The sequence below is a fragment of the Equus asinus genome, chromosome 5, assembly GCF_041296235.1.
Source record: "Equus asinus isolate D_3611 breed Donkey chromosome 5, EquAss-T2T_v2, whole genome shotgun sequence".
Taxonomy (NCBI): Eukaryota; Metazoa; Chordata; class Mammalia; order Perissodactyla; family Equidae; genus Equus; species Equus asinus.
The window spans coordinates 76148668-76292846 of record NC_091794.1 but is presented as its reverse complement, the minus strand read 5'-3'; the positions used below and the strand labels follow the sequence as shown (position 1 = coordinate 76292846).

Below are 144179 nucleotides of genomic sequence, written 5' to 3'. Positions count from 1 at the left end.
TGTGAGGAGCACCCAGACTGGTACTGCCCTGTCCCACCCCAGACTGTTTTCAGAGCAGAAGCCCCAGCAGGGCGGGCATGAGAGGCATTCCCGCACATTCTGCTGGCCCCCTGGCCACCACCTCTGACTCAGTCTAGAAGCCACACCCAAACTCTCCCACCATTTCACACTTAGAACTTCTGTCTGAAAGGTGAGACTTTGCCCTTCAATAACTTTAAAAGCCTGAGGATGCATGAAAAAGTTAAACAAAATGCAATTATGATTTCACAGTTGGGAAAAAAAAAACAGATTTTTTTTAAAGGGAGGAAATAAAACGTCCATTGGTAACCTTCAGTTGAGTTTGTGATTTTTCTTTTTATTTTTTTGCTTCTCTTTCTGTTCTTTCCAGAGTTTCTAGAATGAGGAATGTTTGTTTGAAAAAACATATAGTTTGAAAATAAACAAAATAAATGTGCATTAAGAGGCAAAATCAAGTCACTCTTCCAAATTTGCACTAGTGCCCTTAAATAGCCCAAAAGTTAACCTGGAGCCTTTCTTCGCTCAAGACTCTGTCCCTGGCCGGGCAGGGCCACTGAGACTCTGTGGCAGAGCCCACTTGGCCTTTTTTCTGGCTAACTGGACGCTGCCCCACCACTCTCTCCTAGCAAGGGCCCCAGGTGGCAGGACATACATCAGAAACATCTAGCTCCTGGGGCCAGCCCACTGGCGCAGTGGTTAAGTGCGCATGTTCCGCTTCTTGGCGGCCAGGGGTTCACTGGTTTGGATCCCGGGTGTGGACATGGCACCATTTGGCAAGCCATGCTGTGGTAGGCGTCCCACATATAAAGTGGAGGAAGATGGGCATGGATGTTAGCTCAGGGCCGGTCTTCCTCGGCAAAAAGAGGAGGATTGGCAGCAGATGTTAGCTCAGGGCTAATGCTCCTCAAAAAAAAAAAAGAAAGAAAAAGAAACATCTAGGTTCTGCCCTCCAGCTCAATCCACGTGATGCACCCAGACATGTAGCAGTCGTAATGACACCACTCCTTCAAGGAACACGTGCCACATGCCAGCACTGTGTAGGTGCCTCAGTCATAGCCCAGTGAATCCTCACGACAACACGAGGTGAGTGCTGTACCCCCATTGTACCAACAAGAACACTGAGGTTTAAAGAAATTAAATTCAGAAAGTAAGTGGGTCCAGAATTTGAATCCATATCTGTTTCATTCTAAAGCTCTTAAGTATTACATTACACTTCCTCCTCGCATTAAAAAAAAAAATCAGTTACTAAAAATGAGGAGTGCTGTGAAGGAGGTATGCAATTGGAACCCCAAGGAAGGAGCTATTAAACTCCCCCGGGGGAAGGAGAGATCAAGGAAGACTCCCAGGAAGAGGTGACATTTGAGTTAAGCTTTGAAAGATGACTAAGAATTTACCAGAATGTAGCACACAACCTGACAGAGTGGATGTTCAGTAGATATTTTTAATTAAATCAACCAATAAAAATTTTAACGGAATTTACAGATGAAACAACATGATGTTTGGCATTTGCTTAATAATAATTCATTACGAGGACAGGGAGTATGGGGAGGGATGGAGGTACAGATGAAACAAGACTACCCATGTGGACGATTGTTGCAGTCGGTGGTGGATTCATGCCATTTATTATATTATCCTATTTCCATATAGATTTGGAAATGCCCATAATAAAATGAAGGTAATGATCCATTTGTGCCCACTCACCCTGAGGATATGATGAAATAACTCAGCAAAGATTTACTGAGCATCTGTGTGCTCCCCACACACACACACTGGGCATGACAGAGCCACCAGTGACCAGCAACACCCTGTCCCAGCGCTGCCAGCTCACAGACAAATCGGGAGGTGAAGCCAGGACTCGTATATGGGCAGACGGCCAGCAGCGCCAGATATGGTTCAAGGGGCTCTGTGAGCTCAGAAATAGGAGGGACCCCAGCACAGGGGCGGAAGCAGCAGATACAGCTTAACACGCAGAACTGTTACGGGTGGTGGGAGTCTGCATGGAAAGCATCTCAGGTGGACAAAGCCTTAGAGGTGAGGAAGTGAGAGATGAACGATGGGGAACACATGGGGAACTCAAGAGCCCCTTAAGACAGGATGGAGGAGAAAGAATGGGGGCAGCATTTCTCCCATCTCAAACTAGGGATTTTTTAAGACTCCCCAGAAGACACAGGGAGGGGCACGGGACCACACTCGCTTCCCATCCCTTCCCAATCTCAGTCCACACCCTCAGAGCACTGGCAGCCATCAAAGTGAGTGACAGCCGGCTAATCAGGGCCACTTGGGTCTGAGGAGGGCCCCTTGTCTCTCTCTGAGGGCCCTCCAGCAAGGACAAGCCCAGGACAAAAGCAGAGCTCCCAGGCCGCCTGCCACAGCCCTCATTAGCATCACACAGAAAGCCTGCCAGCCAGGCTCCCAGCTGCAGCCGCAGCCCGGGCAACTGGACCGGCCGGCCCAGCTTTGGCAGAGCCCCAAGCAAGCAGATGTGGACCCTGAAGGGGCCTGTGGCCAACCCTGCCCCCCTGCCCCAAAAAACAACCAAGCCAGGCAACCACCGCTCTGTCCCGCCTGCCCCATTGGCCCCACTTGCCCCACAGAACCTGCTGTGGCCACCAGAAAGCCAAAGGGAGGTGGAGAAGCATACATCCCTGAATGATGACTCGGGGTGACAGAATCCGAGACTTTGGCTTTTACCTGTCATTAGACCCCCCCCGAGTCGAATCTTTGCATCACAAACCAGGGCCAGGCAGCATGTCAGCCTCTGGTGTAGATGGCTGCTTTACTGCCAAATGACAGAACGGCAGCCTCCCGGACCTTGAGTCTCGAGCATGGTAGGCAGGTAGTGGGGCATCGGAGCCATGGGGTCCCAGGCGGCCAGGGAGAGATTGCCTGGGGGCTTGGGGCTGGGAGCGCCAGTGTCTGTCTGGATCCCACCTATTCAGGGGTATTGGAGAGGGGGCGTGGGAGTGATGGGGCAGCCTGATAGCTCATTGAACGTGCAGCTCCCGGGTGGGTTGCTGGAGAGAGAGGCGGAGCACAGAGAGAAGGGACCAGCCTGTGTGGGAACGGCCAGAGGGCAGAAGGCCCAGCCCCCCGAGATCCTGCAGAGCCTGGGACCCAGGAGCACCACGGGTCCCAGGCTGCGGAGGGTGAGCTGGGAAGGGCTGGGGACCCTGGGCTCCCGAGTCTCAGCTGGCTGAGCTGTCACCAACACAGGGTGGGAAAGGGTGTTCCACCCTGGTCCCGTAGCTCCACTGGGTCTCAGAAATGCAGTGGTCTTGTGGGGGCTTAATTATGGGATGGCAAGGGGGTGAGGGCCAGGGGGGCAGAAGGGATGTTATCTTCAGATCACCATCTGCATAACTGAGACGAGTCTGGAGAGACTGTCTCCTCCGGATCAGGGAACTCACAAAATAACCTATAAGCAAAGCTCCCCTCCCACGCTGCGTGGGGGGAGCCCTCCTCTGATCTCACCTCAGAGGAGCCCCGCCCTGCTGGCCTGGGATGGGCCTGCCTCTCCGCAGGGTTGCGGCAGTCTGCACTGGGGTGAGGAACTGGCTCCCCAGACAGCCTGAGTCAGGACCCCAGCTGGGCTTCTCTCAGCCACTTGATCTTGGGCAAATCACTTACCCTCTCTGACCTCAGTGCATCCTCATCTGTAAAATGGGAGCGACTGTCCCCTCGCACGGAGTCCTTGGGAGGAGTCGGTGAGACAGCAGAGCTGAAAGCTCAGCCCTTCGGTACAGACGGCAGACACTGAGAGCACAGGTGGGGGTGACCTGTGGGGACCCACATCCTCTTCCCAGCTTTCCTGGTCGGGGGACGTGGGGGCCTAGGCCTTGCACTACCAAAACCTGCTCTTCCCTGGGGGGCTGGCATTTTAACAGGTCCACATTTAAGTCAATTCAAATTTTAAAATAATCAAAAATTCAGTTACTCAGTTGCACCAGCCACATTTCAAGTGCTCGATAGCTACAGGTAGCTAGCAGCTACCACATTGGACAGGGCAGGTAGAGAACATGTCCAACATCACAGAAAGTTCTCTCGGACAGCTCTGGCCTACAGGGGTGAGAGAGCCCCAGGGTGGGGATCAGGCAATCTGGGTCTAGCTCCGGCTTAGCTCCTAGTTCATGCTGAGTTTAGACAAGTCCCTTTGCTTCTCAGAGCCTCAGTTTTCCCATCTGTGCTTACCCCACACTCTGTGCAAGGCAGAGTGCAGGCAGGGCTCGACAAGGACCTCTGGACTGACTCTACTACCCCACTTCCCGGGATCAGGTCCATGGGGAAACAGGTGGGCGGCTGGAGCTCTGCTGATGTGGAGGCTGAGGGACCCACCTGCCCACCCCCAGGCTCTAGCAGCTCCAGAAAAATACCCTGGTGTCCAAAGTTGCCTCCCTGCATCTCAGTGTCTCAGTCAATTGTCTCCAGGCCGATAAAGCCAGAGCCAGGAGGGCAGGCCCTGCAGAGGGCCAGTGTGTATCTCTCCATGGCCTTACACAGGCCCCAGTGAAGCCTGAAGATCCCGAACTCATCCCTCCGGAACCAGAGAGGCCCAGGCAGCGCCTTGGGGAGGAGGCAGCGGCAGGGGCTGGTCCAAAGGGGAGGGGAGACGCCAAGAGTCAGAAATGCGCTATCAGCACTGCGTCCTCCCCACTTCCTCTCTTCGAACGGATCACATCCTGTTATTGTGTGGACAGAGAAGGCCAGGAGCTGGGGAGGGAGGCAGGGCTCGGACCATATAGGCTGGGGGAGGAGAGAAAGGAGGAGCCAGAGGGAATGTCTCGGTGGGCGGGAGGGCGTGTGTCACCGTGTACCTCCAGTCGCGACCCCAGGTGGCCTGGGCAGGGGTGGGCACCTCAAGGAGTAGGAGCAGCTTCTATCACAGCACAGCCTGTGCCTCCCTGCAGAGCCACCTGGAAGAAGGGAAACGGCACCTCCTCCAGGAAGCCTTCCCCAGCCTCCTCCTCAGGCTCCTTCACTTTAGCGCACATTTCCTAGGCCTCCAACACCAGGGCCGGGCTCCCACGGTCACCGGGCCTCTCTCTCACCGCACTTGTCTCCAGGGTGGTAATGCTCTGTATCTGCTCCCCTCTGCCCCACTTCCACCCAGCCTGCCAGGCCCTTGGACAGGGACAGCAAAGATCCCTTACTGGCTCCTCAGCATTGCCCAGCATGGGCAGGTCCAGAGGAATTCCTGCTGCGTGAATGATGAGTGTTCCCACTTCCCCCTCTGCCCTCTTCTCTCCTCTGCCATTCCCAAGTGCAGTCCTATCCCAACCCCATTTCCAGCAATAATAATGGTTTTCTCTATAAAACACAAGCGCTTTGCATACATTGTTCTGAAATCTTGTGACAGCCCTGTAAGATGGGTGTTAATACCTTCACTTAACAGATGAGGAAACTGAAGCTCAGAGATGTTAAGTGATTTACCCAAAGTCACACAGCAGGTACACTAAGTGGCAGTCCTGGAACTTAGACCCAGGTAGGTCTGACCCCAAAGGCCAGGCTCTTTCTGTGGCCCAACTGCCTTTCCTGCTCTGTCCCACTTGTGTCCTGGCCTCTCCCTCCCTGAGCTGACACCACACCGACTGTCCTCACTGAGCACGAGCCTGTCCTCAAGCCGAGCCTGTTGCTGGAGGCAAGCTCTCCAAGGTCTACCCCGACTGCTCCTGGTCCTGGGCAAGCTGCTGCACGAGCTGAGCTACTATCTCCCCCACAGCCCAGGCCTTTCTGCTCTAAGAACACCAACCACATACGGTCTGTTTCTTCTTCTTCTCCTGGGGGCACTGAACACTGGCCCTGGCTTCAGACCTGGATTCAAGTCCTGAGTAATCTTCGTGAGACCCCATCCCCTCATCAGGCCTCATTTCCTCCCTGGACAGCAAAGAGGACGCCTCGGGCGAGCTCGACTTACTCCTTTCCTGACTCTGACTCAGGATGGCTGAGCCTCTACTGCCGGACACTGTGCCCACCACCATGGCCTGTCCCCAGAGGCTGCTCAGAGGTCTTGTCTGGCTCCCATGGGCCTCAGGGCTGGAGGGTCTCCCGGCTCCTGGGGAACAGTTAGTTGTTTTGCAGTGGGTGGCATGAGGACGCAGGGCTGCTGTAAGCGGACCAGATAAACAGCCTCCAGATCCTCATCTGCTCTGCCTCCTCCCACCCAGAGCCAGAACGATGACCGGGCTGCTGGGGCCCAGCCCAAGAAAGCTCATACCCCGCCTCCCCACCAACAAAAGCAGCCCGAGGCCCTCTGCCAGCCCAAGGGGCCAGCTGTCCACCTGCCCCAACCAGCAGGGATGGTGGTTTCGGCAGGGCCATTAGAGCAGGCATCTTTGTAAGAGTGACCCTGCCCCTCCCCAGCCACCCCCTCCACCCTTTTATTCCATGCTGACCTGGAAACTGAGCTAGAAGATTCCATACAGGGGAACCTCCCATTCAGCAAATGTTGAAAGGGAACTGTGCCAGGCCTGACGGAGGGCGCTGGAGGCGAAGAGACAAGTCGGGGGCAGGGAGGGGGGGTCTCTCCCCTGAGGAGCTCATGTTTAGTGGGGAAGCAGACAGGTGGATGCACGTCAGACAGCACAGAGCGAAGGAGGGCCTGTGGGGTACCAAGGAGGCAGCTGACCCAGTAGAGTAAGGACAGTCTCCTGGACGCTGAGGACAAGTCAACCAGATGAAAGGAGGGTGTGAGCAGAGGCTGGAGAGCAACAAAAAGTGCAAAAGTGGTGGGGCTGGCCCCGTGGCCGAGTGGTTAAGTTTGCGCGCTCCGCTGCAAGCGGCCCAGTGTTTCGTTAGTTCGAATCCTGGGCGCGGACATGGCACTGCTCATCAGACCACGCTGAGGCAGCGTCCCACATGCCACAACTAGAAGAACCCACAACGAAGAATACACAACTATGTACCGGGGGGCTTTGGGGAGAAAAAGGAAAAAAAAAAAAAATACATGCTAAAAAAAAAAGTGCAAAAGTGGTACTGTTAAAGAAAAACTGCAGCCCAGAACAGAAAGGATAGCACAAGAGGAGCACAGGGGTGAAGGGAAGAGTGGGAAGAAGGGAGGCTGGGGAACTAGGCAGGCCTTTTGGGCAGGGTCCCAGGGTGCGGTCCCCTCCCTGTGGTGGACACAGGCCGTCAAGGGAGGCAGGAGGCCTGGGCCTGCCCTGCCTGCCACTGCTGTCACTGTTCATGGGACGTGTGGCCCTTGGAAGGCTCCTTTCCTCTGTGGGCCTCAGTGCCTCCATCTGGAGTCAAAGACACCAAGCCAGACCATCCCCAGGGCCTGGCCAGCCTGGGACGTCGATAGCCTCAGTCTCTTCCTGCTGGCCACAGAGCTGATGGGCTCTTCCTGACCTCTCTGCACGTGGACTGCCTCGTCCTCTCCTGGGGAAGGTCCTTCTGGAAATGGGTGCTTCTCCCTTCCCGTTCTTCCGTCCAGGGCAGTCAGTCTGCTGCCTCCACCCCTCCTGTGACGCTACTCTCTCCACAGTCATCACCAGCCTCCGTGTTGCCAAATCCAGTCAAGACTGTCAGGCCCTGTCTTGCCCCCTCAGCTGCGCCAGGCTTGGCGAACCATCTCCTCGACCCCAAACACCCTTTCGCCTGCGCCTCTGAGACCCCACTGTCTCCAGCTGTTCACCTACCTCTCTGACTGCTGTCTCAGCCTCTCTCTCTCTCTCCCTCGTCCCTTCATCATGCTGCTCCTCAGGCCTGCACCACCACCAAGGGCGCTCCCACTGGTATCCCCACCACAGGACTCAGTCTCACCGTCCTATCTACCCAGTGACCTCTTTGCCCTGGGCCAGGGAGAGGCACACTTGGAGTCTCCAAAAGCGAGGACCTTCCCGAGAGGCCAGGACATGACCCCAAGCACGTGGTGCCTTTGCCCTCCTTCTGTGGCTGGAAGCTCCCTAGGACGGTGGCCACCAAGAGCAGTGCCTGGTGGGATGAGCAAGGCTGCCCCGCGGGAGCCAGAGACCCTGTGGGCCCTTGACTTCTCTTCTTCGCACATCTTTTTTCCTGAACACTCATCACCTTCTAGCTTACTGTATATTCACTATGTCAATCCTATAATCAACCTACTTATTACGGTTGTGTGTGTCTGTGTGTTTACTGTCTCCCTGCCAGAACTTAAGCAAGACCAGAACAGGGATCTTGGTTTTCTGCACTGCTGGGTCCCCAGGTCCTAGAACAATACCTGGTCTATCGTAGGGGCTCAATAAATGTTTGCTAAACAAAAGAAAGGAAGAAAGAAGAGGACTCCGTTGGAAATGCCTACCTGCCCTACTGAGGTCCCTGAAGACCCGAGAGGCCATATGCAGAGGCCTCCCCAGAACTCAGAGTCTGGCCTCTGAATGGCATTCCCATTCCTGAGCCTCCACTCACTGTTCCCAAAGCCTCGGCCTCCGCCCCTGAGCCCCACACGAGACCAGCACCCTCCAATGCTCAAGAGCCACTGAGTCATCCGTGAACCTGCGACCCTCCTCTGGCGAGACCTTAATCTGTCCAGAACCTACGAGAAAAGCACCTGCCCCAGCCATGGGAGCCAAACCCCACACACAGAGGGGACCACCCGCGGGGTGGCCCTGAGCTGAAAGCGTGGGTGCACAATGCTGAGAAGAGGCCCCCCCTGTGCGGCCTGGCAGAGGGGGAAGAATGGAGAGCCCGAGCGGGGAGCCGCAGGGCAGGGGGCCCTCACTCTGAGGACAGCTGAGTCCTGGAGGCCCCCCCATTTCAGGGAAGGCAGGTTCTTACACACCTTTCCTTTTAATGTCCCAACTCTCAGTTCTAGGGGTGCAACATGCCAGCACAGAGTCCAGGCCCCTTTGTAAAACTTTTATTTAGAAATCTTCCCAATATATCCTTATATATATACACACACATCATCACCACATGGATTTTGTTGCTAAAGAGTCACACGCCCACAGTGTTGGCCTCTGGGCTGGACAAAGGTCAAGGTACCTGGAGCGGTTACTCCTCTTCTGCAGAAAAATGCAGAGACCAACGCAATTCATCACGTACAGTACAACATTGACGGAAAGTGCTGGGCCCGCCCACAGGAACAATGCGCTATGTACACGGGCAGGGGGCAAGCCTCGGGCAGGGGGCCACGTACCATTGAAACCACAAGTACGACTAGACCCCCCAAAGGCGAAATAGCCGTCGGCTGACTACAGATGCTGTGCCCTTGGTTTTGTTTTTGGAAAAGGATAAAGGTTGTACCATCTTGTCATTTCCCACACTACAAATAAAAGAGAATGAATTTTTCTTAAAAGATGGGATTCCCTCCAGTCATTATAGTCATCTTTGTTCTCATTTTTTTTATATTTTTTCCCTTTTATACAGATGTTATTCTCGGAATGTGGACATTTCTTCATGGGTGAGGAGGACGCAGAGGACAGAGAAGGATATAGGGGAGAGGGGTTGTTAGAAATGAAAACAAAAATTATGGATCTTCTCTAGTTCTTACAAAGACCTGAAGCCTTGCCCAACCCTACCCAGGCCCGTTTCAGGTGGTTTTCTTACATTTACATATTCTGCCCACATTCCCATCTCTCTTTTCCATTCTCACTCCTGTGCCTTGTCTTGGAATGAAACAGAAATGAGGTCAATCTGGAGAAATGAGGCCAATCTAGATAACTCAGACAAAAGTGGTTCAGAACCTAAATTACCCAAATGCTGTGCAGTCAGGCAGACTGGCCCACTGCCCAGGTCCGGGACTCAGGGTGGGAAACCCCACTGCAGGATCCATACTGAGGGCAACAGAGTTCTTTATGGTCTCCAAACGGTTCTACCTTTACGATTCCATTCAGCTCACACCACAGCCCAAGAGACAGGCCAAGCCAGGGTATTATGAGAAACCGACACTCAGAGAGAGAACCTATCCAGGTCACACTGCAAGTCTGAGAGAAGAGGGAGCCCAAAGCTTGAGTTTCTGATTGAATGTGTGATCCATCTCCTAAAACCCATCCACCATCTACACTGAGGCCACCTGTCACTCCCAAGTCAACTGAATCCACCAGGAAGCAAACACAGCCTTAGGACCTAGGACAAGTGCTCCATCCTTAGACAGAGGGATTCCTCACAGGAGCTTCCCAGTATTGGAAATAAACCAACCCTAATGTTCATCAAAATAAGATTTTGGGGGGCTGAAGTGGGGCGGAGAGTCAGAGTGCTACAGGGCTAACCAGGTTGCTCCCATCCCCACGAACTGGGCCCAGAACTTAAAAAGAAGAGGAGGGGAGCAGGGATCATTCCGTCTGCCTATGGCCACTGCACTCAAGGTGCCATCACGGCCAGGGTAAGCCACTGTTTCTTCCACATCGCTAGGGACAGGGCAGTGCCATGGGGGTCATTCTCCCTCTGACCTCGAAGGCAGAGCCTGGTGGGAGACGGCTGGCGTGACTTGAGGGCAGTCCAACGGCATATACAGGACTCGTGTGCACTTGTCCCATGGGCTTGGGATGCAGGTCCCAGGCAGGCCGAGCCCCAGGAAAACCACGTCCCACCATCTGGATTGACACAGATCAACGAGGGGGCAGCAGTCCACTCCACAAAAGGCTTCTTCACTTTATAAAAGGACTTGCAGCAGTATGTCTTTAAAAGATGAAGGATAAGGACTCAATTTACAAAAGTTCCATGTACAACTTTTGGACGGGGGGGCACTCCTATTGCATTAAGCCAGCCTCCCATACACACACTGGAGGACCGAAAGCTGCACAATTGAGAGGTGTTTAAGATTCTGCACGTTTGGCTCTCAGCCAGGGACTGGTCTCTGATTGGGTTCCCCATGCCCTAGACGTGGGGATGGATCCTGGGCCATATCGGGACCTAAAGATCCCACCAAGAACTGAAATCAAGCAAAAATCCCAAATGCCAGGAAAAAATCCCAAATGCCAGGACAGAGTCTGCACTCGCCAGAACACAGACCAGACCATCAGCAAACAGACATCCTGCGGCAGGGAGGTCCCTCCGAGCATCCAGGAGAAAGCCCTGATGGGGCAGCATCTCTCAGCACCACGCATCGGCACCCAGGCATCCTCTCACTGCACGGACCGCGGTGTGTAGCTGAGTCACAGGCAGGTAGCTCTGAGACACCACCAAGACTGCAGCCACACGCCCCAGAGAGCTTTGCCTCCACTTCTCCCCAGTCATTTTCCCCTTTCTCTGCCTTCGCACAAAGGCCAACAGGGCACATGCTCACAGCTGCCAACTCGGTCCCCGCAGCCACGAGGATCAGGAAGGCAAGACTCCATGGGAAGAAAGCAGAGTTCTGATCCCCAGGGCAAGAAGGGCGGGCTCCTGACTTTTCTGACCCTCTCCGGCCCCTCTAGTCGAGAGCGGGCTGTGTGCTGGCCATCTTCTTCAACCAGGCCCTGAAGAAGGCACCTCAAAGCTCCAGACTGTCTGCAGCAGCCGGCAAGCCGAATGGACCAACACGGGCCTGGGTGAAGATGGGGCTCAAGAAGTGGGCAGCTATTGGGTACCTATATATTCGGACAGAGTGGCCACAAAAGCCACCCCAGCCAGCTTGGGAGGGGCTAACGGCAAGGCAGAGGCTGCTGGACACCTCAGGTGAGAGCTGACAACATGGGTCTCAGCAAAGACGGGGCTCACAAGCTCCAGGCCAAAAGCAGCGCCACTCGAGCCTCTCGCATGAGAAGTTTTCGGGGTTTGGGGAAGGGGGAAGACCGTGCCGTCTTCATAAAAAGTACCTACCACTTTGCTCCATTTTTCTGTTCTCCTACTGAGGCAGGAAACGGGAAAGTCAGCCCCAGGGGCAGTCAGGGCTGCCCAAAGTTCAGACATCAAGGAAAGCTCATCAGGTCTTTCGCCCTGCTTCAGAGCTGCCCAGTCCTCACCCCACCTGCCCTGAAGCCCTCAGTCCCAGCGGCCTGAGGGAACCCTCCCAGCTGGTCCTGGGTGGCCCCAGACCCATCACCGAGGGCCAGCTCCATCCGTGGCGGGCAACATGGTGGGATGGAGGCTGCGGGCCGTGTGCTTGGGTGCTGGCTCTTCCGTGTAGCTGTCCGGGCTGGCTGCCCCATCCAGGGAGCTGCCGCAGCTGGAGTTGGGGGAGAGCACATCCTGCAGGAGGTCGTCTGGAGGCGCACCACCCCCTCCTCCCCCACCCCCTCCGCCAGCCCCCACCACAGGGTCCTTGCCAGGCTTGGCCCGCTGGGTGCCCTCCTCCTCCTGGTCGTTGAGCAGCTTTGCCAGGAAGTTGATGTACTTCATGGCCAGGCGGAGGATCTCATTCTTGCTGAGCTTCTTGTCCGGGGGATGTGTGGGGATCAGCTTGCGGAGCTCAGCGAAGGCCCCATTCACATTCTGCTGCCGCCATCGCTCCCGGCTGTTGGTGAAAATGCGCCGCACAACTTTGGTGTGGGGACCTGGAGGGTAGGAGGACAAGGGTTAGGAGAATGGGTTGGGGATCCCCCAAGGCATCTTCTCCTGTGGGGAAGAAGAGAAACCATCCACTGGAAAACTTGGGAAACCTAGAATGCCTTCTTTCCTTTTACTCAGAAAACTCTTACTCATCCTTCAAAACCCAGCTCACCTGTTTCCTCCTCTCTGAGGACTCCCCTCAACCCCTCCAGACAGATCGAACTAACCATGGCCCTCTATCCCTTGATCCCCATCAGCCTTGATCATTACTGTATGCTTTTATGCTTGTCTCCGTCTCCAGGCTGTGAGACACCTGAGGACATGGACCATACACCATTCATTCCTTCATTCGCTTGTGCCAAGAGGCCATATAGCACTAGTTAGAAAGAGAAACGCTGGAGCCAGACTTTCTGGGTTTAATTCCTATTATTCACTAGATAGTGACTCTCGGCAAGTCACTTAAACTCTCTGTGCCTTAGCTTCGTCATCTGTAAAATGGAGATAATACTAGTAACTCAAGTCCTAATTGTCACGTGGGTCTAACAACTAACCGGTAAAGCACTTGTGACAACACCCACCACAGATTAAACATTCAGCAAATGTTAGCTAGTATTACCCAGTCCCCAGTCATTTACCAACAACCACGCACTGTGCTAAGCACTACGGAATAATGGTGACACAATACACAGGGTCCCTGCCTTCACGGAGTTTATGACAGCTGATGAACCAGCAGCAAACAACAGACAAACAGGAGGCTGAACGTAAGTGAAAGATGGACAGGAGCTACGATGTTTAGCTGAGGTGGTTGGGGACAGCCTTTTGGAGGAGGTGACATCTGTAAGGTAAGAACTTAAGGCTGAAGAAGAGTCAGCCAGGCACAGGAAGGGAAGCGGGAACAGCATGTGCAAAGGCCCTGAGCTGGAAAATGGCTGAAGCCAGCCTGGCTAGATGAGTATGGGTGAGATCAGAGCAGGCTGAGTCCAGATCCTATAGGGCCCCACAGGAAGGTGTAGGGATTTCACTCTGAGGGTGATGGAAAGCACAGAGCAGGCACTTAGTAAATGTCTGCTGACAGACAGAGTATGCTGGTAGGTGGGGGAGTTGAGGAGAGAGCACAGGCCAGAGGGAAAAGGACCTACCCTGCAGGCTCTCTCGCCCAGGAGAAGAGTGGAGACACAGCCATGCATAGGCACAGCCTGAGGCTCTAGGCAGGCATCCGAGGGCTGCCTCAGTCTCCCCATGTCTACAATGCACTGATTATAGACTGGACCAATATTCACGAGTGTCCGAGTACTAAGACTTGCAGAGCGTGGCAGACACCAGCATGCATGTATCGAGCACATACGGTGTGCACTGCACCAAATGTCCAAGCCCGACCTGGGATTCCCTAAGCCGGGGAAGACAGAGGAGGGCCCTGCTAGCACCCCTGAGCTCCCAGGCTGAGGGGGCCACTTCTCTCCCCAACACTGAGGCACAGAGCCGGGCTCCGGGCAGCCCTGAGAAACCTCTGCGCACTGCAGGAACTGCTGCCCTGGGATATGGGTTTGCCCTCTTCCATTGTCCCTGGAACCAGACCTCAGACTGTGGAAACGTGGGCAGGGGAGCAGAGGAGGGGAGGGGTCAAGGCACCACCTAAGACCCGCTGCTCATTTCACCGCTAAGGAGATTGAGGCCAGGACGGAGGCAGACCTGGCCTCTACCATCAGCCTGCGGCCCAGCTCATCCGTGCGGACACTTCCTGCCTGATGGTCTCTCTTTCTCTCTCCTACAGGCACGCGCGTGCATGCATACACACACACACACACACACACACACACACACACACGTTCTCCGGGGGAGAATCACTCATCCTCTGCCCACAGTACCAATGAAGCTGTCTTTCCAAACCTGAGCCGGCCCCAGCCCAGCTGACTCTTTGCCAAAGGCCAGACCCAGGCTGGAAAAACACAGCACACCTGCCAGGCAGTCCTACCCTGGGAGCCTCAGAGGAAGTAACTTGTTGTTCTCGGGCCTCCAGGCCAGATGGAGGGGAGTCTCTGAGCTGTGTCATGGGGAGGACCAGTCCCTGCTCTACGGCTCACACTGGCTGATCTTGAGAGAAGCTTCTAGGTGGGGACGGGGGCATGGTGACTGCTGTCACAGCTAGAGGTAGACAGACTCCAGAGGAGCAGCCACCCCCAGCCAGGCCCTGAAAACACTTTGCCCCACTGCACTCTTTCAACCATCGGTGAAGAAGCCATTATTCTCCCCACTTTACAAAAGAAGAAACCGAGGGCCAGAGAAGTTGAGCAACATGAATCCATGTCAGGTCCTGACTTTAGACCTTGCATGAGTTTCACTTCTACGGACTCTTTTTGGTTAAATCTCTGATTTCAAAGTCCCATGGACATATCCTGCACGCCCACACCCTCCCCTTCACCCCCATTTCTGTCTATTCCTCCCTGGCTCCTTCTCAGGGAACAAACTACCCACCTCTCTGCATCTTTCTCTTTCCTGAGTCTGTCCATCCCTCTGCGTCCTCTTGTCTCTCTCTGGTCAGGCAGTGAGTAAGCGCTCAGTAAACACTGGTAAGGTTGCTGGGTAATGGCTTCCTTACACCCCTGCCCTCCCTAGGCCCTCACCCCTTTGCCCCATCTCCTCCTTCCTCTCCTCTGCGCCCAATTTCCTTGCCTGCGCCCTTTGTAGAAAGTGCCTCTTCCCTGGGGAACTTCAGAGCTGGTCCCGCCTGCTTGCTGTGTGGTATACCCACCTCCCCTGACTAGTGAACCCCTCTGGAACCTAGCAGCACTGACACCTCATCGCCCTTCCCTCCTGACACTACATGCCTGTGCCCCATGCTGGTTGGGTCTTTGGAGGTCTGGTCCTTGTCCCCACTCCAGCGCCCCCTCCTCAACAGAACACCAGGGAGGGCTTCCCTCCAGAACCTCCAGCTCAATACACACATCCCTTCCATTGGGTCCTTGCAAAGACCCCAATCTGGCTCCCAGGCCTCAGGTGCCCTTCCTACAGGAGCCCCAGTCCCCAGCCAGGCGGGAGCATTGCGAGCTCCGCAGATTTGCTCCAGTCCCTCAGCTCTGAAGAGCCTGCTCTCCTGCCCCCTGGTGCTGGGCCCCACCTACTACATCAGGTCAACCTCGGGAAGAGGGTTAGATCCTCCAAATTTCCCGTTCATCCAACCCCTTCCCCCAAGTTCAGGGCCAAAGACTACTCAGGCAGTTCACAACAGCAGTGCTGGGCCCTTCCGGGGGGAGCGAGGGGGCAGGGTAGAGTCTATGATGTCAGGAGGGGAGCCCAGAGGACGGGACAGGGAACAGAAGGGCCCCACAATGTAGGGACCTGGGACGAGACCCTTGGAAGTGAAACGCTCAGCAGGGAACAGACTCCAGACCCCAGAGAGGACTTGGGAGAAGGCACAGGGAATCCTGTGAGAAGGGTCAGTGCTTGGAGTCAGGGGCACCATGTGTTTCTGCCCTCCCACTAGATCCTTGCCGAGTGGAAGGGAGCCAGAGTGGGGACTACAAGGGACCCCAGAGGTTTGAGTTAAGCACCACCCTGTGTCCTCATCCTCATGCCCCCTCTTTCCAGGACTGTGAATGTGGACCCCCCCAACCCCCTTGCAGGGTGAAGGACTTTGACAGTTTGGGGTTCCAAGGGAGCCCACTCATCTACTTGAAACACCTACAGAGTAGTCCCCAGTGATCCCTCCTTCAGGGGGCTCGAACCAGCCTGAGGGGTGAGGACAAAGGTGGGGGCAGGGTAGACTCACCCTCAGTAATCTCCATCTCATAGGGGGAGGGTCTCCTCTTCACTCGGTTGTTGGTGGCGAACATAGGGAAGGCATCCGGCTCACCAAAGAACCCACTGCAGGAGGGAGCGCACAGGTCAGGATCGCGTGTAGAATGGAGGGGAGAAAGGGGCTGCTTAGCGTTCCTCCTGTGTGTTCTCGAGCCCCCCACCCCTGGAAGAACAAGGGCAACCCTGGTCCCTTCATATCTGAACTGGGGATAGAAGGAACATGAAACACACACACATACACATACACAGAATCAGAAGTGAACACATGCAGCAAACACAAACATGTACACACACCCCTCCCAGAGACAGATACATTTCCCTCCTGATAGAGGCACACAATCCACAGACACCTCCATTCCCAAACAGGTGTTCACACTGGTGGACATGGCCTTCACACCTGGGGCAGCTTCAGCACCACAGAAGGGCACAGTGTCCCCTCCCCAGGACTTCACCCCACCCTCACCCTGGCCCCACTGGGTGGTGGACAGACGACAGACAGGAAGCCCTGACTCACCCACCCCCCCCCATCACCCTCGCTGGGCTCTCCATAGCTTCCTTCTCAGGGTCTCCTGCAGACTCCCTGACTGTCCCACACTGTCCATTCCTGCCTCATCTTCCTGTACCCACCCCAACCAGGCCTCCATCTCAGCATCATCTTAGCGGCCTCAGAGGGAAATGGACACCCTCACCAAGGGGAGTACAGGCCCTGGCCAGAGACCACAGACAGCCGGTTGTGGGGGGGGGGGGGCTGGGAGGGGACACCCACTCTCCAGTAGGGCCCTGGAGAAGAGGTTCAGAGGGCCGGGCCCTCTTGCAACCACTCTCAGATCCTTGTCTCTTACCTGTCGCAGAGAGCTGCAGCTTCCAGGAGAATTTCACAGCCAGCAGAGCACACTCAGACACTCTCACCTGGTGTCCACCCTCGCACGACTCCCTCCTGACCCCACCACCTCATAGCGCACTTTGCTTCTGCTCACACCCAGCCACATGCCTGGACTACCGCTCCTCCGCTTACACACACTCGTGCACGCTGCACAGTCACAAGGCACCCCCAAATCTGCCCCCGCGCGTGCGCACACGCTCTCCCAGAGGGCTCCCTTCTCACTTGCCCATGGGAGCTCCAGCTTCTAGGCTTTTACGCCCACGGGTTTCAAACAACCCCTCCTCTGCAGCCGCACAGCCCCACCGGGAGGACGGCAGTCGGCTCCCGAACTGCCGAAGGGGAGCCCCGGGGGCCGCGGCCGCTTGCCCACCCCGCCCTCCCGCCCTCCCGCCCGGCCCCTGACCTGCCGAGCGAGGCCAGCGGCTGGCTGAGGCTGTAGAGCAGCGCGCGGCCGGGGGCGGCGGGGGCCGCCAGCGCGGGAGGGCTCAGTTGCACCATGCGGCCGTCGCCGGGCAGCTCCGCGGGGGCCGAGGCGGGCGCGGGCGCCGGGGCGGGCCCCGGAGGTCTGCACAGCTCGGTGGTGGGCACCCGATGGCGCGCTTCGGCCGCTGCCGCGTCGCGGCCCTTTAAGTCCCGCGCGGCGCCGCCCCCACTGGCGGGGCCGCTGGCCGGGCCGCCGCGCGCGCCCAGCTCGATGACCGGGGGCTCCGCCGGGGCCGCGCGGCTCGTCTCCTTGGCGACGCCGTTCAGTAGGACCAGGTGCGGGGGGGCCATGTGGGGCTCGGCCGCGTCCCGTCCCTCTAGCGGGGGGTCACTGTGTGCCGCCTCGCTGGGCGGCCGCTCCGTCATCCTGCGGGCAAACAGACAGACAGGCTGACGCTCGCTCTGACCACCGCCCCCAGCCCACCGACGGGGGCGGGGTAAGGGGTGAAGGGCAGAGAGCGAAACTCACGCACCGAGACGTGGGCAGATGAGGACAAACTTAGCGCCACGTGGACACACACCGGCCGGGCCGTCGGGGCCTGAAGGCCTGGTGGTGCTGGAGGGGGAGGGAAATGGGTCTCTGGTTTGGGCGAAGAGGGGAGGGTGCCTGGAGACAGAAAGACGGAGGGCCTGGAGACAGAAAGACGGAGGGCCAAAAGGACAGAGATGGAGAAAGACGACGCAGACATTGGAAGAAAAGGAATACAGCCAGCGAAAGAAAAATAGAAGGGAAAAAAGGAGGAAGGAAACGTAGAAAGAGGCAGAAAGAAAGATCACCCCGTCCCCCTTCTCAGGCCGCAAGGGAAGAGGAGGGAACAACCCCCTCCCCCCCCCCCCCAGCGTGTTCTTCCCGCCCCCCTTTCGGTTTTGGCGGGGAGTCTGTCGTGGGAGGTGGGGTGTTTTTCCAGCCTCCCCTGCCTCTCAGCAACACCCGCCCCCAGCCTAGCGCCACACACGCACCCAGAAACATGGTGGGGTGCAAGCAGGCAATTTAGGGAATGGAGGCTACAGGGTTTGGGGTCCACTCTGCCACAGCAGGCAGAGAATTATCAGAGGAACCTGCATTCCCTTTCAACACACATTCACCCCTGCGGGTGGGGGGGGGGGAGGGGGTGTCTGTCTACACTAAGCAAATCCACGTGTATTCTGTGCATCGGCTGGAAAGCCCAGCGGACCCCGTACTCCCAACGGGGCTGAGAAGAGACATCAGGAAGGGGAGAAGATGACCGCAGCCCTAGCTCCCTGCACACTGCAACGCCTCCTGCTCAGCTGGACTCAGAAGTGAGGTGGGGTCTGGAAGGGAGGCCTGGCAGAGGTGGTATGGAGCCTGGGCATTCAAAGGGTGCCCCTGAGACCACTGGGGTCTGGGCTCCCATGCACAAGTTGGAAGGGGTGTCACGGAGGCCCTTGAACTCTTCCGCACTCTGCATCCCCCTCTCCCGCCTCCTGTTGTCCTCTGGGAAATGGGAGGAATAACTCATCTGTGCATTTAAAAGCACAGCGCAAATGCTCAAGGAAACGTTATCACTGATGATGAGACTGGGCTGGTGAGGGGACCGCCTTGCCCAAGACTACACGTGCCTATGTGCCGCCACATCTCTTATCTCGCTCTGTCCGCACTACTCTCCCATATACACCGCGGAGCCAAGGACGCTCCTTCTCTCCTCCACAACCACACTCCAGGGTGACCGCAAAGGCTCTACTTCCCACTCGTGCTTCCTGGGGTTCTTCCCTCACCCCGCCTCCACGCCAATGGAGCCAGGCCTCCATAAGAATTAAAACAGAAAAACCATGCACAAGACTCTGCATCCAGAGTGTGGGGATGCTTGTGAGTTGTTTTAATAAAAAAACAAAAATAGAATCAACTCGACAGGCTTCATAAAATGTTCAAAATAAGGTTCCTGCTCTCAGAATTATATAATTGGGGTATTTTATAGCAGAAAATAAATACACAAAAATCCAATTTGGCCCCAAGCTGAGTCCATGTAATTACTCACGGCAGCCATTGAGCTCCCATTCTGCCACTGCACCACTCTGGACTGGAGTCGGCCTGGGAACCATCCTCCCACCCCAGAAGAGAGACCAGACCTTCTGAACCCTCCTCCGGAGCTTAGCTCAATTGCCACCAGACATATAGGCAATGGAGAACCGTTATCCAGACTGTGCTTCTGCCTTGGGTCTGCGAGCCCTAGGGGCCCAGCCGGAAACAAAATTCCCCAAGACCTAGTGTACAGAGCTGCAAAGGCAGTGGGTCCACAAGAGTTTGCAATTATGGTGGAAACAATAGATCTGTATCCATAGAATGGGACCAACACAGTGCCGCCACTAGAAGTGCACCAGAGATCTACCAGTCGGTTGGCCTGGCTCCCCTGCAGTGGTGAAATGCACCAGAAATATACCATCCTGTGGCAAAATATACAAAGCCCCAAGGTGCTGGCTCCCTACCTTACTGCCCCCATGCACCGTTGGGCGCCCAGTGACACGTGCTTCAGCCCCAGCTTCTAGCCAAGTGACAAACAGTGCGCGCTGCAATCACCAGACTGAGCTCAAGCTCTCTTTATAACACATTTATACCCTCGGATTAATTCTGAGGCTCCGTGTAGGAGTGGATCCCCAGGGGGCAAGCGGAGCACTTCTTCCAGATGATTTGACCCTGGCCCCAAATGCCCTTCCAGAGCCTATCTATATCTCTGAGGCTCCCTGTGAGAAACCTATGATTGGTCCCCAGGGTCTGTGGCAGACCTCTCCCCGCCCCTCCCGGGACCTCAGGAAAACCCGGCAGGCTCCTCTGCAAGCAGGATCACTCAGGCCAGACAGTCGAGCGTGCTCCGGAGGGGCCACCGGAGGACTCTCAAGCATGGTCGGTTGTTGGCAACTAAACTCCATCACTAAGCTTCAGTTAAGATTACTGAAAGGCAAGCCTGAGTGATTTTTGTTTGTTTTTATTTGGGGAGGATGAAGGATCGGGGCGAAGGTTTCGATCTGAGTCACACTACAGTATTCGACCACTACAACTCCTCTGTCTTTGCGCGGCCAAGACCCAGCTCGCAGCCCCCAAAAGCGGATCTTCATCTCCTGTTGCCTCACCGCCACACGTTTCCATGTGTGCCTGAACAAGACGGGGATCCCCGGAGCTCCTGGGGAGCAGGCGCCGGGTCTGGGCAGCTCCCAGTTCCCGGCAGGAAGAATTTCTTATATGAAAATAGCCTCTGCGGTGCCCGGGACTGGAACGACCGCCTTAGACCCGGCCTCCTCTCCCTTATACTGCACCCGTGCTCGCTCCCACGACCCCCTGGGGGAGCCCCAAGCCCTCAAGAGAACCAAAATCGCCCGTGAACAGAAACTCTGTCCCCGCCGCTGCGGGAGTGGAGGGGTGTCCAGCGCGGCCCCGCCCTAGGCCTTAGGCTCCGGTCAGGCCCACCCGAGTTAGGACCGCGCTCGCCTTGATGGCTGCGGCCTTCTTCCTGCCGGAGCCCCGAGCCCCAGGCGCGCGCTGCCTGCACCACCCGGCTAGCTGCCCCAAAGTTATGAGCCTTGTGAAACGTCCACAGAACCAGGACCAATGGGAGTGGCATGGAGGACTAAGTCCAACTAGCTATTTTTACCCGGGGTCGAAAAAGGAAAGGGCCCTGCTGGAAGCCACAGAGACACAGAGGCCACAGGCAGCGGCAGGCACAGTCAGATCCCGGATTCCCAGCTCTGGGTTTGTCCTCCCCTCCCCCCCCCAATCTGAGACTGGACTGTCCTCTGTCCTGAGGCTCCCCCACCCCAGGCCGGAACCCAAGGCCTTCCTGGACACTGGTGCCACCGATCTCGTTCCCCAAAAACTCACCTGGGGCATATTTAGAGAGACCGGTCCCTCTGAATAGGATCTCACTCCTCCGCCGGAGAGAGGCGGGAGCCGAGGTCCAGCCTGTGAACGAGGGTCTTTCCTTTCCCCCTCTCTCGCTGGGAGACCAGCAGTTAGGCCGCGGTGTGGTCCTGGGCGGTCTGCCGCGCCCAGAGTGCGTTTCCAGGAAAGATGGGGGTGGAGAGAAAGAGGGAGGGCGAGAGGGAGGGAGAGAGAAATGGGGGTCAATGGCTGAGAATTACCTCACGTCCTCGCCAACCGGCCCAGGGAATAGCGCGCAGCTTTCCGCCCCCAACCTGCAGGTGTTTGAAGCCTCCCCCACCCCCATAAAAAAGAACCCTACACCTGACCAATCAGGACTAACTATTTAATCCAACAACAACAACCCCGCCGCAGACCGCCCGGAACATTTTGGACCCTCCAACCGGGATGTCTAGTTCAGTGTGGCCGAGTTTGTTTTCTAAGCACTGCCGTGTCTACGCGGTTGGCTCAGGAACCCGGGTCAGGCGGGAGCTGCGGCTACAGTGCGGAGTCGTCCGCAGCCTGGCATGGGTGTCTGGGTGGCAGAGGGGCGGGGATAGATGTGTATCGGAAAGGGGGAATCAGCTCTCAGACCGCGGTCGGTGGGGCTGAACCTCCGAGGCCTCCATTCTCTCCATGTCCCCCACCTGCCCACCTCCAGCCCAAAGTGAAACCACAGCCCAGTTCCAAAGGCTCCTTTCCCGCAGGAATGGAGTCGGAAGGGTGCTAACCGAGAGGATGGGGAGGAGGGGGCGGGATATCTGATCTATCCGGGTCCCTTCTTTTCTTCCTACTGATGAAGAAAAAGAAAAAAGAAAGAACCCCGTGCCGGCCCCTCAACCATTCCTACGCAACGATTTTCGATTTTTCGGATTTTCGATTTTTCAGCGTTCGGACCGGCAGAGGAGGGGAGAATTCTAACAATTCCTTACAGCAGTAAACAAGGCAAAGCGCGGGGTGGGGGTGGGGGGGGGAGGGGGGTGTGCAAATCCAACGCTGCTTCCTAGGGTGTAGCGGTAGCGAGATTTAGGTCGCTTTTTTCCCCCTCCGGAGGGTTTTGTTCAATGTGTTTTCCCTAAATCGTCCAGTTTATGATCACACATGGAAGTCTTGGATTAAATGCAAAGACCTCCTTATTTTTGCCCCAGCTTTGGTGGAAATACAAGAATAATTCTTCCTTGCGCTTTGAACCCAACGCGGGAGATTTTCTTTCTCCTCTTCTGATCCAAATAGGGGGGCGCGGTGGGAGGAAGGGGGAATCCACTCCCTCCTGGTGTCCGAGGTCGGGGTTAATTTGTGCTTTATGACCGACTCTCTGTGTCTGTCCCTCTCTCCATCTTCTCTCCCTAACCCCAAATGCAGCAACTTACAAAACAGAGCTGGTGGGGGAAACCGCGCTGCTTTGTTATCGCTCCAAAGAAGCTGAAAGGGACAAGCCGCTTGCTCCTGGACGATTATTTTAATTAAAATACGATGATGATAATGATGTAGATGATGACATTAGCAACTACAATAACTGGCAAAACAAAATCCTTTCTTCTGGAGCTAGGGCGGCACTGACGGTCTCTCCATGAAGCCCGGCCCCAGCCACCAATGCGACGGGTACCCGACCCACGCGGGAATGTCGCTCACCCGGGGAAGGGGTGGAAAACTGTTTCTTGGAGATGATCCCGAGGGTCCCCACCCGAGGCGCGAGGCCTGGAGAATGCGCCCATTGTCTTTTCCGGGCCTCGCCCACAGACCCCAAGGCCGCACCGCGAAACTGACCAGAAATGGACGAAGCCTGAGTGCGTCGGGAACGAAGCCGGTGGCTACCGGCTTGAAGGCGCGGGCCTCGGCGGGCGCTGCTCAGCTTCAAGCCTGAAGAACCTCCCACTCACTGACAAACCCCTCAAACACCGAGGCACAGACTGGCCTCCGGACAGAGCGGCCGCCGACCGGGCTCCGTCTGCCCCTCCAAGCTGACACTGGCTTCCGAATATATCATAATATGGAATAAAACGTGAAATCCTTCTCCCCGCCCCCATGCCGCCGCCTCGACTTGCGCCTCCATCTCTTGCTCGCCCTCCCCCTCCATCCCCCAGCGATGTGCAAACGCGATTCTCATGGACACAAGCACACAGGCACACAACCCAGCAAGACGGGACCACACGCCGTCCAGCCCCGGAGAAGGGAAGCCGAGTAAAGAGAACCCAACATTGCCCCACAAGCGGACATGGTCAGGCTCGCGCATTGTCCGACACGACACAACGAAATCAGTCAAGCGAAATCGTTCATGAACACATAACCCAGCGGAGTCAGGATCGCACACTCCCGACACAACAAAGTCACCCAAACCCAATCGCAAAGGCCACACAACCCAACACACAGAACCAGACCCATGTCGAGAAGGCGAACGAGCACAACTATACACAACGATTAAAACGCGGATGGGCCTTGATGAGTCCAAATCTACACGCCCAAACAGCACAGACACCATCACACTCGGACACACAACCAATCGCCAAGAAAACCACACTTGGAAGAAGTCAACATTGCCCACAGCTCATACACTCACTCTCACAACCCCACCGCATGCACACAACCACGAAGAAGAAATGAAAACCAACCACCGCCTCGAGCATTTCTGTATATTGCGTAAGGAAAAAGGGGAAGGAAGGAAGAGAGTCTCCGAGGCGGGAGGGGCGGCGGCGAGCGCGAGGGCGTCCGTGGAAAATGCCCCCCGACGAAAGAAACCGAGGGAAAAGCAGCGAAGACCTCTTCTGCGAGTGGGGGAAAAGGAGGGAGGAAATTGATAGGGAATTCCGTGGGAGGCCGCGGGTCGCTTTCCCCTACAAAAAGGCCAGAATGCTCACGTTTTGCCGCTACTGGGGGACGTGTGTGGCCATTTTGAGGCCTGCTCCTTAGCGCGAAGGCCCTCCCCCCGCGTCCCCTGTCCCCTCGTCCCCTGTCCCCCGTCCCCCGCCCGCGCGCCGCGCCGCGCCCGGCTCCTCCACCGACGCGCTCTAATCCCGCTCACGTTCTAGGCCTCGTTAGCATGGGCCGAGGCGCGCCGGGGCCGTGTGCGCAGCCGAGATAAGGCGCTGCCGCGGGTCCGCTCGCCCCCGATAAGCGCCTCGGCCATTATGGGCCAAATGATTCATTTTAATTTGGCAATTTCACCGGAGGGAGTGGGGACTGGTTGCGCGGCGCTGGGACCGGCTCCGGAACGCGCCGCCGCGGAGAGCGTTGGGCGCGCTTTCTAGGACCTGGCGGGTCCGGCACCATTTCTGATCCCGAGGCCTCCCGGGACCGGGGCTCCCCACCACCTCAGCCCCTCGGCCATGCAGACACCTTTCTTCAGCGACTCTCATCCCAGCCCTCCGAAGACTGCGACCCCAAAAACCACAGCTCGCAACCCTTCCTCGGCATTCATTCTCTCTCCGGTGTCCCAGACACCCCGATTTCAATGGGCAGTTCCTCTGATCCCAGAAGGCTCCCCAGCTCCTCCCTGGCCCGCCACCCTCCTCAGCCCTGGCTCTTTTCTGCTCTAAAATGGAGCCTTCTTGCCTCGAAAGTCATGGACTAAGTTCACACCCAGGGGCTCTATGGAGGCAGATCTGGTGTCAACGGAGAGATTAAAAGGTCCATTCTGCTGAGTTTCAGGCTGAGCCCGGAGCCCAGGAACATCCCTCCCCCCATAACAATTTAAACATGTTAATCTTGCTACTGAACCCCTGTTCTCAGCATTATACATAATTCTAAGCATAATACAAACATTAACTCATTTAGTTCTCATAAACAATCCTAGGAGGTCGGTGCTATTATTATCCTCAGTTTATAGATGAGGAAACTGAGGCACAGAGAGTAAAAGTAACCTTCCCAGTGTTACATGTCTAGGCAGTGGTGGAGCCTGGGTCTGAAGCCAGTTTGGCAGCAGAGGGCTTCTGGAGCCCAGCTGATGAAGAAGGGCAGCTGGAGCCTAGGCGTGGAGGAGTGCACTGCGCTCAGCTTACACAGGGATGCAGATCTGTGCTCTGGGGTGGATCTCTGGGTTCAGTGAGTGGTGGGCCAGTGGGGCTCAGCCCTTGGAGCGTGTCCAGGTTCACACTTTTTTGTGGTGGAGTGGGAACAGCACAGGCTCAAATCTTACAAATCGCTTAGCTCTGAACCTCAGCTTCCTCGACTGTAAAATGGGGAGATAATACATACCTCACAGAGTTCTTGTGAGGATTAAATAGAATGATCTTTAAAAGGTGGTGGTGAGGACGACAATCTATGGAACCTCACCCAGCCCAGAGCCCAGGACGACATCGTCTGCACTTGCATGGGAGTTCTGGTTATGGTTATAGAGAAGGAAAGTAAGGCAGAGATGTGACCTGACCAAAGCTTACAGTGACCCAGAGGAAAAGCCAAGACCCAAACTCAAGCATCCAGCTCCCAGGCCACAACTCTACCCACCGCGCAGGACTGCCTTGTCTTTCCAGCATCTTTGGTGTGAGCTCCTTTTGGAGCCTGAGAACTAAGGAAAAGCCCCTCGTCTGATCACAGACTGAGCAGTCAAGGAATGAGCCCAGAATGTGGCGGAAGTCTGAGTTCTGGCCCCTCCCTGGCCACATGTATCTGCAAAGAGACAGTTAATTCAGTGCAGCCTGTCCCCTCTGTTCCTCTTGTGCTCTCTGGTGGAAGTCGAGGCACCGTGTGGATACACGTAACTTTTACAGAATCCCACAGGAGAAGGGCCACCTATGTCCTTGGAAAAAGAGTCTACTTCCTGGACTTGCCAGGAGGCCTCCCCCGGCCCAGCCACACAACCGCTCAGCAGGGACCCTGAGGACAGCCTCTGTGGTCTGTTCAGCCCCATCTTTCCCTCTCTCCCCATGGCTGCAGCCCTGCCTCACTCACCGTTATCAAAGCAAACTCGCCCTCCGTTGTGCCTTAGCTTCTGGGGGCCCTTCCGCCTACTGCCCTCCTCCCCTCACATCTGTCCTTCAAGACTCAACCTTCCTGCCACTTCCTCCCGAAGCCTCCCTGCAGCAGGGTGGGCTTCCCTCTCTGCTTCCTCTGTCCCCATTGCCTTTTCTGGGCTGCACATCTTAATAGAAAGGGTCCGGGGTCATATAATTCTGAGTCCAAAGCCCAGCTCTGCCTCCATTGGGCCATGGCACTGCTGGGCAAGTCGTTTCACATCTCCGAGCCCCTGCAGAAAGGGGCTGACCATTCCGGTATGAGGGAGCCCCGCCAGGCAGTGCTCCCCCGAGAAAATGATGCCTGGACCGAGACTTGATAGCGGGATGGGGGGCGGGGGGCGAGGGGTGAGCATCAACAGTCTTCCAGGTGGGCCAAGGGCGGAAGCAGAGGGGCTTTAGACTCTTGAAAGGAACAGAAAAGAAGGCTGGAGCAAGCCTGTGGACAATTTAAAGAATGGCGGGGGGGGGGGGGGGGGGGGGGACCATTTTGTTTATTTGGTTTGAGGATACAGCTTCAGATTTGCACTTCTGGAAAGCTGTTTGGCTGCAAGGTGGAGAAGGGGTTTGTGTGGGTAGGAAGGTTGTTGGCAGACCAGTTCTGAGGCCAGTGCAGTGGTCCGGGAGAGGGGGATTGGGGCGCGGACTAGGGTGCCGGCAGAAGAGATGGCAAGAGGCGATGAAGACGACATGTGTTAGGGTAGAAAACGGCGTTTGTAAGAATTGGGTTTGGGGAGTGAGGGGGAAGGAGAAAGCCAGGAACCCTCTAGGGTTCCTGGCTTTCTTTTGCCTAGATGGCCAGTTATTCCTGGAGATGGGGGCCTGGAGGCCAAGGGGCATGGGGAGGGACTCTGAATTTGCTTTTGAACTCTTTGAGTTTAGGTGCGTTTGAAGGATTATTTTACAGGGCATTGAATGACCCTGCCAGGCACCCCAAGGGCTTCGGGGAAGGAACGCAGACAGGCGGCAGGGCTTTTGTCTGCCCCGCGGCGGGGAGTGTGCGCAGCATCTGTCCGCAGGCGGGCAGGGAGGTGAAGTTCACCATCTCCGTCTATTCGCGAAGCTCCAGATGCTGACGGAGTCTGGCAGCCGTCCCTGATCCGTCCCCCAACCCCCCGCCGGGGGGCTGGGGGGCTCGTGACGTCTACACCCTCCCCCTCTCCTGTTTCCGACGATCGGTGGAAAAACGGAAACTGCGCACTGAGCGGGGCGCCGCCTGAAATAGCATCTGGTGCCTGTCGGTCAGCGCGCTGTCCGAGCGTCCAGGAGTGAGTGAGTGACGCGGCCCGCTGCCCCGCCAGGAAATGCCACCCGCCTCCGCCCGCCCCGAGCCAGGGGGCCTCCGGCGGGCAGGAAACCCCGGAGCGCCTGGGCTGGGGGGTCCAGGGGGAGGGGAGGTGGGACCCAGACTGGTCAGTCTGGAGTCTGGTCCTGGAGTGGAGCAGCCCGGAGAGACGAGCCTAGCCAGGCGCGGGGCAGTCTCCGACCTGTTTCCCATCCCCACCTCCACCCCCACCAAAGGCTGGGTTCTCCCTAGGCCCCAAATTCTAGGCTTTACATTAAAGTGTTTCTGCCTGTCTCTGGGTACTGGACGATCTCTGAGCTTTCTCCCCTGAGCTTGTCCTCTGGAGGGATGTGGTGTGTGTGCACTGGTGGGCAGCCAGGTTTATTTTCAGTACCTTTCTCTGGCAGTACTATGTGCCGGGTACTGTCCTAAGCATTTCCTAAATATTAATTCAGTTAATTCTTACAACAACCCAGTGAAGTGGGGTCTACCGTTATCTCCAATTTGTAGGCAGCCAACTGAGGCACAGGGAGGTTGCGCAACTTGCAGAGAACACCCATCTGGTAAGTAACGGAGCTGGAATTCAGGCCTAGGGCAGTCTGGCTTCAGGGCAGCAGAACAACGGCCAGGCAGTCCTGAGTTCCCATCCCTGCTGCCCCACTCGCCGGCCGTGTGTTTCTAGGAAAGTTACTTCATCTCTGAGTTTCACTTTCCTCATCTGTAGAAGGCAGATGATAATTGTCCATACATCATGGTGTTCTCAGGATTATTTTTAGCGGTAAAAACTCTGATTTGAGGAGATGTCATTGTTTCCCCCTTCCACTTCCATATGACCATCGTCTCCATTTTTGTCCCCCTTCCTTGTCCTGGAAGTGCCCTCGCTCATCAGTAAGCAGGCCTGAGCCCAGAATTCCAAGCTTGAAACGTGGCAAGAGTCGTTTCTGTGCTTCCAACCCCGGCCCCGCCGTCCCACTCCTCAGGGATGGAGAGGACTTCGCTCTGATCCAGTGGTTCTCGCGGTGACCCTCAGCGTCCCCTGGGAACTTGTTACAAAAGCAAATTCTCAGCCCCCCGCCAACCCCGGGCCTGCTAAATCAGAAACTCTGGGAGTGAGACCCAGAAATCTGTTGTAACAGGACATCCAGGTGATTTCTGAGGCGTACAAAAATCTGAGAGCCGCCGCTCTAGTTCACGACCCTCACCTGTAGCAAAGGCCAGGGTAAGAGAATTGAATGTTTTAAGAAAGCACCGTGCTTCCTAATGTTTTGAACCATTTCCCTTTCTCTTGCCCCGGCTGCTTTTACAGAAGACCACAGCGGCTCCAGACTCACGGACCGGGTAGTGCCTGAGCTCGTCTGTCCTCGCAAGCAGAGGACCCAGACAGCTCTGCCATCAGTGGTTTTGCTCCCAGAGCTGTCAGAAAAGCACAGCACACGTGTGCGGCAGCAGCCCTCTAGCTAGCACCTGGTTGCTGGTGGTCACTCAGGGCACTGGCCCTCGTGTATGTGTAAATACTTGTGAGCGGGCCCCTGGAATCCTGAAGGGACTGACTCTACGTACTGAGTGCTTGCTGTGCACGCCCACACCGCTCCCTGCTTCTGCCTCCATTCCGTCACTTCATCCTCCACAATAACCCTGCCGGGCTGCTAGTGTGACCCCCTCTTCAGCGATGAAGGAAACAGGCTCATCTCACCCCAGGTCACGCAGCTTGCCAGCACCCGTGTCGCCTGGGACCCAGTGTCCTCTGCATTCCTGCTGGCTGTAGTGAAGTATTTGCTACGTTGGGAGAACTACTTCAAAATCCTGGACACTTTGGATAGCACTGTGATATGTCCTGGTTTAAACCTCTGTGACTCCAAAGAGGGTAAACAAATGGCCAAAAATCTCATGAAAAGATGCTCCAAATTGCATTAGGGAAATGCAGATTAAAACTGCAATGGGATACCACGACACACCCACTACGATGGTTAAAATTTAGAAGAGTGACAATACCAAGTATTGGCGAGGATGTGGAGCAACTGGAATCCTCATACATTGTGGAAGGGAATGCAAAAATGACAACCACTTTAAAGAGCTCTTTGGCGCTTCCTTATAAACATACAGTTTATAAACAGACACTTACTCGGGAGAATTGAACAACAGAGATCCACAAGAACTCATACACCAATAGTCATAGCAGCTTTATTCATAACAGCTAAAGACCAGAAGCATCCAAATGGCCATCAACAGGTGAACGGATAAACAAACGGTGGTACATTCATGCAAGAGAATACTCCTTAGCAATAAAAAAGAATCAAACTTCTGATACATGCAAAAATATGGAATACTCTCAAAAATGTGCTCAGTGAAAGAGGCAGACACAGAAGAGAATATTAGTGGGTGATTCCATGTATAGGGAGCTCTAGAAAAGGCAAAGCTGTAATGACAGAGCTCAGGTCAAGGGTGGTGGTAGAGGGTAGATGGCAGCAGGGGCACAAGGGAACTTTCTGGGTAACGGAAATATTCTACATCTTCATTGGGGTGGTTATACGCGTGTATGCGTGTTGAAACTCCATAAACTGTACACTTAAAATTCTACTGTACGTGAATCATGCCTCAATAACGGTGATTACAGGCATTTTTCGTGGCCCGGCTCCAGTGTTACCTTGTTCGGAAGCCTTCTCCGATCCATCCTGCTGTGAGATCTCCTCCCACCTCTTGAGGGCCTGGTTCACCCGCCCTTCCTTTCGGCCTGACTCACGCTGCTCAGGCCCAGGCACATGGGGCATCAGTGACGATCTGGGGAATGTGAGAGGAACTGAACTGATGGTGTTTGGAAAAGTGACAGAGACATCTGCCAGGAAGGAAGGTCACTTCCTCTGACCTCAGTTTCCCCATCTGTAACAGGGATGGGGCTAGGGAACCACAGGATGTGTCCCTTTTATCCCTTATCATCTCTTTTTACTCTGTCTCTCATCTCTGCCGTCTCCGGCTTTCTCTCCCTCTCCCTGGGTCTGCTCTTCTTCCCTGCCTCGGCCCTGGCTCTTCATCTGTCTTTAATCTGGCTCTCATCTTCGCCTCCTTCCTCTTTTTGGATCTCTGCTCAGGTTGTCAGGGAGAACTCCAGTTCCTCACAGGTACCCTAGAAACAAGGCGTGTGGGTTCTCTTGTCACGTCTCTGACAAGTCAGATCTGAGAGAGGGTCACAAGTTGGTCTGTCAGCTGTGTGGGGCGGGGGTGAGGGGGCGATGAACGGGAGTGGGGAGTGGGGAGAATTTGTTAAAGCACCGTTAGGGAGGCACCCAGGCCTGCTGGACTCTGTCGTACAGCTCTGAGTCACAGGAAAGGCTGTGGCAGGAGGCCCCCTCGTCCGCATGGCCTGGGGCCTGTGTGTCCAGCCCAGAACCCGCTCCACAGGGCAGAGCCGAATGGCGTGGTTAAGAATACATGCTTGTCAGGCCACCCTGGGCTAGAGTTCCTCCTTGTCTACGTAGTGCTGATGGCCCTCAGCAAATCACTTTCTGTGCCCTCAGTTTCCTCATCTCTAAAGTAAGGGTAAAAACAATACATGATCCACAGGTTGCTGGGAAGATTATGAGACACAGAGAGAGCTTAGCACCATCTAAAAAACAGAAGCTATAATTTTTTATTATGACCCTCTACTCCACATCAAGCCCTGTATTCAGACCTAGGGATAAGATGGAGGAGATAGACACAGAAGCAAAGAATTACAGTGCAGCTTAATACATGCTGGGCTAGAGAGGGGTATGCAAGTCCTTTGGGAACCCAGGAGAGACTGTGAGTGTGTGTGTTGGGGGCTATTCTGGCTGAGAAGGATCAGCCTAGACTTTACAAAACTGGTGTCATCTGTCTTAGACTGTAAGAGGAGCAGAGGGTAGGGAAGAGCAATAGCACGTGCAAAGGCCCAGCGATGGGAAGTGAAGGGCACATGTGGGGACGGTGAGAAGCTCAGTGTGACTGTGGCTCAAGTCACACAAAGGGGCTTTGTGGTAGACGAGGGGAGAATGGTGGGCCAGGGCTACCCAAAACACATGCCCACCCAGCTTTATTCATTCATTTTATTCCACATTTGCTAAGCATCTAGTTTGTGCCAGACAACATCCTAGGTGCCTGGACGACGGAGACGAATAAGACAAGCTCCCCTTTCTTGGATAGCATGCCTGCACTGGGCTAAGAACTCTGGGTGCTTTCTCATTCTGTTACTAAAAGCCGTGGTGGGAGAGTGACCATCCACCCTCCCTGGAACTCAGTTTCCTCATCTGTACAGTTGGCGTAGCCCCTGCTTGTTTGTTCATTGTAAAATCGCGCTTTTTGAGCAGAGTCATGGGCCCTGTGCTGGCTGCTGGGATGTGAGAGGACTCGGAGCCCATCTGGGCTGCCCCCCAGGGCCGAGGCTCATGCCTCCTACAGGCCTACAATGGAAAGGAGCCGGAGGAAACAGATACATGAGCTCCGGTCTTTGGCAGCACACGGTTGGGCATGTGGCTTCTCCCAGGTTAGTCCCACCAGTCTTGTCGCCCCAGAACCGTGCACTGGGGCTCGCTGCACTGGGTGACAGGGGAGGAGGGGCAGGGTGAACACCAAGTAAATCTCCTTGAGGCAGAGATGGAGCCGAGGACTTGGGCTGCCCTGGCACTTCCAGCAGAGCAGACGTTCCTGCCTCCGGCTCCTTCTCCTCTGTCCCTTAATTATCCCTCCAGTATAGTGCCGACCACACGTATCTGGGTGTCTGTGCACCCCGCCAAGCCCCTCGAAGACAGGGACCGTGTCTGGTTTGTCTGCGCCCAGCATGTCACAGAGACAGAGTAGGAGCACCACAAATGCATGTTGAAGAAATGAGTGACAGAGACAGAGCTGGAGAAAGAAATGGAGGGAGAGGGACACGGCCAGCAGGAACCCGGGCCATGGACTGAGAGGAAGCAGAACTGGCCAGCCCTCCTGGTCCCAGAAACCGCCACAGAGAACGTGCAGTGCATCCTGCATGGCCCCTGGAGGAGAGAGAAACGGTTCCATGATTTCCTAAGCTGTGAGTCGCAGCCCCTGCCTAGGGCAGCCCAGGAAATGCAGGCCTTGGTGGGGCGGGGGCGCTGGACACCCCGTCTCCACAGATACTCTCTGTGCTGGGTGGGGAGGGGAGCGCAGGCAGGGGCCTCAGGGTGTCACAGCTCAGGCCCCTCGAGGGTGATTCGGGGGGGTTGGAGCAAGTCACTCCTATGGTCTGTGTACTTGCTCCCCTTCCAACCAGCGTCTGCAACCTGGTATCCCCTTACGAGGGTATGAACATGTGCTTTAGGGGACTGAAACGCGTGCTCTCCTCAATCCTCTACCCACAAGGGATAAGGAGGAGGAGAAAAAGAAGGAGAAGAGAACATGGGCTCTGAAGCCAGAGAGGCCTGAGTTCAGTCCTGACTTCACCTGTGTGAGTCTCCATTCCTCTCAGGGATAATCCCGATGCAATGCTCAGGTAAGGGCAAGGGCTCTGGAGAGAGGCTGCCAGGGTCAGAATCCTGGTTCTTGGTATTGGCTGTCTGACTGCGGGCTGTATAACCTCTCTGTTCCTATTTTCGACTCCATAAAATGGAGGATAATAAAAGTATCTACCTCATACAGTCGTTGTGAGGAATAAGTGAGTTAACACATGAAAAGGGCTTAGAAGACAGCAGGCGTGTTCAGTCGATGTTAACCATTGTTAGGTCATTGAGGTGTCATGATGACTGGATGAGACGGTAGATGTGACAGAGCTTTCTCTCGTGACCCTAACGATCCACAACGCAGCAAGCAAACAGTACTGGCTCCATAAGAGATCATTTCCAATCTTCGAAAAAATCTCTGAGAATCATCTCCTCTTCCTGTCCCCCATCTTGTCCTCATTCCACTGTCCCAAGCCGGGATCTTGTCATTCGTTGCAGGTCTTTTCATCTGCATCGTCCCTATTCTCTGTGGTTTGAGCACTTCTGTGAGTGTTTGCATGTGAAACTGCCTCCTTGCTTCTGTGACCTCACAGGGTCATAGTGAGCCCCCAGTGAGATTCTGAGAAGGACTTTGATACATGTTGGATGAGTCTGGCTCTGCACGGACGTGTCTGTGCACGCATAAATGCATTTTAACAACAGCAGGATCTACAGTGCCTTGCCTTTCTTCATCATGCTCCCCAGGCTCTAGCATAAGCCTCCAGACATAGCGGGGACATTCCGCAGACTTTGTCCCTGTGATTCTTCACTGGACGAGGGATCATACATGGTCTCTGCCCTCGAGGAGCTCCCCGCCATGGGTACACATAACCAGCATACACGCTAGCTGCAATAAATCTCTAAGAGGACAAGAAAAGGACCAGAGAGAGAGTGATGGAAAGTCGAAGGAGGAAAATATCACTTCCACAAGAGGATTTTGGGAAGGTTTCCTGCGGGATGGGAAGGCAACATGGGAGGGGCTAGCCTTTAAGCTGGGTTTTGAAGGGTACACAGGGCTTTGAACTAATGGAGGGTTTGGAGGCAAAGGGAACAATGTGAGCAAAGCAAGAAGGCTGGAAAAAGCGTGTCTGTGTGTGTATGTGCACATGCATGCACTGCCTTTTCTTTCTTTATGGCACGCAGGGGAACAGCGAGGGACTAGGTTTGATTGCTGATACCTAACTTACTGATGCAAATACTGTGGCCTGCGATAGTACAGGAGGGAGGCTACAGCCCTGAGTTCCAGTCCCAGCTCTGTGCTTATGAGCTGGGTGAATTTGAGGAAGTCCCTGCTCTTCTTTGGGTCCCAGTGTCCTCTTCTGTACAATGAGGACTTAGTGATTTCTGAGGGCGATGCAGCTCTGACACCCTTGGATACCTGATGTCATCTTTTCCATTGTTTTTAATTAGTCCCTCCTGTCGTCCTGGTCCCAGACCTCCCGTGAAGAGGAAGGACGCAGGGCTCTCCCCAAATCCATCCTTTTCCTGGAGTTCAGTCTCTGACCAGGAAGTGGGAAAGCAGGATTTCCTCTGAGGATGTCCTCTGTGACCCAGACAGTTCCGGTTTGGGGAGTGGGGAGGAGACAGGGAACATCATCCAGGCTTTCAAACCCTGAAGCCCCTTTCATGGCCCTGATGTTTTCTTCCATACTGGACTTAGAGCTCCTTAAAAACCAGGAATGTATTATTCAGAGCTGGAGAAAGGTATGTCGTTACCCCTTCAAACAGATATTATTCCTCAACATTTTAGTGGGAAAAAGTGAATTCTCTTTTTCTTTTTAAACTGTGAAACATATTAAGCATTATAAAAGGTAGGGAAATCTCCTTTTCCTCATCTAGGACTGTGGAAATCCCTCAAAGTCCTTCGAGGTCTGACTCCAGTGCTAACTCTTGCGGAAGCTTTCCCCTCTCTGGACTTGTAAACCACCCCTCACACCCTACTTCTGCATCATCAGTTCATACAATCATGGAATGTCAGAGACCCATGGGCTAACCCCTTCACCTCAAAAATTGGGAAACTCAAGCCTACTGATATGAGGTGATTTGCCCAATGTCACAGAATTTGGGGCAGAGGGACAAGAGGAAACCAATTGTTGCTGACTCCTCATATACCTATTCATATATCCATGCTTTCCAACAAGCTGTTCCCTCTATCAAAAATACCACCTCTTCCCTTTTTCTTCCTTATTGCTCCTGCAAGATTCTGGAAAAATCTGGAACGTTCTCAGAATAACCCTCCTCCCAGCTTCTCAATATATTCTCACATTTTCTATAGTTTTATTATAAGCACTGACCTCATTGTATTGTTAATGTTTCATCTCTCTCCCATTAGATCGAGATTCACAGAACAAATTAGTCTTGTTCATCACTTTATACTCAGCATCTAGCTCAGTGCCCAGCAGAATCGACACTAGATACCTGTTGAATGATTAGGAGTAAAAAAGGTGCTGATAGGGGGAGGAAGAATGGAGGGGGGGCAGGGCTGCTGCTGGGCTAGATGCTCTGGAATGACACTCAGCTGATGTCCTGGTGCTAACTATGGACATGTGACCTTGGCCCGGTTATACCTTGCGTCTGTCTCATCATCTGTAAAAAGGGGTTAATGACGCCTGCCATATATACTTCAGTCAGGTTGGGTTGTGAGGATTGTGGGAAAGCCTTACAGTAGACCCAGTGGGTACCATGATGTAAAAATCACTGAAGTGAACTCTTGAACCTGAACAGAACTGGGTTGCCCACTTCAGGACTCTTGAATAAAAAATAGCTTCTGGTCTTGGCTAAGGGCAAGGGTACTCCTTCTTGAGGGAAAATAAGGCAGGGTAGTTTAAAGAACAGCTCGTATTTAAAATAGCATTGATTGTAGTATTTGAAATCATTCATTCAGCTCGAGATCTCCTTCTTGTAGGAAGCTCTTCCTGAATTCCTCAGGCCTCAGAGAAGTTGTATTTCTCAGTGACTTATTAAGAGCTTGAGTTCTGGAGTTATACCTAACCTTGAATCTCTGGTAGCAACTTCCTTGGGTAAGTCACTTCCCTGAGGCTGTTCCCTCAACCATAGGATGACAATCACCAGCTGGACTCAGCCAGGAAACTTAAACGAACTAACCCGTGTGAAGCGCTCTGCACAGCACCCTGTGAGCGCATGCTAAGTCCTAAAGAGATGGAAACTATCATGATTACACTGCTGTGGCTCCTTACAGTCTGGATCACTCATTTTGGCTTTTCATCATACACTGCCTCATACCATTGTGTGACTGTTTCCAGGGTGTATCTGTTTTCCTTCGAGTCTTTACAGCTGGCAAAGGGCAAGGCTTATGTCTAACGTGTCTGCATCGACATCTGTGGAGCTTAGCACAGACAGGGCAAGGCAGAGGACAAGGGAGCATAGAGTAATCAGCCAGCAAGGAGCTCAAAGATAGAGTGAGGGGACGTTTGGTGAAGGTGGGGGGCGCCAGTGGGCCAGGACCCAGCCTAATAGGTTTGTTTCCCCGAAGCTGGGTAATAGAAGCTCCAATTCCTTATTCCATTTGAAGTAGCACCCATGTATCTATAAACAGCATGCTGTGGGACTGGATGAAAGAATTCAGAGAAATGTCTCTTGAAAAGCAGTCATCTCCAAAGTCTTTTAATCCAAATTTCCCAGTACCAATGCTTTTTCCAAAGATGCCTATCATAGCAACTAATTTGCCAAATAACTTCCCACAGTAAAATATTCTTCTCAGAGAACTTTCTGAAGGAGGCTTCAGTGATGACCCCTCTTGTCTGGCATGTATTTAGTAGAGATGTTTTGTTGAATCAATCTGCAGCCCAAATTCAGTCTCCAAAACTGCATAGGCATCTTATCAGAGGCCTTAAATTAGATACGCTCACAGAAGTGATGGAATTAGGTTTTCACCTAAAAAGTCTCAGATTCAGTTTTTATTGTTCGGATAGAGACCTTTTTGTTTGGTGTGAATTACAGGGCTCCCAGTGATAACAGTAAATTAATGAAGCTGTCAGTTAATTCACTGGCATTCTGTTTTTTTCAGTGATGTGCAATATAAATTGTACCTACACTTGCTCCTCGGGTGAAACACTGAGGGTTAAACAGCATACTTGAAGTGGCATTGGCAATTCCATTACTTAAAAACTCACTCCAATGAAACCTGTAGGTGGTTTTTTATGCTATCTATTAAAATAACTAAAGTCCCAAATGATGCCTATGGAAACAAACGTAAACAGAGAGAATCACTCTCATTGCCATTTCCATGTCTGAATTTTAACCTGAAAAAGCAACACCACAGGGAAACACAAACCATGCGGTCCCTGGATCCAGTGCAGAACAGCAGAGAGCCACTATGTTAGTTACTTCGGCTTGCTAACCATCAATTGTTTTATCATACTTCAGATGGCCCAGTTGGGTTGGAAAGTATTTAGGGATCCAAAGTCCAAAGATCCACAAACGGGATCTTTCCAGTTTATGTATGAAGCTTTGATAAAAGGCAATGGCATCTTAACTTCAGCAGAAGGGCTTAATCTCTCAAGTGAATGAGGACATTTTTTTCATTTATATTCAGAAATGACAATTTAAAACCTAATTTTTAAAAAGGTGGGGGAAAAAAGGAAGCAACTATTGATACCCTCAACAACCTGGATGGATCTCAAGAACATTATGCTGAGTGAAAACCAATTTCAAAAAGTTACATAGTATGATTCCATTTATACTAACGTTCTCTAAATGAGGAAATTCCTGTGATGGAGAACAGATCATTGGTTGTCAGGGTTAGGGCTGGAGGGAGGGTGTATTTTCAAGGGCAGCGCTAGGCAGTTTCTTTGCGATGCTGGAACAGGTCTGTATGGTGATTGTGGTGGTGGTGGTGGTTATGCAGATCTATAATAAATGATAAATTTCATAGAGCTATACACCAAAAAGTAAATAAATGAGTGCGCGTGGAAACTTGTGAAACTTGAAAGGTGTAGTTTAGTTACTAATGTTGTGCCCAATGTCAATTTCTTGGTTTGATCATTTAATACAGCTATGTAAGATATTATTATTGGGGGTTGCTGGGTGAAGGGTACCCTGAATTCTCTGTATTATTTCTGTAAATACAGTCTAAAAGTTTTAAAAAAAAGTGGAGAGGATATGCTATAGCAGAGGACAAAGGAAAGCAGTCAATCTAGACATTTTTATTATATTAAAAATATTAAAACATTTGAAAACTCACAAAGTTTATAAAACACACACACAATAATTTTCTTATCCTGTGATAGATATGTTGAAAATGTTATATTAACATCAACCCACCAGTCTGCAAAAGTTCTACTGCCACAGAACTTAATATGCGCCCTAATTAAGGGGACATATACACTCCTTGTATAAAAGACCTTAAGGTATTCTAAATAAGACAACTTGTCCCTTAAATTCAATAAGGGTTCATTTAGCTAATTTAGTCAGCGTCATGATAACCTTACGTTCTTTTAGGTGACTGGGTAGATGCAGAGATGCAACATGCTAGGAAAACGGACTTTTCAAAACGTACAGTATAAGAGAGCAGTTGGGATTCAGAGTTGGATAGTATCTGTTTACCTAAATTTGTTGAAATAACTGATCTCAGGATTTGGTTTTTTAAAAAAGGTTTCAGTGATGCCGAACAGCTCTATTTGAACAAAGGGAACTTAGCCCTCCTACTAGCCAGCCATCTCATAGACAATGAGGTCACTTGTTCAGCTCTTTGCAATCAGCTGCTACCAAGAAAGAGAGAGACCCTACAGTGACTAGGATCCCAAAGCACCAAAGGCTCCGGCTTCCCTCAGGATCTTCAGGAGACAGCCTGTCCTCATGTCAGGAGGGTGGGGAGTTAAAGGTTTAAAATAATTTTGGCAACTGTCTGAGACGCTTTACATCTAAGAAGGTGCCTACTGAATTCATACTATTCATTTGCTTTAAAGTTTCAGAAGGTTTTAAACTTTCAGGAAAAAGTGGAGCGTCCCTTTCATTTTCTTTCTCAAGATGTTGGGTAAACTCTGCTTTTCCAGTTCGGAGGTTCGCTGCGGGACTTGGTTTAAGGTTCTTTAAAAAGAATGCTGGGTTTTCATGCAACTGCTGTGCTGCTTTTAGCTGAAGAACTTCATTTGTAATATTTCTCAATACTGGCATATCTGGGGGGGTGCCCACAGATTCACAGCAATAACAATTAATTATCTCACAGCCGTTCCTAGAGGGCTCTTGCTGACGATCAAGTTGTTCAGGTATGGATGTAAGGTTTTGATTCAATAAATGTTCACTCTTGCTGTCTGTGTTGGTCAGAGGCTCCTCTTCATCTTCACTATTGTCACTGCTTTGTATGAGTCCATATCTCTTCATATATTTTTTGGTTGCAAATGACATATTGTTTGGTGAAATTAAACTAAGCCCCACACTGCTTCTGTCTGTGTTAATATGTAGAAAGCTAAAAGATGAGTCACAGTTATTTTGGTTTGATCGAGTAAGAGACAGTTGTGAAAGCTGATTTTCATTTAAATATTTCAGAGCTATAGCATTTGCCTCCATGCTCAAATCCATACCACTGGGGCTTAAACCACTCATGCCAACATTAGCAAATGACATGTAGTTTAATCCAGAGATCACTGCTTCAGGGCTGATGCGTGCCAACACACTGAAAGACACAATGGAGAAGGCCATCATTTATCTTATTTTGAGTACTAAATAGTGTTATCCTAATGTGTTCCATTCTATGAAAGTAACAAAAGGTCTTCAGCTTTAAGCTTCATGGTGCTTTTTATCTGAGTGGTCAGACATCTAAGTCTTGACGATCCAGATACATTCAAGGGATAAATATGATAACCTAGAAAGTGATCCACAATTCAAAGACTGAAAGTGGAATGCAAATTAATTTTCCTAAACGTATCCAACAGTCATGGTTTTAAGACCAAATACAAGGCCACAAAATGTAAAAGCCATTCAATATTGGTAAAGTAAAACAAAAATAAAATCAAACAGAAACACATTTGATAATATAACATCACAAGCTTTGGTGAGTAACTCAGAATATTAAATTGTCGGGGCTGGCATGGCCAAGTGGCTGGGTCCATGTGCTCTGCTTTGGCGGTCCAGGGTTTGGATCTTGGGCCAGACATGGCGCTGCTCATTGGGCCATGCTGGGGCAGTGTCCCACAGAACACAGCGGGAGGCACTCACAACTAGAGTGTGCAGCTATGTACTGGGGGGTTTTGGGGAGGAGAAGAAGAAGAAGAACAACAACAACAACAAAAAAGATTGGCGGACGTTAGCTCAGGTGCCAATCTTTATTAAAAAACAAAAAATTTAAATTGTCCATAGTAGAACAGATTCCACTTGTACTGAGTGAAAAACATCAACCAGTCTCTGGATATGCGTGTGTGTGTGTGTGTGTATGCGTGCACGTCTGTGTGTGTATACACTAATTTTCTTTCATTACATATAGTCTTCAACTCACTTTGGTTGGCCTTATCTCATTAACATTAACTGACTAGGCTTTTCCTTTATATCACACATAAAATAGCAGCTGCTAATTTTTATTAACGCCTTATAATGTGCCAGGCGCTCTGCCGACCATTCGGTATCTCATGTAATACTCATGAAAACCTTCCTCAGGGAGGTCTTCCCCATCAACTATCTCAACCTTACTCTTCCTGCCAACACTTCACATTCCCCTCCCTTTACTATTCTGTTTTCTCCTTAGCACTATGGCTATTTATATCTTCAACTCACATTACTTATTTATGTCTAGCTCCCTCAGGAAAGGCCATGACAGCAGGGATTTTGGTCTGTTTTTTCCCCACTGCAATATCCTTGGTGCCTGGAACAGTGCCCGGCACATAGTAGGTACTCAATAAATATTTACTGAATGAATAAAAGAAATAGGGGGGCCGGCCCTGTGGCCGAGTGGTTAAGTTTGCACCCTCCGCTTCAGCAGCCCAGGGTTTCGCTGGGTCTGATCCTGGGCACGGACATGGCACCGCTCTAGTAGCTATGAAGGATAAGAAGGATTCTGGCAAGTAGAATGGTGAAAAAGAGCATCCCAAGTAAAGTAACAGCAAGGAACCCTTGCAAATGCCAACGGTGAGTAAGCTGAAACTCGGGTGAGAGCAGTAGGAGATAATATTTAAAAACCAAGTTTAAGAAAAACTGTGAAACAATGTGAATTAACTAGGTAGGCTTTACATAGTCTCATGTTTGGAGTATCCTCTCAGCCTAAGATTAGCGACAAACAAAATTTGACTTCTTCTATGTGTTGGAAAAATAGTTTCAGTGCAGGTTCATTTTTAATCACAGTAATATATACAATCCATTAACAATCAACAAAATATAAATTAAAAATAATTTAAGATATTTTTGGTCTTCTACGACCCAGGGTTTTGCCAGTTCAGATCCTTGGCACAGACCTACTACTGCTTGTCAGGCCATGCTGAGGTGGTGTCCCACACAGCACAACCAGAAGGACCTGCAACTAGAATACGAAACTGTGTACTAGGGGGTGCTTTGGGGAGAAGAAGGAAAAAAAGAAGAAGAAGATTGACAACAGATGTTACTCAGGTGCCAATCTTTAAAAAAGAAAAAAGTAAAAAAATAAATAAATAAAATAAAATAGGGTGGCCACTGTGAAGAAGTACATTACCTAAAAACTACTCCCCAAAGGCATTTACACCAAAATGTAAGGGTTACACATAGAATGCACATGATCTGTACATTCCAGTAGACATTATACAGACATTATACAGCTTCTATCTCACAGTACTGAAATAAACACTTCAAAAATGTTAGCCTCACTCTCCCACACTGTTAGTAGAAATATAAACTGGTACCACTATTTTGGTGGGAAATGGCAACATCTACCAAAACTTTCAATGCCCATCTCCTTTGATCCTACCTACTTCTAGGAATTTATCCTACAAAGATACTTGTACAAGCACCTGTAGAATGATGTTCACTTAGCATTGTTTCAGATCAGAAATAAGACAGCCTAGTGTTAAAGTTCAGTGTTCTCATTGCCTTGGCGACCTGGGTTCGGTTCCCAGTCCCAGAACCACACCACTTGTCTGTCAGTAGTCATGCTGTGGTGGTGGCTCACACAGAAGAACTAGAAGGACCTAACAACTAGAATATGCAACTATGCACTGAGGCTTTGGGGAGGAAAAACAAAGAGGAAGATTGGCAACAGATGTTAGCTCAGGGTGAATCTTTCCCAGGAAAAAAATAAATAAATAAATAAATAAATAAGAAGCAAATCAATCAAGAAACTGAAGAAAAAAAAGAAAGAAAGAAGCAATTCAGCCTCAAAGTCCATTAACAGAGGACCAGGGTTCACTATATTACATGGGTACAACAGAATATTATGCAGCTGTTTAAATACATGAGAAAGAACTGCATATACCTATAAAGAAATGTTAAGAAAAAGAAAACCAAATTGCAACACTCATTGTACACACACATACTTGAAGAATACAAAACATTTATAGAAGAATACAAAAGAAACAGTTAAGAGAAGTAACCTCAGAGGAGCCAGACTGAGGAGTCTGGAGAGTGGGGGCTTTTGTATTTTATCTGATACTCTTGTGTGTTATTTGATATTTTTTTAAATCATGAGACTGTATTACTTTTGTAACTGGAAAACATCAAAAATAATTAAGAGAAAACATGCTAATTAACCTTAATAATATAATTTCCAGATTTTATTCTCTTGAAAAGCAAGTATGTGCTGATGCCATCTTTGATGAAGAAGAATCTACACAAGAGAACATGGCAGTTGCAACTGGTGAACAATAAGTAAAGTTCATGAAACTATACTCTTCAAAACACATTCCTACAAAAAGGAATGTTTTTGCTTTTTAGACGGCATAACTGCATAACCATACACCCAGAAGCTGGCCCAGACCCTATCACCTCCAGGAAGACTTTCTAGACACCAGAAACGAGTAAAGGCTCATTTCTCTTTCTCCAAGACTCTTAGAGTATTTTGTTGGCATCTTTACCCAGGAGACATCCCGTAACATCTTTCAAATTCCTCGTGTATATAACCCTCTCTCCTACTAAAATGAAAACTCTAAAAGGTAGAGATGATCTCTTATTCATCATACATGCAGTAGGCCCTGAATAAATGATGAATCAATTGAACTGAGTGGCAAGCTTATACCTTATCTCAGGAGACTGCTGCGATATATCTAAAATTTTTTCATCTTTTAAAATAAATTTTAAAGTTACCTGGCATGATCTACTTTATGTGCATTTTTCTTGATTTTAGTGGGAGAATCAATTTTTACTCCAAGGCTTCTTAGTTGCTTAAGGGTTGCATTAAGAACACAATCTTTGTCCACCAGTCCTGAATCATGTTTTTTTTTCTTTGTATGGTAAACATTTTGGGTTCTGGTGCATTCGTGGCTGATAACTACTGCTGTGGTAGATGGCTGCTCAGTCTCTTCACAGACTGACTTATTCAATAGGTGGTTCACTTGACCCTGATGAAAAGAAAAAGGACATATTTGAAAAATCACTATTAACAATCTTAGGAAACAAAAATGTAAATAATACCACAAGTAAGGCTAGGGAAAAGTACAATGTCTTAAATTCTACAAAGTATAAATATATTTGAAAGTATTATAGGGTTTTTATAAAAGAGCCCATCCTAATGAATTATTTCATCAGACCCTAGAAGAAATTTAGAATGTTTGTTCAGAACTTGTTAATTTTAAAACAGATTTAAAATCATTTGACTAACATTTCAAGCGTTTTCGAGCATTTATAGTAAATTCTTTATAAAGTTTTAAATCTTGTTTTCATGTGAAAAATGGTAATGTTTGAGAGTTATAAATTAGATCTTTATGAAATTTTCAGAATTTAACTCCTCTCTTTTCTCACTTTGAATGAGAATGCCCTGTGATACTATCTCTGCTTTGCTGATAGTAAAGCATATTTCCTTCCCTGAGCACACAGCTGCTAACACCAGTCTGGGACCTAGCAGGCAAATAACAAATACGTGTTCACTAATGAATACTTAGGGCCCTATGAGCTATGTTTAATTAGCCTTCAGTTATAAATGGAGAAATCAAATGTTCCAAAATCTACAATTTGGATGGAAGTGACACCCAGGGTCATTCGACTTTCAAATCCCAGTTTACATTCTAACTTTTCCAAGGTGACTATTTCCTTCAACCAGAATTATCCCTTTTTATTCTGTGCTGTCTTTGCTTACAGCACTTCTCAGCCTGTCCTATAAGTATTTGTTACTGATATTGATGTGCTATGTCCCCCCAGGTTCTCAAGGGCAGAGATTGTCATATTCATCTTTATGTTATCCACTTAACTTAGTTCACTTTCTTAGACTAAGCTAAGTGTTCAAGAAAAATCTGCTTACCTGAACCAAAATCAGTAAATATTATCATAAATATTCCTTACTTTCCAATTTTCAAACTTCTTGCAAACTCCTGCTTGTTTATTCTGGTACTAACTTTAACGTGAATTTGGGATAATATCAACACATATTTTTTTAAAGATCGGCACCTGAGCTAACAACTGTTGCCAATCTTCATTTTTTTCCCTGCTTTTTCTTCCCAAGTACCCCCAGTACATAGTTGTATATTTTAGCTGTGGGTCCCTCTAGTTGTGGCATGTGGGACGCCACCTCAGCAGGGCCTAACAAGCGATGCCATGTCCGTGCCCAGGATCCAAACCAGTGAAACCCTGGGCTGCTGAAGCGGAGCTCATGAACTTAACCATTCGGCCACAGGGCCAGACCCTCAACACTTATAGTTTTAAAATAAGGCTTTTTTTTTTTTTTTCCTGGCTATCTAAGTTTCTGATGACTGGGATGCTTACAGTAAATTACTAAACTTAGGTTATCATAATTTAAGAAAAGCTAAAGGAAATAAGTGATCTATCATTAACTTTGGGAAAATATTTTCATATCAAGGTCCCAATCAGTTTAAATATAGGAAAGGCTTAACTAGTATACTCTAGACTAAATAACCATGTCACAAAAGATGAAATGCTTCACATTTTCTCACCAATAAATCCTGGTATATTTTCTGGTTATCTGATGGTTGATGAGGCAAAGGTTGCGTTACTTGCTCAATTTGTGGTTCCCCTGATGTTACAGAGCTGTTATTAGCACCCTCTGTTGGTCCACTGTGTAAGCACATGCTTACACTCTCTGCCAGCACGGAATTCGGAAAGAACACAGGCACATCAGGTTCTTTTGTCACAACTGGAGAAGAGCTGCTTGAAAGAGTACACACAATGTGTTAGTTATCAGGGTACCTTTAACACATATTTGAAGTACAGGAACTCAGGAAGAAAGAGGTAGGATTCAAGCAGTATTCTGGTTTGTATTTTCAGCTTAGTGATGCTATGTGAGCATCTCACATCTTGATAGGCTGCATATAAACTGGATCACGACACCTTTTTAAGTTATGTTATCTAAATTTGATGACTTTCTTTGAAAGCTGGAAAACAACCTGTTGATTTCTCCTGAACTTGATGCAATGGAAATTTTTAGAGTATTTAAAAATTTAAAACATATTGTTTGTTCACTTCAAGTTTTCAAATATAGTTAAGATCCCTGTCAAAGGGAGTTCATAAGCTGTCATTTATAATCACATTATATATTTGGTGGTATTCCTTTTCTTCATTATGCTTTTATGTATTTTTCAAATTTTATACAATGAGCATTTATTACTTTCAATATTAGAGTATAAATACATATTTTTAAAAGAACTACGGAAAGCAGTATTAAAAAACATTTCTTGTAAGAACAATAATCTGTGGCTATTGTAGAAAACAGAGAAAAGTAATAATAACTATCAGCTATCAGAAAGCTTATCATGGGCCAGGCACTGTTTCAAGTACATATCTTATATAATCCTGACCAAAAAGATCTATAAGATAGTACTATATATTATCCCTATTTGACAGATGCAGCAATTAAAGCACAGAGAGGTTAGGTAACTGCTCAAAGTTACAGCAAGTATGAAGAAAATAAAAGTCAGAGATAATTCAATACCTAGAGATAACCACTGTTAACATTTCAGAGTATTTCCATCTATACTTTTCTATAGATATGTATTTTCTCTGAAAAACTGCACTGTATTATAGTTTTAGAAGTTTCTTTTTAAAACCTAATATTACATCATGAGTATCTTCCCATTTCATTAAATATTCTTAAAAACAAGTTTTAATCATTACATAGTATTTTATTTTACAGATATAGTATGATTTTTCTAACCACATCTCGTCATTAAAACTCAGCTTATTTCCAATTTTTTCCATATTGTCTAATTTCAACTTGTTATGAAGTGCCAAGCACTCATTTGGTACCTGATACGTACAACAAATATTAACTTTGTAAAACAGCAGTCAAGATATAATTCTAAGAAAAAAATCAATAAATTTGACTACACAAAATAAAAAATTTTTACATGGCAAAAAACATTAAACAAAGTTAAAAGACAACTGACAAAAGTGGAAGAAAATATTTACAACATATACAACAAAGAGCTAACATCTCTAATATATAAACAACACTTAAAAACTGAGGGGCAAAGGACCCAAAACTCTAGTAAAAAAATGATGAAAGACACAAACAGATGATTCACAAAGATATCAAAATGATCCTCAACATGAAAAAGTGATCTAACTCACCTGTAATTTTAAAAACGAAAATTAAAACAATATCAATATACCATTTATCACCTATCAGACTGGTAAAAAGTTTTTTTTTTAATATGGCAACATATTTTGCTGGCACAGCTGTGGGCAAACAGGTAATCTCATACAATGCTGATGAGACTGCAAAATGGTACACCCCTTCTGCAGGGAAATTTGGTATACTAAGCAAAATTACATATGCACTTAACTTTGGATGCAGAAATCCTGTTTCTAAAACAATTCAAAAGTATACACATGCAAGGTAATTCACTGTAGCGTTGCCTGTAATTGAAAAATATTGGAAACAGTCTATGCTCATAAATAGGTGGTTTATTAAACTAAGGTGCTTCCACACAATGGAGTACTATACAGCTATAAAAAAATGAAGATCTCTAGGAACTGATATGGAGTGATTTCCAGTACATATTGTTAAGTGAAAAAAGAAAAGTTCAGAATACCACCTATGGTATGCTACTTTTCTATATCTCATGTAAGAAAGAAGTAATAAAAAAAAATATAGACACATATGCTGTTTGTGTAAAAGAAATGCAGGAAGGATTAGCCAGTAACTAAAGAGACTGATTTTCTAAAGGAGAGGGGTGGGAAAAGCAGGAATTTGGGAACAGGGTAGCAGGGATGAGAAGGGAGTAACTTTTTTGAGTATATATCTTTTTTTTTTTTTAAAGATTGGCACATGAACTAACATCTGTTGCCAATCTTTTGGGTTTTTTTCTCCTCCTCCCCAAAGCCCCCCAAGTACATAGTTGTATATTCTAGCTGTGGGTCCTTCTGGTTGTGCTACATGGGATGCCGCCTGAGCATGGCCTGATGAGCAGTGCCATGTCTGCACCCAGGATCTGAACTGGCGAAACCCTGGGCTGCTGAAGCAGAGCGCGCAAACTTAGTAACTCGACCACAGGGTCAGCCCCTGACTATCTATCTTTTTACACAGTTTAGTCTGTTAGAACCATAGTAATGTTTCAGATACTTAAAAAACAAATAAAATCAAACCAAATATGAAGGCACCCGAACATGGAATACAAACAGTAACAAAATAACCTAGTGGCATTACAAACAAATAACATAACCACACAAGGGAATGAGGAAGAAAAGAACTAACAAATAACTATGGAAAAAGGTATTTACATTGAATATTGTAAGGCTAAAGATAAAAAGAATTATAAACAAATATCATACTCTAGTAAATCTGTTTGAGAATTCTTAGCATTTCTGAAACTCTGTGTATACTAGGATTGAACAAATAAGTAAGTATAGTGTGCATAATGAGAGCCAGGTTTCTCCTCTTGGGGAAAGAAGTTATAAATAAGAAAAAAGGCGGGGGGGGGGGAACAGCAGGGTTGATAATATGGAGGACAGAATTAGCAATTTGGAGGATAGAAATATAGAAATACTGCAGATAGAGGAGGAGAGAAAACTAAGACTAAAAAGAAATGAAGAAACTCTCCGAGAACTATCCAACTCAATTAGGAAATGCAACATAAGGATTATAGGTATCCCAGAGGGAGAAGAAAAGGAGAAGGGGGCAGAAAGCCTGTTCAAAGAAATGATGGCTGAGAACTTTCCAAACCTTGGAAGAGAGATGGAACTCCATGTGATAGAAGCCAATAGATCTCCAAACTATATCAATATAAAAAGACCAACCCCAAGGCATATAGTAGTGAAGCTTGCAAAAGTCAAAGACAAAGAAAAAAATACCAAGGGCAGCTAGGCAAAAGAAAATAACCTACAAAGGAACCTCCATAAGGCTGTCAACAGATTTCTCAGCAGATACCTTACATGCTAGAAGAGAATAGAATGATATATTCAAAACTCTGAAGGACAAAAACTGGCAGCCAAGAATACTCTATCCAGCGAAAATATCCTTCAAATATGATGGAGAAATAAAAACTTTCCCAGATAAACAAAAGTTAAGGGAGTTCATTGCCACAAGACCTCCTCTATAAGAAATGCTCAGGAAAACCCTCATACCTGAAAATTCAAAAAAAGGAAAGGGGTTACAAAACCCAGAGCAAAGGAGATAAGCAGAAAGAAAAAGGGGTAATGGATTGGAATCAGATGACTGGCATGAAGTTAAGGATTTTCAAATATAGATAGATACATATAGAAATTAACATAGATGTAAATGTATGCATCAGTTAGCATGCATATTATATGTATGTGCGTGTATATATATATCCTAGCTAAGAGCCTAGAAGCACAGCTACAAAGTAGGCAGGAGTGTATTTAAAACCAGATCTTGGTTTTAAATATCATTCTTTGACATCATTGCTCCCGGTTTCTGTGGTTAATTTCATGGCTGGAAAGGGAAAATACAAGATGAACCTGGAAAATCATGTAGTGCCAGAAAATAAGAACATGGTTGAAAAAGGATGGGGGCTTTTCCAAAGGAAACAGAAGCCAATCTGAAAGAGCTCCCAATGGCCAAAACTGTAATAATCTGAGCAACAAAATAATGATATTATTGGATTCTAAGTCATAGAATAAAAGAAATGTCCAGCAGTCCATACTGACATTAATAAATGAATAAACACATAAGCAGAGGAGCAGCTTTTTCTGATAGAAGAAATCCAACTTACAAATGTAGAAGGAATGAGGAAAATGCAAAATCATCATTAGGCAAATACCGCAGTAATAATTGCTGCAGGCAAGATCCATCCATGGATGCTAAAATCAGGGAGACAAAGCTTGAGAAGAGGATATTTGCAAAGTCTCAAGGTACTTATTAACTACAAAGGGAAAAATTTTAACTTTACAGGGGGAAAACTAGCAGACATCACCTTAACTGATTAATCAAGGTTAATATTGTATATGACATCATTTACCCACTGATATGATATACTGAGAAGACCTATAATACCACTTCTGTGGTATTCTTGCCCAAAATGCAAAATTTCAATTTAATCATGAGAAAGTATCAGACAAATCCAAATTAAGAGACATTCTACAAAATAACTGACCAGTACTCATCGAAAGTGTCAAGGTCATGAAAGACAAGGAAAGATTGAGGGTGTGTCACAGATTGGATTGAGGAGATAGTAAATCAATGTGGGATCGACCTTATATGGGATCCTGGAACAAAAAAGGACATCACTAGAAAAACTGGTACAATTAGAATTTGCAGTTTATAATATTGTACCAACGTTAATTTCCTAGTTTTCATAATTTTACTTTGGTTATGTAAGATGTTAACATTAGGGAAAGCTGGGTGAACTCTGTACCATTTGTCCAACTTTTCTGTAAATCTAAAATCTCAAAATAAAAACCTTTAAAAGCAAGATATAATTCTACATTCAGTTCCTTTTTCTCAAATGAAATTTGGTAATGAAGTCTGAGATCCTGAAGAAATAATAAAACAAAAATACAATGTATCAATCTTTTAACAAATAAAATTTACAAATAGAGATTATTATTATTATTATTATTTTTTAAGATGATGTTTTTCCTTTTTCTCCCCAAAGCCCCCTGGTACTTAGTTGTGTATTTTTAGTTGTGGGTCCTTCTAGTTCTGGCATGTGGGATGCCGCCTAAATAGAGATTATTATAATCACCATGTGGTATCTAAGACACAAAGACACACTGGTCACAAAAACCGGAAGGATGGGCCAGCCTGGTGGCATAGTGGTTAAGTTTGCATGCTCTACTTTGGTGGCCCAGGTTTCGCAGGTTCAGATCCTGGGCGTGGACCTAGCACCACTTGTCAAGCCACACTGTGGCAGCATCCCACTAAAATAGAGGAAGACTGGCAACAGATGTTAGCTCAGGAACAATCTTCCTCACACACACAAAAAAAATCAGGAAGGAGATCTTGAAGTCACCCAGTCCATCTCCTTCCTTAAGGTGAAACTGCATTTAAACTAGTAAAGACACAAGTGAATTTATCCTAAACTCAAAAGAACTTCACTGAAATTACATTGTATAATTTCCCTCAGTATCCAAATTTGCACACTTAAATAGATACAAAGAACTAAATCTTATACACAGAGAAAAAGTGCCTATTACTTTTAATGGGAGAAATATTTGCAAATCACGTATCTGATACGGGGTTAATATCCAGAATATATAAAGAACTCCAACTCAACAACAAATAATCTAATTAAAAATGGGCACAGGACAGGGGCTGGCCCCGTGGCCGAGTGGTTAAGTTCGCGCGCTCCGCTGCAGGCGGCCCAGTGTTTCGTCGGTTCGAATCCTGGGCGCGGACATGGCACTGCTCGTCAGACCACGCTGAGGCAGCGTCCCACATGCCACAACTAGAGGAACCCACAACGAAGAATACACAACTATGTACCGGGGGGCTTTGGGGAGAAAAAGGAAAAAATAAAATCTTTAAAAAAAAAAAAAAAAATGGGCACAGGACATTTCTCTCCAAAGATGATATACAAATGGCCAGCTAGCATATGAACAGATGCTCAAAGTCACTAATCATGACAGAAATGCAAATAAAAACCAATGAGATATTACCTCACACCAACTAGGATGGCTACTGTTAAAAAAAACCCAAAATAAGAAGTGTTGGCAAAGATGTGGAGAAACTGGAACCCTTTGCACTGTTACTGGGATTGTAAAATGGTGCAACCACTATGGAAAAACAGTATGGCAGTTCCTCAAAACATTAAAAATAGAACTACCATGTGATCCAGCAATCCCACTTCTGGGCATCTATCCAAGAGGACTGAAAGCAGGATCTGGAAGAGATATTTGCACTCCCATGTTCACAGCAGCATCATTCACAATAGCCAAGAGATGAAAGTAACCCCAAATATCCATTGATGGATGAATGGATAAACAAAATGTGGTATGTACATACAACAGAATATTATTCAGCCTTAGAAAGGAAGGAAATTCTGTCATATGCTACCACTGTGGATAAACCTTGAGGACATTATGCTAAGTGAAATAAGAAAAGAAAAAAAAGAAAAGTATTGTATGATTCCACTTACATGAGGTATCTAAAGTAGTCAAATTCATAGAAACAGAAAGTAGAATGATGGTTACCACGGTCTGAGAGGAAGGGGAAAAGGGGAGTAGTTGTTTAATAGAGTTTCAGATTTGCAAGATGAAAAAGTTCTGGAGATATGTTTCACAATAATGTAAATACACTTAACATTACCTTTAAAAATGGTTAAGATGGTAAATTTTATGTTATGTATTTTTTACCACAACAAAACAAACAAAAACCTTAAATGGCTTATTAAAACAAACACAATTCCTTATTCTGTCAATCAAAGCTCTCCAAAACTTGGTAGCCAACTTGGCTTTTCAGCCAATGTCTTACAATGCCCCATTTTACTTTATATTCTATGTATAAACTGGATTACTAATACTCTGAATTCAGTCTAGATTTTTTGTCTACAATGCAGTAGTTTTCAACCTTGGCTACACATCAATATCACTTGTAAAGTTTCAAAAAACACAACTGTTCTGATCTCTCCCTTCAGAGATTCTGAAGGTGAAGGGCCCGGATTTACCTATATTTTCAAATGCCATGGAGTCAAGAATTACTGCTCTAATGCCTTTAAATTGGCACACTTTGTCAAAATCCTATCTACCCTTCAAGGGTCATTTTAAGTTTGGTTCCTCTGTGATATCGTTCTAAAACCCCAACTGGATATGTTCTGTTGCTTCTTTTAACTCCCGTTAGCACTTCCTCTTATCTCTATGTCACACACATTTTCATTTATAATACAGTTATCTGTGTGTTCATCATGTCTCGGACAAATTTCTTAATTGCTCTGGGCCTCAGCTTCCTCATCCATAAAATGGGAAAAATGATATCCACCTCCCTGGGTTGAAAACAATGAGACAGGATTAAAGGAGATAAAAGTGCCTAGCATAGTACCAGATATACATAGTGGGTGATCCCTAATTGTCTGTTTTCTTCCTCTCCTGCTGCTTTCCCCTTGTTCCTCGTACATCAGATCAGAAACTTTATCTTCAACCATGTTAACCTATTTCACTTTAATGAAAACACAAAAACTCTCAAACACAGAAGCAGAAATCCAGCCTTTGGAGATCTTATGGCTTTTCGGGAAATTACTTGTACTAAGCAGGATTTTTATCACCCAAACATTTGCAAAGCACTTTATTTTTAAGGAGAGTCCGTGTCAGTTACTGAGTTTACCTTATTCCATCTTTAGCCAAATGGTAACAGTAATTAGGTACTAAAGCACTGTTCTAAGTGCTTTACGTATATTAACTCACTTAATCCTCACAACAACGCTATAAGACAGGTACTTTTATTTTCTCCATTTAAAGATAAGAGAACCAAGTCATCCAGAAATTATGAGACTTGCTGGTGGTCACAGTGCTGTGATTCAAATCCAGGCAGTCTGACACCAGAGCCCATGCTCTCAATCACTCTGCTATCCTGCATTTTTGAGAATTTTAAAATATTTGTCGTGGTGTCTAACCTAGCAAGCAAAACCAAAAGCTGAAAAAGAAGAAAAGAACCAAAACATTAAAGATTTCAAACTTCAAAAGATTTCAGATTAAAACAAAATTTTAAAAGATGACTAATAAGGCAAGTATTAGTAAGTATGTCTAAAGAATGACTTCTGAATAAAAATAAGATCATTTCAAAAGAAAGTCTCTAAATATCACATACTACTACTTTTCACTGTGAAAAAGCAATCAATTACCAATTATGCTGCAAGACAAATAAATTTATCCTTCACAGACTGCTTTAACATCAGAAAGACCAATCGATCCAGCAAGACATTCAAGGGGGACAGGGAACTCAGACGGCTAGGTGCCATGTGTGAATACTTAGCCATGGGAACCACAGCATGAATCAGACCAGATGTTGGGAGGAATCCTAGAGAAGCACCAAAACTACCATGGACAACACTGGTGATAGTATTCAATCCAAATCAATACATTATGTTGAACAGAGATTAGATTTACATCTAGTTATGTGTTGGAATCAACAGAGCTGATTAATTGCCCGAAAATGCAGTTAACTGCATTCTATCAATTAACTAAGATCTGTTTCTGAAGTTAAAAACAACAATGGATTGGAGATTTTTAAAGTTCTGACTTAAAAATTATTTCAGGGGGAAAACCCCCATAATTCTAGAAAGTAGTCTACTGTTTACAGAAGTAAGTCAAGGAGGATAAATAAGGATGACCACAGTTCATTCCTCTTTGTTCTCAGTTTCTATAATTACTCCAAATAAAATGGCGACTTTTCTTGAGGCTCACCCCAAACTGCTCTTCCTAGCAGTGAACATTTACGAAGTAGCTAACATGGGGAACCATACATTGGGTCAAGTTCAGAAGATAGAGAAATGAATATGATCCCAATCCTGTAGGAATTCAATCTAGTGGGAGAGACAGGTATACAGATCTTTTTAATACACTGTGGAACATAGTACACACACTTAATTGAATTGTATCATTAAAACATATACTATAGGGGCCTGCCCAGTGGCGCAGTGGTTAAGTTCGCACGTTCCGCTTCAGCAGCCCAGGGCTCACTGGTTTGGATCCCGGGTGCGGACATGGCACTGCTCAGTAAGCCATGCTGTGGTAGGCGTCCCACATATAAAGTGGAGGAAAATGGGTATGGATGTTAGCTCAGGGCTAATCTTCCTCAAAAACAAACAAACAAAAAACATATACTGAGGAAAGGACAAATGTTTCTCTCTAGTTTTCTGGAGGGGCATGTTTATTGTTTTAATCACTATTATCATCTGAATAATTTAAAATGTCAGATATTATCACAAGGCTTATAATTTTAAAAAGTAATCGACTGCCTGTCCCATGCCACCCCATCACCAAATTCACGCCTTTTAATTGTTTCATGTGATATTATCCTGTAGTGTTTTACACCTACACTATTCCTCTACCTTCAAAATTTATTCTACCCCAATCCCTTCCACCACTTCCATCACAAGTCAAGCACCTTCATCTCACTTGGTCTTTAGTCTACTAACCAGTCTCCCTACTTCCACTCTTAACCCCTTTCAGTTCAGTTGCCACAAACAGCTAGAATGGTCTTTGAAAAATGAAAAATCACATTATACTACCCCATTGTCTAAAACCATCCTCGGCTTTAATAAACAGAGAATAAATTCAAAACTACTTTCTACATCCTACAAAGCCCTACATAATTTGCTCCTGCCCGTATCTCTAACCACATTTCCCATGCTCTTCCTCATAGTCATTATGTCTAGCCACAATGGCTCTCCTACTTGTTTCTGGAACTGTCAAGCTCATGCATACCTCAGGGTCTGCACTCGCCATTTCCTCCACCTGGAACACTCTCCTCTGGATATTCTCATGGCCAGCTCCTTCTCATCATTCAAGTCTGCTCAAATGTTACTCCCTCAAGGAAAGCTTCTTTCACCACCTACTTAATATATCCCCTCGCTCCCATGCTGTCATCCCACTTTCACTCCACTTGATCACTCTTATTTTCTTCAGAGCAGTTATCACTATATGAAATTATATTATTTACTGTTTATGTGGTTACTGTTTGTCTCCAGAACTCATGAAAATTCAATGAATCAGAAGCTTTGTCTACTACTGCTCAATCTCTAGGGCCTAGTTCTGTGGCAGCACATAGTAGAAGCTCAAAGAATATTTGCTGAACTTGTTTCCAAATTTACTAAAGATCTAAATTACTTTGGAATCCTTATTTTATTTAATAGAAAATTGCATAATGAAAAATTTCAAACACAAAGAATAAATACGTCATTATATACAATCAGTTTTAAAAATCACCTACTCATAGTCAGTCTTATTTCAATTATACCCCTAGCCATTTCATCTTCCACCAGGTTATTCTGAAGTAAATCTCAGATAACATTTCATATGTAAATATTCAGGTTGCATCTCTCAAAAATAAAGACTTTTATATATATATAATTGAAATAGGGGGAATCTTTAAAACTTTACAAAATTCAGGACCCCATCTCCATATGGCACCTAGTGTTATCAGAATCTCTATGGTGAGGTCTGAGCACATGCATTTCTGAACTTTTCTTCAGATGTTCTGATTCAGTCAGACTGTCACACATTTAATTATTGACATCTGGGAATGGTTCCTGGAAGGCTAAGAATTGTCAATTACATAAGAACCATATCAGGAAAGACATCAATGAAAATACTATTTACAAAACAAATAGTTTCTGAGTTAGAACACCAAAAGAATGACAGAATCTAAAAAGAAAAAAAGAAGTAGGATGAATACTGAATCAAAGAGACCTTACTTGGACACAGAAAGTGGCTGGTTAAATTCTTCTTCCACAGCAACGTTGCTCTCTTCAAAACTGGGAATATCAACTGCTTTCAATGAAGATGCACTACCCGGAGTACTTGTGACTTCATTATTAATATCAACAGAAAAATTCATGTCCTCACTGGAAATCTTGGTGTCATCTTGCCTCAGCTGAGATTCCGGCTCTGGATCATCACCTGCTGCATTCCAAAACAGGCTGGCACCTGGGGGTGAAGTGATTTAACAGATACTGAAACAAATATTCAACTATAAAAATAATTCTCTGACAAATCTTTGTTAAGTAAGATTAATATATTATTTTAACACAATCACCTGTAACTGTTTTCAGATTATATTTCCTCAGAAATGCCATGAAGAGGTAAGTAAAAGGTGACAAGATAGAAAATTGGGGTACAAAGGGAAAGGGGACATTCTGAGCCCTGCCTCTTAAGAGGTATGGCTCTCAAATGATGTGCTTTACATAGTAAAGCTCTGAATACAATTTTGGGGGGGGATTGTGTGTATGTTGAAAATTGTTGTTCTGAAAAACAGGAGAAATATATAAAATACAAAATGCTAGGCTCTCTGATTTTGATCCTTAAATACAGTATTTATGAAACTAAATTAGGAATGTAGCAGACATATGTAAATCAGGCAGGTATTTAAAAATCAAACGTTTCCCAAACTTTATGGATCACCCGTGCAATTATTTGCAGAATTATTTGCATGTATTATTTGGTTATTGCTTTTCTTTAAATCAGCTCACTTTATTTTTACCTAGCTTCATCATTTCTGTGAATTCACAGATTTGATGTGCTAATTACATTTTTCCAATACTCATAAGAATAAATATATCTACAAAATATAAAATATTCATCTGTATAGCACTCCAAATCATCTTTTGAATCTGAGCGGTAAGCATTCCACAATTCGAGAAATACTGCTATATATAATGATTCCAAGAAATAGTTAAAACCAAAAAGTAAATCCAACTCAAATGCTTTCTACTTTGAGGTCAACTTGAGTGACTTTATGAAAATAAATTAATAAAAGCATGATTTAATTTTGTATTCACTAAACATTTTTTTTTTAAATTTTATTTTTTCTTTTTTCTCTCTAAAGACCCCAGTACATAGCTGTATATTTTCAGTTGTGGGTCCTTCTAGTTGTGGCATGTGGAACACCGCCTCAGCATGGCCTGATGAGCAGTGCCATGTCCGCGCCCAGGAACTGAACTGGCAAAACCCTGGGCCACCGAAGAGCAGTGCACAAACTTAACCACTTGGCCACACGGCCGGCCCCCCTATTCACTAAACATTTAAAAAAAAATTTTTTTTAAGGACAATTTTGAAAAAGTTATGTAAGTTCTGCTACTGTTCCTGAATACATATTGATATGTATCTTTAGAGAAATAGGTAGTATTGTAGAATATACTTCTAAAAGCCATTTAGGGGGCCAGCCCGGTGGTGCAGCAATTAAGTTTGCCTGTTCCGCTTTTCAGCAGCCCCGGGTTAGCCAGTTCTGATCCCGGGTACAGACATGGCACCGCTTGGCAAAAGCCATGCTGTGGCAGGCGTCCCACATATAAAGCAGAGGAAGATGGGCACGGATGTTAGCTCAGGGCCAGTCTTCCTCAGCAAAAAGAGGATTGGCAGCAGTTAGTTCAGGGCTAATCTTCCTCAGGAAAAAAAAAGCCATTTAGTTCAAATGATTATTAACAATTCTTTTCTGCATATAAGTAATAACTGAATATGAATATATGAGGTTTCAAAATATTTGAATTCTATGTATCATGCTTAAAAACTCGTTTCAAATAATTTCAGAATTTATCAGTCTGATCATGTGAATGACTTCATTCAATTATCATTTATTTGGCACACTATGTTTTAGGCATCATGTTAGGCAACGAGATACAACGGTGAATAAGGCAGTATTCCAGATCCCAAGAGCTTACAGTCTAGTGAGAGATACAAATGATAAGCAAATGTAATACAGTAAGTACAGAATTTTACAAGAGGACAGAGGAGGAAACTGTACTTTTTGGTGTGCTTATTTAGCTCCCAATACCCACAGCTCCTTTACCACCACCCCTCTACAACACACACACACAAACACACACACACTTTCTCTGGGAACTATCACCTCTGCACTTAGCAAAGGTGGGGCTCCAGCAGATAGGTTCCTATTACATGCTTCTCAAACCCCTTACCACCAAACCAGGGATTAAAACCTAACCCAGACTAGGCCATTCAGATTCTCTGCGATTTGAAACGGGGACTGAAGGATAGTAACCTGATTTGTGTACCTGGCTAGAACTTTATAACACATAAACTTTGGAGCTCTGGGTGAGCTATATTTTGAAATGCAAAGCAGTGAATGAAGACTACAGACAGAGTTGAGTAAAAACAGCCATGAAGAATAACTGAATAGTCCTAAAGGTATTGCAGTTTCTAGTTCCAGCTTTTTCCTCAAGTCTAGCCCCATTCTCGGCCTTGGTTTTCATGAACCATCCACATATCCTTCCAGTAAATTCCCCTTCCTTGCTTAAATTAGTTCAGAGTGGTTTATGTTACTTGCAGCCAAACAATCTTAACTGAGTAATACCTGAATTTGACTTATAAATGTACATGAGGTTCTTGTTACCCTCCTTCCTTTCTCCCCTCCACATGGACAATTTAGATAATACATGTGTTCAGCAAAAGAATATATGTAAAAATCTGTCTTCCTTCTTTATTCTTCTTCCTAAATTTTTATTCTCCTGGCTCAACTCTTCATCTGCTACTTCCTCAAGTCTTATGTCATCAACCCACCTCCACTCTTCTGACATATGAGTATCAGTATCTACATTTCCAAAAGTAGCTCAATCTCAGCAGGTATCTAGACTGAACTCATCTTCTCTCCTCTACTTCTCTAACTTGCCTTCCCTTGTCATTCAGATTTAAAATCCTGGAGAAACCTTCATTCTCATCTTTAATAAACCTCTAATTTTGGAATAATTCTACATTTACAATGAAGATACTACAGAGAGTTCCTGGATACTCTGTACCCAGTTTCCCCTAATGTTAACATCTTACATTACCATGGTACATTTTTCAAAATCAAGAAACCAATATTGGTACATTACTATTAACTAAAACCCCAGACTTTATTTGGACCTCACCAGTTTTTCAACTACTGTCCTTTTTCTGTTCCAGGATCCAATCCAGGATGTCACATTGCATTTAATGCTGGAGTAACTTTTGAATTCTATCTCTTCCAATTGCCACATCCAATTAGTTACCAAATCTTATCAACATCCTACATGACTCTTCCTCTTCATTCTTATCACCACCACCCTATGTACTAAACATCTTGCTAGACCCTGGGAAAACAAAGATGTCCTTGAAGATCTCATGGTCTGGTGGTGAATAAACATGTAAACAAATATGTCATTTATATTATTAATTCATTTTTTTAAAAGGCCTTCAATGTTGCTTACCAAATGAAGTAGACATGCATTGTGAAAGATGTAGTCAAGGTTCTCCATAACATAGTAATGTAGAGTACTAGACAACTCACACCCCTGTATTTTCTCACCAAGTCGATACTATTTTCTCTACCCAATCTGTTCTGCCACCTCTCAATTCCACCTACTAAAAGCCTCATACCCTTCAAGAATTAGAATCAATAACACTGCGCAGATAAAACTTCCCCTGACCCCTCAAACCACAGATGACTTCCCTTATTAGAATCGGGTCCCACCTGGGAAAGCAGCACAAACAAACAATGTGTTATGTGCTTTCCTATCTGTTTTCAAGTATAGTTTTACTTTGAGAAAGAGTAAAATTACACAAAGACTTAAACAACTTATACTCTCATCACCTTGGCTTTCGTTCTACTGGTACCATGCACCAATTTCAATGTAAAAATTTAAAAAGTAGATATGAAAAGCATTTTTAAAAATTTCTTACAAATAGAAAAAGGAAATTACCTGTGCTCACAGCAATGCTTACACTTTTTCTCATGTGCAAATCAGGGGAAGACTGTGCTTCCATGGAAACCAACTCCATTTGGCTTGCAGCTTGCACCGTGTCTTCAACAGTGGTTGTCTTAAGGGAACAGGGCTGCAAAGACTGTGCTTCCAACAAACGCTGAATCTGTATCAATTAAAAACACACTTTAAACTGACAGTAAAGTAATCAACTAAATTGGCACCAGAATTTAAAAATGAATTACAAGGTGCCCCCGTTATAAATAACTTACTTTTACCCATATTTTCTCACATTTCAACTAGATCATACTACAAAACTTATTCAATGGAGAAAATCATTATCATTCATTAGTGAAAAGTACTTACGTGAGCTAATGGTAATTTTACAAGTGAAAACACATAGGCGTTTAGATGAGCATTCATATATTGACACAAACAGAAAAGTCTCAATGTTAACACTTCAAACCAACATTTTATTCTTCTTTCACTTACAAGATAGGAGGTATGCTCTAACTTTATTTACCAAATATTGAAAATGTTTTACACAAGATTCTTTTTATAAAGGTTGATCAGAATTGGCCATGTTAAAAGTGGAAATATTAATAACAACAGCTGACACTTACTGAGTGCTTCCTGTTTAGAAGACACTATACTAAGAGCTCTTATGTATGATTTTGAAAACTCCATGACGAACGTACTACTATTAACCACACTTTACAGATGAGAAAACTTGAGGCATTAAAAATAAACTTATTTGCCAGGTCACATAACTAACAAGTAGCAAAACTGAGGTTCAAATACCAAAAGCTTCCCCTCCTTCTAAAATTGAGATATAATTCACACGCCATAAAATTCATCCCTTTAATGTATACAATTCAGTGGTTTGTATATTCACAAAGTTTGCAACCATAACCACCATCCAGTTTCAGAACATTTTCATCAACCCCTGCAAAAACTGGGTACCCATTAGCAGTTACTCTCCGTTGCCAGTGTCCCGAGCCTCCGACAACCATTAATCTACTTTCTGTCTCTACAGATCTGCCTATTCTGGACATTTTATATAAACAGAACCATACAATATGTGGCCTTGTATCTTGCTTCCTTCACTTAGCATAATGTTTTCAAAGTTCACCCGTGCTGTAGTACATAACAATACTTCATTTCTTTTGATGGCCAAAAAACATCCCATTGTAGGAGGTGTCACATTGTGTTTATCCATTCATCAGTTGATGGTCACTGGATTGTTTTCACCTTTGGCTATTATAAATAACATTGCTATGAACATCCATGTATAAGTTTTTGTGTGAGCATATTTTTTCATTTCTCTTGGGTACATATCTAGAAGTGGAAGAGCCTCCCTTTTAAATACTGCAATTTTCTATTTCCCTACAAATTATATTATTGTGTTCAACTCATCTCATTAATTTTAGTGGATTAACTTTATTAATATAGAAAAATAAGTATCATCAATAAATTGTTAAGATCAGTAGAAATATAACCTGCTTTAATAACACAAAATAGTATATGTACTTTAGTGGTTTAGAACATGGGCTTTGGTGTCATAAGGACCTAAGTTTAAATCCTACTCTGCTACCTTTTGGAAAAGCTATTCAACCATTATGAGCTTCAACATTACCTAAAACTAAGGTAGTTGTGAGGATTAAGAGATAAAAATAGTTGTAATTTGTTGAATGTTTACTATAGCCAGGTCCTACACTAAGCACTTTATACATATATATTAACTCATTTAACCTTCAAATCTACATATAATACTAATCATTGTTCCCAATTTACAATAAGAGCGTGGTTTAGAGAGATCACATAGGCGACACTTGACAAAAGACATTATATATTATACTTACCACATATATATGACAAAGAACCAATTTTCTTTATATAACGAGCTCTTTTAAATTAATTAGAAAAAGACAATAGAAAAATGACTAAACACAGAGTTTATAGAAAGAAAATACAAGTGGCCAGTAAATAATAAAATGATCAACCTTGTAACAATACAATGCAAATTTAAAGTTTCTACTTATAAGACTGATAATAATTTAAGAGTTTGATATGCCCAGTATCAGAGATGTGGAAAGTTTTGGAGAATTGGTGTAACCTTCCTAGTGGCGATTTTCACTCATTCTTACAAAACACGTATTAAGCAACTATTACAAGTGAAGTACTACACAAGGTGCTAAAGAATACAATGATGAATCTTGTAAGCTCCCTCCCTAGAGCTCCCTAAAGACAAAAAACAAAAACATCTAACTAAGGCCTGAATGAGGAGAAGCAGCCAGCCATTAGAAGAATCAGGATGTTTCAGGCAAAGGGGACTTAAGGCAAGCCTTGTGGTAGATATGTGGAAGAAGGGTGTCAGTAAGGAAAGGAAAAAAAGACACAATTCTTAAAGACTAAAGTGGAAACATGTTCATGTTTTTGAAGAACAAAAAGCACACTATTGCAGCTGAAGTGTAGTAAACATGGAAGACAGTGGCAAGAGATGAGCTAGGAGAGGAAGACAGAAGCTGAATCCAAAGGGTTTTGAGGGCAAGGTAAGGAATTTGGATTTCATTCTAATTGCAATGGAAAAACATTGAGAGTTATAAGCAGGAGACCTATGACCCGACTTGAGCTTTAAAAAGATGGCTGTGGTGTTTCCAACTGCAGGAAACAGCAGGGGACAGTACTGGAAGGAGTGTGTATGGATAAGAGAAGACAGTGGTTTCAATTAGAGTGGTTAGCAGGAGAGAAGGTAAAGAATAGTTTAAGATGTTATCTAGAAAGTAAAACCTGGGTTGCTTTTTTTTTTTGGTGAGGCTTGTCCCTGAGCTAACATCTGTGCCAATCTTCCTCTATTTTTCGTGTGCAGGATGCCACCACAGCACAGCTTAATGAGCAGTGCATAGGTCTGCAGCCAGGATCCAAACCCACAAACCCCAGGCTGCTGAAGCAGAGTATGTAAACTTAACTACTACTCCACCGGGTTGGTCCCAAAACCTGGGTTTTTGAAACCTAAGATTTTGGCCTGACCGATGGGGTTAAGAAGTGACGTCATGAATTGAGATAATAATAATGAAAATAATAGTAACAGTTAACGTTTATTGAGCACTAACTATATGCCAGGTACTATTCTAAGCCCTTACCTAATAACTCATTCAATACTTAGGTCTCAATAAACTTATGTATATTCTTATTTTGGGGATGAGAAAACCAAAGTCAGAGAGGTAAAGTAAGATGGCATAACTTAGATCATAGCAAAACTGGATCAGTACCCAAGCAGCCTGGTGCCAGAGCCCACTCGTTTAATCACTACACTAAAATGAGACTTGGAATACTAGGAGAGGAAGAACTTTGGGTAGCTTTGAACATTTAAAATGTGTGTTCTTTGATTTCCCACTTTATTTCTAGGGATCTATGCCACAGAGATACAGGAACAAATGCACGGAGACAGGAGTGTACGAATGTTCAATGTTGCATTGTTTGCCATAGCAGAAACTTGAAACTCTTGAAATAATCTATAGGAAACCAATTAGAAAATTTGTTTTATGTCATTATAATGAGATTTTATGCAGAATAAGATAATTCTATATATGCTTATATAGAAACTGTGTTATAAAATTTTTTAGAAATTTTAAATAAGATGGTAACCTAAAAAAAGGAAAAAGAATTCACATGAGCAAAATATATTTATCATAGATGCATTTTTTGCATCATATTTTGTACTCTCCCAAGTATAATGATTCATATAATCTAGACTAGAGCAGCAGTCTATAATTTACATTTTAAGTACATAAATGCCAGGTAACTAAGATTTCTAAATAGCTTAAGAGCTTTTTAACCTCTGTAAGCCTTTATTTATTTTTTTTTTAAAGATTTTATTTTTTTCTTTTTTCTCCCCAAAGCCCCCCAGTACATAGTTGTATATATTCTTCGTTGTGGGTCCTTCTAGTTGTGGCATGTGGGACGCTGCCTCAGCGTGGTTTGATGAGCAGTGGCATGTCCGCGCCCAGAATTCGAACCAACGAAACACTGGGCTGTCTGCAGCGGAGCGCGCGAACTTAACCACTCGGCCACAGGGCCAGCCCCTGTAAGCCTTTTTTTAAAAAAAAGGAAATAAATGACAAACATTTCTTTTCAAAGTGAAATATTCAGCTACATTAAAATTTTTCTCAAATGTTTATAATGATTTGTTAAAATCCAACTTATATTTTACAATTTCAAAGAATTTACCTTCTAAATTTAAAAAAGAGCAAGCTAAATTTTTTCTCAGGTGACCTATCTAAACCATTTTTAAGCAGAATTTGAAAAATGTGATTGTCTTTTTTAGTTTTTTCTTAAACACCATGACTCTAAAACGAAATGTTTTTAAAAAATCACCTGTATATATGCCCATTATACATATATTTGTGTAGTTAAAGGATCATGGAAAAAATATGAAAGAGTATATTTCAGGTTGTTTCCATTGGTACAATGGAAAGGAACGAGGGTGGGGATTTGTGGTAGATATGTAGAAGAAGGGTGTCAGTAAGGAAAGAAAATAAAAGGGACACAATTCTTAGACTAAACAGTGCGAGGATATAATTAAGACTAAGAACTTCGCCATAAAGGCCTGAAGAAAGGAAGCACTTCAGGATAAAAGGAAGGAAACAAGTCTAGTATAGATCCACAGAAGAGGCTCTAGAACTATTATGTACACCAGCTAAAGATCAGTATACATACTGTATGGTTAAGAAACCACAGCTATATCAGAATCCATTGTGCAGGCTTTATATTAACTTGTATATAAAGGGTTAGCACATTTTATATAGACTTTTCATTAGAGGCAAAAAATGAAATAAAAATGCAATTGTGTTGTAGGTTAGGCTACACACAAGACAGAGCCAAGAGAAGGCTTGCTTTCTAGTCCTGGTTCTACTCCTAACTAGCAAGGTGTCATTGGGTAAATTTTCTCTCTCATCCTCATTTTAATTATCTGTAAAACAACAGGGACTAGAATTCAGTTCCCAAGGTTCCATCAGTTCGGACATTCTACAATTCTACTCCATAAAATGTAATTACTGAAGAGTTGCCAGTTATTTTTTTTTTTTTGAGGAAGATTAGCCCTGAGCTAACATACGCCACCAATCCTCCTCTTCTTGCTGAGGAAGATTCGCCCTGAGCTAACATCTGTGCCCATCTTCTGCATTTGATATGTGGGATGCCTGGCACAGCAGGGCTTGATAAGTGGCCAGGTCCACACCCGGGACCCGAACCAGCGAACCCCAGGCCACCGAAGCAAAGCATGCGAACTTAACTGCTGAGCCACTGGACCGGCCCCCAGTTATTTTTAAGAAACTATATTAATACCAAGAATTAACAGAACTAAGAAAGCTAGCAAACCTGTGCCTGAAGTAGTCTCAGCTGTCTGTCTTGTTCTGTGAGGAACCTATATGCATCCGGAGATAGTCCCATCATTCCATTATCTGACCCAGTCTTGGGTGTGTGCATGCATACTGCACAAGGCTGTGGGTTACATGAGTCCACATGCGAAGGGAGTCTTGCCACAGGCGATGGTTCTGCATTGCCGTGGGGAGAACAACCACCCATGCTTCCCTGAGGTCTCAAGGTTATAGGACTACTGGAAGAATAGAATGCATTATGGTACAGAGCTGGACATCCATTTGGGTGAAATAGTGAGTGTTTCTGAAGGGCTTCAGACTGGAGGTCTTGAACAGATCCTACTGTATTCATTCCTTGCCAAGAATTTATTGGACTATATTGAACATGGCCATGATGCTGACAACAACTGCAAACATTTGTGGAATAGTAAGATGGTGTGGGGGGAGTCGGTATCTGAAGTTCCATTGGTCTTCCTGAATTATGGGGTGAAAAAACAAAATTGTGTGGGTAGGTCTGAGAGGCAAGAGAAGACTGCCTGGAATTAAATGTGGAGGATCTTAAAGGATACTCTTCTTTGTGTACATTTCCAGCAGAAACTGTTTGAAGCTTTTCAGATGTATCAGGAGATGGCCCATCAAGAGAAGTTGGTTTAACACTGTTCCTGATATGGGGGTTCCCTTTCTTACAGACAGATGGCTGTCTTACTTTGCAGTGTCTCAAAGGAGCAATGCCTTGGTTTAAATGATTTGGTAGCTCTCTCAAGGAAGGCTCTCCAGCTTCAGCTTCTGGGTTGTGTTTCTCATCATAAAGCTGGGGTTGCAACGGCTCCAAGTGTTCAGAGTGGTTAATCAACAAAGGAGGATTTTCATTATTCACCATTGCCAATGGGTTAGGCAGAGGGTTTGATTCTGTGAAATTGCCATCCAACACAAGTGAAAGTTCAGGAACCGATGGTTGGATCTTAGAGATCTATAAATGGGAAATAAACGAAAGAAAAAACAAGTATTTTCTAGGAGAAGCATGTATTGTTTCACTTTCCTTAAACTAGTATTTCCCAAATTATATCTAGTTACTTATTAAAAGGTGTTTATTCTTTATTTAGACAGTTGACAAATATTTTCTAGACATATTCTATGTGATAAGCACTAGGAATACAATTGTGAGCAAAATAACATGGTCCTCGCCCTCACAAACTCACTTAACAATGGAACTTCTTTTACTGAAGCACTGACTAATGCTGCTTAGATCACAGAATACAATATGGGAAACTGTTTTACAATAGACTTTTTTCACCCCCCCTCTGCAAAAAAAAATGATCACAGGCAGGATGTTTCTGCATCTTAATAACAAAGGATCTTCCAATTAATATTTCAGAATATTTTTCTAAGTGAAATTATTCAGTGTTACTCTTTTTTACTGATACCAACTAAAAGAGTTGGAAGTGAGCAGAAAAGAGTAAACAAACTACTCACTGTGATTCATTTGGTTAGAATTTGATATTAATTTAAAAAAATTTTTTCTCATTCATTTTTCTTCTAATAAGTAATTAGTCTAACTAAGGCACAACAATTGTAAAATAACCTACTGGTTGGCTGCAATCAAAAAGTTATGAATTATGACAGGGGTTATTAGCAATCTCCAAAAGCAAGTAGGATGTTTTCTCAGACTATGGTAATAAGAACCAAAGTAAAGCTCCGGTGATAATATAGAATGTTAAGTCTATACGAGTTAAGAGCACCAGATTCTGAAACCAAACCTCCTGAATTCCAGCTTTCCTACTTACTAGTTGTGTAATCCTGGGCAAGTAACTTAACCAATCTGTGCCTCAGTTTTCTCTGGGAATAAGAATTCTATGTATTTATTACAATATGTGTATATATGCACATATATTATTACATATAATTATATAATTATATGTACCTGTGAGGAATATATATAGATATAGATAGCCAGACATATCTTAGAATGAAACAAATAAGTTTTGAGTAGTATTATTGAGTGCTTTAACATGAAAAGACTTTTATGTTTCTAACTACAAAGGTGAGTTCCTTATAAGATCAGTGATACCTTTTGACTTACTGGATGAGGACTAGGAATTGGTCTTGGAGAAAAGTCTTCATCTTCAACACCAGAGTCGTGATCATTTATTGGCATTTTCCCTAGAGATGACTTTTGAGAGGACCTAAAGAGGAGAGGGAAGACAAGAAAAGTCTTCAGTAATCTAGTGTTCATTTGTTCTTTCTTTTTGAAATTGAATAAAGTCCTTTAATATGTCACGGTAGTAGCTGGATCATTTAATTAGTATCTGACAACCACAAATTATTTTCTTTTTCAGGCCAATGTTAGTTGCCCAGGAAAGCTGGCCCAGTCAGACTCATGCTTAATAAACTACCCCCTTTGTCTGATCACGGCAAGTTTAATTCAGTTATTCTTAACATCCTAATAAATCAACAGTTACTGAGCATCTTCTGTAGAACCACTTTGAGGAATGTAGAAATAAGTAAGACACAGCACTTGCCATCACAAAATTTATAATCTGGTGATAGAGATGTAGACTCACTGTATTAAACATGCTGCATGAAACACTCACTGTGCTAAAAAGGAAAATCAAGTAAGGAATCACGTTGTCCTATGTCCTTTTATCTGTGATGGGAAAATACTTTAAGACATTAACTGAGGTACCTCCTCCCATCTTGTCAGTGGTAGTAATTGTGTCACAAGTGGCATGCCCCAATAAAACATAGAACAATTCTGAGTGATGGTACTGAGTTTCAAAAGCTGAAATTAGAGTTTAAGACTAAAATTTGGAAGACTATATGCATCAGGTCTTTTTGCATCCTAAACTAGATCCTATCTCAATAGGATAGGTTAGGGAAGAGGAAAGAGAAGCCACAAGAAAGCTAAGAGAGCTCAGACATTAATGGAATTCCTAAGAAAGGGTCCTGCATCCTGTCTCCCCGGCAGGGAGAATAGAAACCCTCAGGTAGATCTGGAAGATCTAACAGCGGAAGAAATCTTTGCCCCAAACACTGGTAGTCTAGAAATGTAAACACTCCCAGAGCTCTTTCTGTGCCAAAGTGCTGCAATGAAACAAACAGAATGTCTGCATGGTTTGCACCAGTCCCACAGAATTCTCCCCCAGCACCCAAGAATGACATGGAGAGTACAGAATGATATCGCATGTGCTTCAGAGCAGTATGGACATGACACAGAGCGCCAGTGACCTGAACAGGGTAAGGAGGTCACAGCAGGAACCTGCACAAACCTACTGCCAAAGATTAGATGCAAATGAAAACATCTCAGCAGATGGCACCTCGGATAGATGATAATCATGTCACCGACCACATCACCAGTACTGGCACAGCATTCATCCCTCTAAATTACATATAACCTCAGAGGAAAGAGGAAAAACAGACCTTGAATTAACTGAAATTAATTTCTATAACCCAGAATAATGAATAGGGGCTCAAAATAGAAATCAAGTTCAATTACTTTTAAAGAGAAAAGTCACTTTTTTTTGTGCACCTGCATTTGTGTCAAGGAATTAATATTTGCTACATACTTACTTATGATAAAAACACACATAAAACTTCCAACATTGAGCAATAAAATCCATTTACGAGCTTTTTTAGCACCCAAGGCAAAAAGAAAAAACTTTATGTTGTATAATTATAATACCAGTTCTCTAGGCGGGACAAACATTTTACTAAAATCTTAAAATGGCTGATCCTTATTAAAGCTTTGGTCAGAGCTGAAAATAGACAAGGTTTCCAAGAACAATGTTAAATAAATTGCAAGCGTTTCTTTAATTAGGCTTTTTCTTCCATAAATATTCAATAAATTCTTGAATAAAGCCTTAAAACTTAAGACAGTGAAGGTTTTCCTGCAGAGCTATAAGAATATAATTTTCTGATGATCTAACCTGTTTCAAAGATAATTTGAAATGCCCAAAGATGGAGAGAGGATACCTCAGACCTAATTCCCAAAACCTGTGAATATGTTACTGTGCATGGTAAAAGGGAATTTGCAGATGTGATTAAAATAAGGCTCTTGAGATGCAGAGATTATCCTAGATTATCCAGGTAGGCTCAATGTAATCACAAGGGTCTTAAACAACAGAGGCAAGAGGGTCAGAGTCAGAGGAGATGTGAGGATAGAAGCAGAGTCAGAGAAAGAGATCTGAAGATGCTATGCTGCTCGCTCTGAAGATGGGGTAAAGGGCCACCAGCCAAGAAATGGGGGCAGCCCCTAGAAGCTGGAAAAGGGAATAAAACAGATTCTCCACTAAAGCTTCCAGAAAGGATACAGCCCTACCATCACTTTGACTGTAGCCCCAAAGACCCATTTTGGACTTCTGACCTCCAGAACTGGAAGATGATAAATTTGTATTATTTTAAGTCACCAAGTTTGGGGTAATTAGTTGGAGCAGCAACAGGAAACTAATACAGACACAGTCATAATTCCCATTTTACAGATGGGATACTGATGTTTACAACCAGAACTTGAATGCTGATATGTCTGATACCATAATCTGAGCTCACAACTATTAGGTTACACAGCCTCTATAAATAGTTGGCATCTATTTTAAACTTGTATCATAGTTAATTTCCACCTGTAGAATGAAATGTTAAGAATAGATGAATGAATGCTACAAAAAAAGGTCAAGACATTTTCCCAATAATTGCAGTAATCTATAATGAATCTTATACCTGCTTCTTTCTCATGCAAGATACTAAAGAGACAGCATTAAAGGGGTCCAAAGACAGGTTAGAGTCAAAAAGTTGAGAGAAGGACAAATCAACTGCTAGGGCATGTTAAAAATAACAATATTTTCCGAACTACTAGTCAAAGAATAAACCAGCATTCCAAAGTAACTTTTAAATGAAGTTATTAAATATTTGGCAAATATTTTGAAGCTATTAACTTGGCTATTTATTAGGATTGTGTTTAAGAGCAAATAAATGGGTGTGAAAAGAGATGGAGATGAGAATAAAACAAAGGAAAAGATTTTTTAAAAAGAAAAAAAAATATTTGGCAAATATTAACTTAAATTAATGGACCTCTCAAATAATATGGAGAACATTCAACCCTCATCACTGGACTATAAATTTCATGAAGGAAGAGATTATGTCTGCATCTGTTTTTAATACCACCATATCCCCAGCCCTCAGTACATTATCTGGCACAAAGTGGAATAAATGAGAAAGCTGGAATAAGGATAGGAAGGGTTAATTTTACGTCAATTTGGTTAGGCCACGTACACAGATTTTTGGTCAAATTATTATTCTAGATGTTTCTGTGAAGGTATTTTTTGGATAAGATTAACAATCAAATCAGCAGACTCTGAGTAAAGCAGATTATCCTCCATAATGTGGGTGGGTCTCATCCAATCAGCTGAAGGCCTTAATAGGACAAGACTAACCTGCCCAAGAAGAGAACTCTGCTAGCAGACTACCTTTGGACTCTAACTGCAACTCTTCTCAGCCTGCTTGCAGATTTTGGACTTACCAAGCCTCCACAGTTGCATAAGCCAATTCCTTAAAACAAATCTCTCTCTCTCTATGTACATACATCCTGTTGGCTCTGTTTCTCTGGAGAACTCTAATACAAGGGAATACCTTCTTTGCCACAAAAGGTATATACTGACCCAAAAAGTCACAAGCCATCATTTAATATTCCCCAAGTATATTTGCTTTGAAAGTTTTAAAACAATTTCTTTTTTAGATAGAGAAATTATTTTTTATAATAGTTTATGTGATAGGCCCAGGTTTAAAACTATAACAAAGGGAAGAATGAACAGAAGGCAAACTAAACAAAATCAGGAGTCTTCTTCCTAAGCCAGATAATTTCTTGACAAACACTTTTTTCCCCCATGTAATAAATCAACTCAAATAAGAACCATATTAGAGTTGTCACTTCATTAAAATTACTGTCCAACTTCCAAATATGAAGGAATGCATTGAAAGCAAGGACACCCATGGTACAAAAGATACACAAATAGTTTCATCAGAAAGAATTGGAGAGTTAATTACTCATCAAAAACTAATGAATGTAATAAAAAACATGCATGATAATAAAAATATATCTTTTACCTCTTAATTGAAAGATTCTTCGAAACTTTATTGAAAAACTCTGTTTCTGCATTTTGGCATCCAGGACTCAATTCAAAACAGATTGGATTTTTGTCAGAAGGTTCAACATTCTGAAATAAAGTAGGTCATACTTTGAGATCTGACTTAAATAAAAATACCAGTGAATTCTATCTAGATGAAAAGTATCTCTGCAACACTGGGGAGAGGGGGGGCCTTCTGATTTCTATAACTGTAACTTGCATTTTTTTATTATTACTTTTTAAATTGAGATATAATTGATGCATAATATTATATTAGTTTCAAGTACAACATAATGATTCAATTCGATGTTTGTATATATTATAAAACATTCATTATAAGTCTAGTTAAGATCCATCACCATACAGTTATAAATTTTTTTTCTTGTGATTAGAACTTTTAAGATCTACCCTCTTAGCAACTTTCAAATATACAACATAGTAGTATTAACTACAGTCACCATGCTGTACATTACATACTCAAGACTTATTCATTTTATAACTAGAAGTTTGTACCTTATGACCACCTTCACCCATTTTGCCCACCTCTCACCCGCCCCCCTGCTTCCTACAACCACCAATCTGTTCTCTCTATGAGCTTGTTTTTGTTTTAGATTTCACATAAAAGTGAGATCATACAATATTTTGTCTTTCCTTGTCTGACTTCTTTCACTTAGCATAATATCCTCAAGGTCCATACATGTTGTCACAAATGGCAAAATTTCCTTCTTTTTTATGGCTGAATATTTCACTATATATATACATATATATACACCACATTTTCTTTATCCGTTCATCCCTCGATGGACACTTAGGTTGCTTCCGCGTCTTGACTATCGTAAATAATGCTGCAATGATCATGAGGGTGCAGATATCTTTTCAAGTTAGTGTTTTCATTTCCTTTGGATAAATACCCAGAAGTGGAATTGCTAGATCATATGGTAGCTCTATTTTTATGTAATCTTCTTTTTCAAACTGTCCATTTCCCTGCTACATAAATGAAATGTAAACTTAATTACCTATATTATGTAACTCACTCAATAACCAAAGATTCAGTTAAAATAACAACTTTGAACTGAGGATATGATCTAAAGAATAAAGTAAGTAAATGATATACGTCTCTAACATAGAAATAAATTATTAGACCTCATGTAAGATGATTGTATTTATAATTAAAATACAAAAATTTGATTCATGAACTGATACAACCTATAAACGAAAGAAGGCACAAAATAAGATCTGAGTATAAACACATGGTTATTTAGAGGTATTCAGTATTTTTGTAATAAAATACAGAATTTTTTTTATTATTGGTCTAAGACATTCCTATTTTAAAGCGTAAAGACCATTAGGTTTAAACTGCTAATATGCAACCCTAAACATTCATTAATGTGCTAGGTAATCAAATCACTTACTTTGAAAAGATGTAGTGTTTCCCTGCTGGTTAGTAGCTGGAATCGAAGGTCAGATAACCTGCCATCGCAAGGGAGGCATTCATAAAACTCAGGATCCTTATGTGTCACAGAATAGAGAACAATAATGAAATTTCCAGATTCTGAAAAAACCCTAGACAAAAAATTGCCGTTTAATTAAAATTTACCAAGGATAGTAAGAGTACACTTAAAGAACTCTATGTGAGTCTCTCAATCTAGCTAACAGACTGACTAAACAGTCCAATTTTTAGAAGAAAGCTGGGGAGCAAATTTATGCTTACTTTTTAATGTTACTGATTTTTAATTTTTAAGATACATTTTATTATGAAACATATCCCTTGTAAAAACTTCAAATAAAACAGAAATGTCTAAAATAGAAAATGCAAACTACCCCACACCACGGCCCAGTTTAGTGTATACACTTCCCGAATTTCCCCCTAGGCATACACAAACATTTTATACAATTTAACAAAAACAAGGCCATACTATACACACAATTGGCAACTGCTATTTCTTATCTATCCTGGATTTCTTTCCATATCACTATTATATATTATACCTCAGACCTCCTTATTCTTTTTTAGTGACTATTCAGTATTGCGGTTTATAGATGTGCCATTATTGACTTAGCTAGAGTTCTAAAAATGGATATTTAAATTATTTACAATATTTCAATTACAAACATTGATAAAGTGAACATTCATTTCATTACTCACCATATGACTCAACAAATATTTGTAAAGTCATCAAGAGTCCTGAAAATATATACTAAATTATTTTAAACACTTTTAGTAGTTGTCTCTACTTAGTAAAACGTGGAATGAAAAATAATTTGGGAGGAGATACATTACGCTACTAACAAAACCAAGCAGTGGAGATCAGGGAGGCAGAATGCCTACTGCTCAATTCCTCTCTCTAGAGTCAGACAAGACTACTGCTCAGAAGGCTGTAAAGCAGTGACCTAAGCTATGCGGAGCAGTGCTGACTCCTCTCTAGTTCAGAGGGTGGCGGTAATTACAGAGTTCAGGTATCAAAGAAACTGCCTAATGCTTCAACTGAACACAGACTAACAGAGAGCTTCGAGATTAATTTTACCAAACATTTACTGTCAATAAAAAACTAAAGCAAAACCAGTTGTTGATTAAAAAAAAAAACTTAATTGTACTAATACACTAAAATGAACATTTAATTTCTATTTTATTGCAAATAAAACTAATTGCCTTGTAAAGTTGAAATAAAGTGTAAAAAGTAGAACTGTAAAACGATCTGAAGAAAATACAAGAGATTTTTAATTTCAATAAATACTCCTGGAGTGGGCAAATCCTTTCTAAGCAAGACAGAAAAAGAGAAAAAAAAAGTCTGTTTGGGAAAAATATCATTAACCAAAGTTAAGTGAAATGACAATCGGGGGGAAAAAATCTTTGCCATATATACATACACACACACACACATACAGACATACACACACATATTTTTATAATATATATTTATACATATAAAATCTTTGCTATATATACTTATTTTTATAAATATCTATCTTTTACATATTATATATTGTGTATACAGAGAGAGTGAGAAAGAGAGTTCTTACAAAGCAATGTGAAAAAGATGCAAAACCCAATAGAATAATGGCAAGAAAGATGAATAGGAAGCTCCCAGAAGATGAGATTATAAAACATTAGAAAAGACCATGTTCCATCTATCAGATGGGCAAAGATCAAAACTTTAATAATGGCCTTCTGGTTCCCTCTTTGAGGTCTTGCTACTCTTCCTTCCCTCACTCCTCTCCGGCCACACTGGCCTCCTTGCTTGTTCTTTTTTTTTCATGTGTGGAACTGTGCATTTCTTTTTTTTTTATTGAGTTCATAATAGTTTACATCAATTTGAGGTTTCAGTTGTATATTATTTCTTGACTGTCACCACGTAAGTGCTCCCCTTCACCCCCTGTGCCCAGCCTCCACCCGCCTTCCCATAGCAACCCCTGAACTGTTTTGATATTCCATGTAATTGTTTATATTCCACATATGAGTGAAATCATCTGGTGTTTGTCTTTCTCAGACTGGCTTATTTCGCTTAGCATAATTCCCTCTAGGTCCTTCCATCTTATTGCAAATGGGATGAATTTGTCTTTTTTTCTGGCTAAGTAGTATTCCATTGTATATATATACACCACATCTTCTTTATCCAATCAGCAGTCGATGGGCACTTGGGTTGCTTCCATGTCTTGGCCATTGTGCATAGCGCTGCAATGAACATAGGGGTGCATATGTTACTTTGGATTGTTGATTTCAAATTGTTTGGGTAGATACCAGTAGTGGGATAGCTGGGTCATACGGTAGTTCTATTTTTGGTTTTTTGAGGAATCTTCATACTGTTTTCCATAGTGGCTGCACCAGTTTGCATTCCCACCAGCAATGTATCAGGGTTCCCTTCTCTCCACATCCTTTCCAACATTTGTTATTTTCAGTCTTCGTGATTAGAGCCATTTTAACAGGCATGAGGTGGTATCTTATTGTAGTTTTGCTTTGCATTTCCCTGATGATTAGTGATGTTGAACATCTTTTCATGTGTTTATTGGCCATCTGTATATCTTCTTTGGAAAAAGTTCATCTCTTCTGCCCATTTTTTGATTGGGTCATTTGTTTTTTTATTGTTCATGTGTGAGTTCCTTAAATATTATGGAGGTTAACCCCTTGTCAGATATATGATTTGCAAATATTTTCTTCCAATTGGTGGGTTGTCTCTTTGTTTTGATTCTAGTTTCTTTTGCCTTGTAGAAGCTCTTTACTCTGATGAATTCCCACTTGTTTATTTTTTCTTTTGTTTCCCCTGTCTGAGAGGACATGGTATTTGAAAACATCCTTTTTAGTTCGATGTCAAAGAGTGTACTACCAATATTATCTTCCAGGAGTTTTATAGTTTCAGGACTTCAAGTCTTTGATCCATTTTGAGTTTATTTTTGTGTATGGCATGAGATAGTGGTCTATCTTCATTCTTTTGCATGTGGCTGTCCAGTTTTCCCAACACCATTTACTGAAGAGACTATCTTTTCTCCATTGTATGTTCTTGGCACCTCTGTCGAAGATTAGCTGTCCCTAGATATGTGGTTTTATTTCTGGGCTTTCAGTTCTGTTCCATTGATCTGCGTGCCTGTTTTTGTACCAGTACCATGCCATTTTGGTCACTATGGCTTTGTAGTACATTTTGAAAACAAAGGATTGTGATACCTCCAGCTTTGTTCTTTTTTCTCAGGATTACCTTAGCAATTCGGGGTCTTTGGTTGCCCCATATGAATTTTAGGATTCTTTGCTCTATTTCTGTGAAGAACGTCATCAGAATTCTGATAGGGATTGCACTGAATCTGTAGAGTGCTTTGGGTAGTATGGACATTTTAACTATGTTTATTCTTCCAATCCATGAGCACCTCCTTGCTGTTCTTGAAGATGAAAGTGATCTTTCACCTACAGCACTTGCACTTAATGTATCCTCTGCCTGGGACACTGCTCCCAACACCACATGGCTCACTTCCTCACCTCAAGTCTTTGCCTCCCTGACCACTCTATTCAAAATTGCAACTCTTAACCTGCCACTACCATCCAGACACACAACACCCTCTTCCCCTGCCTATTTTTCTCCACAGCATTCATCACCTCGTAAAATAGTATTTATTTTACTTATTTGTTCTGTTTACTGTCTACTTCTGCAGGGTCTTTACTGTGTTCACTGCTTATCCCCAATATCATGAACAGGGCTTGGCACATAGTAGGTACTCAGTAAATATTTGTTCCACAGTGTTAGTGAGGGGATGGAGGAAACAAGCACTCTCAAAGACTGTTGGAAGGATTATAAATTGGCAGACTTTGAAAGGCAATTTGGCAATATCTATGCAAATTTAAAATTACATACTCTTTGACCCAGAAAAACCACTTTTAAGAATTTATTCTACAAATACACTAGTATATGCACACAAAAATGTATACACAAAATTGTGTGCAAGAGAAAAAAAGCTTTTAAAAAGCTCTTTTTTTAAAAAAAAGAGAAAAAAGTTTTTAAAATATAGTATATATTATTTACTGTTCAGTTGTAAAATTGTATATTAAATCTGTACATGCCAAACTGTAATGCTCTCGAAGGTATAATGATACAGAGAAAAAAGCACCATACAGAAAAGTAAGAACGGTATGCTCCTATATGCGATTTAATTTTTACATGCCAGGGGAGGGTGATATTTATCTATGCACTGAATATTTCAGGAAGGAAGCACAAGACTCCATTAACAGTGATTATCTCTGGGGATAGGGTCTGGGGAAATGGGGTGGAAGAGAGACTTATTTTTATTACGTATCTTTATGTATGTCTGATTGATTACCATGTACTTGTAATGCCTTTTCAATGAAGTCTTCCTAAAAAGTGAATTATATTATGTTAAGCGAACTAAGCCAGACTGAGAAAACAAACACCAGATGATTTCACTCATCCATGGAATATAAACAAACACATGGACAAAGAAAACAGTTCAGTGGTTACCACGGGAATGGGGGTGTGGGGTAGGCACAGGGGGTGAAGGGGAGCACTCATGTGGTGACATACAAGAAATAAGGTACAAATGAAATTACACAATGACGTAAACTACTATGAACTCAAAACAAAAAATTTATTTTTAATTAAAAAACAAAAAGTGAATTATAGCCGCCCAAGGTAGACAGAAACACACCTTGGAATTTTCATTTAATAGATGACAAGGTAAGAGGCAAATAGTGGTATCATGTACAAAATAACAAAATTAAATGAAGAATTGAGGTTAGAAATAAAGTTTCCCTGCTAGGTCTTCCCATGCTTGTGCTCTAGTTCCAGAGAGAAAATTAAACACCTTGTTTCAAACGTTCCTTAGGGTCCTAGTGGTAGGACTGCGTAATTTAGTAAGATACTTGTACGGTAACAAATTCAAACTCATTTTCAGCCACTTCACTGAAAATTAATTTATTTATAAAATAAAATACTAGAGTAGATGGTCTCTAGGGTTTTTTCCACTCCTAAAAAGTCTATGCTCTGTGTACAGTTGTGGTTAGGGAAACGAATTCCTTCATCCTCCAAGGAAAGTGCAACCTCACCTTTCTTGTCTGCTTTTATTCTTAATCCTTTAATGTAAGGGCTGTTTTCCTTAATGTGCTTGTTCTTCTGGTTTGTAAGTATTATAAAAGATTAAGGCATTGCATGAATTTTAAACGAGGCCAATAAGACATGAATGGGGGGAAAGATCAAAATAAAATACTCCAGAAGAAAATATTACTTACCTTTCTTGAATAGAAGTACTGAACATGTATCGCAAGCAGCAAGCCCATACCTGAGGACTATAGATATGTATAATTCCAGACAGCCAACTAAATGAAAAAATAGAAATTAAAAACTATAGTCATTTACAAATTAATACTTAATACACTTTAGATTACATTCTTCTCAAGGTAATATGGCAGAGATTCTTGGCATTCACCAGAAACATACTAAAGGCCTTATAAATAAGAAATCTATATACACTAGACCATGCTGATAATTAAGAGGGAGAAAGATAGATAGATAGACAGACAGACAGAGTGAGTGAGAGCTTCTTTTCTCTCCGTCCTCTTCCACCTGAGATGAAGGGAAAATGAAAAATGCTGGGAGACAAGATGGTTAACAATACAGGTGAAAGCAGGAATCAATTAGAATCAATTAGCCTAGACTGCAAAGAATGGGCTGAATCAGGGGAGAACGAAGTTGGCAGCCTAAAACTACATAGTTATTGAAAGGATTAAACACCATAACATATATAAGGAACCTGAAACACAGAAGACTCTTAGTAGATACTCACTTAGCATCAATAACCCACAGCCAACACCAGGGGCAGAGCAAACAGACTGTAAATAGATTTCATGTCCACAGAACATTTGTGCATTCTTATTTTTTAATTTTGCACATACTATTCCCTACATGGGTTCCCTTCCCCACCAATCTTCCCTTCTATTATCCAAGCACTTAAAGGTCCAGTTCAAGTTTGCCTTCTCTAAGAAAATGTCCCCTATCATCTCTCTTACTAACAGTGCTCACTGTCTATATTGTTCATTGCATAGTAAATCATATGCTTCTTTATGATTTATCTTTCTATGTGTGAATATTTGAATATTTTATCACCTCACTTTGACTATAAATTCCTTGAAGAGATTTAAATCTCAACACAGTACCAAACATAATACTATGCATAGGATAAGCACTCAATAAATACCAAATACAAATTTCTGCCTGAATAATCTGTCTAAATGTCATTAACCACTAACTCTAAAAAGAAAGCCATTAACACTAAGGGGAATTTCTGCAAAATTGTCTGGCGGTGAATTTCAAACATTGTCATTCTGAGCCCTGGCTTCTTCAAGGTGCCTTAAGGACAGGAGGCAGTGAAGAAGGTTAAAGATACAGGGATCTAAGGCTTCAACTTCAACCAGAAGAATTTAACTTTATCTGTTTTATATATGGGAGTTCTTCCTAAGATTGGGCAAAATCTTGGTTTAATTGATTCTGCTATTAAAATAAGAAAGGTTAAGAATCATTGGCCAAGGGGCCAGCCCAGTGGCGCAGTGGTTAAGCGGGCAGGTTCCGCTTCAGTGGCCCAGGGTTCACCGGTTCAGATGCCAGGTGCAGACATGGCACTGCTTGGCAAGCCATGCTGTGGTAGGCGTCCCACATATAAGGTAGAGGAAGATGGGCATGGATGTTAGCTCGGGGCCAGTCTTCCTCAGCAAAAAGAGAAGGATTGGCAGCCGATGTTAGCTCAGGGCTGATCTTCTTCTTCTTCAAAAAAAGAATCATTGGCGTTTGTGGCTTTATAAAGTGATCTAAGAATTAATTACACATTCATAGTACAACTGATTCACATGTTAATCATATACATTTGAGTACATATGTGGCTGAGGTTTTCATGAATAATGTAGCACTTACATTCCCACCAATGGTAGAGAATAAACCTTGGGATCAGATTCCAGCAGAAGTAACAATTTGCGTGTTTCATCCATGGTAAGATATCTAAACAGAAGACATTCATGAAAAACAACTGAAAGTACGTACTTTTTACCTAAAAGAGATAATCTGAGTGTTAAAGAAGCATATTTTAGGCAGAGGAGATGATTCAAATGAGTACTTTCTCTCACATATGCACACAAAGATAACAGTTCAAGGAATACAAAAAGACTCCAGTAAGAGGAAAAGATTAAAGAGATTTAATATCTTAAAATTTCTCTTAAAATGGTCACTGAAGATTACACACCTTTTAAAAAAGTTTTACTCTGAAAAGGGTCAACTTATTTTAATCAAAAGGATTAAAATCAAGGTTGACAATTTCAGAACAAAATAGGTTTCCCTGAGAGAAGTGAATTTCCTGGTAGTGGGAGTGTTCAAGCATCCAGTGACTGGACAAGACTGCAACACACGTGACTTCTCACTGAAGGAGGCTGAACTCGCTGAGGTACAGTAAACCTTCCACACACTGTATTTCTCCAACCACTATTAGAGAACTTTGGAACCATCATGACAGAACCCAAAAGCTCACTTTTCCCTAAAACCTTATGCTACACTTATACTTTGTTATTATGTTTATTGTTAACAGTAAGTTTTAAGGATATGAATAACTACAGTAGAATTGTCAAGAATTAATTTTATGGCTTTAAAACCCAAAAATAAAACAATGCCATTTGTGATATGTCTTGATAGTACCACTGAAGACATATTTTATTGCTATAATAACTCTAAAACACAAAGATAATTAATTTATCAGGCCACGTGACAAGATGATGAAGCCTGAGTTGGCAGGAGATTTATCTATCAATGACACTTACACCTGCTTTGAAAGCTCTTCTAATTGACCACCTGACAAATTCCTATTCTTTAAAAGAACCAGCTCAGGCTTTCCAGGATTTTCCCTGGCTATTTGGACACACCTTCCTGCTGTCCCTACACTGTACATAAATCCTCATTATGTTTGCCCATATTACGTTTACACATTAATATACTTAATGGACAGTATGTTTTCTATCTATTTAACTCCAGTATCTAACACAATACCTATTCCACAATGAATCCTAATAAATATTAGAGTAAACAAAGAAATGTGGTCAAGGAAAAGTGCAAATGTCACAAGTTAAATAATTCTAGGTAGGAAGGGGCGAGGGGAAGACGGGATTAGACAGAATATTGAACACTCTGGGTTACTACTAGCATGCCAAGGGGTCGTAGAAGGATAATTCAAAGAGAGGTAAATTCATGCTTCACTAGTAGATGGGCATGGGTACTAAGGAAAACAAACTAATTTTTTGGTTAATTATAACACAAATTCCCATGTCCCAATTGAGAAGCACTTTATTACTGCAAGAGAATGAAATGTTCCACCTAATTCAAACATTTTTTGAACACTATCACTTTTGACCATTCCATGATTTTGGAATATACCAACATTTTTTCCTTTGTGCCACTCCAACTAGAAAGGTGTTCTGGTCAGCATGTGGGACTCAAAACGGGCCCTTTCTTGCTATTCCAGGGACCCTCTGAAAAGAAAATTCCCTCTTTTTCTTATCCTCTTTTGAAGAGGCATTTTTAGAAGATAAGACGAACTTGAATGCACCTTAGCAAACATTTTTGTCTCTAGAAACCTAACAGGAACTAGGGTGGAGTCAGTGGGAAAGGAAGCCAGAAGTAAACTGCTTAGACTTTAAAGCAGAGAGTGCTTACATTGTCTAACCTAGCTCAGCAGACAATGGATAAAGAAAGTGGATGAGGATTCAGGGAAGCAGCCCTGCTGAGGAACAGAAAGCAGCGATTTGGCGTATATTTCATAAAAACTAAGAGTGGTGATAGGAAGCTGGAGAGGATACTACTCCAGCTACGTGAGAAAACACCCTCAAGTGGCTGACAATCTGGTAAGCAAGAATACTACAGATGATGACCACCTAAAACCTAGACAAAATACAAAGGCAAAATGATATAGAGGATAATTTCTCCTTATATTTTCAAATCACAAAATACAAGCCAATTTTAACATAATTTTTGCCACTAATTTTCCTTGGGGTGGTGGATATAAGTCTTCGAAAGAAAACCATATTCAGCAAAAATTAACAACTTCATTTTTCACCTTATTTATCTAGCCACCACAGATCTCTGGCATGTAAAATGGCTCATAATTCTTTCATATTATGTAGATACCATGAAAATATACTACTGTAACCAATATTTAAAATAGTGGATTAATAGATCTTTTACTTACCCATATTTATAGGTACCTTGAACTTGAGAAATATTCAGACTACTGCTCAAGTTTCTCGCCAGAGCTGTTGGAATAATGGGGATGGGCTTCACAGGTGTGCATTTAAAGGTATTTGCTAGAGTTACTGCTGCCCAGTGCAAGTCAAAATCCACACTGTCCAGACTCTCCCTGGAAGTGACGTGAGCTCTGAGGGAGAGCAGTTTACCACAATCCAAGGAATCTTTGCTACACACATGGTGCTCCAGAGCCTGAGGAATCAATATCACACAATTATTTTAAAACTCTGAAATCTGTCCGTATCTCTAAAGGTTTTGTTTCATACTGGTGCACAGACACACATAAATCTTGCACTAACAAAATTAAACAATTTCTGATTTGTAACATTTCAATTCTCTCATTTCTTCCATGTGACCAAAAAGTTACATGAATAATTATGTCAAAGCAAGTCATATATACTGTATCAAGCTCCATCACATATTTCCAACTTACATGTCCCTGCAGCATTTCAAATTCTTATTGGAGAATGTCACTTCCAATAAATATTTATTACATGGGAAAAAAAGTGGATGTAAATTAACTCTGACTCAGTCTCAGGGAATCTGAAGTCCACTTCTCTTTGATCCTTTTATTATCCCAAATTGTCGAGTTGCTTCTTCCTCTGTAGCTGCTCATGCCCACTGTGTCCTTTCCAGTCTCAGAGCCACCAATCTACCACAGGCTAATACATCCCTGTCTAATACACATCTGACAACTACAGTTGCCTAACTACTCTCTCTGACTTCAGTCAGGCTGCCCCACCAGGTTAACTATTCCTGATTTAACAGTATTTCCTCTTTTCAGAAACTTTCAATGACTCTACGTGGCCCATATGACAATGTTCAAATTCCTTAGCCTGGCAGATAAGATTCTTTATAATCTGGCCAAACTAATACTTCAGTCTGATTGCCCACAAATCCAGCAAAAATCTACACCCTTAATGTCACCCTGAGTACATCTTGCACTTTGCTACCTTGGTCACGCTGCTTCCTCTTCTGCAATGCTACCCATATTACCTACCTAGGATTTCTGACTCAGAAACCATATTTAATTGCATTTTAGGTCAATATTCATTCAATCAGAAATTATTATGAATACTTATTAAATATGAGTTTACTAAAATACTACATGGTACACATAGTTTGATTCTTGTGTTGAACTAAGAATAATCAAGTTATCAACAAATCTCACCTTAAAAGCTGAACTGAAGTCATCTGAACTGTGAACTATTATTTCTCTTGAAGAAAGTCCTTGAGTATGAATTTTACATGGAATCACAAAGTCCCCAGGAAGAGAAGCAGTAGGGGTTCTTTCTAAGCATTCAGGTACTTCTCGACCAGGATCAAAACGATCTACTGTCAACGTTACACTTTCTTCATCTGAAGAACAAAACTAGCAGTTATGCTATAGCATTGCCAATGAAAAATGTGAAATCCCAAGCAAGTCTATATTACAGTAAAGCATTTTGTTCATGCTAATAGTACATTAAATTCTTATTTTAAAAAATGATTTACATATATATGCTTGCACCTAACCAGACTGTGAAGTCTGTGATGGGAAGTGTCAAGTTTTACACATCTTCATAACCTTGGTATACAGCAAAGAAAATTAGCACAAAGTACATTACAATAATCGGCTGAACCAGAAAACATAAATTCTATCATAGTCACAAAAATTTTTTTTAAGTATATTACCTTCATCTACTGTGAGAGAACCAAGTAAAAAACATGGCAAGTTTTTTTTATTCTGCTTAGCATGACGACAAGCAAGTCGGATGGCCTTTTCGGTTACCACAAGCTTTGGATTTCTGAAAAGTAACAGAAGTCTTTTGTGAACGTGGTGGATCTGACATCCTTAAAAACCATTCTGGTATAAACTGCTGCCTAAAGTATAACACACATCTTTTAAAATGTACAGAAAGATCAGAGCTGGGAAATCTTAGGGTCAAAGGCAGGAAGTAAAGGAGGGCTGCCTGGAAACCAGAACTGCAATAAACAGACACTGAAGTTATAATTGTTCTCCAGGCATTTGCTTAATTGTATGAACCAGAACAGGAATCAAGAAACTATGAGGCAAGCCTCCTGTTTTTGTAAATAAAGTTTGACTGAAATAGTCACGTCCATTTGCTTACATATTGTCTAAGGACTTCAGATACTGGCATTACTGAATATGGAATATAAATATGATTAAATTGTTTAAAGATATATAACAGGGACTCCAAAATATGAGTAAAGAAGAAGATACTATCAAAAAAGATCAGGCACGGGCCAGCCCCGTGGCTGAGTGGTTAAGTTCACACACTCCACTTGGGTGGCCCAGGGTTTCGCTGGTTCAGATCCTGGGCACGGACATGGCACTGCTCATCAAGCCATGCTGAGGCGGCATCCCATATGTCACAACTAGAAGGACCCACAACTAACAATATGCAACTATGTACTGTGGGCTTTGGGGAGAAAAAGGAAAAAAAATAAAACTTCGAAAAAAAAAAAAGACCAGGCAAATTTGAAAAAGAACCACAAAGAACTTGTAGAAATAAAAATATAATCAATTAAAAACTCAATGGATTATATAATCACATGGGGATAGGTATGTCAATGTTTATTATTCTATAAACTGTGCATATATAATACATATTATAAACTATCTCTCATATATACCATAAACTTCCACATTTGAAAAACCTAAATGAACAAGTTAGAACACAACTAAGCACAGCTAGAGACAATTAGTAGAGTTGAAGAGCAAAGAAATTATTCAAAATGTAACACAGAAAGATAACAATAGAAAATATAAAAGATAGGTTAAGAGACAGAGAAAAGAATGAGTAAGTCTAACAAACATTTAGTTGAACTTCTACAACACTGTTTTTGTCAAGGATAACCATCCATCCTTCTCTGCCAACTGGTTTAGAACTTAAATACTTTTTGACTTGTATATTTCCTTTACTTCCTATATTTAGTCCATCATCAAATACTATAAACTGTTTCTTCAAAACACCTTGTTTCATTCTTTCCCTTTGATTTCAATACTGCTACATTGTTCTAAGCCTTTGTAATAGCTACCATTTATTGAATTCTTCCTACATTCCAGGCACTGTGCCAAATGCTGCTTTACAGAGTCTTTCTCATTTAATCCTTACAAGAGTACTATGAAACAAGTATCATTATCCACGTGTTTTAAATAAGAAAATTGATCCTTGGCTACTTTACTGAGGTCATGTAAATAAGAAGTGGTAGAATCAGGATTTGACCCTCCAGGCAGGCAGTCTGACTCTAGTTATAGCACCTTAAACCACAATGGCATAAATCCGTGGTGCTTAGGTTATAGAAAACCATCTCAGAGCTAGGCTGACTGTAGGCTCTCCCTACTATGATCCATCCTTCTTAGAAGGATGCTTTTAACAAGTAACTGCTTTTAACAAGTAAATCCCTCGTATACGAAATCTCAATGAATCTCTATTTTCTATTACTTTAAGCCTAAGCTATGTCTTTCTTTCAAGATTGCAGTCCTAACCATAATATTTCATATTCAATATGGTCTTCCACTCAAAATCAGTTCAATCTTCTCAACAAAGACATCATGCTGAAGCATGATGAAAAACCCTTTCAGTTTTTATTGTATTTTATCTCTTTTGAATTCCTATAATACTTAAAACATTAGATTTGCAGAATATTTTAACTGTGAAATTAAGATTATTTCTCAAAACCATGAGGAACACATTTAAGATCAAGCGGAAGGGATATTTTGTCTGAGGGGAGCTTCAGAATGGGAAAGTAAAAAAAAAAAAAAAAAAGAATTAGTCATGGTAATTGACTTTGCCTTACACATCCTTTTGAATTCTGTTTACAGTGGTGTGATTTGAAAAGAGAAACATACCTGTAGTAATTAAGATGTAAGTAGATGAAATCTCCAACTGGCATTGGGTTCCAAAGTGCACATTTTGATGGAGGAAAGTAGAAAGGTACCATTCTGCTTGAAGGAAACCTTAAAAAAAATTTTTTTAAATCAAAGCACAGTGAAAAGCAAACAGAAGAAATTTTGTAAGAAGCAGTTCAACTTCAAATGATGGGACTTTTCAGATTACTTTTGTAATTTCAGAAGAGTTGAAAAATATTTTTAAAAAGTAAAAAAAGAAAAGAAAAACTACTTCCAACTCTACTAGCAAGGGAATAAGCACTCAAAATTTAGGTATGGCTTTTTTCTATCCTTTTTTTCCTTTGCATACATAAATTTATACACATGCAAGCTTTCAAAAAAGAACTGAGAGTATCAATCCTATAGAATCCTCTTTAAATAACAGAAAAACAAGCATAAACTATGAATTTACATTTAAATTTAAAATCTGTCCTTCTGAACTAATTTCTAGATAATACCTAACAAAATTACTTAATAAAATAACAATGAAATAATTAAAAGCACAAAAACTTCTCTGACAGTGAGCTACCTGTAACAGTGCATTTGTATGGTGGTAGACTATTAAATACTAGTTGAACTGAAAGAATACTATACCATGCACTAAGAATACCTTGTCCTAGATTACTTTCATGTATCATCTGATGTAGCTTCTCAACTAAAATACTAGCCCCGGTTTACTGATCACCTACTATATATCAGGCATCCTACGGGGCACTTTTTGTCGTCAGTGCCGTCAAGTCGATTCCAGCTCCTGGTGATCCTGCGTACAGCAGAGCAGAACCCCGCCTGGTCTTTTTGCGCCATCCTCTCACCTTCTGGCACTGTTATCAGACAAGGCTCTGCTGCTACTCAAAGGGTTTTCGTGGCCAATTTTTTTGGAAATAGGTGGCCAGGTCCTTCTTCCTAGTCTGTCTAGTTTGGAAGTTCCACTGAAACCTGTCCACCATGGGTGACCCTGCTTATATTTGAAATACCTGTGTCATAGCTTTCAGCATGACAGCAACACAGTCGCCACAGTATGACAACTGACAGAGGGGTGGTGTGGTTCCCTGACTGAGAAATGAACGCAAGCTGCAGCAATGAGAGCGCTGAATCTGAACCATTAGTCCACTAAGGCTAGCTACTGGGCACTTTACGTACACCGTATTTCTCACTAAAACTGTTCCAGAAACACTTTGTCATCCACTTTATAGATAACAAACTATAACTTTCTTAACTTCATACAACAATTAAGTAGCAGAACTGGGATTTGAATCTAAGTGTGGCTGATTTCAAAAGCTTATAACTTCTAGAAGTTGAATGAGATAGTGCTTTGGAGCTGGGGTTCAAATTCTGGCTCGACCACATTCCTAGCAGTATGCTTTCAAATCTTTGTCTAATTTGAGCTCATAATATCTATTATAAAGATTTTTAATCTCTCCCTTTTTTTTTTTGAGGAAGATTTGCCCCGAGCCAACATCTGCTGCCAATCACCCTCTTTTTGCTGAGGAAGACTGGCCCTGAGGTAACATCCATGCCCATCTTCCTCTACTTTATATATGGGACGCCTACCAGAGCATGCCTTGCCAAGCGGTGCCATGTTCGCACCCGGGATCCGAACCAGCTAACCCCAGGCCGCTGAAGCAGAATGTGCGAACTTAACCACTGCACCACCGGGCTGGCCCCTCTCCCTTTTTTGAAATGAGTACATAATCTGAGATTAAGAAATTTGTTCAAGATCACAAAGCAAGTGACAAACTGTCAGTTTATCTATGTCTTATTAGACACAGATCTAATAACTTATTTATCACTTACCAGTTAGTGAGAGGCAATATGATGTAGGGGTTAAAAGCAGAAAGTCTGGAAATCAACTGCTTAGGTCTGAAACCTGGCTTCAGAATTTGCTAGCTGTGTGACCCTGATCAAGTTATTTAATGTCTCTGTGCCTCAGCTTCCTCACCTGTTAAACAGGATAATATCAGTATCTCCAGGTAGAGTTATATTGAGTATCAAATGAGTCAATAAATGTAAACTGCTTAGAAAAATTTCTGGCTTACTCTAAGTTTTCAACGTTAGCTATTTCTCTTTGCTCTCAGTAGTAAACAGTATCTTTAAAGTCCAACCTACACTATTTCAAATTCACTTCCTTGCAATATAGAGTACAAGTCAAATTAGGTTTAAATTCTAGCTACACCACTTACCAACTGTATAACTTTGGGCTGGTTAATCTCTCTAGCCTGCAGTTTCCTCATTTAAACAAAATAAAAAAGAGGATAATAATAGTATCACCTCAAAGCTTTGTTGTAAGGATTAAAAAGGAATAATGCATGCAAAGTGCTCAATATAGCACCTGGCACATAGCAAGACTTCAATAAATGCTATTATTAGTCTTTTTCCTCATCTAAAGTATACAGATAGACTCTGGAGGCAGGGGAGCCACAAACGCCCTGAAATTGGGTACAAAATTTTGGAGGTATGTATATAAGTATTTTTTCTTGGGAATGCGATTCATGGATATCAGATATTCAAAGGAATCTGTAACCCCAAAATAATTCAGAATTGCTGCCCTAAAGCCCACAGATTACTGAAAACCAGAGGTCACTAAATGAGTAAAAAAAACCTACAGTTGAATATACCAGAAATAATCAGTTTAAATCACACGAGTATATTATTTCACCTAGAATGTAACGAATGAATTTGACTCAATAACAAAAAAGAGAACATATTATGCAACAAGTCCTTTCAAAGAACAGAAGCTGAAAAATTTTTAAAAAGTAAGATGTGGCAGGGGCTGGCCCTGTGGCCGAGTGGTTAAGTTCGCGCGCTCCGCTGCAGGCGGCCCAGTGTTTCGTTGGTTCGAATCCTGGGCGCGGACATGCCACTGCTCATTAAACCACGCTGAGACAGCGTCCCACATGCCACAACTAGAAGGACACACAACAAAGAATATACAACTATGTACTGGGGGACTTTGGGGAGAAAAAGGAAAAAATAAAATCTTTAAAAAAATAAAAAATAAAAATAAATAAAAATAAAAAAATAAAAAGTAAGATGTGGCAGAAGGAGAGAACAGAAAGACCAAAATTTAGTGAAAAGAATATGACAGCCTCTTTGGGTCACGTTTCCCATTGTCTTCATCAAGAACATCTGGCACAAAGAAAAACAATACAGAGAATAAAGGTAATTCATAGATCCAATTGCAGTTCAGAAAAAAAAAAATTCACGTCAGCATTAGTTATTCTTCCCCTGGGGGAAAAAGAACAATACATGATCCAAAGAGCCCAATAACATAAGCCAATTTACCTGGTCCCCATAGTCATGACAGACTGAGATAATTAGGAGACAGGTGGCAAGCTCCTCCTTCCTACTCCACCTCAGTGGGAAAAGGCTGGGAGACACTTGAGGAAACTTGGTATATCCAATGTGAAATTTTTCCCATCAAGGAATTAGGGTTTAGAAGAGGGAAAGAACTCAACTGCTTTCTCACCTGTCTAGGATGAGAGTAAATATGTATCTGGTTTTTAGCCTCAAGAGTTCAGGTACTATTTCCCATCAATAAAAAGATCTGACATAAGGGACTGATGAGACTAACATTTACTGAGTGTCTACCATGTACCAGACCCCTTAGTTTAGCAATTTTATTTAATCCTTCACAATAATCTTCTGTTAGATAGAGATTACTATCCTCAACTTACAGATAAGGAAACTGAGGCTTTTAGAAGTTAATTAACTTGATGAAGGTCACCCACCTAATAAATAGTAGAGGTGGGATATGCGTCCAGATTCTTCTGATTCTAAAGATCTTTTTTCTTCTATTTCAACCTACCCTCCCAAGTTATGTGAGCAGCTGTGAAAAAAAACATTTTGTAAAAATATATCTATACCTGGTATTCATCTGGGGCCCTGCAAGAGGATACATAGGCTCCATGATCGTTGCTGAATGATTTATTCAATTTCAAATGCTGAGTAACCTAAAGAAGTAAAGAGTGATATTACCAATGAGTGATAAAAACAAGAACATGATTTAACCACATATTAACAAAATTATAGGCAAAATTAGGTTACTTATATGAAGCATCTTCATCTACAGATTAAGATAAAATGGTTGTGGATTCTGATCATTTTCATATTTTGTAGTCATTCAACCTATAAATTAATGTTAATATTTATTCTAGGCAGAAAAACCTACCAATATCTCTATTCATTAAGGAAAGCACAGATTCTGTCTCAAGATTCTTGTATCAACTTAGTGAGCTGGGTAGGACAGGTAGTATTTAATATATTTGATTTGGATCAAAAGCCTCATAATATTCAGAAAACCACGAAACAGCAGACAGGAACAATTTCGGCTAGATATTTATTGGGTCTATAATGAAGTCAATGAATCTTCAATCTTGTGGAGATGGAACACAAATCTTTCATCCCCACAAACTAACTTGTATCAGCGCAAAATCAGTGGCCTTTTTTTGGCTCCACCTACCCTCTCTGGGTACTCTCATCCACTCCCATTGCTTCCACACCCATCTGTATACAGCAAACTTTCAGCTTCCACCTCTCTTCTGAGTTTCAAACTCATATTTCTAATTGCTCATTGGACATCTCCACCTAAATATTATCACGGCAAAATGCAGACCTCATAGTCCTTCCTTTACAGTTCAGTATTTCCTATATTCTTTTCTTAGCCCTGTCCATTCTATTTCAATTCTAGCAAAAAGGAACTGTCTGAAGCAAAGTGAGGAAGGAAAGAGTTACTAATGCAGGTGCAGAAGTCACTCAGAAGAGATTTTCTAGATAGAGTCAGAGGCTGACAATATTTACAAGAACAAAATCCTATTGAAAGTGCCCTTGTAAGGCTGACTACAAAGTCCCTCTTGGAGATACGTGGACTTCATGCAGCTTCTATGGAATGCAAGTTTTCAATTCTAAAGCCTTTCTATGTGACTTAGTTGTCATGGATAACAGTATTCAAAATTGATATCTGTAACTCGAGGAAGTATAAAAGTGCCATTTTTCTCCATTAAACATAAGTCTTAAAACTCCACATTTGCCTCCTCTTCTTTTATACATTAGGGAAAAGATAAGGTTGATCTCTTTCCCATTTTAAAACAATACACATGAGATAATTTATTCCGACAGTATCACACAAGCAATTAAAGCTAGTGAAACTAAAACCACAGACACCTATCGCCAGCCAAACATAGTCTCAGATAATGGCATCATGATTTATCAAATGGAAACCATCAAGTCATCCTTACTTCTCCTTCCGCCCTCCTCTTCCATATAAATTCTGTCTTCCCATCTCCGCTACATTAGTTCCTGACTTCATCAACCACATTTACTGAAAAGTCCCCCACGGCGCTGCTAGAAGGGCATTTCTATGCAAATCTGATCAAATTATTCTCCTGCTTAAAAAGCTCCTCTTTAAAAACAGAATAAAGGACCTTCACAATCTGGCCCCAACCTATTATTCCAAACTTGTCCCTCATCCACTCACCCTACATCCCAATCAACCTGAACAACTCGCAGCTCCCGAGTGTGAGTGTCTCGGCACAGGCTGTCTGCCTGACTTGGAAGGCCCTAGTGATCCCCCCGACCACCACCTCTCACGACCCAACTCGAACCTCACTTCCTCATGAATCTATCTCCCAGACACCACGGGGACGTTACTGCCGCCTGTGTTCACACACACGGCATTTTCACACTTCCCTGTTTAGCATTACTTCCAGCAGATGTCCAGCATTGACTGATCCCTTACTACGGAGCTGCGTGAGCTAGAAAACGAGAGGGAAGAAGATGGAGCAAACAGGGCTTCAGTCCCTAAAAAATTCTCACAGTAGAAACAACTTCAAACGGCACGTTCCCGACCGCAAACCTCTCTCACACACCTAAGGACAAACGATGGCGAAGGACTTCGCGGTCCGCCTATTTCAGTCCTCCCACTAGCTCCCGTTCATGGCGTCGGCCCAGGCTCCAGGAGGGCCCACCCACCACCGGGCCCTGAGTGTCGCACCGGCCAGCCCCCGCCCCGCGGCCGCCCCTCAGGCGAACCCGGCGCACAAAGCCACACTCACTGCAGCCTCTGCCGAGCCGGAGTCTGTTTGTTGCGCCGGAACAGACGTCGGCTCCAAGGAGCGCCTCCGCCGACCCCGCCCCGCCTCCGGGACGTTGGGGTCGCGGGAAGCGAGGCGCCAAACACAAGCCGTGAAACCGAACCCCGCGCCGCGTCCGCTGACTGGTCGGTATCCCGACCCGTCAGGGAGCAGGGGCGGTGCCGGAGGCGTCACGCACGGTAGCCGTGACGTGATGGTGCGCCAGCCAATCAGCGCTCCCCACTGGTCCCGCGCTCGACCAATCCCAAGCCTCCTTGGAGAACTGAGGGCGCCACCGGAGCTCAGGTATCAGGATCCGGAGGATTTAAACACTTAGTGTTCGTCAACGGTTAAGTTCCGGAGTGGGGCGGGCCTTGCGCGCACGCAGTGAAAAGCCCAGCCGGGCGGCCCGGAGGACGTCAGAGGCGGCCGGAAGCGCTCGCTTCCGTGATCGTTGCTCGGCGACTAGAAGCGGACTAAATTTGAAAGGACAAAAGAGGGGAAGTTAGATTTCTTCCGGTTTCTTTCCTAAGAAGCATCCCCTCCTCTCAATAACATAAATTAAAAAAAAAAGAATACACTTTCTGTTGAGCAGAAAAGAACTTGACAAATTTATAAACCGTTTGTGCTTACTTTGCAGCTGATTGGCAAGTTCTTTCTGTAGGGAGATCCAAGTGACAAACCTCAATGGCTGCCATGGGTTACATTTAGTGCAGAGGCCCTTGGGTGTAAGCTTCTTCACATCTTCGAGCAAGGAGGTCAGTTTGTGCCGAGCAGAGGGAGTGAGAAGAATATTTAGAGTTTAAAGTGAAGGAGATGTTGGTAGACCACATAGGACCTTGTACGCCATGGTAAAGACTCGGCTGAACTCTTGAGTTAGAGAGCTATTGGGAGGTTTTTAATTGGGGACTGACTAGATATAATTTTAGGTTTTAAAAGGATCGCTGTGGTTGTTACATTGAAAATAAACTATAGGGGGCAAGGGCAGAAGCAAGGATACCAGTTAGAAGGCTGCTACTATAACCTTGGGGAGAGATAAATGGCGGCTTGAACCAGAATGGTACAATGGAGGTGGTGAGAGGTTGTTGGATTCTGAATATATTCTGAAGGTAGAATCAACAGGATTTGACTACAGATAAAATTTATGATATAGAAAAAAGGAACCCTGCGTGGGCCCCTCATGATTTATGGTTTTCTTTAGAACTACTTTAAGATATCTGAAAGAGATACGTAAGATGATGTGAATTAGACAAAAAGGAAGGGGAGAGCGTAACACATAACTCCCCACTCCTTAGGTGTGGGTTAGGCGTAGTGATGTCCCTCGAAAGTGTACAGTATGGAAAGAAGGAGGAGAAAGAGTAACTACAGTGGAGAAACCTGACCAATGTTACTTCAGCCGGGTGATCTAGGCCAACATTGAGTCATAAGTCATGTTGACAGTATGTACACTTGAAATGCTGTGATGAAAATGGCACTTTACCTCTGTGGTCTTCCTTTCAGTAACTTATAACCCCAGTGTTACCCTGAGAAAAACATCAGACAAATTCCAATAGAGGGCAATCCGATAAAATACCTGACCAGTACTCCTCAAAACTGTCAAGGTTATCAAAAACAAGGAAAGTTTGAGAAACTAGCCAAGAGGAGCCTAAAGAGATGTAACAAATAAATGTATTGTGGTATCATGGAGGGGATCATGGACCCAAAAAAAATGATACTAGGTTAAAAACTAAGAAAATCTAAATAAACTGTGGACTTTAATTGATAATAACGTACCAATATTGGTTTGTTAATTGTAACAAATGTACCATACTAAATATAAGATGTTAATAATAGGAGAAACTAAGTGTGGGGTATGTGGGAACTCTGTACTGTGTTCTCAATTTTTCTGTAAATATATTTCTAAAAAATAAAGTCTGTTACAAAGAAAAAAGGAAGGGGCAAGAGAAGAGTTGAAATATGCCAATTTTTTGAACAACAATAAAGTAAAATGGCTTCTTTTTTGCTTAATAATAACTCAAATACAAAAAAAGGCTTCAATTAAACATTTTATTACCGCTGGACTTCTAAGCAGGATATACATTTAATGCTATACATAGAGTCGATACTTTTTGAATTGAATGAAGAGAAAAATAATCTTCATTTTAGGATTAGAATGACTCAGCCTCATATTTAGTACAGCTTGGAGGTGCCTAAAGGGCTTATTCCCTAGATATTAAAAAAATTTTTGAATTATGGTATAAGGTAACAAGCACTGGCTTTGGGGATCTGGCCCCAATTCTGCCAATTAATCTAAGATTGATTTTCCTCTTTTGCATATTGTATATTAACATCAAAAAGAGTTAATGCATAATGAGGGTGAAAGTTAATTAGAAGGCTGCCCATATGTTATTATTAGTACAGGTGTACTGACAATTGACAGTGTTAATAAATGAGCAACACATTGCCATGCATTCATAGAGATTAAGGGAACTGATCTGTTAAATTAGAAAGAGAATGAGCTTAGTGAAATAAAATCTATAAATGCTATGCCAAGGACCTACTACACAGTAAGCTTTGTGCTAGATGGTATGGGGACTTGGAAGGACGTGACAAGCATAGAACAAGGAAGGCACAATTTTATAGTTGGGGTAATAAGAGATAATTATCCAAAGCAAATACGAATTATTGTTAGATTGCAGGCAAGTTTAAATAGGCTGAATATATACCATGCTATTCTTTGATCCCTGTTTAAATATATTTATGTCATTTCAGGACACTGTGGAATTGCCATGGCTGTTGGCCTCTACAGAGAAAAGCTACCAGTCTTATTTTCTTATTTTTCAAATTTGCAAGAGCTTTAATTTGCTTCACAGAGAACCATTTCCAGTGTGCCATACTTTAAAAAAATGTATGAATTTGTTGCACAAACAATGCTACAACAAGAAAAATATTGTAAAGGGAAAAATTCATCCAAAATTCTACAGCCTAACATGTCAATTGTTTTCACTTTTCCTTGTGCCCTTTCACTCCCTGTCCACATGACATGGTCTTTATGATTAGACCTGGTAAATGTTCAGTGTTATAAACCCTGCTGTGCCTGCTAATAGGCTGGCTGTGGGAATTAAAGAGCTATTGTTATCACCAGGAACAGGGAAGTTGGAATCAGTTATCAGTTCTGTTATTTATTTACTAAATTTCTCCAAACACCCAACTTTCCCTTTCTCTATTTATACTCCTGAGCTAAGCTGGACTACTGCTTTTTAAAAACAACTACAGCTTCACTTTTAAGGAACATATTTTTAAGGGGCATTGCCAGTCTGTCAGTTTATGCAAAATTCCTTTGAGATGAACCTCTTGGGAGAGGTAACAACAATGTGTGTCATCACGTTGATTTACTTTATTTTTTTGAAGCTTGGCTTGTTTGGAATGAAGACAAGAATGATCAAATAACAAACACTGGTAAATTCTCTGAAAGTATTTGCTAATCTGAGTTAATGTACCATCATCCTGATTTGCATTCAAGAAAACCATAGGTATAACCAACCTACCTACACTTGCAAAGTTAATACGCAAAGACACTCTAAGACCTGCCAAAGACAATCTCCTTTCTCAGGTTAGCCTGCCATTCTACAGTGTGGACCTGACTGAGCTTGACTGACAAAGTCACTCCTGGAAGCGTAGGTTTATTGTCTGTTGCCAGATTTGGCACATCAGCTTCTTAAAGGCCATGTTTCCTTTAACTAATGCTCTCAGAATCTTTGATAAAAGGTCCTTTGATAAAGTGTTATGGCAATAACCATGCAAATCTGAATAGCAGGAATCTTCATTTTAGAAACTCCATCAAGCATCAGGTTATGTAATGAGCTTAGCATCCCTCTAGGAAATAAATCACAATATAATAGATGGCTATGAAGGTCTGAATGCAAAGCATATGGCCTGCCACCCACCCTCCTATGCCATCCACATGCTATGTCTTTGTTCCATCATCCAGACTGATCCTAGTAACAAGTTCCTAGCTAAGTATACTCAAGGGAGGTATCTCTGATAGGGAAATAGCTGCCAGACCATTGAAGATACAAGTTGAGTGGCAGAAACAAAGTCATATAGTCTAAATCTTCCAAGAACCTTAAGAGAGTGAATTATGTTGTAACAGTGGTACACCATGCTGCTCAAAGAGGAATCAGACCTAGTCCCTTCCTTCAGGGAGCTCTAAATCTAGTGTGGATTCACAGTACACCACAATGCTACAACAGACATAAACAAGACCTTACCCCTTCCGGTAAGGGGGAAGGATGTAGAAGCATAAAAGAGGGACACCTAACCCTGTCTTGGAAATAGGGAGCTTCCTAGAGAAGGTAAAATCTGGATTGAATACTGAAAAATGAATAGCACATAGCCAACAAAGAGGCTTGGTCAAGAAAGTGAAAAAGAAAGTATGGGAACAGGAAATTCCTTTCAAATTGACCTTTGAAAGGTCAATTATGATAAATAGGACAGATAAATGATGACAAGACTCTATTTCTTAAGCCCTTAGAAAGTGCACGAGAACATAGCTATAGGCTGGGAATAGTATCCATGTGCTGAATATATGCCCAAAAGACCTACTGTGCTTGGTGATAAATAAACACATACAGGTAGAAGTGGATTTTGAGGATAGCTCTTACTATATAGCTTTCTGAGATCAGTCTTCTCATCTGTGATAGAACCCACTTTAAAGGGATTTTGTGAGCATGCAACTTTTTTTTTTTTTTGAGGAAGATTAGCCCTGAGCTAACATCTGCTGCCAATCCTCCTCTTTTTGCTGAGGAAGATGGGCCCTGAGCTGCCAGACCATTGAAGATACAAGTCAATGTCAGCCATGTCAGCCCCCAGGATCCAAACTGGCAAACCCTGGGCTGCCAAAGCAGAACGTGCAAACTTAACTGCTACACCACCAGCCAGCCCCAGCATGGAACTTTTTATCACATAAGGAGGTCAGTACCGTATAGAAAGAATGCAGATTTTGAAGCCATAAACACTGAGTTTGAATTTGACTTTGCTATCTACTGCCTATGTGCGCTTGAACAAAGTACTTCCACTTCCTGGCTCTGTTTCTCCATCTGTGAAATGACAGTACTAACTTCACAGCATTATAAAGATTTTGTAAGGCGAGGCTGATGTTTAGCTAACACATACAAGTTGGTATATAGCTATTCCCCTGAGCACTTTGAATGCCCTCTACCCCTCTCCTGGGACACTGAGGACCTCCCTGTGATCCAGCAATTAGAGGACTGATGTCCAGCATAGCAAATCTTGGCACAGAAATCTCTAGAGATATTCTGATTGTACTGATTATTAAGAAATTTGAATATTATCCAAAAAATAAGTAATGTAAGTGAAATGCTTGGCTTATAGTGGATATTCAATAGATATTGATCAATTTTATTTAATTTATGGAGTCAATCTATGGTTTTAGATAGGGAATGGCTGTCTACTGGGTGACATCTCTTTATTCAATATATACTTACTGTGGCATTGAAGGTCTGGTTGTCTGCATCTAGGTGGAACTCATTGCCTCCCTGCCACCTCCAAGGAGTAGGAACACTGATAGGAGGCTAAGATGAAATGAAGTCTTTGGGAACAAATCAGGACCAAGGTGCTAAGAGATCAATTTTTCACCATGGACAAGCAGAGGGGTTAAATGTTCAAGCATCAGAGTAGCATGGTGTCTTTTATGAATCCTAGCTTCCTTGGCTTGGCTCCATGCCACTGCCCGGCGTGGTAAGATAGGTCTTTTGGAAAAATCCTTCCACGTGTCTCCTCTCTCTACTCGCAGCACTATTCACACTGAAAACTTCTGGTCACCAAATGTGTGTGGGCGAAGGGGTTCCCACACCAAGCATTTCTTGTTGTTGTAAGCCATTAAGTTTGGGGGTTGATTTGTTATATAGCAATACATAAATGGAACAGGCCTAAAGAGCCAACAAATAATAAATTGTGCTTTTGCCTAGGCTTGTTCTTCCTGGAAATAACTCCCTGGAAAACCCTTGGCAGAGATGGGTATCTGGCTTTCACTTTTTTATATCTTTCCCTACTAGTATTTTCCTTAGCTGCCTAGCGTGGTTGGGAGGAGATGGGCAAGGCACAGGATAATAAATACTCAACTTACTGTAGTCATAGTTCTCCAGGGAGATGTAGAGAGGAAAGTCCCTACATATTGCTCTAAGTAGGTATACTATGAAGTTTGGGACCCAGCCTCCTGTGTGGAATCCTTGGTTCTGGTGGACGCTATCATTGGAGCAAGAAAGACTATGTTTTTGTCTTTGGCCTCAGGCCTTCACTAAAAGCATGAGAATAGCTTCTTAGACTCTTTTTCCATGGAACTTACACCCTTAACATCTTTCAACTGTGGCAGTTATGCCAGAAGAGATACAGAAAAATCAGTTAAGACAACACGCACAAAGGAAAAGAAGGTACATTTGCTTCAATATGGCCCTTTTTGTACTCCCATTACCTTTTAGTAATATGACCAGTGGTTCTGGTTTTCAGCTGACATATGTCCTAGTTCCTCCTCCCTGGAAGGTGCAAAGTTTCGAGCCTTCTTCTGAACTTGGATTGGATTTCTAATGCCAGGCATTCTGCCAGGTCAGGGGTCAGCAAACTATAGCCTGTGAGTACCTGTTTCGCTATAGCCTACAAGCTAAGAATGGCTTTTGCATTTTTAAATGGATGAATGAAATAAAAGAAAGAATAATATTTGGGGATATGTGCAAATTATATTAAATTCAAATTTCAGTGTTCATAAAAATGTTTTATTAGTACATAACCACACTCATTTGTTTACGTATTGTCTGAGGCTGCTTTTGTACTACAAGGGTAAAGTTGACTAGTTGCAACAGAGATGGTATGGCCCACAAAACCTAAATGACAATTTTTGGCTTCTCTTTCATCTGCAAAATGAGTGTAATAGTAACATCTATGTCACCAGGTCAATGACATAGTAGCTATGATAGGGCTCAATAAACAATCAAAAAGGGGAATATTTTGAAGCAATATGAAAAATAAGTTATTAATAATAAGATTTCTCCAGCAGTAATAATCTGAGACATTCTGTTTCTTCCTCCATGGTGGGAAGGAAAATGTAGAAATTGTGGGAAGGAAGGAAGTAGGAACTGAAGGGAGAAGAGATAATAGAGGCAAAGAAAGAGAGTGGGGAGAAGGACAGGAAAAGAGAAGTAGATGGGGAGAAGGAGAGGAAGTTAGAAATGGGAAAAGAAGGGGACAGTTGGAAATAAGTAAAAATAAAAAGAAGGGCGGGAAAGAGAGAGATAGGGAGGAGGTGGGAAATACCGCTCAGGAAGAGGAAAGGAAGGAAAGGAGTGGTACAGGGAAAAGGAGGCGGGGCACACAGGACAGAGGCTAAACCACCATCCTCTCCTCCTGTTTATCATTTCCCAACCTTCCTGTCACTCAACTCTCAACAACTTAGTTCCTCTCTGGTAGTCTCTCTCTTCACACCAATACTATCTCACTTAAACTTCTACTTGAATGATAACTCTAACACCCTGGCCTCTCAGTTCTAACAACAGGGCATGTAATCTGCCTCAGCCTTCCATTCACCTTCTCTCACCCTGCAGGGGCTCACCTTGGACCTTGGCATCACTAGAAACTCACAACTTCTGAAATCTCAATTTCAAATATCCCACCCAGACCACCAGCATCTGTACTGCCAAGTATCCCACTGCAACCATTCTTCAACATCAATGCTTCTAACACCTTGGCCCCTTTCCCAGCTCCCTTCCACATCCTCACTCTCAGCCCTCATATGCCATAATTTACTTTCTATACGGTTTTGATTCTACCTACATTATCATAAACATTCTCTTGCAAACACCCTCTTGGCCTTCTCTCCCTCTGTTGCATTTGCTTAGCAAAATTTCAAGCCTGTATGAACTCAACAATTTGTCTTCTCCCTGCCTGCACCTGAACAAACATCTTCGATTATTTTACATTCATGATCTCAAATATGAAATGAGCTCTTAATATTGTTCAGAAGTCCTACTGATTAGTTTTCTTTAGAAAACCATTTCCACTCTCAAAGATGTCTATTTCATAAATTCTCTCTCCTCAAACATCCTACTCTACTATCTTTACCCTCAGCTGATGTTGCCTTTTCTTTGCTGAGAAAATAATCAGACAGGAACCCTTCCTATCTTCAAACTTTCCTGCAACTGTACCCTGCTTGCAACTCCTATTATAAATGAACTTGTTCATTTCTAAGAACTTTTAAGTCATCTAAGGCCCTCCATGTGCCCTTTGGAACACATCTAATTCTTCTTCTCAAGGAGTTACCTTTCTCCCTTTCTATGAAATTATTCCTAGTAGCTTAACTACAAGCTCTAGTACAGCATTGCCCAATAGAACTTTTTGTCACGATGGAAATGTTTTGTACGTGTACAGTCCAATACAATTGCTATTAGCCACATGTGACTTTTGAGCACTTGAAATGTGGTTAGTGTGACTGAGGAACTGAATTTTTAATTGTATTTAATATAATTAATTTAAATAGCCACATGTGGCTAATGATAGCGTGGCTCCTATTGAAACCAGTAAACAGCCATTGATGACTAGGTAGCTAGCAACTAAAGTTTTTTTTGTTTGTTTGTTTTTTGCAACTGCTGATTATAGCTTTTAGTTGTTCACCTGCCCATTGTTAACTGCGCTGTTTAGGCAATATGCTCCCTCAAGACTCCTGCTAAGTTCCTATAGATAACATCTCTCCGGAGCCTGGATCAGCATGATAATGGGTGTTCTAGCTGTTTTTCAGGAATTAGGACCCCCTTGTCCAGTTCAGGCCAGTTGAGACCAACAACCCATCAACTGGGCCCACGCAGATATGGGATAAGTGACCTTTTGATGTCAAGAAGCTAAGAACTCCACCCTCAGATCATGCTAACGCCACCATTTTGTGAACATGCATCCTATGAAAAGGCACGAAGTTTGACTCCGCTTGTGCAGATCATCAATTACCTCACCTCTCCTCAATTCCAATTACCTATCTCCATACTGCAAACCCTTACCCCATAAATATCCCTGAGCCCCCATTTTCGGGGAAGTGGATTTGAGATTCATTCTCCCACTTCCTCACTTGGCTGCCTTGTGATTAAAACCGTCTCTCTGCTGCAATTTTGTAGTCTCGGTGTTTGGCTTTCCGGGCCAGGGGCGACTTCGGTAACACTATCTCTCATCCTACATAAACTTTGCCTTGACCCTTTATTCTATTATTTTCATTTCCTCATCCCCTTTCAATCCAGTTTCAGATTAAATACAGTGTGTGATCTGCTTTGGACAAAACTGTAGACTTTCTATGTCAAAAGTCAGCCTGTTGCCAAATCCAATTTATCTGTACCCTCTGCTTTTTTTTTTTTTAAAGATTTTATTTTTTCCTTTTTCTCCCCAAAGCCCCCCGGTACATAGTTGTGTATTCTTCGTTGTGGGTTCTTCTAGTTGTGGCATGTGGGACGCTGCCTCAGCGTGGCCCGACAAGCAGTGCCATGTCCGCGCCCAGGATTCGAACCAAGGAAACACTGGGCCGCCTGCAGCGGAGCGCGCGAACCCAACCACTCGGCCACGGGGCCAGCCCCTGTACCCTCTGCTTTTAACACAACGTTCACCACTAGGTCACCACAACCCCACCCCAAACAGTCTCCTTTCTCTGCTGGAATGCCACATTCTCCTGGTTTTCCTCCTATCTTTCTGGCTTTTCCTTCTCAGGCTCGTCCTCCTCTCCCACTTTTAAAGATCTGTGTTCACCAAGGCTCATTCCTTGGACTCCTTTTCTTCTCCCACAAGATTCTTCTCTCAAGCAGGGTGCAGGGGAATAGAGTTATGGTTAAAGGACTTCCCATTGTAATAACAATATAATCCAAACTCCTTGCCACAAGCAAAAGGCCCAAAGGACCTACCAGGGGCCTAACTCTCCCACCTTCCGTCCTCTCCCTCATTCATACAGCTCTGGTCTCACTGGTATTCTCTAACACAAGCCTCTTTCGGGCTTTTGCACATGCTTTTCTCTTTTTGTAGGACACTCTATCCCAGTCTTGATTTAAGTGTCACTACTTCAGAGGCCTTCTCTGACTACCTTTCCCAAATTACATTCATCCTTTGTTATTCCTCCATTGTTTTTCCTTCAAAGTCCTATAGCCATTTGTATTTATTTATTTATTGGTGCGTTGACTTGGTCAGGTCGGCCGTCTCCCCATTGGAATTTAAACTCCTTGAGAGGGGAGACAATGGGTTTTACTCTCCCATGTGTCAACGTCTCAGACTCCAGCACAGGCTTGACACCACGAGGCGGAGACTGAACGAATGAATGACCCAGCGGACGGGCGAGCAGCCGAGGGGGCGCTAACCGGCACGGGGACCAGAAGCGCAGCCGCCGAGCGAAAGCGGAAGCCCCGCCCCTTCCGGCCGCGGCGCGGACGCCTAGGCAGCCACGGCGGCGGGGCCGCGGCGGGCGCCGGCTCGGCCCGCCCCCTTCTCCGCGCCCCGCCCCGCGCCTCCGCCGGCCCGGCCGCTGTCAGCTCCCTCAGCGTACTGCCGAGACGCGGTGTATGCGGAGCCTCTGCGCCCGCCGGCTGCTTCACGTCCTGGGCCTTCGCTTCCCGCTGCCCACCCGCCGGCCGCTGTTCCTCTGCCCTCGCCGCCTCATGAAGCCGCTGGTCGTGTTCGTCCTCGGCGGTCCCGGCGCCGGCAAGGGGACCCAGTGCGCCCGCATCGTCGAGGTGAGACCCGAGCAGCTGGGGGGCTCCCTGGGCTTGACCGGACGCCAGGCCGGCCTGTCCCGCCGCGCCTGCCGGTCCGCGCCCCCTGAAGACACCGGACTACAAGTCCCGGCGACCAAAGCGCCGCCTGCGTGGCGGTGGTCGAGGGTCCCCGGGCGCGTGGCATGTCGGGACTGGTAGTCCACGTCCGCCCGCCTTGGGGGCTCCCAGGATGGAAAGGACCGCTTGGGGTCGCTTTGTTCCCGCGCCCCTCTTTCGTTACATTTTGGGGACCAGGTTTGTCTCAAGATTGGGCTGGGAGAGGGATCCCGGGAGGGTCAGCCTCCGGGGACCCCCAGCTTACAGAGGGCAGTGGGTCGCTGGTTGTGGGATGGGAGAAGGCAGCAGGAGCGCGGGTTTAGGTTAGAAACCGTGTGCGCCCACAGCTGCCTGGAGCGGAGACCAGTTTTTCTACTCCTCCTCTTCCCTTGGGCCCTCGAAACTCCGACCCTCAACTAGTCTTTAGCTTAGAAAGGAGCCCCCAGGGGCAGGGTGTTCCTTTAGGTATTCTGCCCGTAGCACTTTCTGGCCCCGTCCACGGCAGTACCAGTTCTGAGGCTCAGCCGGTTCCTCTGGTTGGAAAAGCCACGGAGTGGTACGAGTTCAAGCTTCGACCTCTGTCGCCGCTGCCAACTCACGCTTTGTCCATCGCCAAGTCACTTCCTCTCTCGAGTCTCAGTGGCCCTCTGTAGAACATGAGGCTGTGCCCCCAGATTTAAACTCGATATGAAATACTTCCCAACCCTAGAATTGTGTTCTTTTTTTTTTCTTCAATGCGTGGTAAGGTTACCAGTTAAGTTCCGTTAATTTTCGAACAGATGAGTGGTTAGCTGCAGTGACAGTGAGGAGAAGGGCTTATGGGAGAATCTGGGGAATGTTTGGGGGAGAAGGAAAACAAGATATCTAGAAGCAGAAGAGGCGACCAGTAGTGCTGTAAAACACACTGAAACGATCCCTGTGAAACTCAGTGACCAGCAAAAGTTTTGACCCAGAACTTCTAAAATAATTCCCTCCTCTGTCCCAGAATATGGCTTTTATTAGCTTTGGGCTTTTACTTCTCTCCTTTATGTTCATACAATCCACTGCTGTCCTAGATTTTATTCTCTAAAGAGCATCCAGAAGAAATTGGATGGTAACATCTACTTCAATTTGTGTTCTACAGCTAGTATTTATAATTATTGATCTTTTCTAGGAAAAAAAGTGAAACTACTTCAGCCAAAAAATACATAAATATTTTTCTCCTCATTTTTGTTGGTTCTTTTCACTTTTTAAAAGACAGGTGACAAGTGAATGATTTCAGGTTTTTGTTTTATATGTGAAATGACTCTTACATGTAAATAACATGATAGGGGAGGGAGAAAAGACTTGAGAGTCAGATATGGGTTCAAACCCTAACTATGCCATTTACTGTTTCTTTAGTCCCAGAGAAGTTGTTACTTTTAGCTTGCATGCCTCTGTAAAAAGGGAGAAATAATAGCTATCTAGTATGGTATTTGTGAATATTAAATGAGGTAAAATATCTGGCACACATAGATGCAAATAATATTTTTTCCATTTTAGACTGCCTGTTCTTAACTTGTGAGATTGGTTATTTTTACTTCGAAGTAGTATTACTTTGTAAAAATTGGTTTATGACTGTTATATTTGAATGCATTTAAATATTTTGTTTCTGAATCATAACATGGCTTCGAATGTCCGCACCCAAACTAGCAATACCCATATGACTCCACTGGATTAAAAATAATCTACATGTTCTAACTAGTGTTTATTCTTTACTCTGTTCAGTAATGGCTGATAATATTTTAAACCTGTTAATTATCAATAGTAAGATTTCCATGATGAGATATGTTCTATAACGTATTATCTATTCTTTAAGATTCAGCAATTATATGAGCTTAAACTGCTTCAAACTGTCATCTTTCATGAAAATAGTTGCTCTTGATTCCAGTTGCCATAAACATTACTAAGCTGATATTTACAAATGCCAAATATTTTATAATTTAGCAGTTGCTCTCCCCTAGCTGACTAAATAAACAATGGAATGTCTATGGTGAGTTAAGTCAGAGGTGTTTTTTCCTGTGAGTCTTGTATTTTCACTCAATATTTTATTTTACAGGTAAACATAAGCTGAATTCCAAAAGACTGTAATTTTTGGAACTCAGTTTTATTCTCTAGGAAAAAGTTATATAAATCAAGGTTAAATTCTGTAACTATCATGTCAGTGCTAATGTAGCTCACAGGGTACCTGAAATGTGGCTAAAATAGAATGGTTTCTTTGGGAAAATTACATTGATTTCCAGCTCAGCCTGCCAGAAATACATCTTTGGGCCCTGGCTACAGAACCTGAGAATATCTGGCCCTCTGATGTCTTGGGACATTGCACTTAGCAGCAAGGGTGTAATTGGAAGGAAACTGGCACATTTTTATTTTCTGGAGGCGAATTCTCCCTCTGCTGATTGCTCTCCCAGACCTTGAGGAAGAAAAGGCAAATGTGATACAATATCTTCTGAAAGTGTTGTGAACTGGGAAAGAAAGGTTTGAGGGAGGTTTTTGGGTTGATTTTTCCCCTTTAGTTGTACTGGTCTTTTTCAGTTTTATTTTCTAACTAATTGTTTCTAAATCTGTATCCTGTCATACTCAATTTGTTAGCCATTTTCTAAATCAGGGCAATCCGTTATTAGTTAAGTGCTCAGAGTAGAGTTATTATTGTGGAATAACCTTACTTATTACTAAAAAGTCATGGTGGGGGTACTGCATCATTTTTGAATTTTTTAAATTAAGCTTTATTTAGATTGCTTTGCCCAAGGAAAATTTATGGTACCGTAACCTAAACTTACTTTTCCAAATAACCACAATTTGGCATGTGTTAGCTGGAAGGGAGAGTTGAACCTCTTCTCTTAATGATGGTGAACATTTTGCTTATATAAGCAAATAAATTTTTATTTCCTTGAATAATAAACAAATTGTGCTGAGACTTCTATATCCATGCCAAATTACTTTCTGTAGCACCCAAAAAGCGTTCTTATCATCTGTCATAGCTTCCTCCAGGTCCTGTATGGATAACTCATACTTTGTATGGCCAATTGTGTCTCCTGTGCTTAGAAAGTTTTGGGTGATATTGACTTTAATCATGTAGAAATCAGAAACTTGATTTTATTTTTATCTTTGTGTCTCCAGTGTGAATGTCGTGCCTGGCACATAGTAGGTGCTTAGGAATTCTTTGAATGAGTATGTTTAGAGGACGTTAGTTTGTCTTAGAGATGTAAAAAAAAATTTAATTTTGGTCCCCAGGGGGCGCCCAAGTAGCAGTTAGCTCTCCCAATTTTAGGACAGAAGGGTTTGAATGAGACTTACCTCTCTTTTACTCAAATTTCTTATGTAATACTTCTGTTTCCTTTCAGTGAATAAATGGTATGGTTGTGAAAATCTGCTGAGCATTCTAAAATTCCCAAGCTCTTGATTACAAATCCCCAAGGCAGATTACCACTCATAGAGGAAACTGGATAGAAAGATCCACTGGACATTAAGCTTGTCTAAGAGTAGGCCTTTCTCTCTCCTTTTGGTGGGATAGAGTGGAGTAAGACAGGTTTTTTTTAAAAAAGAAAGTTTAAATTATCTGTAAAAGAGATAGTCCACAGAATTCTTGACTCTTCTACGGCACCACCTTTTCATTAAAGGTGGTTGTAACGTAGGATTTTTTTGGTTAAGAACTCAGAGGAGGGGAGAGTATATTCAGATATTACTGTCCTTACTTTTGAAAGCTTCCCCCCCTTTTTTTGCCTTTCTATTTTAAGTTACAAAAGTAATACATGCTTGTTGGGAAAAGTTAAATTTCCTCTAATCCTGAGGTCACTTGTATTAACTGTCTGGTATTAACTGCTTCTTCTCTTTCTCAATATTCTTACAAATAAAAATGTGAATATTTATCTTTTTTACCTCCAAATGGGATTATTCTATTTTCTACTGAATGTATCATGGATATCTTTTCAGGTCTTTACATATAGATTTAACTCATTCTTATTAGTAGCTGCAGACTATTCCATAATATAGATGTTCTGTAGTATGGTTGTATCATTCCTCTATTGAGGGACATTCAGGATAGTTTCCAGGAATTATTTTGCTATTGCCAACAGTGCTTCAGTAAACTTCCTTGTAAATATAACATTGCATATGGATCCTTTTATTTTTCTAAGTTTCCTAAAAGTAGGATTGCTGAGTCAGAGGATGTGTGCTTTTCTTTTGGTGAGGAAGATTGGCCCTGAGCCAGCATCCATTGCCAATCTTCCTCTTTTTGCTTGAGGAAGATTGTCCCTGAGCTAACATCTGTGGCAATCTTCCTCTATTTTGTGTGTGGGACACTGCCACAGCATGGCTTGATGAGCCATATGTAGGTCTATGCCTGGGATCCGAACCTGTGAACCCTGGGCTACCAAAGCAGTGTGTGTGAACTTAACCGCTACACCACCAGGCCTGGTCCATGCATTTTTAATTTTAATTGATAATTGTCAGATTATTTTTTAAAAACGTATTTATTACATTTCTGTCAGTGGTGTATAATTCTTTACCACCACTGGATGATTACCAGTCATTTTAATTTTTGCAGATTTGTAATTCAGTAATTTTTTTCACAACCGTCTTAGTCCAAACAAAATATCTAATAGTTATATTTATTAAGGTTTTCTGAATAAATTTCCCATTTTTTCCAAGAAGTCTATTAAGGTGAAATGGCATAATTACACTTTTTAAAAAAATTTCTCTGTACTTGTCATTTATTCAGAAAGCATTTTTAAGAGCTAGGCACTGTGACAGTTGCTGAGATGAATAAGGCACAGACCTTACTGTCAAACATTACAGTGAGTGGAGAGACAGAAGTTTATCAGTAACTACTACAGGCTAGAATGTGATAGAAAATACCAAATATACCGTTTAGATAAGGGACGTTTAAATTTCAGTCCAGTGCATCAGCGAAGTCTTCCCAGGGGAGGTGATATGTATGAACTCAGTTTTGAAGGACAGTAGGAAAGAAGCAGCTGGGAGATGTGGGGGAGTGGAGAACACTTAAGCAGAGTTACCCTTGTATAGGGCAATTGGAGGTATCATTTCCGAGAAAAGCGTAAGGAGCGTAAACCTATATGAGAGAGACTGACCCAGAAAACACTTCCTGAATGCAAACTGTGCTGTATGGGGGCGGGGATGTGGGGAATACAGGCTTCTAGGGGCTCTCAATTTGGAGTGGAGATAAACACTCACTAGAATTTTGTGAGACAAGATGGGAAAGATTTTGCAAATATTTAATATTTAAGTTTAACATTACATTGTCTTAAAACTGTTTATCTTTTAGTTTTGTCTCCCTAACTGGACTGTAATGTCTTCAAGGGAGAGACCCTGTCTTTCACTCCCTCGAAGGCATGGTGTTTGAACTACTCATCCTTCAGGTCTTAGCTTAGTAGCATTCTTAGTTCATGGTGCCCTTAGTGTCACAGTGGTTTTCTTCACAACCACCCTAGTCCAAAAGAAATATATAATAATTATATTTACTAAGTAATTATGATGCGGGGTCGGTGAGCCGAGGAGTTGAAAGAAAGATTTCTTAGACTCTCAAGATCTGGCAGTAGTGCTCTTTTATTTAGAGAATAGTGTGGAATAGCATGGGGACAGGACCCATGGGCAGTCAGAGCTTCTGCTGCCACCGCTTCTGCTGCCCCCACTGGCATGGGGACAGGTCCCATGGGCAGGCAGAGCTGGTGTGTGGGGACAAGACCCACAGGCAGTCAGAGCTCCTGCTGCTGCCCCCGCTGGCATGGGGACAGGACCCATGGGCAGGCAGAGCTGGTGTGTGGGGACAAGACCCACGGGCAGTCAGAGCTCCTGCTGCTGCCGCTTCTGCATGGGGACAGGACCCATGGGCAGTCAGAGCTCCTGCTGCTGCCGCTTCTGCTGCCCCTGCTGGCATGGGGACAGGGCCCATGGGCAGGCAGAGCAGCTGCTGCTGCCCCCGCTGGCATGGGGACAGGACCCATGGGCAGGCAGAGCTGGTGCGTGGGGACAGGACCCACGGGCAGTCAGAGCTCCTGCTGCTGCCGCTTCTGCTGCCCCCGCTGGCATGGGGACAGGGCCCATGGGCAGGCAGAGCAGCTGCTGCTGCCCCTGCTGGCATGGGGACAGGACCCATGGGCAGGCAGAGCTGGTGTGTGGGGACAGGACCCATGGGCAGGCAGAGCTCCTGCTGCTGCCGCTTCTGCTGCCCCCGCTGGCATGGGGACAGGGCCCATGGACAGGCAGAGCAGCTGCTGCTGCCCTGAGTTGAGGGTTAGGGCTAATTTTATAAGGCATGGGTACGTGACTTATTTTTACTGGAAAAAAAAAGAAAAGATGATGTAAAAAGTCATTAAATGATTTCAGTGCAGATGGGGTCTGGTTATTGTGCGGTCATATAACTTTAGATACGAATCTGGCCGTATAGATCGGCATGTAGGTGAGGATGCCCTGGGCTTCTCTCCCTGGGGCGGTCCTAATTCATACCATAAAAAAAGTCCACTGGGTCGTATAGTTTGGCATGTAGGCCAGGTCACCTTGGGCTTCTCTAGCTGGGGCAGCCTTATTCCACATCAATTAGATCCAAACAATGTTTAATAAGTATTTTCTAACAACTTAGTAACTGTGTGAAGAGATAGTACATATATGTTAAAAGAAAAAGTAGCAATTTTATTTCCACAATTACTTACTAATGGTGATGTGGGCTCGGTGAGTTGAGGAGTTGAAAGAAAGATTCCTTGGACTCGCAAGGTCTGGCAGTAGTGCTGTTTTATTCAGAGAATAGCATGGAGTAGCGTGGGGACAGGACCCATGGGCGGTAAAGAGCTGCAGCATGGGGACAGGACCCAGTGAAGGTGGGGTCTGGTTATTGGGTGGTCCTGTAACTTTGGATACGAATCAGGTCAGGTCAGGTCAGGACATCCTATGCTTCCTGGAGAGTGATATAGATCAGCATGTAGGGCAGGACACCTTGGGCTTCTCTCCCTGGGGCAGCCTTGATCCTCCTCAATGGGATGTAAATACCTGTTGGGCACTGAGCTTCTCATACCTCTGAATCAGATTGGACACGCCCATCCTCATTTCCTTTTCCACATTAATTTTCATGTGGTACTCGTTTTTATCACAGCAACCGCCCGCCAAAGAAGCAGTGTCACAAAGATATGTCTTTGAAAAGATTGTGCTGTGATCTAAAGTTGAAACTGTGAACTACCCTGAGCTGGTAGTTCACATGACATCTAACAGATATCCAGAATTGCTGTTTTCCTTAAAAATTTAAACCCAGAGCACTCTTGTGAATTCACTGCAGTGCTCCAGGGCACTTTGGCATAGAGTTTGGGAACCATGAGCTTAAATGTTATTTCCTTGGTGAGACTGGCCCTCACATGTTTAGACTAGGTCATATTTCTCTATTATATGCTTTCAGAGGGCTTTGCACCATCTGTCAGTTTGTCATTCTGTTGTCCTTTACGATAGTTACCAGTTTTTAATTCTCTTGGCCTTTATAACATTTATCAGTTTGTAATTCACCGTTATTTTTCTAATTATTTGATTGTCTCCCTTCAATATTGTGATTTAAACGAAACATATATTTGGTCATTCAGATGACCAAATCATATATATTTTGGTCGTCTTCCACAGTTCTTGACTTATAGCTCCAAAAACCTTTGGACTTTCCTGTGGTGAGTGACTAAGGTGTTTCTTTTTATGTTAATGAGGTGGCTTTTGGACCCCACCAAAAGAAGGGGCTGGTTACATGTAGAACCAACCATGTGATTAGAGGGTTGGAACTTTCAGCCTTACCCTACCCCGAGGAGGGAAGAGGAGGCTGGAGGTTGAATCACTCGCCAGTGGCCAATGATGTAATCAGTGAGGCTATGTAGTGAAACCTCCTTAAAAACTCCAGAGGGCAGGGTTCAGAGAGCTTCCGGGTTGATGAACACCTGGAGGTTTGGGGAGACAGGTGTGTCTGGAAGCTCTCTACCCTTTCCCTGTACCTTGCCCTATGCATCTCTTCCAGCTGGCTGTTCCTGTTATATCCTTTTACAATAAACCGGTGTTCTAGTAAGTAAAATGGTTCTCTGAGTTCTGTGAGCCATTCTAGCAAATTATTCGAACCTACGGAGAGGGGTTGTGGGAACCTTTCGTTTATAGCCAGTCCGTCAGAAGTACAGATAACAACGGAGACTTTCACCTGGCATCTGCAGTTGTGGGACTGAACCCTTAACCGGTGGAATCTGATGCTCTGTCTGGGTAGATAGTGCCAGAACCCAGTTGAATTCTTGCACACCTTGCTGGTATCTGAGAATTGTTTGTTGGTCTGTGTGTGTGTGTGTGTGTGTGTGTGTGGGAACTCCCCTCCCCCCCCCATGCTGGAATTGGGTCCAGAAACCCGAGAGACTTCCCCCATTAGACTGTAAGCTCCATAATGGTGAGAACCCTGGATTTCTAAATTTAGTCTCATAGCTGTAGTGTCTAGCAGGATGTCTCGCATAAATTGATGCTCAATGAATGTTTGTTAAGTAGATTTTGAAGCCAGTCAGACCTGGGTTCCTGCCCCTTGGTGAGTTATTTAAATTTTTGGCTCTTTAGTTTCTTCCACTGAAAATTTGAGATGTTAATCTATTTTACAGGATGATTGTGAGGATTAACCAAGAGAACCCATGTAATAAAGTATCTGGCACAGTGCCTAATACGTATTAGGTACTTTGTATATGTTAGCCCTCCCCCCGGACCTATTCTGTGCTTATCCATAAATAGTCAATGAAGGAAATGTCTTGAGCAGTGTAAGTAGCTCCACTTTGGTAGGCATTCTTAGTCATTAGACTGAAGAAAAATTGATTTGAAAGGACATTAATAAATATCAAAATGTCGTACCTGTGTATTGTCTATTAGGCAATAAGTAAAGTTCAGATTCCAGAGTCAGACTGTCTGGGTTTGAATCTCACCCTGATGCCTACTGTGTCTGTGACCTTAGTTAAGTCATTTAATCTCTCCATGCCTCAGTTTCCTTATCTGTAAAATGGGAATAATAATTTATGGTATCTCCCTCACAGGGTGTTGTGAGGACTAAATGAGCTGGTATATCTAAAGTACTTATAACAGTGCCTGGCACATGGTAAGTCCTATATAAATGTTAGTTATTATTTTTATTATCATCACTATCTTACTTTTTCTGTGTTAATTCTATCTCCCTCCCACCCCCTGCCACCTACTTTTGACTTGATTGAGACTTTTCCCCTTCGGATATATAACCTCCTATTTAGGAAGCTATACATTCTATTTTTAGCGGTAACCCTAGAAATTTTAAGCAAACATATTATTTAACTTAAGTCTAATATTAACGTTTTTATTCTCCCCCCCAAAAAATACAAATACCTTAAGACACTTAACTCTATTTTCCATGCTATTCTGTTTTTCAGGATTTTAATTCTATACTGACTTTTTTTGTTATCCCCACAAATGACATGTTAATGTTTTACAACACAGATGTAATGTTTAGAATAACTCACATGCATACCAGTTTCTTTATTCACCATTTACTTTTGCACCTCAGCTCTTCTGAGATCATTTTCCTCCTTCTTAAAGTATATCCTTTGGAAGTTTTTTTAATCAGTATGGACTTGTGGTTAGGAATTTTTGCTGTTTTCTCTGCATGGTGGGTTATTTCTTCCTAGTTCTGAGGGTGTCATCCTTTAGGGGTCCTGACTTTATGTGGGGCTCTTTGATCTGATCTCCAATCCTGTTTAGGCCTGTTTTTGTCTCTGTTCTCCACTCTGTGGCCCATTAAATCTCAGGCTGTAGTCATCAGTGATGTGGGGATGGGGAAAGTCCCCAGGGCAGCCAGAACTCAAGCACTCACTCACTCCTGGATTTGTTCTTTCACGATTTATCTAAATCTGAGTTACTCCTTTAATTTTCTGCCAGCCCAGTCATGCATTAAAAAAATATGTATATATATATAAATCAACTATGTGAGGGTGCTGTGCCAGGAGGGGTTTCTCTGAATGTATGTATATATTCCACCCCCATCAAAATTAGACACCTCTACCTAAGTCTGCCCTAGCTTAAAGCCCCTCTTCAGTATTAGTTCTTCCCCTTATCCTTACTCCCTTTGAAATCAACTTGATTTACAGCCTTTGGGTTAAAGTCTCAGTGACAATAATCGGTTAATCTAAACACCATGTTCCAGTTAAGATGCTGGTGGGAGAGGACCTCCCAAAGTCACATAGGAGTCCTGTATTTCAACAGTTGTCTTTCTGAATTGAAATTCAGAGCATTTCAGAAAAGTCGCTCTAGTAGTGGGACTTTTAGACCAGGTAAGAGGAGAAGGGTGGAGATGGGATAACCATCTTATTCTTTGTGTCATGTTGGCTTGATTATGCTGACTCTTGTTAACCTCAAAGTTAATACTTTTATAGCCCAGTTGCCATATGAAAATGTGTTTACTCTAACATTTCAGTTGCTTTAACTTGACAAATCAAGAACATTTTTACAGACTAAACATGTGATAAGAGCATTTAGAACTTAATAGGGAACAGGTGTGACTGGACATACTGTTTGCCGACAGTTTTATGCTGCTTGGTGAACAATACTAACAAAACATCACTTTGGTAAAGGAAAAAGCACAAGTTGTTACCTACCATTCTCAGAAACTTTCACTTTGAGGGCCTGGGTCCCATGAAAAATATATTGCATGCCTGGTTTCCATCAGTTTTCTCCAAAAGACCCAGAATTTGGTTTCATTCATCATTAGGATATATCCTGTATCAATAAACAATTAAATATGCCCAACTTGGAGCCATACAAAAGCCTGCGTCCCTGCCCAATTTTTATTTTTTAAAGATTTTAGTTTTTCTTTTTCTCCCAAAGCCCCCCAGTACATAGTTGTGTATTTTTAGTTGTGGGGCCTTCTAGTTGTGGCATGTGGGATGCCGCCTCAACAAGGCCTGATGAGCAGTGCCATGTCCGCACCCAGAATTTGAACTGGTGAAAGCCTGGGCCGCCGAAGCAGAGTGCATGAACTTAACCACTTGGCCATGGGGCTGGCCCCACCCTGCCCACTTTCTATTTGGAACTTTCATAATGTATTAGTCATTGATGTTTGCTATCGGAAAGTGTTATTTGTTTAATTTAACCTATAGGATTACCTTTATAATTATGTATGGTGTAGGTCTATAGTAACATGAATTTCTGTTTTCTTGGTGTCTACTGAGAGTAGAGAGATAGCCCGGAAGATGTTTTGATTATGTAGTTGAGAATTGACTTAATGGTTAATTTAGGTCTTTAAATAGGGGAAAATTTTTATTTGCTACTTATTTAATGATTATTGGGTGAGGCAAGTGGAATGTGGAAATAGTAATGATGTCAGAAGTGGAGAAAGGAAAGAATGAAGCAAATGAAGCAAAGGTAGTCCACAGCTGGCTGAAGAGTGGATTACATATGCCTGTTCTTTGTGTGTGGATAGAGTTCCTGATCTCATCTCCATGGTAGGATAGAACAAAATGATAAAGTCTGTCAACTTTGAGTCTCCTTTTTAATTTCCACCAGCTGATTCTGTTATTCAAAGGCCATAGTATCTTGAAGGCAAAAGACTGTATCTCCATGTCTGTCACCTGGAAATTACTCAGAGGCCCTATGTGGAATGGTAGAATCACTGAGAGTCAGAAGACCTGGGTTCAAGTGCCAGTTTCCTCTCCACTAACTGGCAAGTGAGCTTATCTCAATTTCTCCTCCCCCCTAAAATGAGGGGTATGGAAGTAGGTGGTCTTGCCAGCCCTAAAACAGATCTGTATCCCAAGACTTCGGTGTTAGATAGCATGTGATCCAATATTATCACACTTAAGAGGCAAATTATCCAACCACTATGAATGTGCGTACCTTCTTTGCCGTTCTGTGTTCTATGAATGGGAGCACCAAGGAATTGTATTTGATAAATTCCCACTGTATTTCATGTTTACGTAGAACTTCAGAGTGGTAACAAAGAATGTGTAAAGGTGGGAAAAGGAATAGCTTTTCAAAATAGAACAATTGTGTAGGTATTTTTTTAATTCAAAATATTTAAGAAATGGGATATTAGGGCCAACTTTCTTACAACATAGCATAATATTAGAAAGAATGTAGACTTTGAAATCAGGTTTGGTTTGAATCTCAGTCTACCACCTGTGGCTACATTGCTTAACTTTTCTGATTCCGTATCTTCATTTGTAAAGTGATGATTCACTGGATTGTTAGAAAGATGACATGAGATAATACTTCTACAATGTTTAACACAGTACATGGCACTCAGTGTGTAAATGGTAATGTTTATTATTTTAGAAAAGATCAGTGGAAAAGAGATCAAAGAGTAGTTTGGGTAAAAGGAGTTTTGGGGAGCGCTATATTCCCATTGTTTACTACGGGATAAGAAAGTGATTACTCACGCTAATCAGTTTACAGATTTTTAAAAATCTGGTATGGTATTTTAGAGTCTATTGAATATGAAAGATCTTTCTACTTAGAGAAAATGTTTGGAGTTAACTTAGATTTAAAAAGCCTAGAAAGGTAAGTGGATTTAAGGAAAAGTTTATAGTATAAATGCTATTTATATTCAAAATAGGTTACTAGATGACCAGATGGAGCTAACGACCTAATGATTGGGTAAGTATCATAGGCTAATACTGTGTATATACCTTAACTGTCCTGTTACTAAAGATGTGCATACTTTTTATTTTGATTACTTTTTTGTTATATAAGTAGTACATGCACATTATAGAAAAATTAGAAAATACAGGTTAAAAAAAAGAAGAGTATAAAAATTACCAATGATTTTACCATCCAGAGGAAACCACCATTAATCAATATTTTGGGACATACTCTTCCAGACATTTCTTTTTAGTAGTCTCTCTGGAAACCTGCTTTTCATTTATTATATTGCAAACGTATTACAATGTTAATAAATATGCTTTTACCTTATAATTTATATAACGATATCATACTGTATAGATTTGATACATTATTTAACTAATTCCCCATTTTGGAAATTTTATTATTTCTGTTTTTCAGAAATTGTGTTCCGTGTTTTTAAAAAAATAACTTTATTGAGATATAATTCACATACCATACAGTTCACCCATGTAAAGTGTATAGTTCAATGATTTTGGTATATTACATTATTAATTTTTCTTAATTGTGGTAAAATATAACATGGAATTTGCCATTTTAACCATTTCAAGTGTACAGTTCAGTGGCATTAATTGCATTCACAGTGTTGTGCAACCATCACCACTGTTTCTAAAACTTTTTCATTACCCCAAACAGAAACTGTAGCATTAAGCACTAATTCCCCATTCCTTCCTTTCCCCAGCTCCTAGTAACCTCTAATCTACTTTCTGCTTCTATGAATTTACCTATTTTAGGTACTTCATGTAGGTGGAATCATACAACATTTGTCCTTTTGTGCCTAGCTTATTTCACTTAGCATAATATTTTCAAGGTTCATCCATGTTAGCATGTATCAGAACTTCATTCCTTTTTATGGCTGAATAATGTTTCATTGTATGTATATGTCACATTTTGTTTATCCATTTGTCTGTTGTTGGACATGGGCTGCTTTCTCCCTTTTGGCTGTTGAGAATAATGCTGCAGTGAACCCTGGCATACAAGCATCCGTTTGAGTTCCTGTTTTCAATTGTTTGGGGTATATAACTAGAAGTAGAATTTCTGGGTCATGTGATAATTCTGTTTAACGTATTGAGGAACGACCAAACTATTTTCCACGGCAGCTGTACCGTTTTTTATTCCCACCAGCATTGTGCAAGGGTGCCAGTTTCTTCTCATCCTCACCAACACTTAACCATTTTCTGTTTGTTTGTTTAATTATAACCATCCTAGTAGGTGTGAAGTGGTATCTCATCGTGGTTTTGATTTGCATTCCTCGTATGACTAATGATGTGAGCTTCTTTCATGTACTTGTTGGCCATTCATATATCTTCTTTGGAGAAATGTCTTTTCCGGTTCTTGACCCATTTTTAAATTGAGTTGTTTGTCATTTTGTTGTTGAGTTGTCGGAGTTCTTTATGTATTCTATATATTAAGCCTTTATCAGATATATGATTTGCAAATATTTTATGTTTAACCTTTTGAGGAACTGCCTGACTTTTCCAAAGTGGCTGCACCATTTTACATTCTCACCTGCCCAGTGTGAGGGTTCCAGTTTCTCTACATAATGGCCAACACGTCTTATCTGTTGTTTGTTTTTGTTTGTTTTAAATAGTCATCCTAGAGGGCATGAAGTTATATCTGATTATGGTTTTGATTTGCATTTCTCTGATGACTAATGATGTTCAGCAACTCTACCATACTTACTGGCCATTTGTTTTTCTTCTTTGGAGAAATGTCTGTTTGGATCCTTTGTCCTATTTTTTTCCCCAGAATATTGCATTTTAAAAATTGTCTTTGCTTGTTTTTTAATTATTTATCTTTTTATTAGTGAGAGATAAAGTTCTTTATGTACTTTAGATACAAGTCCCTTATCCAGATACATGATTTGCAAATATTTTCGCCCATCCTGTGGGTTGTCTTTTCATTTTGTTGGTAGTGTCCTTGCAAGCACCGAAGTTTTTAGTTCGGTAAGGGCTTACCTCTTGCACATTAGAACATACAGTATGCTTTCTATTGCCTATGGTGCAGAGATTAAATGACTGATAAGTAAGTCTAAAGCTGCAAAAGAGGAGTAACTGGCAATTGTCTGTATTGTGCCTGGGACTGAGAGTTGGGGGTGGAGGAGAGAGGGTTAGTGGTAGATGGAAAGGAAGAGGGGGAGTAACTGATTCTTATTACTTCCCTGACTGATTCCAGGGCATAATTGGCTCCAAGTGAAGTCAAACTAGTAGGGTGGGAGAAGTTGCCCATTTTGCAAAATGGTTTCCAGCATTCTTCCTGTTTTGTAGTCATGGCAGGAAAGAACGTTTTCCATAAAATTTTTCCATAAACTTACCACTTTTTAGGTCATTTCCCTTATATGAAGAAGCAATGCGCTAATCAAGAACCAGGAGTCCCTTATATTCTGCTCTACATTATATAAATGGGTACAGTTATACATGGTCAACATTAAATCCCAAGCTGGGCTAGACTTTGATGGCTATACCATCAAAAATGTATATTCTTAGACTGACTTTAATTTTAGATTGAGCAAAATATAATCATGAAGGTAAATGTTATACCAAAATTTTTTGAAAAATATGTACTGCTTTTTAAAGCCAATAATGATTTTGCTCACACTTTCTTCTGTTAGCACAGGTTGATGGACTAAATATGAAGATGATTCTTTGTTGTCTAAGCAAGGTTAATTTTCTCTGAAAAGATCGATTGAGAGCGGTTGCTTGGCGCAGTAAAGTTCTGACAGTGCTCCAAGGGGTTATTCTGGAGACTAAAAGTAGTGTGGGCGTACAGTCTTTGCCATGGAGGTGTCATTTCCAGAACATCTTGCTTCTAATTTTGAACTGTGTCTAGAGTAGGGCTTTGTTGAAATATGTTTCCTTTTAAATCTTTGCTGCTTTGCCTTTTGGATCCTCTCAACTGAGTGTGTCTCTAAATTTCCATCTGTTTCTGGGCTATAAAATGTGGCTGTTTTCTGTCTCTTTCTATAACTCTTGACTTCATGCCCATGCAGTGTATTTCTGTGTTGCTATATTACACTTTTGTTTCTCCTTTGTTTAAGGAATGGATCGCTTTCCAGAGAGATTTTTATTTAAACATTTGAATTGATTTTTGCTGCTATTCTCTACAATGATTTAGTTTTAAATTTTAAATAAGTTTTTGATTGTACAGGTAGTATTTCTCTTTTTTCTTGAAATGAGATGATGTTTTTTTATATAGGGATTTTTATCCTTAATGTAAGGCTACTTTCAATTTCATTTTGCTGTTCTCTTAGGATTTGATATTAATAAAACATTTAAATTATTAATCTTGCTTTGTGGTATTTGCAATTTAGGGATGTGTGGATAATATATATACTTTTTTTCATAAAAGCTTTCGAAAGTTTATACGTGTACATTGTAAGAGATTCAAACAATTTGAAAATACATTAAGTAAAAAGTGAAAGTTCTCCTTAATCAGCTTCAGCCTGCTCTCCTTATTAATCAATGATCAGTTTTTCTGAGTGCATTTCTGGTCCTTTTTTGATGTATTTATACACATAGAATGCATATACACATGCATGCACACACATTGGCTATTGTTTTGTTACTTGCATTTTTTTGCTTAACAATGTATCTTGGATAGCTTTCCATATCAGAACATATAGATAGCTCTACTTCATTCATAATATATAGTAATCTCTTTAGCTGTTCATGTATGGTGGACGTTTAGATTTTCTGTTTGCAGTTGATGCTGACGTGAGCATTCATGTACCTTTCTCTTTGTGCACATATGCAACTATTTCAGTAGCACAACTCCTAGGAAATGAAATTACTGAGCCAAAGGGTATGCAAACTTAAATTTTGGTGGTCTCTGCCAAATTGCCCTCTAAAATGGCTGAACCAATTTACACTACCACAAGGTATGAGGATGCTGGTTTTCCCCCATCCCCATGCCCCATCCTTGCCATAGCCGGGTATAACAGCCTTTTTATTTCAACCAATCTGCTGGGTGGAAAATGAAATCACATTGTTTTAATTTGTATTTTCATGATTACCAGTGAGGCTGGGCATCTGTTCTTTTTTCTTTTCTGTGAATTGTTTGTTCTTATCTATTGCCCATTTTTGTATTGTTTTTTTCTTTGTTAGTAGGATCTCTTTATTTACAATGTATATTTCCCTGTCACCTTTGTGTGGTGAAAACGTTTTCTTACATGCTGTTGCTTGTCATTTGATTATATTTATGATATCTTTCTTTGTTCAGAAGTTTTTATTGTTTACATGGTCAAACATAAATCTGAGCTGTTTTGGTTCTAGTTTTGGAATGCCTTTCTCTGTCTCAGGATTATTTTCCTCTAGTACTCTCATAGGGCTTTTGTTTGTACTGTGTTGTTTTAGAAGTTTAATTCACCTGGAATTTAGTTTTGCATATGATGTGATGCAGGGATCTAATTTAATTTTTTCTCAGATGGGTAGCCAGTTGCAGAAATGCCATTTATTAGATAGTTCATCTTTTCCCCATTGATTTTTAGATGCTGACTCTGTCACTTACTGAATTCCCATTTATGCTCGAGTCTGTTTCTGGACTCTGTTGAGTTTCATTGTTCTGTTTGTCTATTTGTTTGTTTGTTTGTTTGTTTGAGGAAGATTGACCCTGAGCTAACATCTGCTGCCAATCCTCCTCTTTTTGCTGAGGAAGGCTGGCCTTGAGCTAACATCCATGCCCATCTTGCTCTACTTTATATGTGGGATACCTGCCACAGCATGACTTGCCAAGTGGTGCCATGTCCGCACCCGGGATCTGAACCTGCGAACCCCGGGTCGCCGAAGCAGAATGTGCGAACTTAACCGCTGTGCCACCAGGCCGCCCTGATCTGTTTGTTTATAATAAGATAGTAAGCCAGATAAATAAATTCTTGTTGGTTCTCATAAATTTCTTAATGTACTCAAATACCTCTGTGATGCCAGTTTTTGGAGCCTCTGCATTGGAGGCTATTTGCACAGTGAACTGGATTTTCACTTCTCATGCTCTGCTTGTTCTATGGTTATTCTTTGACTTTCCTCCTTGTATACATTTCATTTGCTGTTGAGCCAGTTTGGTAGTTCTGTTCCTTTATTGGTATGTAACTTGTGGGTTAGCCACTGATTATTTTGGACTTTGCTCCAGGAAGAACCTGGATGAGTTTGTCTAACTCCTCCCTGACCTGTCTGAGTGCTCTCATAGTAGGTCTTGAATCTAGTAGTGTAGACCACATTTTTAGGAGTATGTTCTTCAGCAGGTGCTTTTGGTTGTAACAGCTAATAACGATATTTTGCTGTGTCTGATAGTGTAGTGTAGTGTAGATATTCTCTTTTACAAATGAAGAAACTGAGATCTAAGAAAGGATAAATAAATTTACCAGTGTTACACTGGGTTGTGACAGAGTTTAGTTATAAAACCTTATATTTTAACTTCTAGTTCAGTGTTCTGAGTATATGACTTCATGCAAGGTTCTTAGGTTCTTGTGATCCCTCTAAATGCATTTCTCCATTAGTTTGACGGTTTTGCAGATGCTCAAATGTTATGTTTGCAAATATTGTTGAATTCAGAGTTTGATGTCCTTTGCATGTTTTTCTCAAGTGTTGATTCGTAAATCCAAATAAATTCTGGTTCTTAAAGAGACACCGAGCTGTTAAAATGTTGTTATGGAGCCGGCGCCATGGCCGAGTGGTTAAGTTCACGCGCTCTGCTGCAGCGGCCCAGGGTTTCTCCGGTTCGGATCCTGGGTGCGGACATGGCACCACTCGTCAGGCCACGTTGAGGCAGTGTCCCACATGCCACAAGTAGGAGGACCTGCAACTAAGATATACAACTATGTACCGGGGGGATTTGGGGAGATAAAGCAGAAAAAAAAAAAATGTTGTGGTTATTTTGTGATGAGCCTTTTTACAAATTGCCTTCTCAAGTAGTTATATCTCTTAGAGTGACTTTCTTACCTTTTGTATTCCCTGGGTAAATGATATTCTCATTTTAATGTTATTTACATTTTAAAAATAAGAAACAAATACAGTTGGGCCTGCTGAGTGTTTAAGAAATCTCTCCTTCATATGGTGAAATAGGAGAGAGGAGCGCTTCACCTCAGTGGTTTGATGTCTGTCCTCCGAGCATTCTCACAGGAACTGAATTAACCGTGTTCTAGGCCCTTAGACCACCTGTAACAATATTTGGGTTGTAGTGATATGAGTGCATAGCTTGCGGGCTCTGCATGCAGTGATTGTAAGAATTGATCATTTAATTAACAAGATCAGATGAATGCTTCCTAAGATTAATGAGACCTCTGGTCCTATCCATTCATGTTGGCAGTTTTCAAATTATTGCCTCTGAGCTCCTGGAATCCCTGGAGGTTTCTGGGCCTGGTCTTCATCTTTGACCGTTTTCCATCCCCATTCCATGCAGATTGATTCAGAACGGCTGAGATGAATTAAAAGATTTTTAAAAAATACTGGAAATGACCAACCAGAATGAAATTGGAATGTGAAAATTCTAATTCACAGTTGCTATAGGGGTCTTCTGGTATGTAAATCAGATACCAAAATCCTCAGTTATCTGAGGAGCCTTCTGCAGTGTTAGAGGGATATCCGGGCCTACGCAAATCAGGAAATGGTCTGTTTTGTGGCTTCTAACTCACCCTTTCTGTAAGTTTTATTTATTGTTCTGTCTTCTTGCCACTGCCTCTGAAGAATCCGCTTCTTCCCCAAGCAGACAGTGCTGGTAAAGACTGAATTCCTTAGGCAAAATTATGTAACTATGAAGAATTGCCTTTATTAATTAATTGTGGAGCTCAAGTCACTTTATATGTGCAAGTTGCTATTGCATCCTTTGTGAATATAACCTGTTTACTGCCCCTGAAACAGCACATTGCCTGGCACTTTGTAGACACTCAGTAAATATTTGTGGATTGGAAATAAGTTCCAATTGTTGCCTGAATTAAAGTTTTCTACATGAAGAGCAAAACATTGAGGAAAATGAAATAGTGCTGTAATTGTCTGCAGCTGATTATATCCCTCCTTTTTTCTTCTTTATAGGATGTAAGCTTTTAAACTATCACTCTTTAGTTAGAGAAAGAAGTATTCTTCATGTCTGTCTGCTAAAGCTTCTTGCTTGAGAAGAGATTTAGCTTAGTTTATAATTTCCGTAGTTTATAGTTAATGTGTAGATTTGCAATTAAATAGGCATAATCAAATGCAATGCACACATTTGGAAATACAATCAGGGCAGACTAACAATGAGATTGGAAATCCGCTAGCAATTTAAGTCAAATATTACACTCAGCTTTTCTCCCGCTGCATAGATAATCTTTCTTTAATGGTGATTATAGGAAAAATTCTTTTCCTAACCCTTTGTGGGTGATTCTGGAAGGAACCCTAAACAGTTGACCAGTTTTAAGTATCTGGGCACTGTGTAGCAGTTCTTACAGTCACAGAAAAGTAAGTTCCCCAAGACTGGCAGATACTGTTTCTGGAAAGTCCGTATCAGACATCTCATTTAGAGTAACTGGAAAAAGTTCTATCGGAAATGCCTTTGAAATAAATGAGAGCCTTACACCAAGTGTTGCTGGGATGCCATAGGCTCTAAAGCTGTTGTTTGCAGCAAGTACCAGACTGGTGAGTCTGGGTGGCTCTGGACAGTCCCCGCAGCATTTCCAGGTGTTCTACTGAAAGTGCATTGTTGACAGTCCATAGCTAGAATTTAGATTTTAAGGTTTGCTAATCTTATAGAGAATGCAAAGTGAACTTAGTGTTAAATGCTTCATAGATGTGTCAACTATTTAAAGGTCGCGCAATAGTTTTAACTCACTCAGTTGCTTTAAAGATATAGTTGTATCTAATGTCTCTGCTGTGTTCCCTCTGTGTAAGACAAGGCTCAGTAGCAGTCCAGTGGCGCTTTCTAATCACCACATTAACAGGAGGAGGTGCTTGGCATCTGGATCTCTTCCTGCCTTTGAGGACTTGCCATTTATGCATCATTTGTACCTTGAACTCTTTTGTTGTTGTTTTGTTTTTGATTGTTTTGTTAGCATAGAACCACATTACATAAATTTAGAAAGAAAGAAAGACAATTGCTAAGAAGTGAGAGAAGTTGCTCAAGATGATTTGAGATTTGATACCATAAAATTGTCAACATTACTAGTTGTAGTAAAATAGTGCCATTCTGTACTTGTTGAGAACGTGGTGCTTTTTTCTCTCTGCAAATCTTAGTGTGTGTTTCATAAAAGTTGTTGCATTGTTTTTCAACTTCTTAAAGGAGAAAACGAAAGTGAAAAATTTAGACAGTTACTCTAAATGCATTGAGTTTATACATTTGTCACTAGAAAGTTACTACTTTTAGTTGAATAGCAGCTTGTAGTTGTAGTTATTGTAGTTTATAGTATTTATAACCTACTGTGGTTTTGAATTTTGCTCTTAAGACTGTACTTAGTAACCCACTAGGTTTTAATTGCTAGGAAATTTCAGAGAATGTGAAAAAGTTTTGGTTAAGCCTGGGAAATATCCATTCTTCCTTTCCTCAAAATTGGCATCAGTGACTAGTTAATGACAGCAGAATGCTTTCAAAACATGCTCTTTAAAGTCTAGCTATTATTAAAATACCATAATAACTAGTGTGTAAGTGATAGTTGCTTTTTTGTTGTAGAAACTCTGTGGTTTCGGCAAAATCCTTAAGAAAAATATAGTATAAAACAGTAACTGGTAAATAGAGGATTTTAAAAAATGGGATGTGGATGAGAAGTAGAAAGACATGTGTAGGTTTGACATGGTTATATTTATTTAAATTCCCTTGTTTCCTTGGACTTTGCAGATAAGATTATTTTCTCTCTTTTTGACTACTGTGTAATTATTATTATTTTTTTGGTGAGGAAGATTGGCCCTGAGCTAACATCTGTTGCCATTCTTCCTCTTTTTGCTTGAGGAAGATTGTCACTGAGCTAACATTCATGCCAGTCTTCATCTCTCTTGTATCTGGGATGCCACCACAGCGTAGTTTGATGAGCAGTGTGTAGGTCTGCGCCTGGGATCCGAACCTGTGAACCCCAGGCCGCCGAAGCAGAGGGCATGAACTTAACCACTATGCAACTGGCTGGCCCCTATAATTATTTTTTAAAATATCATTTGTATACCTCTACAATTTACTGCTAGTTTCTCTTATAAAAAAGTGAGATGCCAATACCCATTTTAATGCAATATAAAGCTTGCAAATTCCAGCTCTTAATGTCAGGAAATAAACAGCGTATGTACTAATTTCTAAATTACTAGCTGGGCTTCTAGGTGTTTATGTTGTTCATACAGCAGAGGCAATCTGTATTGTTAGTGTTCCACTGAGCATTTGCCATTGTTTAGTGCTGTTTGTCTCTGCATTTATTCACTATTGCCACATGCTGTAATCTCTAGACCAGATGAGAGCACCCGGCAAGCACAGACTTCAAGCAGGAGCCAAAGTAAGCAGTGGGAAATGAAGCTGCTATAAAATTTTGTGGACCGTAGTTGCAAAATGCTTTTTGAAAATTGTACATAGTAAATGAGAAAGTAGGTCACACCTCATTTTTTATAAAGTCTTTCCTACACCCATCTTTCAAAAGTTTGCTTATACTTGGTGATCAAAGTAGGCATTTTAAAATGGTGTGGTGTGGAAATAATTTTAAAATAACAGTTTAAATAATTAAACACTTTTGTATTTATTTTCATTTTCTGCAAACAATGGGAGTTTTTTTTTTAAAGCCTGTTACAACAACTAAATACACTTTTGATCATTTTTTTCTTTTTAAAGATTTTATTTTTCCTTTTTCTCCCCAAAGCCCTCTGGTACATAGTTGTGTATTTTTAGTTGTGGGCCCCTCTAGTTGTGGCATGTGGGATGCTGCCTCAGCATGGCTTGATGAGCGGTGCCATGTCTGCACCCAGGATCCGAACCAGTGAAACCCTGGGCCGCCCAAAGCTGAGTGCGTGAACTTAACCAACTGGCCACAGGGCCAGCCCCTTGATCATTTTTCTAATGAAAGGGGTTATGTGACTAAGAAAGAGACACAAATGATACTCTGCTTTTTGTTTATTTTCATCAAACTTTATACCCAATTTTAGTCAGCAAATAAACTATTTAGAGTTTGTTTTGCTTTGCTGACTGCCTTACTGTTAGTTTACTTTAGTAAGCAATAACAAGTTTAGTCAAGGTTTTTGGAAATAGAAAAGGGGTAAAGAGCATATGGCTTTTGCCATCCAAAAAAAGAAAACTCACTATAGCCTGGGTAATTGAAAGAGTTAGTTTTTGTAAAATATACAGTTGCAACATTCTACTTAAAAGAGGGGTGGATGAGCTTCCTCAAATCTTAACATTGAAATTAAAGACAAAAGGTAAGTTATCAGATATTTATTGTACCCTTACTATGGATATCATGAAAACCCATTTAGGGAGTCTTAAGAATTTGGGATGAGATGATTGTTGTAACTGAACATTGAATATAATTCTCAGGTGTCCTGATATTTGAGAGTAAAAACATTTTTTAAATAGGTTTTATAGTTCTTTTGATGTAATAGAAGGGAACATGCAAGTTCATGTGGAAGAAGAAGCTTTTCAGTATTGAGAATTGTCTGTTAGATCTGTATTGTTTCCTCATTCCAACCATGGGGAAATGGTAGAACACCATACTATTACCCTATACCCTGACCTCATACATCATTTGTAAGTCCTTAATAATAATGATCATCACAACCATAATAATACTGCACCACTGACCTTTCACAGGATATTTGTATGTGTTGTCTCACTTAAGCCCCTTGATTGGTCTTTTTATCAAAACCATTCAAGTGAACACATACACACACACACACACATATTGTAACATAAAAATGGTGCATATATGTAATATTAAAATCCTTCCAGATTATTTAAGATAAGTATCTTCATGATAACAAGGAGATAATTGGTGGCTTTTATCCCCTATTATGTGTTAGGCTGTCTGGTAGGCAGTTTTTATACATTACCTCATTTAATCATCACCACTAACATTTTTTTTTTTTTTTGAGGAATATTAGCCCTGAGCTAACTGCTGCCAATCCTCCTCTTTTCACTGAGGAAGTCTGGCCCTGAGGTAACATCCATGCCCATCTTCCTCTACTTTATATATGGGACACCTATCACAGCATGGCGTGCCAAGTGGTGCCATGTCTGCACCCGGGATCCGAACTGGTGAACCCCAGGCCGCTGAAGCGGAACATACGCACTTAACCACTGCACCACTGGGCCCGCTCCCACCACTAACTTATAAAATAGGTATCTGTATTCCCCTTTTACAGATGAGACCTCTCTAGTTGCAACTAGGGAAGTAGGAAGTGGACTTTTGAGATAAGGAAGATTCTGGTGTAGGGAGAGAAGCAGTGATATTCTAAGACACTGTTTGATTATGTGACCACTCTCCAGAGGGGTCAGGAGAGCTAATTTCGTGTAGGAGGTAGGACTTGTGCTGTTTACTGAGAAAGGGAACAAAACAGAAGAATGGGGTTTGTATAAATTAGCTGATGACTGCAATTTAAATGTGTTGAGTTTAAGGAAGGGCCGCAGAGATTTTGTAGAAGCTGGGTACAATCAACAGTGTAAGATTTTTCGTTTTTTGCTTTGAATTATATAGATTTTTGTTGGGCATTTCTTTTTTTTTTTTTTTTAAAGATTTTTTTATTTTTTCCTTTTTCTCCCCAAAGCCCCCCAGTACATAGTTGTATATTTCTCATTGTGGGTTCTTCTAGTTGTGGTATGTGGGACGCTGCCTCAGCGTGGTTTGATGAGCAGTGCCATGTCCGCGCCCAGGATTCGAACCAACGAAACACTGGAACGCCTGCAGCGGAGCGCGCGAACATAACCACTCGGCCACGGGGCCAGCCCCCTGTTGGGCATTTCTTTTAACATTATTAATAACATGTAAGATTTGATTGTATTTGTGAGGGAATATAATGAGATGTTAATGCCTTGAATAATTAGATAAATTTTGAAATGATTCATGGTTTGTGAACATTATAGCTACCATGCTCAATGTAGGTTAAGGATATTTTTTAAGCAAATTAGGTTGTATGAAATCTCTCTTAGAGTTTTTATTATTTATTTAATATATAAGCAAAGCTCCTTTACTGTAGAAAAATTAGACTATAGAAGTTAACATGATGGAAAAAAACCAATTAGTCCTACCACTGGGTTGAATGTATTCTGATTTTTTTTTCTGTGTGTGGTTTCTTTCAGAAATATGGCTACACACACCTTTCTGCAGGAGAACTTCTTCGTGATGAAAGGAAGAACCCAGATTCGCAGTATGGTGAACTCATTGAAAAGTACATTAAAGATGGAAAGATTGTGCCAGTTGAGATAACCATCAGTTTGTTAAAGAGGGTAAGGAATGTGAATGCCAGCCAATTTAAACCAGCAAGAAAACAAGAAATTAAATCTACCTTTCCTTTGAGTAATGAAAAAAATCAGAGTATATTGAATTTCTTGCTTGTGGAAGGTGGTCACGGTGTTTGAGAATGGCAGAACTAGAAATTCCACTTTCACCTGGGAAGAAATTGGACAGTAGCTTGCATTCCTGCCTTGGTTTACGATCAGCTACAGCTCAACTTAACATCCATATGTGTCCCCTTGACCCTTCCCAACATGCAGACAATCAATCTCTTTTCCATTTCTATTTCTTCTTCATCATCCTTTTTCTCTTCTCCTCTTTCTTTTCCTCCTCCTTTCCCTTTTGTTTTCTTATAAACCTGCTTCCTTCCTCCCTCCCTTCCTTTCTTCCTTTCCTTCTTCTCTACCCCTCTCTTCCTCCCTCCCTCCCATGATTCTCCCGTTGTTGCTATTCTCTCGGTCTTAAAGTCTCCTTTCTAGTGCATGTATGACCATCTTCATTGTGAAATGTTAAGACTAACAGTTATCAAACTAAAATACTTCCCATCTGAAAAACAGATACCTTGTATTTACATAACTCTCCACTATCGATTCCAAGGCTGTAGTCATTAACAGATATTTTTGCCTACTATAAGAACCAGCGGAGGAGAAATACAAGAGTAGGAACAGCAAGAAACAGTTGAAGCCTGATGGAAAAGAGGTATATGAGCATCTGGATGGAACCAGAGAAACTTGAGGATGAAGAGTGACTCATTCACACACATTCTTACCTCTTATCTCAGAGATTAGAGTAACCTGCTTCCATTCCAGAGTAAATAAATCCTCTCTCCTTATTCTCTCGATTTAATGCCCTTTATCCACTTTGTAGAAAAGCATTGTGAAAGAGTAGTTTACATTTTTTAGTTTTTCACTTCCTCCTCTTCAACCCTTTGCAGTCAGGTTCTATTTCCATCTTCACTGAAGGGATGCTTACTGATGCTACCAATGATCTTCTCTATCAAATATGGGGCATATTTTTAGTCATTTTTCTTACAGCATTTAACTCTCCTCACTGTCTTTTTGAAACTCATTCCTCCTTTGTTCTCTGTGACACCATTTCTCTTGATTCTCTTCCTGCTTCAGTGACTGCTATTTCTTAAGTCTCCTTTGATAGCTCTTTTTCTGCAGGTTTCCCAAACCATGATGCTTCTCAGGGTTTCATCCTTGGTTCTCCTCTCATTTTATTTATTTCTTGCTGGATGGTTGTAGCCATGCTCAAGGCTTTCACTATGCTAATGATGTCAAAATCTAGAGCTCTAGCACAAATCCTTTTTCTGAGCTCCAGACCTATATCTCTAACTAACTGCTAGGCGTCCATCTGAATGTCTTACAAGTGTCTCAGAGTCGACATGTCAGAGGCTGAAGGTATCTAAAATGTGACTGCCCTTTATTTCCTGTCCCGGTTAATGGTTCTACCATCTACTCAGCTGCCCAAGCCAGAAATCTGGGAGCCATCCTGTATTTTCCACCTCTTCCTCACTTTCCCAAATCCCTTCATTGAGTGGATCATTCCAATTATCTTTCTCTTAATCTTCTTTTATTTTTTAGTCTTTTTTCTCTATTACCACTCTCACCCTAGTTCACGTCCTCTTTTTTTTCTTACCTAGGCCACCACTTGAGCCTCTTTATTAGTCTTTTTGCCTTTAATCCATCCTTCTTGGTACAGTCAGGGCGATTTTTTCTAAAAGGTGATGGGAACATATTCTTCTGCTTAAAATTCCTCAGTGGTCCTGTGTTGCTTGCAGAATAAAAACCAAATCCTTAGTGAGGCATAACAAGTCCTTCATTAATCTTGCCTCTACGTACTTTCTAGTCATATCTCCCACCACTCTCTAAATACACTTCAGATTCATCAGAGCTGTTATGCTTTCTCATTTCTGAGCCCTTATACATTCAATTTTATATAATTCAATTCAGAAGGTACCGTCTGGGGTACCTTCATCCCTATCTGCCTGCCATTTCATTATTCAGTATTCAGCTCCACTGCACCTCTTTGGTAAAGCTTTCTCTGGCCATTTGTCCAGGTAGTTTGTGCTTACTTTGTTTTGTCGTAGCATCCTTTCGTACTTCATCCTGGAATTTAGCACATTTGTACACGTATTTGTTACCCACTGGACTGTGAGCCCCCCCAGGGGTCATGACCTTACTCTTCATGGTCCCTGATGGTAGGCCTCAAATAAATGTATATTGAATAAGTAGACTATTGTTGTATCTCTTCAGATATCTTCCACTACCATAATTGGGGTAAACATGCTACAGCAGGGGCCCAAAAGCATTCTGTGAAAGTTTTGTGAATACTGGAGAAGCTAGATGCTGGGATAAAGCCAACCCTCAGTTAAAGGAATCAGAGGTCCTGACAGCTATTGTTCTTGAGAAACTAGGAAACAGTTTTAGCACTGAGGGGACTGGATGTTGATTGCTTTGGAGTAGAGGCTCCTCTGGAATTTGTCGGTCACGCATCTGTGCCTATCCCGTGGTGGTTGGTAATGGTGTGGATTTGGAGATTAGAGATCTGCGCCTCCCATTCACATATTCCCACCTTCTACCTAATTTCAGACTTTGGAAGAGGATGGTGAAATGTACCACTCTTGCTATCTTTCTGAATGCATTGTTTCCTTTTGCTACCTGTGTTTTGGGGTAGCCAATAGCATTTAGGGTTAATTAGCTTCAGTTAAAAAAAAAAGAATATTGACTCCTACACTAATAATGCTAGCAATCTCTTTATATTTGTCCAAAGCTTTTTGTAATTGGACTTGAATTATTGCAGAGAATCTGAGTACCTGTAGAAGCAGCATACTTCCCACCACAGCAAAATGACTTGGGAGGAGGAAAGGGAAGGTAGGGTTTCTAGTGGCCGGAGCACAGATAGGGGTTAATGCTTATTTTTCTCTTTTTGCTGTTTATAACTTTGTGAATGTATATGTGAAAGTAATATATGCTTACTATGGAAAATTTAGAAACTACAGAAAAAAATTGTGTGTATGTGTATGAAATGGGGAGGGGTACCTACCCATAACTCTGCCACCTTGAGGCAACCATGTTAGTACATTGGATCATTTCAAGTCTTTTTTTTTTTCCTATACACCCTCCACTCTTTAAAGAATAATAAAACAAACACCTATATATCCACCACCCTGCTTACGAAATTGCATTTTATTAATGTAGTTTGAACCTAAATCTTCCTTTTTCTTTAGGAGATGGATCAGACAATGGCTGCCAATGCTCAGAAGAATAAATTCTTGATTGATGGGTTTCCAAGAAATGAAGACAACCTTCAAGGTTGGAATAAGACCATGGATGGGAAGGCAGATGTATCTTTTGTCCTGTTTTTTGACTGTAATAATGAGGTAAGGAAAACCTTCAGCTGCCCAGATGGGCTTTAAGCAACTGATGGTCAGCTTCAGAGAAAAACAAAGTGGCTTTTTACTTATATTTGCATTTTATATTGGGAGCAGTATTTTTTTGAGTTGGTAAATTGGATGGAAAAAACAGTACCCTCTTGCTGTTGGAGTATTAAAAACTATTTGGCATCAGCAACGCTGTGGACCTAAAATTTGCTTTATTTTCAAAATAACGAGAATTTGTCTTGTTTTATTTTTAGGTAAGAGTTGACTTGTACAATGATGTTAGGTAGCAAGGTTGCACTGTTGCTTCCTAGGTCAGCACTATTAACAGAGTATCTTTCCTTAGGATATTGTTTACTAGAAAAGAAACACACATTTCTGGGAAGTTAGGCAAACTTTCTATTTTAAAGAAACACGTAAGATAGGCTGATTTGTCTTCTAAGAGTGAAATGATCTTGAAAAAAGTAGGAAAGGGTTCTTTTTCTTTCTGGCATTTCTAATAGTATATCCAGACATACCTTTGAAAAACTAAATGGATTTCTCGGAATCATTTAATTAAAAGGCCTGACTCTGTTTGACAGCTGTAATATAAACTTCATTAAATTAATGCCAACAGCCTGAAAGAATAAGAATCTGAAGTACTGCCTTGAAGGAGGTTGGCTCTTCTTGGATCGAATTGCACATGTGCCTCTGGTAGAGAGACTTGCTGCAGCCTTTGAGTTGTTTTAAGATGTAACTCTCTTCTTCCAACCCTTAAAAGTATGTTTTCACTTATTCTTCAAAGTTAACTGTAGAATGTTACCACAGCTTTATAACTAAGGAATGTTTATTCCCGATTAACAAGGGGTACTTTATTCACATGCAAATATGTTGACTCTTAAATATTTGGATATTTATGGAATTATTGAAAGTAGGCAAATATGGAACAAAGTTTGAGGCATGTAATTCATACCTAATAAGTTAATAATATATCCTAGATGGAACCATACATGTACAGATCTTCTTTTTATTGCGGTTTGAAAAAAAATACACAGGAAAAACTGAGTCATGAATGAATTCTTATTATGCTCTGTACTTATTTAACCTAGTTTATATAAATTGAACCACATGTTTAAATTTAAAAGGACTTTGCATGTTCATTAATGAATTAGACACATTGGGTTTAATGCAGGGTTTTTTTGGTAATGCCTTCAAACTTTATTCTCCTTTCAGGTTAAAAGAATGGCAAATTCAGACCTTTTTTTTAATAACTATTTTTGTTTTTAGATCTGTATCGAACGATGTCTTGAGAGGGGAAAGAGTAGTGGTAGGAGTGATGACAACAGAGAGAGCTTGGAAAAAAGGTACTTTGCAGTTTTCACACATGGCCGCCTCAGTCTCACTTTGGAACTTGAGTAACAGATGAAATACTTGCCTCATTGTGGTAAAGAAAAAGAAAATGTCTGTGTCAAAATGTAAAGTGGCTTGTCTAAGAAGATGGCCACCAAGGGAGTCAGCAGAGCCAGACCTGGCGCTGTCCCCTGAGCTGTCCTGTAACAAACACGCAGAGAACAGTGGCTACTTAGAAGCTTGTCATATTTGCTTCTTTTGCAGAATTCAAACCTATCTTCAGTCAACAAAGCCAATTATTGACTTATATGAAGAAATGGGGAAGGTCAAGAAAATAGATGCTTCTAAATCTGTTGATGAGGTGAGTATCCTCGGCCTGCCTAAAGAAAAATCAGGTATAAAAATGTGATTTTTTAGGGGCGTAGGCAAGAGAAAAAGAAATACTATTATTAGACAGCTTAGTTTGCAGTCTCCAGTAGGATACTGGAGACTGAATGAAAAATGAGCCTTTTTCTCCTTTTTGAGTAGAGTCTAAAATGGGTTTTACATGGGGCCAGCCTGGTGGCGTAGCGGTTATGTTCACACGTTCTGCTTTGGCGGCCTGGGGTTTGTCGGTTAGGATCCCGAGTGTGGACCTATGCACTGCTTGTCAAGCCATGCTGTGGCAGGCGTCCCACATATAAAGTAGAGGAAGATGGGCACGGATGTTAGCTCAGGGCCAGGCTTCCTTAGCAGAAAGGAGGATTGGTGGCAGATGTTAGCTCAGGGCTAATCTTCCTCAAAAAAAATAAATAAATAAAATGGGTTTTACAACTTCAGACTTGTTCTTCATAAGAAGTGGGTGTTTTATTAATTCCAAACCTCTTTTCTCAAGCAGTGGAAAATTGGCATTTTGAGAACTGTGATTTGGACCATGATCGTTTTTTAAACGTCTGTAACGTGAATGGCCAGTCATCTAGATGAAGTGCCCCAGGCCGCTCTTCTGTCTTCCCGCACTGAGCACAGAGCTCCAGAGGGGAGGGTTTCCACCACTCGGCCCCTCTCTTCCCTCAGGCATCAGAGGGCTTCAAACTGTGGTTTGCAAGCCCTCAGTGCCCAGTAACTATGTCTGGTGTCTCTTACTTCACGTTTTTTCCCCCCAATTCCCTGAATCTTCTTCTTCTGGACCTTTCTTTTTCATCATATAGTCACTTGTGCTTTTTTATCCATTGCTGCTTCCTATAGATGTAAAGTTATACATCGGAAAACGTAGTATTTTAGAATCAGAACTAGGAAGATAAGCCACTTCAGTTTACGTTTTGTCAGATTATTGGTAGCCCATCAGAAAGTTTGTTTTGTCCTAAAAAACACTAATAAAATTGAATGCAACATGTTCAAATTTTATATGTCTTATTCATGATATTATACTATTGTCTAAAGTAAAATAGATGAAACTAAGAAATTATAATATGGCTTTTCTTTTTTTTGAGGAAGATTAGCCCTGAGCTAACTGCTGCCAATCCTCTTCTTTTTGCTGAGGAAGATTGGCCCTGAGCTAACATCCGTGCCCATCTTCCTCTACTTTATATATGGGACGCCTACCACAGCATGGCTATCCAAGCGTGCCATGTCTGCACCCTGGATCTGAACTGGCGAACCCAGGGCCGCCGAAACAGAACATGTGCATTTAACTGCTGCGCCACCAGGCCGGCCCCTAATATGGTTTTTTTAATGATCATTTTGAAAATTAATATAAAATTGACTCTTTTTAACAGGAACTTAGCTATATGGAGTTTTAATAATATTTGCTTTTTAAATTATTATTATTATCTTTTTCCTTGACAGGTTTTTGATGAAGTTGTGAAGATTTTTGACAAAGAAGGCTAACTCTAAGCCTGAAAGCGTCCTTGAAATCATGCTTGAATATTGCTTTGATAGCTGCTATTACAGCCCCTTTTTAAGGCAATTTTAATCTTTCATAATTACATCTCAATTAATGGCTGGAAAGTATGTAGTAAGACAAATTAAATTTTTTAGCTTCAGTTTTTTTCTTTTTTGGTCACAGGAGTAGACAGTAAATTTGGGTCTAATTTTGTCTTAGCTTTGGTGCTCACAAAACAAAGAAGGGTATTAGCGAGTTCTTTGTTTTATTCAAAAAGAATAGCCCTTTTATAGTTTGTGCCTTCTGTGAGCAAAACTTTTTCGTATGTGTGTAATTAGTAATGACAACATGTTAGGATTAGGGATTTCCCACTTCCTTTTCCTGCAGGTTTTAAATTTCCAACCTGTTAAGAGAATTTGTGGACCAAATTCCAAAGAAACTTTTTGTGTAGTCAGTTCTTGAATAATGAGTTTGGTAAACAAACTCATAAAATGAATTCCTAGAAGTGTTTTACTACTTATCAAATAACTGACCATTTCCTATAGAAAGGTAAGGAGACTAAGGCTTTGTTTTACTACGACTGGTGCGAGGCTGTGTGACAGGGCGCAGCCTTTGCTCCCAGGGGCTGGGATTGGGGCACTAGGGGTCAGAGCCTGGCAGGATTGTCAGCTTTATTCTGACATGAATCTGAGGGGAAGGGGCAAGGATCACATCTAATGACATGTGTTCCATATGCTCTATTATATAGTGTTGTTAATGATTAAACTGATCTTAAAATTCCTAGCAGTGGAATTTTGAAATGCATGTACTTAGATTTATGGTAAAATGATTCAGTTAGTGTTTTAGTAACACTTCAGAGTTCGTTTGTTTTCTAGACTAAATACAGGGTTAGCATAAAGTAGAAGAAATCTAATGGTTAAATTTCCCATTTGTATTTTATTTTCTTGAATACTTTTTTCATAGTTATTTGTTTAAGAAGATTTAAAAATCATTGCACTTTGGTCAGAAAAATAATAAATATATCTTATAAATGTTTGATTCCCTTCCTGGCTACTTTTATTCAGATTTTTTTTTTTTTTTTTTTTTTTTTGGCATCGTGTTGAAGCATTGAAAGGTACAGAATAAATAAAAGGCTATAGAGTCCAAAGGAATTGTCTCTTAAATCCATTTTTCCTTTAAAAATCTCTGAGAAATTTTTTTTCTCCTTCCTAATCTTTTTCTGCCATCCCTAATACAAGGTGGTATACAAGGTTCTTAATATGAGATTTATTAAAATATGTCTCATTTTCACCACTTACACTGCTTGGTAATACAGGGTTAAATTGGGCAAGGAAATTTGACTTTGTATAATTAGATTTTATATTTAAAGTCATTGAGAATAATGAGGACAGTTTATGGATATTCTTATATTGTAATAGATTCATTTATTTCTATGTGTGTTATGAAATTCACTTATTAATGACATACTTTCAACACACTTGCCATTAGAAAACAAAGTATCCATAAGTGCTGTAACATATTAGCCACCAAAATTTGTGCTGAGATTATCTTGGTTTTCTGGAAGAGACTATAATGAATTCTTATCTAGTGATTCAGCCCAGCCAATGCAGAGGGATTTTACTGGTAGTTTAATCAAACAGCTGTAGTGGGAATCAAGAGTAAAGACCAGGATTTTGAGAGTATTCCTACTCACAGAGATGAAGAAATCACTCAGATGGAGGTCTAAATATTTGTATTGATATTGTGAAGGCAAACTTAAGGCTTTAAGAAGACTGCTGAGACTAGGTGCTCTGCCTCATTTCATCAGATACCTTTCTGTGGCATTTGAGAACAAAAACCAAGAAACATAGTAATTGCTAAATTATGAGGCTTTGCTTTTTCTTTGCTTAAGTAGGAAAAGATGTTGGCAATATTGAGTTCAGGAGTTGATTGATATCCATCTCACTTCACTAGTTTGGTCATTCCATTTGTTAAAGATGCAGTCACCAAGAAGTTTTTGACTTTCTTGACAGACCCCAGTGGAAGCCTTGCTATTTTTTATGAAATTAACTCCCATTATTTCCATTCAATCATGTTGGATGTGTATGAATTATTTAGTAAATAATCTCAATAAATTTTGTGCTGTGGCCTTTGCTGTTTGCTGGTTCAGATTTCTGTTCTCTCAAGCACATTGAAGATCAAGAAGTATCATATTTAACATGTGAGTCCTTACACGGCAAAAGCAGAGTTCAAGATCCAGGAGAATTTTCTGCTCTGTGTATTATGTTTGTCTTGAATTAAGGAGAAAGCATGACTTTATCCCATTCCTTCAAGAAGTAATCTGGATCGAGGCACAAGTAGCCTGTTTCATTACTGGCCTGCAGCATCAGTTGCTTGTCTCTTTGAGGGGGAAACTGGCAGCAGGCAATGGGTCTCAGGATGCCAGGTTTTTTGTGGGCTTGTGGCTTTGTCCATGTACTTTAAGTGGTTGCCTGACATTCCAGTAGTCCCTGGAGATAATAGTGGCTGAAAATATTGGTCAGACTAGGTCAGCATCTTTTCCCTGGAGGTTTAGTCCTTCATCTTCAAACACGTACTAATTGCACAGGCCGTAGTGCTCCAAACACATTCTCTGCCTTTCAAGAGTTTTCTGTCTAAAACTAACACTGGTGGATAGACCTTCACATGTCTTCTGTGGGCTGACTTCAGTTGTTCTTATATAGCCTCTTGCAGTTCTCCCTAGCCTACCTGCATACTTCAGCTAAATTAAGTACTCCTGAATTTTAAGCATTTTTTTTAATGACAGAAGAGAAGTTCATTTATTGTGTACCAAAGGAAAAAGGTAAAAATGGTCCTAATCACCTATCCGTTTATTTCTTCATCCCTGACCCTTGGATCCAGGTCTGCTTTCCTCTGATGGGTGTGGTTATGGGTGTGGTTACTGTGATTGTGATGTTAATTGTGGACCTCAGGTGAGTTCCAAGGTCACCATCTTTCCTGTCCTGGGGAGGGCCGAGTGTCTAAGTTGAATTTCTGGCTACCACCCTATACCCCTGTCAGCCACACCAGCTGCAGGCTATCAACCAGGGCTCAGACTTTCGTGAGATCCCCTGCTGTCGCCATTCATTAAGAGCTAACTTGCTTCTCTTGGGTCCCTTTTCTTCCTTCAGAGAGGTGTTTCTTTCATGACTTTGTCCTCCTACGACCCAGGCATAAGAGAAGAGGGCTTAATTATTTTATACTCTTTAGGGAGATGAGGGTAATAAATCAAGATTTCTCCAGGTGAGGTTCTTTCAGCCACAGAAAATTGTTTTTTATTTATCATACATTTTGAAATAAATTTATGCAACTTCCTAACATTGGCCTCTGAGCCCTAACCAGCCAGAGAAAAACCATCTGTAGAGGTTGGTTACTATATCCCAATCTAATGGTAGATCATCCAAACAAGCTTCAAGAACTGTCTCCTACCCAGTGGGGTCAGGCAGTTAAGCAGCACACCACATAAAGGACATATGTGTTCTCCTTTGGTTGAGTAACCATATTAAAAAGAGAAAGTAAAATTCAAAAAAGAGCCAGGGATGTGAACTTTGGGAATGCTCATTTACTACCCTTTAGAAGGCTTCCTGGAAGAAATATACTCTCAGTAGCTTCTTCTCTGAAGTTAAGGAAAAAAATAGATACAACGGCCTCAGGATGGACTTCCAAGAAGGCTGAATTAGCTGTTTCCTTGCCAGCGTGTAAACCCCGGCGGCCCTTTGAGGACTGAGTAGAACTAGCCCTCACAGCCTGGCTGCAGGCGCTTCCAGAGCCAGAGGGAAAGGCTGAATCTGACAGCACGAGGCTGCTGTGCATGGCTCGCCTGGGGTTCTTTATTAGTTTTATAAAGAAGCATTTTCACAGGTGGCTGCAAAGCAGCCGCCAGAACTTACCCAAAGTATCTATGAGCTGGAGGAGGCTGCATGAAAACAGCCTGGGCAAAAGGCCTTGTAAGCCTTTTGTCCTTTTAGTTTCTAGGTAATGTGCACAATAGGCACTACCGTTGTCCTGTCCTCAGTTGGAATTGTGGTCAGGATGGACACATTACTTACATTATTGGGGGCTGGGGGGAATACTAAAGTTTAATGGCTAACTTTTAGATTGGGTCAAAATATTCTCACATCAAAACAACCAAGTTAAAATAGCTCATCAAATTCCCCTGGTGTGAAACACAGTGTCAAATCGTCCATGTCATCCAGTATCAAACATGATCTAGCAGAGACTATATCTGTATTTGTTCCTCTGCTTATGGCCTTTATATAGGTCTGGCTAAGTGCTGTTTAGGGAAAGATGGTAACTCCTGGACTTCAGGCTGCTGCTACTATGTGCTAATGGAAGAGCCAGACATGTAGGGGATGGGACGGGATCAGAGGAGGAAGAGTAAAACCATTGTATAGAGAAGTCCAGTTCTGCTTCCTACATGACGGCTCTTGTAGGAGCTTGCTTATTCTGCCCATAGTCACTCCCATCAAACACGATTTGTTAATCTGTCCAAAGTCGTCTTGTTCGTAGACCACATTCCCACTCCACTCCATGAGTATTTGGTGATGAAAATGGGTTTCAGAATGTGACTCCCTTAACACTTTCTTATCGTTAATTCTTGGTTTGAGTAATTTTATAGATATTTGAGTTTAGCTTGTGTATTTGACTTAAGAAAGTGGCTGTTTATAGTCATCAGCTAAATCATTGTTTTATATGATGATACATTATGGCCAATTGCTGAAATAATAGCCAGATGCATATAGGAGGCGTTACAGTCTAATCACAGTCATGTAATTCATGCCATCTTGACTGAGCTAACTGGTCACGTTAGCAAGCCAAACTTTAGAGGTGCTAACCCTTGTGACTGACATCAGAGAGTTTGTTACAGGAAATCTCCATCTTCCTTAGGCAGTGGTCTGTCACCAGACCAGGAAATGACAATAGCACTAAATGATGACATTACAAAAATTGGCTGGCCATTCACTCAAAATATATTTGAGAGATTTAGTAGGGATGCTACAATCAATCATAGCTCCTGCCCTCAACAAACTTACTAGTTAAGCTCAAGTCTAGTGGTTGCTTAACCGTATTGTGTTTCTGTTAGTGCTTTTAATACTGGCACACTTTTACCTCAGTGATCTTACTCTGTTTTCTCAATGAGGCAGGTTCGGATGGTGATTTTCCTGTTTCGTGGATGATTAAACTGAGGCCCAAGGACTCCAAGTCAGTTGCACCACAGTCCTTACAGCTAGATGGTTGTGAGTCTGGAACTGGAACCCAGACCTCTGAGTCGTACCCTATCTGCTTCTTGCCTTTCCAGTAGCCTATGCTTCCTACCTGTTATAAAGCCCAATTTTAAAGTGTGACCTCTGATACCCCACCGTGGTTCCTCAGTCACTAGCCTACGACCATTGTTTATTTTCTCTTTTGCACATATGTGCAGTTTGTGAGGTTACTTTGTTCACTTATTGTTGATCTCCCCTGCTAGAGTATAAGTGCCAAGAGAGCAAAAATGTTGTGTCTTCTTCATCTGTTTCCCCGTGCCTGTACACAGTAGGCACTCAATAAATATTTGTTTTATTTTTAAAGATTGGCCCTGAGGTAACATCTGTTGTCAGTCTTCCTCTGTTTTTTTCTTCTCCCCAAAGCCCCCCCCAGTACATAGTTATATATTCTAGTTGTAGGTCCTTCTAGTTCTGCTGTGTGGGATGCCACCTCAGCATGGCTTGATGAGTGGTACTACGTCTGTGCCCAGGATCCGAACTGGCGAAACCCTGGGCTGCTGAAGTGGAGCACACGAACTTAACCACTCGGCCACAGAGCAGGACCCAACAAATATTTGTTGAAAAAATAAACTGAAAAGGAGAATTATTTTTGGCTGTAGCTCTAGCTACAAGTTGCATCACTAAACTTTGGATCCCAGTTGGGTCTGCTTACCTTCTCCTTAGCATTCTGTTTGCATTCCCCCTGAAGACTGGAAGCTGATAACCTTAAAGTACTGGGGAGGGGGGCCGCCCCGTGGCCTAGTGGTTAAGTTCGCGTGCTTCACTTCGGTGGCCCAGTGTTTCGCTGGTTAGGATCCTGGGCACAGACATGGCACCCCTCGTCAAGCTATGCTGAGGCAGCATCCCACATGCCACAACTAGAAGGACCCACAACTAAAAATACACACAACTATGTACCGGGGGGCCTTGGGGAGAAAAAGGAAAAAAAAAATCTTAAAGTGCAGGGGAAGGGAGGGGAGATGAATTTTCCACCCCATCAGCATCCCTCTACTTTTAGCATACAACCTGTAGAAAGATTTAAAGTGTGACTATCTCAGAAAGAAAACAAGGAAAGACTGGGACCAGAAAACAGTGTTTTGGTGAAAATCTCACCCACCCTCCATAGGTCAATCTAGTTGATAGCTTTTTGACCTATTGGTATGTACCTCTATGTCATTGTTACTGTGTTATGACTGAAAATCTCTGCTTTATGAAGACTTTTGACAGTTTCTGGTTCACGTTGCAGATCTGAACTGCTTAGTATAAATTTCTACTTGAAGCCAAGACTACAGCACATCTTCAGCACTTTTACTGACTGTATTTATTGAGTTGGGAAAGAATGAAGTGGGATGCTTCAGCCTGCTTTCTCCTCTAAGTTATGTGTTGTGGTTCTTGATCAGTGGAGTCTTTGGGAAGGAGGTTTTAGAGGTCTTGGTTGTAGTTTTCTATTTTCTTACTGACTTGGCACAGAGTAGATTCTTAATACATTTTATTATGTATACATTATTAATACATCTTATTGTATATTGAAAGAAGGAAAGCATCCTCTCAATCCCTCCAGATAGTTAGAAGCAGAAGTAGGCCTCAAACTCAGTTCTCCTTTCTCTTGGCTCTCATTCCTCGACACCAACTTGCTTTACCTCCATCATTCCTAACAAGGACTTGGAAAAGCAAGGGAGCATCTTGTGTTGCTCCAGAGCCACTACTGTTGAACAGGATTTCATTCAGTTTGCGAGCATTTATTGAATGTCTTTTAAACTGATGCCTCAGGCCCCACCCCCAGAAATTCTAATTTAATTTTAAAGTCTCCCCAGGTGAATCTAAACCAGTGGTTCTCAAACTTTTGAGTGTATAAGAATCATTTAGAGGGCTTGTTAAACCCAGATTGCTGGACCCACCTCCAGAGTTTCTGATTCAGTAGATCTGGTGTTGTGGTCCAAGAATTTACGTTTCTTATAAAGTTCCAGGTGATGCTGATATGGATGCTTTGAGAACACTGTACTAAACAGTGACTGGAGCCAATACTATTGGAAACTCCCAGCCTTGCATCTTTGTGAGCAAGGGACCAAGTCTTGGTCTTCGTATCCACAGGGCCTAACATAGAGGAGGTGCTTAGTGCTTGATGGATTGACAAAGTGGTAACAACCGTAGTGAAAGCTCTTAAATCCCACAGTTGCCTAGTCTGCCATCCCTGAAGCTCATGGGTTGAGGGGGGAGAAGGACTGTGAGATGATCACAAACGTTCTCCCACTAAAGAAGTTGTCACATGGGTACCAACTTGATGGAGGAGGGCTGCTTTCATCTCACTTAGCAGCTGCCACTGTCTTAAAAGGTGAGGAGAGCCCAGGGGGCCACTGCCGCTATCTCCAGACTTCTGAAGGGAGATGGAGTAGATGTGTTCAATGTGGGCTTGAGGGCAGCGCTGGGCAGTGGAAACAACATAAGAAAGACCTTCTAATGTCAGAGCCACCCAACAGTGAATTGGGCTTCTTGAGGACATGCTGAGTTCCCCGTCACTGGAGGTGTGTAAGCAGAGCCTGGACTCTTACTCAGCAGGATGTTTTAGTCTTCTAGCCCTGAGATTCTGTGGTTTGCAGACCATCCTGTTCAAGTGGTAGCTATCTAAGTCTGAAGTCTACCTGGAACCCCAGCCATGCTCTCTGGGACCCCTTGAAACCCAGGACACAGAACAGTTTCCTGTCCATAGAAGCCGGGAGGAAAGGCTAAGGAACATCATGAGAGTCTGTGCCTTCCCACAAGAACCCAAATACTGAGAAATTTCCCTAAGCTGCTGGTTCTGCTCCTGGGTGCCCTCACCAGTGTCTAGGATAGGTACTCATCAAAGCTCGCTGGTGGTAATGCTGCTGGTGGTCAGGAGGCGCTGGTTTGTATTGAACAGTGTATTCCAGAAGAGGGAAACAGCACCAGCAAAAGGAAGGCAGGATCAGTGAGGGGTGGGGGAGACACACCTAGCTGGAGGGTCCAGGTACCAAACAATGGAGACAGGAGTGTGCAAAGATAAGGTGGGGAAATAAAATGGACAAACCTTACAGACAGGTAAAGGAATGTGCACTTATCCTGTGTCTGTTTAGCTGGGTCCAGGCTAGAATGCAAGATGATCACCGCTAGGCTGGATGAGGCAGTTTGACAAAGGCTTCTCAGATTTTGGAGGCTGTTCCACTCCTCCCCTCCTCCTCACTGTAAGCCGTCCCTCGAGTTCTATTCTGAACCTTTAATGGTTTTTCCATCTCACTAGGGACAGTTTGCAAACCCTCCCTGGCTTGGCCTGGGTTGAGGCTGGGCCCAGGGCCGGCTCAGGCGAGCCGGGGAGAGGAGGTGGCTCCCAGCAATAAGCAACCCACAGAACTGTGTCTGTTATTTAAGAAAAGTTTCTGGGTTTTCGGCTAATTGCAAAAATACATAATGGATGCTTTTCGCATCTGCTAGTTATTCTGAAACAGGCCTGCATCCAAGAGCAAACTTTAAACAAACAATAAGATTATGGAGCTTAACTATTTCAATGTGTAACAGAAAAGAAAGCCAAGGCCCAAAAAGTTACTTTAACACACATGCACTCAGACACAAGCAATCACACCGACAGATACACACACATACAAACATACAGATGCCCATTCTGGCACCACTGCTCACAAATGCATACTTGCATACTAGCACCTAGTTCATACATGCATGCACAACCCATTCACACGTGCCCAGTCACTGGCACCAATACACATACACAAATGCACATGCATGCACTCATACACATGTATACCCCCACCCAATTGGGCAATCACACCGACACACAACCCAGACTAGGATGCACTCACACAAATCATTTTTACTGCAGCGAGTGGACCTCCTGGGTGAATGAGAGGGTCCTCCCAGTCCTGGCGTAAGAGAAGTGCTCAGTCAGCGGGGCGCTGGCTGTGTCTGGGTGGTATCAAGTGTAGTTATTCAGTGTGGCCACCAAGGGGCGCCCAGGATCCATCCTGCATCCACCTTTCTGCAGTTAGGCCAGCTGGTCAATTGTTATCTGTACCCACAAGCCTGCTCCTTTCAGTTCCGGATCCCTGCACAGACCTGGGAGGCTCCTCGCTCCCAGCCCCAACCTTCTTGGATCCACTATACTCATTTGCACCTACTCCCTCTCCCAAGCCACTTAAACACAACGCCCCATCTCTCCCCCCACTAGCTGAATGCACGCTTCAGTGCCCCCTGCTCTCTCCTGAGACTGCTCCTTAAAGAACTGGGTCTGTCAGGTTTTGACCATAATGTGGCCTCTGCCAAAAACTTCTCCCTG

At 42.7% G+C, this 144179-nt stretch overlaps 3 protein-coding genes across 11 annotated transcripts; 1 reads left to right on the top strand and 2 right to left on the bottom strand.

Moving 5' to 3' along the window:
• Nucleotides 1-8830: 8830 nt before the first annotated feature.
• On the bottom strand, nt 8831-24347 carry TAL1 (TAL bHLH transcription factor 1, erythroid differentiation factor). 4 transcript variants are annotated; one of them, XM_070509986.1, is made up of 5 exons: nt 24284-24347; nt 21390-21547; nt 17478-17924; nt 16163-16257; nt 8831-12401 (listed from the first exon to the last, which is right to left on the bottom strand). In XM_070509986.1, exons 3-5 carry the CDS (start codon nt 17921-17923, stop codon nt 11947-11949), a joined length of 996 nt encoding a protein of 331 aa, XP_070366087.1. In that variant the 5' UTR covers nt 17924; nt 21390-21547; nt 24284-24347; the 3' UTR covers nt 8831-11946. The 4 variants fall into 4 exon arrangements, with proteins under 4 accessions (XP_070366087.1, XP_070366085.1, XP_070366084.1 ...); XM_070509984.1 differs by lacking the exon at nt 24284-24347 and adding an exon at nt 21772-24210; XM_070509983.1 differs by lacking the exon at nt 24284-24347 and adding an exon at nt 23196-24210.
• Nucleotides 24348-38259: 13912 nt separating this feature from the next.
• Nucleotides 38260-92333, bottom strand: STIL (STIL centriolar assembly protein). 6 transcript variants are annotated; one of them, XM_014845228.3, is made up of 17 exons: nt 92182-92333; nt 89995-90081; nt 86093-86200; nt 83911-84023; nt 83408-83595; nt 82181-82428; nt 79867-79950; nt 78192-78278; nt 72880-73030; nt 71448-71557; nt 67423-67537; nt 65356-66324; nt 59977-60142; nt 55999-56230; nt 45127-45340; nt 43328-43581; nt 38260-39743 (listed from the first exon to the last, which is right to left on the bottom strand). In XM_014845228.3, the coding sequence occupies exons 2-17, from the start codon at nt 90036-90038 to the stop codon at nt 38954-38956; spliced, it is 3873 nt and encodes a 1290-aa protein (XP_014700714.3). In that variant the 5' UTR covers nt 90039-90081; nt 92182-92333; the 3' UTR covers nt 38260-38953. The 6 variants fall into 6 exon arrangements, with proteins under 6 accessions (XP_014700714.3, XP_014700715.3, XP_014700716.3 ...); XM_014845229.3 differs by having other exon boundaries at nt 45127-45337; XM_014845230.3 differs by having other exon boundaries at nt 67435-67537.
• Nucleotides 92334-102621: 10288 nt separating this feature from the next.
• On the top strand, nt 102622-135651 carry CMPK1 (cytidine/uridine monophosphate kinase 1). Its single transcript, XM_014845227.3, has 6 exons — nt 102622-102941; nt 127890-128036; nt 131276-131428; nt 132692-132768; nt 133019-133115; nt 134579-135651. Exons 1-6 carry the CDS (start codon nt 102771-102773, stop codon nt 134618-134620), a joined length of 687 nt encoding a protein of 228 aa, XP_014700713.1. The 5' UTR covers nt 102622-102770; the 3' UTR covers nt 134621-135651.
• Nucleotides 135652-144179: the final 8528 nt, after the last annotated feature.

Bases quoted from the DNA above. Each gene is read 5' to 3' on its own strand.
- TAL1 (XM_070509986.1), bottom strand. From the start codon at position 17,923: ATGACGGAGCGGCCGCCCAGCGAGGCGGCACACAGTGACCCCCCGCTA. The intron at 16,258-17,477 runs GTCAGGGGCCGG...TCCCTCCTGCAG, and splicing joins CCGCTGGCCTCGCTCGGCAG to TGGGTTCTTTGGTGAGCCGG. The intron at 12,402-16,162 runs GTGAGTCTACCC...CCTACCCTCCAG, and splicing joins TGAGATGGAGATTACTGAGG to GTCCCCACACCAAAGTTGTG.
- CMPK1 (XM_014845227.3), top strand. From the start codon at position 102,771: ATGCGGAGCCTCTGCGCCCGCCGGCTGCTTCACGTCCTGGGCCTTCGC. The intron at 131,429-132,691 runs GTAAGGAAAACC...TTTTGTTTTTAG, and splicing joins TTTTTGACTGTAATAATGAG to ATCTGTATCGAACGATGTCT. The intron at 132,769-133,018 runs GTACTTTGCAGT...CTTCTTTTGCAG, and splicing joins AGAGAGAGCTTGGAAAAAAG to AATTCAAACCTATCTTCAGT.
- STIL (XM_014845228.3), bottom strand. From the start codon at position 90,038: ATGGAGCCTATGTATCCTCTTGCAGGGCCCCAGATGAATACCAG. The intron at 82,429-83,407 runs GTGAGATTTGTT...TTGATTCCTCAG, and splicing joins ACTTCAGTTCAGCTTTTAAG to GCTCTGGAGCACCATGTGTG. The intron at 56,231-59,976 runs GTAATTTCCTTT...CTTCACCCCCAG, and splicing joins AAGCATTGCTGTGAGCACAG to GTGCCAGCCTGTTTTGGAAT.